At 40.3% G+C, this 144,179-nt stretch overlaps 3 protein-coding genes and 1 pseudogene across 10 annotated transcripts; 2 read left to right on the top strand and 2 right to left on the bottom strand.

Moving 5' to 3' along the window:
* Window positions 1-30,676: 30,676 nt before the first annotated feature.
* UBE2E1 (ubiquitin conjugating enzyme E2 E1) lies at window positions 30,677-106,122 on the top strand. 2 transcript variants are annotated; one of them, XM_025460987.3, is made up of 6 exons: window positions 30,679-30,842; window positions 31,966-32,150; window positions 36,038-36,088; window positions 102,923-103,055; window positions 104,224-104,371; window positions 105,331-106,122. In XM_025460987.3, exons 2-6 carry the CDS (start codon window positions 31,999-32,001, stop codon window positions 105,426-105,428), a joined length of 582 nt encoding a protein of 193 aa, XP_025316772.1. In that variant the 5' UTR covers window positions 30,679-30,842; window positions 31,966-31,998; the 3' UTR covers window positions 105,429-106,122. The 2 variants fall into 2 exon arrangements, with proteins under 2 accessions (XP_025316774.1, XP_025316772.1); XM_025460989.3 differs by lacking the exon at window positions 36,038-36,088 and having other exon boundaries at window positions 30,677-30,842.
* On the bottom strand, window positions 45,138-45,936 carry LOC118352081 (cell division cycle-associated protein 3-like; annotated as a pseudogene).
* Window positions 106,123-107,789: 1,667 nt separating the features above from the next.
* On the bottom strand, window positions 107,790-139,254 carry NKIRAS1 (NFKB inhibitor interacting Ras like 1). Of its 5 annotated transcripts, none has more exons than XM_035705039.2 (6): window positions 139,086-139,248; window positions 136,816-136,900; window positions 131,656-131,768; window positions 129,763-129,840; window positions 113,880-114,121; window positions 107,790-108,322 (listed from the first exon to the last, which is right to left on the bottom strand). In XM_035705039.2, exons 4-6 carry the CDS (start codon window positions 129,779-129,781, stop codon window positions 108,080-108,082), a joined length of 504 nt encoding a protein of 167 aa, XP_035560932.1. In that variant the 5' UTR covers window positions 129,782-129,840; window positions 131,656-131,768; window positions 136,816-136,900; window positions 139,086-139,248; the 3' UTR covers window positions 107,790-108,079. The 5 variants fall into 5 exon arrangements, with proteins under 5 accessions (XP_035560932.1, XP_048955574.1, XP_025316777.1 ...); XM_049099617.1 differs by lacking the exon at window positions 129,763-129,840 and adding an exon at window positions 138,260-138,399 and having other exon boundaries at window positions 139,086-139,242; XM_025460992.3 differs by lacking the exon at window positions 129,763-129,840 and having other exon boundaries at window positions 139,086-139,242.
* An 86-nt stretch (window positions 139,255-139,340) lies between these two features.
* Window positions 139,341-142,040, top strand: RPL15 (ribosomal protein L15). Of its 3 annotated transcripts, none has more exons than XM_025460985.3 (4): window positions 139,341-139,482; window positions 140,136-140,318; window positions 140,705-140,841; window positions 141,684-142,040. In XM_025460985.3, the coding sequence occupies exons 2-4, from the start codon at window positions 140,147-140,149 to the stop codon at window positions 141,987-141,989; spliced, it is 615 nt and encodes a 204-aa protein (XP_025316770.1). In that variant the 5' UTR covers window positions 139,341-139,482; window positions 140,136-140,146; the 3' UTR covers window positions 141,990-142,040. The 3 variants fall into 3 exon arrangements, with proteins under 3 accessions (XP_025316770.1, XP_025316771.1, XP_048955573.1); XM_025460986.3 differs by having other exon boundaries at window positions 139,465-139,606; XM_049099616.1 differs by lacking the exon at window positions 139,341-139,482 and having other exon boundaries at window positions 141,687-142,040.
* The last annotated feature ends 2,139 nt before the right edge of the window (window positions 142,041-144,179 follow it).

Below are 144,179 nucleotides of genomic sequence, written 5' to 3'. Positions count from 1 at the left end.
GAGCATCCGCCTTTGGCTCAGGTCATGATCCCGGGGTTCCAGGATCGAGTCCCTCATTGGGGTCTCCACAGGGAGCCTGCTTCTCCCTCTGCCTGTGTCTCTGCCTCTCTCTCTCTCTCATGAATAAACAAATAAAATCTTAAAAAAAAAAAAAAAAAAAAGCCCACCTCTGTCCTGCTCCTACCCTTCCCCTAGCCAAACCTCCATTCAGGTTCTCTGAGGCGCAACCAGTGATACAGTCTGTTGCTTGGAAGCAAGGAAGCTTTTCTACCATCCGATTTCCCAGTACGTAGATGAGGGGCTTCCCCCGCCCCCCGCCTGAATGCAGCACCTCCCTGTCCTAGACACGGAGAGGGCGGAGGGGCGCCTGGGCAGAAACCGCCCCCTCGCTGGTCACTACCCTGCAGTTTTGATTCACTGCATCTCAATTCAACAAGGTGACAGTGATACATTTAAAACTGGGGACAAACAAAAAACATGTTTGTGCTGAGGCCCAAAAGCCTCAAGGACTCCCAAGGAAATAAAAGAAATGATAGGACTGCAAACAGAATCCGAAGGCAAAAACTGCTAAGCCAAGCAGCCCCAATAAACATGGCCAATATTTCATGAGCACGGCTCAAGATGCTCATTATCCTAGGGATTTAACATTTTATTTCATCCATCTTTTCAGGATAAAAAGCTATGATTACACTCACATTTAAATATAAAACATGGGGATCCCTGGGTGGCGCAACGGTTTAGCGCCTGCCTTTGGCCCAGGGCGCGATCCTGGAGTCCCGGGATCGAATCCCACATCGGGCTCCCGGTGCATGGAGCCTGCTTCTTCCTCTGCCTGTGTCTCTGCCTCTCTCTCTCTCTCTCTGTGACTATCATAAATAAATAAAAATTTATTAAAAAATAAATAAATAAATAAATAAATAAATAAATAAATAAATAACATGGTTCTTAGAAGTTATAGCAAATGCTGCCACCACTCCACCCAGATGCCCTGAACATCTTCATGCACCCCAGAATGGCTCCCAAAGGCCAGCCCCCTTATCTTTGTATCTTTGTGAGCCTTTTGGCTGTGAACATCCACTTTGCCTGTGAACATGACACGCCAAAGATGCCTGAGAGTTGATTGCCCCCTTGGGACATTCTTCACAGGTGCCTGAAATATGGGGTGTCAGTACCCCAGCTCCCTTACCTCTTGGCCAGGATGCTTGTGAGCTGTGTGTTCTTTTTTTTTTTTTTTTTTAAAGATTTATTTATTTATTCATTCAGAGAGAGCGTGAGAGAGGCAGAGACACAGGCAGAGGGAGAAGCAGACTCCACGCAGGAAGCCCGATGTGGGACTCGATCCTGGGTCTCCAGGATCACACCCCGGGCTGCAGGCGGCGCTAAACCGCTGCGCCACCAGGGCTGCCCGTGAGCTGTGTGTTCTATATCACTTTCTGGAGTTACCCTGCAGGCTGGCACTTCAGTTGCCCACTGTGGCAGCCAACTTAATAATGTACCTTTGTTGGGGCACCAGAATTGCTTAATCAGTTAAGCGTCTACCTTTAGCTCAGGTCCTGATCTCAGGGTCCTGGGATTGAGCCCCAAGCTGGCTCCCTGCTCAGTGGTGAACCTGCTTCTCCCTCTCCCTCTACCCCTCCCTTTCCTGGTCCTGCTCCCTCTCTCTCTCTCTCTCTCTCTCTCTCAAATGAATAAATCTTTTTTTTTAAATATACCTTTATTGGCTGCTGCCATAGACTAAATGTTTGTGTTCCCCTCTCTGAAAATTTTTTTTAAGATTTTATTTATTTATTTATTCATGAGAGACACAGAGAGAGAGGCAGAGACACAGGCAGAATGAGAAGCAGGCTCCCTACAAGGAGCCCAATGTGAGACTCGATCCTGGATCCTGGGATCACACCCTGAGCCAACGGCAGGCACTCAACAGCTGAGCCACCCAGGTGTCCCTCCTCTCTGAAATTTATAGGTGGAAACCTCATCCCTAGTGTGATGATATTTGCAGGTGGGAGCTTTGGGAGGCATTAGATCATGAAGGTAAGGCCCTCATGAATGGGATGAGTGCCCTTATAAAAGAAGACCTAGATACACATGTCCAGTTATAAGTCCTAGGGATGTAGTGTACAGCACAGTTAACAACACAGTTAACAATACTGCATTGTATATTTGAGAGTTGTTAAGAGTAGACTTAAAAGTGCTCACCACAACAACAAAAACTCATTACTATGTGTGGTGATGGGCGTTAACTAAACTCACTATGGTAATCATTTCACAATATATACACATATCGATGTTGTATACCTAAAACGAATACAATACTATATGCCAGTTGTACCTCAATTTAAAAAAAAGATGCCCCAAAGAGTTTTTTCACCCCTTCTGCCGTGTGAAGACACAGCAAGAAGACAGCTGACCATCTATGAGTCAAGAGCAGGCTCTCACCAGACACTGAATCTTCTGGCACTTTGATCTTGGACTTCTCAGCCTCCAGATCTGTGAAAAACAAGTTTCTGTTGTGTATAAACCACCCAGTAAATGGTATTCTGTTATAGCAGCCTGAATGGACTAAGATAGCTGCCTCCCCTCCCCTTTCTAAGGCCTGTTCTTGTACCTCTCAAGTAACTAACTGCCCTGAGTCCTCCCTTAGGGTGGGCTTTTGTGGGGACAGAAAGAAAAGAAAGTTTGAGCAACTTGCCAAAGGCTACATGTTCCTTACATGTAGCGGGCTTCCCCAATTTGGGGTTGCCGGCGAGGATCCTCAACTTTAGGCTAGCGGGGATCGAAGAGGTACGTGGAGGAGGTAGCTTCCTCGGGCACTGTCACAAAGGCCCCACTTCTCAGCCCACAGAACTTGCCCACTGTCAAGGCTACCCCAGCAAAGAAGACATTCCTCATCAGCCCCGTGTCATGCTCATCAGGCCACATCTTGTTTTAACCTCACTCCACTGTACCTAAATGCCCGGAGTCAGGCAGCCAGAGGCCGTGGGGTGATCTGAGGCTCATACCTAGGCCGTGCGCCTGCTGCTTGAGACAGGAGCAATGGCTGGCTTTGTTCTCGAACGGCGTTCCTGTTGCCCTAGGCTGGCAGGAGCCGGGGCTTTGCCCTCCATGTGGCAGATGGGCAGAAAGTTTGGGCAGTCTGCATGCCTGGCACAAAGCCCCAGAGGACACACAAATGTCTTTGTGGTGGATGCCAGGGCTGAACCGTGCCACAGAGAGCCGTGTGATGTCCTTTAGAAAGGACAAGGCATCTTTCCTTTCAAAGGAAAACCCATGTTTCAGAACCGCTAGGGAGTAAGTAGCCAGACAACATGAAATCATTATCCTTTGTCCCTCTGGGACTGAGTGTGAGGTTGTGAATTTCCCAAGGAAAGCATGTGATTCCTTTCTGTAAAGCATGATTCATTCCAGAAAAGTCCACTTTGTTCTCCTAGTGACAGGGAATTAGAATCAGTATCTTGAACATATAAACCAAGCAACGTCCCCTATTATCACATAACAAAAAGCATCCAGTTCTGTAAGACTTGAGAATTAGGAGGAATAATGGTGTTCAGAATTTTCTGAACATTACCATCTCAGATTGTGAGAAGAACAGTTTAATGTAAAAATCTCTGTTTTACGTTAAAATCTGCTGTAGCCCTCATCCTGAGCCCACGGGTCATTTCCTGAAATCAATTATGGGAGCCATGAGCCTGATGGGAACAGGAGTTAGCTTCATCTGTTTTTCACAGCAGTTCATCCGGATTTGCAGAAAGGACTCAGGTCCACGTGCATGTGGCTGGAGCCCTCCACTCAGAGGCCTGCTTGCTGCCTGGGAGGTCCTGACACCGACCCTCTTCAGGATTACGATTTGAAAGGTACCCAGGCCTTCCTTCTGCAAAGAAGCCATCTCTCTTTTACTTTGTCTTCAGGTCCCAGCTGTTAGACACTTTTCTTTCTTCTTCCCCTTCTAGTACCATCCTCCCCAGCTCCCTGCCTCTCAAGCCTAGAGCTGTCTTCCCAGCTTCCCTTTCCTTAATGCTATGGTATTGTATTTTGTAAACTCTACCCCCAATCCAGGGCTCAAACTCACAACCCCAAGATCAAGAGTCACATGCTCTCTCAACTGAGCCAGCCAGGCACCCCTCCCTGTTGCTCTTATAGAAAAGCCCAGGTGCCATTTTCACAGAATGCTCCCACTACCTGTAGGGAGACTCACTAGGAGAAAGAATATCAGCAAATATGGGAATGAAGATTTTTTTGACAATTACAAAATTGCAGAATGGCTATTGTGTGGATTACATGAGGTCATATAGAGCAGCGCCTGAGTGGATCAGTTGGCTAAGTGTCTGACTCTTGGTTTAGGCTTGGATTGTGGTCTTGGGGTCCTAGGATTGAGCCCCACATTGGGCTCCATGCTCAGAGCCTTTGCTTAAGATTCTCTCTTTCGGGGATCCCTGGGTGGCTCAGTGGTTTAGCGCCTGCCTTTGGCCCAGGACGCGATCCTGGAGTCCCGGGATCAAGTCCCACGTCGGGCTCCCGGGATGGAGCCTGCTTCTCCCTCCTCCTGTGTCTCTGCCTCTCTCTCTCTCTATGTCTATCATAAATAATAAATAAATATTTAGAAAAAAAAAGATTATCTTTCCCTTTCCCTCTGCACCTCCCCTCCACTCTCTTCTTCTTTTCTTCTTCTTCTTCTTCTTCTTCTTCTTCTTCTTCTTCTTCTTCTTCTTCTTCTTCTTTCTTCTCCTTCTTCTCTCTCTTTCTCTCTCTCTCTAAGTAAACCTTAAAGAAATAAATGGGGTCATATAGAAAAACTATCCAAACCAAGGAAGAGAAAGAAATGGTTGAGTGAGGAATATGAGACATGCTGATATGGGACATGCTAAGCTGAGCTCTCAGTAATAATGGGTACCTCTTTTTTTTTTTAAGATTTTATTTATTTATTCATGAGAGACAAACACACACACACACAGAGGCAGAGACACAGGCAGAGGGAGAAGCAGGCTTCATGCAGAGAGCCCGACGTGGGACTCGATCCCAGGTCTCCAGGATCACACCCTGGGCTGAAGGCAGCGCTAAATCGCTGAGCCACCCGGGCTACCCCTAATGGGTACCTCTTAATGTTCTCACAATAAGGGTCTAACTCAGAGCTCTCCAGTAAAAATATAATGCAAACCACATATGTAATAATAAATATTTTAGCAGTTCTATTTTAAAAAGTAAAAAGGAACAGGTAATCTTCATTTTAATAACATGTTTAAACCACACTATCATTTCGATATGTAACCAACATAAAAAGCTAATGAGATAGTTTGCAATCTTTTTTTTTATATCAACTTTATGTGTTTTACACTTAGCATGTCTAAGTTCAGACCAGCCACATTTCACTCTATAGCCACATATGGTAATGGCTGTCATAATAGCATAGGTCTAACACATCTTATTTCATCCTCTAAGATGAGAACCATTACTATTCCCCTTTTACAAATGAGGAAACTGAGGATAGGAGCTATTCAGTAACTTGTCAAAGTGGTCAGCCATGAATAGAGGTTTCATTTTTAAAGAGAATCCTTGCATTGCCACTTCCAGCTTCCAGGACCTCTGACGGCTTGCTTCAAGTCACCCAGCCTCAATTTCCCCATAATTGAAATAGAAGAAACAAAATAATACCTATTGTTAGAGTGGCTGGAGAGATTCCAGATCATGTATGTGGAGGCCTATTGAGTGGCTCCCACAAAAAAAAAAAAAAAAAAAAAAAACACTTAATAGGTAACTGGCTATTCTGATACAAAGGACTGAGCAGAAAGTCTCTGTATAGGAGAAATGAATACTGCTTCCTTGGGTCTGTGAGCTGAAAACAGGCATCCCCTTGTCAGTCTTTCCCCTGCACCTAGCACCCTCATACTTCCAGTTGGCTGCCACAGACCCAGACTGCCCAGCCCACCAGTTCTTACCTCCTGGGCAGCCCCACATTCCTCCCTCTGGAGCCAGGGATCTCTCCCCTCCCTGCCTTTCCCCCTGTGAGATTTGCTTTCTCCTGGGTGACTGTTAAGCTAATAGAATCTCAATATGTCTGTGCTCGTTATCTATTACTGCATTAAAATGACCGTAAAATATAGTGGCTTAAAACAACATTTATTTTGCTGACAAATCTGCAAGTTGGTCATAAATTAAGCTGCCCAATTTGAGAGGTGTTTTGTGTATCTATTCGGTGCCAGGCACTACGCAGATTCTGTGGACATAGAAATGAATCTGATTGAGTCCCTGCCTCTCCAGGAGCCAAGAGTCTGGTAGGAGTTGTACAGAGGTGCCTGCCAACTGCTTCTATATTAGCCACTCTACTCAGGGAGGTCAGACCTCAGGAATTCCTTGTCAATTTGTGGGGTGCAAGTTTTAATATAGCATCAGTGCAGGTAGCACAGTGTCTTCACTTCCAGGGACTTTCAAACCTGAATCCATGTGGTGAGGCAGGAAAGACTATAATGCAGATGAAGGTTTAGGCGGGACATCTGTTTTGAAATATACCAAAAGGAATCCCCACTAAGTAATTTAATTTTTTAAAGTAATTTAATTTTAATTCTGAAACAGGATTTTTTTCTTTAACTTAAGAAAAACTTCACCATGGTTATTGTTCTCCATAACTGGACTTTTACAAGACCAGCGCTCTAACCTCTGGGCTATGGCACCAACGGCTATAATCGTACTTTTAAATGTTCTCTCTTCTACTTTAAGTAAAAAGAGTGAATTTGCAAAGTTCAACATCCTCTAGGGGCTTTTGGTGCAAGATGGCCAACTAAGCACATGTTTATATCTCTTCCGTACCTAAATCCCACTGAAGTGGCCGGAGAACTAGAGCAATCACATGATCCTGTGAAGTGCTGGGAGGTGGATGGGGTGCCACCAAGAGATGAGAGCAGTAAGGAATTTTGAAGTGAGATGAACAGAAAATCTCACAAAACTGGACTCAGCCTGATATAACCCAAAGAAAGTATCTTCCCCCAAAGTGAAATTTCCTGAAAGCGTCATGGAAAACCCCCAAGAAAAGAGGCAGCAAGAGCCCGGTAAAGGACTGAACAGTGGGTTGTCAACTTGTTAATTGATTAAAGGGCAGCAAAACTAGGCTTTGCTTGTCACAGGCTGATTCTGGAATATTCCCCTAGGGAAAACCTGTCAGAACGTGGTTGATGGAAGGTTCCCTGCATAAAACTCCCTGAGGGAGTACTAGACCCACTATTTCTTGGGTTATGCCCAGGTAAGCTCTGTGCCATGAGCAACAGGAGCTCCATATCTAGAAGTTATTGGAAAGGAAAGGCCACCTGGCTGCACTCACTACTCCCATCCCTTTCACAATCACTGGAGTGAGAACTCACCTTGTTAGAACATTCATTGGCTGGCAGGTATATAAGGATGATCAATCTAGACCATCATCTACAAATACAAACAAAAAAACTAAACGTTACCAGATACTTGAGGAAAATCATTAGCTTGGAGAAAATAATCTAAATTGATACAAGAAGAAGAAAGCCTTAATTATGTATTGTGAGTTTCCTGAGAATTAAAAGTTAGCAGACCAATAATAGACAAGGAGGAAATATTTGAAAGTTATGTAAAGAAAGGATTATTATCCTGGTAACCTGGGTGGTGCAGTAGGTTAAGCATCTGACTATTGGTTTTGGCTCAAGTCCTGATTTCAGGGTTGTGAGATCGAGCCTGTGTAGGGCTCCACGCCTAGTGCAGAGTCCACTTGAGATTCTCTCTCCCTCCTTCCCACTTGTGCTCATTCTCTCAAATAAATAAATCTTAAAAAAAGAGAAAACATTATTATCCATAACATACAAATAGATTCTATAAATCAAAAAAATGAAAAAACAAACTTTTTTAAAAAAAGATGTTATTTATTTATTCAGGAGAGATAGAGAGAGAGGCAGAGATATAGGCAGAGGAAGAAGCAGGCTCCATGAGAACCCATGTGGGACTTGATCTCAGGACCCCAGGATCACAACCTGAGCCAAAGGCAGACATTCAACCACTCAGGATCCCAAAACAAACTTCTTGATAGAAAAATTGGCAAAGAATAATAATAGGCCATTCATATAAAAATAGAAGTTATACATGGAAAAAACATGGAAATGCTTGTTGTACATGTACAAGTACAATGTACATGTACAATGCCCTTGTATGTATTTTTTAAAGATTTTGTTTATTTATTCATGAGAGGCACAGAGAGTGAGGGAGAGAGGCTGAGACACACACAGAGGGAGAAGTAGGCTCCCCGTAAGGAGCCGGATGCAGGACTCAAACCTGGACCCTGGGATAACGCCCTGAGCCAAAGGCAGACACTCAACTGCTAAACCACCCAGGCATCCCTGCCCTCATATTTTTTTAAGGTGGCTGGTCTATATATCATGACGAGGAAAGATTTCTAAATTGTACATATGTAGTACAAAACAAAAAAGTCACAAATACATCAAGTGTGACCTCATTTCTTTCATTCGTTCAGCAAACATGTTGACCAATGTCTACATGTTAGGCTGCAGTGAAGGTCACCTTCTAGTGGGCATGCTAGACAAATAAATAAACATATAACAAGACAATTACAGATTGTGATAAGCTCCGTGAAAGAATAAAGTGGAGGATGAAAGAGTGATTGGGGAAGGGAACATTTTTCAGAAGGGGTGACATTTTTTAAGAGATACTGGATGAGAATGATTCAGCTAAGTAGGGAGCTATAAGAGGAGGAGCAAAGAGGGGTGGAGGGAAAAGAAATGCAAAGACCTGGCAGTGGGAAAGGGTCTAGTATGTTCAAGCAAAAGACAAGCAATAGAGGGAAAGGAAGCATGGTATGAGAGAGGAGGCTGGAGAGAATGTGAGACACTGGTCCAAGAACAGAATTTAAAATCAGCCTTTGGAGCAGTGATGGTGCTGCCAAGTCAAAGCTGCAAGCAGAGAGGTGGGGGGTGTAGATAGTGGGGCAGGGCGATAAGTTACTAACAAGCCCAGAGGTACAAGAAGTACCCCTGGGCTTGATGTGCTTGCTGCCACTACCAAGAACAAGGACTGGAGTCAAATGGAGAGGAAGGCAGTAAGCTGAGAGATTAAATCCTCAGTGAATAAAATGCAACAAGTAGGCAGCTGGTTGATGACAGCATGGAGTGATTGCCAAGGAGTAGAGAGAGCTGTCAAGACCTTCCAAAGTCATTTAGGTCTTTGAGAGAGAAAGAAGGTGGAATGGTTTTGGCCACAGATCTGACGAGCAAAGTGGACCACTCATCCCCTTCTGGCCCTAATGGACATTTTTTTGAATGCATAGAAAATGGTCTGGAATGATATATATCAACCTAGAAATGTGGCTCCTTTGGGTATGGAAACTCCTCTTTTGACTCTTGCACTTCTGTTAGGTTTGTTTCTTTTTTTCCTTCTTTTTTTTTTTTTTTTTTCTGGTTTGACAGAGAACCCACAAGCAGGGGGAACAGTAGGGCGCGAAAGAGAAGCAGACTCAATACCCTGGGATCATGACCTGAGCCAAAGGCTGGCGCTTAACCAACTGAGCCACCCAGGCACCTCTATTTGCCTCTTTTTAACAATGGATGCCTATGTGTGCAAAAATGCATTTGTGAGTTTTTTAAACAATGAAAATAAAGGATAAGATTAATGGCAGAGAGGAGAAAGCCAGCATAAACACTATACCACCCCCATCACAACTATTAACAGAATAATTTTCACAGACAATAACAGGTCTCAGAGTACACAAGTTGGCATTATAGGGCTTCCCCAGATCCTGTAAAATCAACCACTAGACTTCTTTGATGGAGGAGTTACATTCACCTTCCTATCACTGTTCTAATTCCAGAAATGAGCAGTAAAAAAAATATATAATGGGTCCAGAGGGGCTATTATAATTGATTGGATAGTCCAAGATATTCTCAAATTTTAAAAGATGTCATTATGAATCTATCATCCTAAAACTTATCTTACTTATCTTGACAAGATTGAAAAGAATTATCTCTTGAAACTGATAATCAAAAAAAAAAAAAAAAAAGAAAGAAAGAAAAAGAAAAGAAAAAAGGAAAGTTTGTGAAATGTTTGATGTTTCGGAATCAGTCTTTATTAAAGTGCAGTATCTTTGGGAGATGCCTGGGTGGCTCAGTGGTTGAGTATCTGCTTTTGACTCAGGTCCTGATCCCGGGGTCCTGGGATGGAGTCCTGCATCGGGCTCCCCGCAGGGAGTCTGCTTCTCCCTCTGCCTATGACTCTGCCTCTCTCTGTGTGTCTCTCGTGAATAAATAAATAAAATCTTTTAAAAAAAATAATGCAATATCTTTGGGTGTTTGCTTCTTCTAGATCCCCCATCTGCCTTCCTTTCTGGCGAGATTCCTTTCTTGGTTCCCAGAACATTCCAGGAGAAAGAATTGTCTCAGTGCCAAAATCTTTGAGGAGCCCTCTCCCTGTGTCATGGCAGCATTCATTTGTCTTGAATGGGTGTGGTTCTTGCCTGCAGGTGGTCTATGATCTAGCAGTGTTTCTCAAGAGGAGAGGAATGACCTTAGGAGCCCACCCTATGCTCCTCTTCCTGATGTAATGAATCAGGATCTCTGTGGGTGGAGCCTGGGAACCTATCTACTTTTAACAAGATTTCCCAGGTGATTCTATTCTGCTCAGTGAAGCTTGACAAATATTGATATGGGGGTTTGCCGGCAGTAGTAGAGGGTCATTTCAGAGGTATAACCACCAGTGTGCATGCAGGTTATGCAATGCCTTCCCTCCTTCTTCTTGGGCATGTCACTTGACAGATGCCATTCATGAAATTAAATTATATACTTAATAAATATAAAGATGTAAGGAAAATTGCCAGGCCAAAGTTGTTGCACTGTCACTGAAGTTAGGCTTTTTTTTTTTTTTTTAAAGTAAGCTAAACTGAAAAATGGCATGCCTATTACATTGGGTTTTACATGAAATAATGGATTTTCAATTTTTCTTAAGGTTTTATTTATTTTTTCATAAGAGTCACACACAGAGAGGTAGAGACACAGGCAGAGGGAGAAGCAGGCTCCCCGTTAGCAGGGAGCCTGATGCGGGACCCTATCCCAGGACCCCAGGATCATGACCTGAGCCAAAGGCAGTGGTTCAATCACTGAGCCACCCAGGAACCACGTCAATTTTTTTTTTTAAGACAAGAAAGTCATCCCTCAAATCTCTGAATGTTCTGAACCCTGGCATTTAATCTTTATATCCTGTAACCTGTCTAAAAAGGCCAGTCTAAACCTGGAAAAACAAGGCCAGATACACACTTCTGATATTTGGCCCTCCTGAAAATAAACCAAGAAACTCAAGGCACATGAGGCAGAATTGGATCACTGCAATTACATAGTCTTGTTTGTGGAGCAAGTGAAAAAAATCATTACATGTTTTATTGCACTTCAGAATCTATTTACAACTGCCTCGTCATTCCGAGTTTGGATTTTTCTTTGAAATGAAAAGTCCTGTAATAAAAAATAATAGAGAGGGATACTATATTGGAAAAATGGTAATGGAACTGTAAAAAAGAATAATACATCATACCATTGTTGTTCTTTAAGATTCATTCAATATCCACCTTAAAAAAAAAATTAGGTTCCAGGCAATGTTCTAGGTGCTCAACAGCAGCAGTGAATGAAACTAAACAAGCATGTTTGTTCTCATGGAGCTTGTATTCTAGTTGGGAAAGGGATAAATAAATGAATATAGAGAGTATCTTGCTATGAAGACGTGTGCCGGGTATACATATATATGTGTGATTTCTTTATTTATTTTAGAGGGAGAGTGGGAATAGGGTTGGGGGTGGGGCAGAGGGAAAGATTCCTCAAACAGACTCCCTGCTGAGCAGGAAGCCTGACACCCGGATGTGAGACTCAATCCCAGGACCCTGAGATCAGGACATGAGCTGAAATCAAGAGTCAGATACTTAACCGCTTAACTGAGCCACTTTGGTGCCCCTGTGCTGAGTACAGAGCTGGAAAGCCATTAGAGGGTTTTAAGCAGAGGAGTGACCTAACCTGACTTATGATTTGTAGATTCAGAATGGTAAGAGGTCACAGGTAGAAGCAGAGAAGCTAATCAGGAGGCCACAGCAGGAATCCAAGTAAGGGGTGAGGACAGCTGACTGGGAGGGTAGCTGTGAAGGTGGTGAGTTCTTCCTCCCGGTTGTCAACTGAAGAGCTGACTGGGAAAAGATTTCGTTGTAAAGATATGACCTGGAGCAAGCCCATGTTTACTGAGTTCACCTTCTGGTCAGGTGTGCCCTCTGCCCTGCCCAATTTAGCTCTTCACTAGTCCTTCCAAGAGAAATCTCTGAGTTGTGGGAGTCACGCTCTTTCCCATTCCAGATTAGTCCATTCTTGCCAAGGGAAACAATGTCACCCCTCAAAGACCTTTCACTGGGAAGATCCCATTGACTGCTCTCTATTCCTTGGGCTTTTAAAGGCAAAAATTCCTTACCTCTTGGGGAAAATAGCCTTGATGAAGACATGATTTCTGAATATTTGAAAGGACAGAGAACTCAGCTCAGCAAGCTTGTGTAGCTAAAATATTATTGACTATGGCAAATGGTAGGAAAAACTCTTTCCTAAAACCCCAGCATCAGAGTTGGTTAAGCGTCTGCGTTTGGCTCAGGTCTTGATCTCAGGGTCTTAGATCAAGTCTCACAGGCTCACGCTAAGCAGGGAGCCTGCCTCTCCCTCTCCTTCTGCTCCTCCCCCCTGCTCATGCTCTCTCTCTCAAATAAATAAATAAAATCTTAAAAAAAAAAAAAAAAACAGCATCAGCATATTTGCAAAGGCTGTTAAATGAAACAGGTAGCCCTCCCAGGGATGCTTGTTCTAGAAGATACACCTTGTTCAGGAGTCTAGAAGACTCCTGAAGGGACATTGTCATGGTAGAACCTAAAGCATAGAGAGGACATGTTTGGGGCCAGGGTAGGAGTGAGAGAAGACGTCTGATCTCTATCAGTAGGCAGCTGCCCATCTGTTCCACTTCATTCATGTATTCGTTCATTCATTAACTCATTAACTGATCCATTCATTCATCCATCAGATTTATTGGATACCTACTCTGTGCCAGGCACAGTTCTGAGCTCTAGGGCACAGAGAGCACAGTTTTTTTAAACACAAAAGCAAAACCAAAACCCAAACATTCCAACTGTGAAGGAGCTTGCACAGTTGAAATACCACCTGTTCTTCTGTGGCCCAGCACAAATATGGGTCCTCTACAGGACTCCAAGGCCACCAGCCCCTGAGGGTCTCCTGCATCTGCCTTCGGCCCCCCATGAGGCTCTTCTCCAAACACATGGAGTCTACCACTGAAATACTTCAGCAAAGGGCAGTTCCGATCTTCACTTCTTAAATTGCAGTGGAAGGAATCAAGCTGGGAAGAACTTTCTGATCCAGAGTCTGAGCCCTGGGAAGCAGCTTGTGTATTCACTGGTTTCAAGTATTTCAAACATGCCTACCATGTAGATGCAAAGACAAAAAAAAATCAGGATGCAAATGCGTACATACAGAATGATCCCTATTTGGTAAAAAATAGTATATTTATACACATACATATGTGAAGAGAAAATACTGAAAGGAAACACAGCTAAATATTCTGGGGTTATCTCAGGATAGTGGATTGATGGGAGGATTTGTTGTGCTTCCTTAACCTCTCCTTCATTTTCCAAATTTCCATACTGAATGTGCATTAGCTCTATTATTATTCAAAAGTAACTTTTTGTCAGGGCACCTAAGTGGCTCAGTTGGTTAAGGGGTTAGGTGACTGCCTTTGGCTCAGGTCAGGATCCCTGGGTCCTGGGATCGAGCCTTGCATCGGGCTCCCTGCTCCTCGGGGAGCCTGCTTCTCCCTCTCCCTCTGCTGCTCCCCCTGCTTGTGCTCTCTCTCTCAAACAAGTAAAATCTTAAAAAAGAAAAAGAAAGAAAGAAAGAAAGAAAGAAAGAAAGAAAGAAAGAAAGAAAGAAAGAAAGAAAGAAAAAGAAAGAAAGAAATAAGAAACTTTTCATAAACTAGTTTTTAATTATTGCCACCATTTAGGTAGTGCCACTGACTCAACCTTCAAAAAGCCCTCCAGAGACTTTTGGAAAGCTGCTGCTAAAGTTCCTTGAATTCTCAATGGTGCCTATCTTCATTTTATCAATGAGCAACTGAGCCTCAGAAAGGTAAATGTCAGGTCCCAGGAGGGTCAGAATGAGAACTGCGAGCTCCAGCGGCAGTGTCCGTAGCAATACAGAGCAGCACTGGAACACATGCACCCCTCACTCTTGTTAGGACACACGTGTTGCCACCGGTGCTGCTGGTCCACACACCACACAGGAGGAGCAAGGGCAGAGAGTCTGAGGCCCGGGTGAAGATCTTGGCTCTATGACTCATTAGCTGGGAGACTTTAGGGCCCTTTCCCCTCCATGGCTCGGTTTCCTCAGGTGGTGCTCAGGGACTCTAGTGTCCACTCTGAGACTGTGATTGTGAAGGTAAAATGAAAAGATGCTATCTGTAGAGCATTTAGCACTGTGCCTGGTCCTCACGAGTGCTCAGTGAATGTTAGCCTATTTTCACAAACCCAGTGCTCCCTCCCCAGGGTTACACCATACTTACTCTTCAATATCCGCCAGCCTTACTGGAATCTATCAATGCCTCTCTTATTCCAACTGCCCCAAGCACCGTCTCAACTCACCCACACGTAGATGTAAATATTGTCTAAGGGGCCTCTGTTTGCAAGAAGGCCCAGGAAAATACTAGGTCTTTCTTTGCTACAGAAATTTACTTTGCACTTTAAAAAAAAAAAAAAAAAGGTAAGGGATCTTTGGTTGAAATGTTTGCTTGGGGGCTGAGAATGAAAATTTATGTTCCTGAACCCACCAAAACAATTTTCTGTGACAATTTGAGTTTTGAAAATTAGTGCAAAGAAACCTGAAGGAAGACGCTGGTGGTGGGAGGGGGTTGTTTGTCTCACAAACACTTCAAAGTGTTTCCTCTTAACACAGATGGAAGGAGAGGGTGGTGACAGGGAGCAAAGAGCAAAGGGGGAGGATACAGAAGGGGGAGTAAAGAAGACCCAAGAAAGAAGCCCTGTTTATTATTGACAAACGTGCTGCTTCACTCTGTTAATTCTGTGAGATGCGAATGTTGGAGAGACAGAACTTCCTGGGCAAATTCTAATTGTCTCACGTGCTCTAGTAAATCCCAACAAAGAGGAAGAAAGGAATCAGGATAGATCAAAGACAATTCACCTGAGTTTTGTTTCCCTCTCCTTTGCCCCATAAAGAATGGATGGGGAGGGGAAGGTGGGATGCTTACTCCTGGTGATTACTGGAATGTGCTCACCTGGGCAGGTGCTCCAGCCCAGCACTTTTCTAAGTGATGACTGTCTCAGTGTGATTGAATGGCTTAATTATACAATCTGGTGGTTGGCTGTCAGACCAGACAGTCTTGACTGAAGGGTGGTTATGGCTGCCACTGAGGTAAGGAAGAGCAAGGCGATTCCAAAGTTTTCTGAGGGGGCTTCCAGGGGCTTATTTTTTCCCCCCTTAAAATGTAGTCTAGCTGCTGGCCTTCCATAGGTCCACCCACAGAAGCCTGGCTTCATGAAAGTTCTTCTCTGGCTACAGTTTATTTTGTTCTAGTGGGTGGCATGAAGGACCCCTGAATTTTCTCCACAGCATCACCCTTCTTATATAGTGCATGTAAGGTCCACCCCACCAACTAGATCTATAAATCTATATCTATAATATCTATATATATATAAATCTATATAGCACAAAATCTATAAATAACAGGAGCCAATAAATGCACAATGATGATAGCATTAGAAAGCACTGTACAGAGCAGCCTGGGTGGCTCAGCGGTTTAGCGCCGCCTTCAGCTCAGGGCGTGACCCTGGAGACCTGGGATCGAGTCTCACATCAGCTCCCTGCATGGATCCTGCTTCCCCCTCTGCCTGTGTCTCTGCCTCTCTCTCTCTGTAGCTCATGAATAAATAAATGAAATCTTTAAAAAAAAAAAAAAAAAAGAAAGCACTGTACAGTTTTCAGGGCTCCACCCCCCATGACCTTGCTTGATCCTTGGGACAACCTGTGAGATATGGCTTAATAAGCATCACTTTATATTTGAGAAAACCAGCATCAAAGATTAAGCAACAGGACCCAATCACACAGAAAATGTCGTATTGAATAATACCAAGGCAACCAAGTATGAAATGTGAAGTAAATGATATATCTAATACAGAATAAATAAATGTTCCCCCACTTAATGATGAAGTTTAGTGAAATTTATATTCTAGGTCAGGCTGAGGCTATTTTAGGCAAATGGCTTACTATTTATGCACCTCTGTGTACTTTTCCATCTGTGACTGGTTTGACAGCTATTTGCTCATTCACTCATTCATTCATTTATTCATTCAACAAGTATTTATTGATTGGCTGCTGGGGATACCCCAGAGGATGGCAAAGAAGACACACTACCCACCAGAGCTTTGAAGGGGAGGCAGAAAAGGGAGGGATACCAGAGCAGCTGCAGATGCACCAGTGTGACTGTGAGAGTCTTGAAGACCGCCCACAGGCTGTTCAGGAGGGTAGGAACGAGAAGGGGCCTCTGGGAGTAGTGAGAATCCTCTTCTGCTGCTGGTGCAGGAAATGTGAGACTGAGTCCCAGTTTATAAAACTCTATTTTGCAATCCAGTTTCTTGTATTGCATTGTTCTAGGCTCATGCACAAGGCATTCTAAGTTATGAGTTTGCATGTTCTTAGGGTTTGAAATTCAAGTGAGGAAAATTGTATTCATTATTTATTGTCATCTCTGGGTAACTGGGAAGGCTGGGCTCGGGAGTCAGTCCTGAGTCTGAATTCTGGTTTTGCCACCTAACTAACATCTGTGGATTGTTCACAGCTACTTACTTCTCTGTAAGACTAAATTTTCTCATCTGTAAGTAGGTGATAATAAATGCAGCTACCTTATAGGGCAGTTGCAAATATTGAGTGGTATAATGCAGGTAAAGTGCCTAAGACGTAGTAAGCAATTGATACATTTCAGCTAGTAATTATTAATAACACTGCACAACCCCTCCCCAAAAAGGTCATCTTTAGAAGCTTTTATTTTTATTTTTTATTTTTTTGGAGCTTTGAGGTAGAAATAAGCTATGTGAAATTTTCAAGAAATATTTTTTCTTTTTATTACCATCCAGGTATGATCAAAGACAATTATAACTTCAATTTTGTGATATAGTTAGTTATCTTATCATTGCTTGCTATAATACATGGGGCTGATGTACATATTTTTAAATCTATTTCAAAGATCTTAGTGGCTTTTATGTAAATTGTAATAAATATTTCCAGGGTTAGAATTATTGAAGTTACCAAATTAAACATTTTGTGTTTCTGGGGTGCCTGGTTGGCTGAATTGGAAAAGCATGAGACTCTTGATCTCGGGGTCATGGATCTGAGCCCCATGTTGTGTATAGAGATTACTAAAAATAAAATTTTAAAAAGTAAACATTTTGTATTTCTAGTATTTTGGGAAGAATGGAAAGGCAGGGGGAAAAAATCTAATGACTTGAGTGACAAAGATGTTTTAGGAATGCACAGCTACCTTTACTGTGTGTGGACATAAAATGTGGTGGGTCTCACTGAGTTTTCTGGGGCTTAAAAGGCCGTTTACCAATTATGATTTCACACCTCGGAGAGGACAGATGCTCATCTGAAATGTTGAACTCAGAGAACTCAACTGACAGTTGTGGCTCTTTAGGTTGCCTTAATCATAGTCTTTAAAAAAGAAATCACATGATCATCATGTATGGATATCATTGACTAACTCTCTTGATTCAGAAACCCTGAAAAGGGGTTCCTGGGTGGCTCAGTCCAGAAAGCATGTGACTCTTGATCTCAGGGTTGTGAGTTCAAGCCCCACATTAGGCATAGAGATTACTTAAGTAATTAATTATTTAAAAAGAAAAAAACAAAACAAAAACTTCTTTACAGAAACAGCAGAACAGATCCTTACAGAAACCACATGGTCTGCTAATGTTGTTTTAGGACTAAGTAAGTGAAGCTATTTGGAAGTCAATATTTAAACATTTTTATGAAGTGAGCCATATGTCAAATAAAATGGAACAAAAGGAGTAAAATCGTAAAGAAGAAAATACAGAATATCTGTTTATGGTGTTACTTCATATGTCTATTTCCCTCTAGGCAAAGTTTTTTTTATTATTGTTGATGTGATTCCCTTTATTCTGTTGTCAGTACCACCAGAGCAGGTAAGTAATAAATGATTCTGATTGTTATTTTATATCCATATTGTATGTCTTCCTCTGTAAATGCCTATTCATTTCATAGATATTAAAGTAATAGAATAAGATCAGTGAAAGTCTGAAAAAAAGACAAAGGAAAGAACAAACAAACCAAAAAACACATCCTCTCAATCCCCTAACACAAGGACTGGTATTTCTGTGTTGATTCTTCACTTTTGTGTAGATGTGTACTCACGATGATTTCCTGCACAGGCTCTGCGGTCGGGGGTGGTGGAGTTTGCATCCCGCCTCCTCCTCCTAACAGTTGTCTGACCTATGCAAAATTGCTTCAGTCTCTGAGTCTGTTTCCCTACCTGCATAATAGAAGCGATAATAATAGTACCTATCTCTTGTGGTTAGTGTGAGTATTAACTGGAACAGTAAATGGAAAGAAAGCTCTTGCATAGGGTTTGACATAGTGACTGCTCAATAAATAGTAGTTATTCATGTTATTATTTTCTCCTGTGGTCCTTACCCTAAGTCTATGAAGTTACAGAGTCATTATTGCTTGTATCTGTCACAAGAGAACTGAGGATCTGAGAGGGTAAATGACATTCACAGTTCTGGTCCAGTGGGTTTTTTTTTTGTTTTTTTTTTTGAGATTTTATTTAGGGGTGCCTGGGTGATTCCGTGGGTTAAGCATCTGCCTTTGGCTCAGGTTGTGATCTCTGGGTCCTGGGATCAAGCCCCACATCAAGTTGTCTGCTTAGCGGGGAGTCTGCTTCTCCCTCTGCCTCCCCAACCCCCGACCATGCTCTCTCTCTCTCAAATAAATAAATAAAATCTTTTGCTTTTTTATTTGAGAGAGAGTGCAAGCCTAGAGGTGCTTTTTAAGACAAATGAGAAATGATACATGTTTCTGCTTCTCAAGAGATTCATTTTAAGGGACAAAAGGAATTGCCTTCTGATGTGTTGCAACAGGAAGTACAATGTCACTGTATGTATGACTTGACTGTCTTGCCAAAAAGGTTTAACTGGAATGAATCACACCTCAAATTTACAGGACAAATGAAGGATAGAGGGGTCATATTAAATGATACCATGAAGAAAAACAGTCAAGCAAATCCATAATGTGGAACATTCTACAATACAAACTGGCATGTCTTTTCAATGACTCAATGAAAATGCCACAAGGAAAAAAAAGGGGGGGAAAGTAGGGGATTGTTGAGGGATTGTTTTCGATTAAATGAGATAAAATGGGGGTGTCTGGGTGGCTCAGTAGGTTAAGTGACTGACTCTTGGTTTCAGCTCAGGTCATGATCTCAGAGTTGTGGCATGGAGCACGGTGTTGGGCTCCATGCTCAGCAAGGAGTCCGCTTGTCCCTCTCTTCCTCAGCTCCTCTCCCTTCTCTCTCTCTCTCAAAGATACAAACAAATAAAATCTTTTAAAAAAGAAAAAGAGGGGGATCCCTGGGTGGCGCAGCGGTTTGGTGCCTGCCTTTGGCCCAGGGCGCGATCCTGGAGACCCGGGATCGAATCCCACGTCGGGCTCCCGGTGCACGGAGCCTGCTTCTCCCTCTGCCTGTGTCTCTGAGCCTCTCTCTCTCTGTGACTATCATGAATAAATAAATAAAATCTTTAAAAAAAAAAAAAAAAAAAAAAAGAAAAAGAGGGATCCCTGGGTGGCGCAGCGGTTTGGCGCCTGCCTTTGGCCCAGGGCGCGATCCTGGAGACCCGGGATCGAATCCCACGTCGGGCTCCCGGTGCATGGAGCCTGCTTCTCCCTCTGCCTCTCTCTCTCTCTCTCTCTCTCTCTCTCTCTGTGTGACTATCATAAATAAATAAAGAAAAAAATATTTAAAAAAAAATAAATAAATAAAAAAGAAAAAGAGACAAAACAAGCAAAATGTGAATAGTCTTTAATAGACTACTGATTTGAACCTAAAAGGAAATTAGAAAATTGAATATGTATGGAATATTTAGACAATACCAGGGAGCCATTACTAGTTTTGTCAGGTGTGATAATGGTATGTGGCTATTTTTTGGACAAGCATATTGAAGAATTTAGGGATAAATTGTCTTTTTTTTTTTCTTTTAAGATTTATTGATTTATTTGAAAGAGATGGAAAGAGAGTGCATACAAGCCCAGTGCTCATGGTGGGAAGGGGAAGAGGGAGAGAGAGAGAATCTTAAACAGACTCCCCCCTGAGCACAGCTTCATCCCATGACTCTAAGATCACAACCCTACCAGAAACCAAGAGGTGATACTGATTGTACCACCCAGGCGCCCCCCCTTCCCACCCAGCCCAGCCCCAGGTAAATTGTCTTGACATCTGTCATTGTAAATGATTTAGCAAAAAAAAAAAAAAAAAAGGAAGAAGAAGAAGATAAAGTAAATATAACAAATATTATCAATTCTTTTTAAGATTTTTATTTCTTCATGGGAAACACAGAGAAAGAGGCAGAGACATAGGCAGAGAGAAAAGCAGGGAGCTCCATCCCAGGAACCCGGGATCACGACCTGAGCCAAAGGCAGATACTCAACCATTGAGCCACCCAGGTACCCAATATTACCAATTCTTAAATGTGAGTGGTAGGGTGGGTATATGAAGATCCACGTACTATTCTATTTTTATGAATGTTTAAAATTTTTCATAATAAAAAGTAAACAAATAAATAAAAAGGGACTTTTTAGAAAGCAGAAGCTGCCTATTAAATTTGTTCCGGGGGAGGGGGGTCTTGCTGGCTCAGTCAGTAGAGCATATGACTCCTGACCTTGTGGTTGTGAGTTTGAGCCCCATATCAGGGATGGAGTTTATTAAATAAGTAAGTAAATAAATAAAGTTGTTTCAGAGATAGCACAGTACCACGTCCAAATGTCCCCTCAGTGATGGTAACACACAGCACAGCTTTGCCTTCACATCTTACACAAGTAGGAATTTCATGTATATTTCATAAGGAGAGGACACCAAAACCCTATACTAAACCCTATGCTCCAAAGGAAAACCTTGCTAGCCATTCCTATAGGGGGCCAAACCTAAATTATCTAGTTTGGACACTAGATAGCATTTAGATATGCAATAAATAAACAACGGGATGATTCCAATAATAGTATGTATTTATAACAAACATATTGGAGCTTTATGCAATTTTTTTTTTTTTTTAAAGAAGAGGATGGTTGATTTTGGTAAAGATCAATCCATATACAGGGACAGAGCTAAGAAAAACGTGGAGAAGTGGAATTCTCTATTCCAGGCTCTGCTGTAAGTCACTCATGTACAAGTGAGCAAGTTTGAGGAGAGTAAATGTATTCACCTCCAAGTTCATAAAATCTTTATTTTATTTTCAAGCCAAGCTGAAGGAAAATCACAAGTTTTCATTTTATTCTCTAGCAGTTTCCAAAAATAACATCTTAAATATATACCTCTTAGACCAACCCACTACCCCAAGGATTTATTTTAAACTAAGACACAACTGGAACTAAATAAACTCCAGATATTGGAATGTAAAACTCCTAATCTCCCCACTTATATCGCTCAAGGACACAGTGGTGTCCACGGAGTGATCCGGGGCTGTGGATAAGTGGCTTTCTTAGTATTTGAGGGTTTCTGAATATAAGTCTTTATGTAATTACATGAAAAGATCTTTTTTCATAGAAAAGTTATGGCTCTTGATACCTGAATATATAATAAAAATTTAAAACTCTAAAAAAAGGACAGATACTCTCCAAAACTGTCCAGTTCTATTCTTTCCCCTAGAATAGACCTGAGAACCTGAGCAGATGTTGCAGAATATAACTTTTTCAAACAAAAAGTGATGATGATAGTTTTATTGTTTCTGGAAATCCAATGTACAAATCTTATAGGAGAAAACAATCATGTCAAGGAGCCTAAACATTTTCCACACTTACCCATATTGTGATTGACAGATTTCCCGGAGAGTTTCTTCATGTTTTAAACTTCTTTGGAAATCTCAACTTGTCCACAGCCAGTTTTCTTTTGGATCTCTTGATTTAACACTTTTAAGAGGTTGGGCTAACTGTCCATCTAAAGAGAAAGGGAATTCCAGGTAATAGATGCAAATCCTCTGAAACAGTCCTTCACCTGACAGTTCTCCAAACAGGTTAAGCAGAAGTGTCACATACTTGGGCCGTTCTGACTCACTTATTTAGAGAGGAACATTTCTGGGCAAAATCCAGAATTCTGACTTACTTGTTTATTCATGCTTTTTCAGAGGCTCTTGCCCTAGTACCAGTCAATCAACAGGTGGTTACTCAGCTCTATGACCTTGGCATCAGGCTGGAGCTGAAGCAGGGCAGGGGTCCTCTCTTCCCTTTGCCTATAATTTCTCAGCTGACAGGAAACACTACAAAATAGTAGGTAAGTAAGGTTTAGCTGCATGCACTCTTCTAATTTGTTAACTCTGGACAGCCAAAGAAAGTCTGAGATCACTGAATTGAACTTTGAAAAATAGGGCAGCCGGGGTGGCTCAGTGGTTTAGCACCGCCTTCCGCTGGGGTCGTGATCCTGGCGACCCGGGATCCAGTCCCACATGGGGCTCCCTGCTTGGAGCCTGCTTCTCCATCTGCCTGTGTCTCTGCCTCTCTCTCTGTGTCTCTCATGAATAAATAAATAAAATCTTAAAAAAAAAAAAAAAAAGAAAGAAAGAAAGAAAGAAACAGGTCTGTTCTCTTAACTGCCCTGAACTATGCTCCTGCCTTAGATGGAGAAGTGGGGAAGAATGAGGTGTGGGAGTATGGTGCAAGAATATTCCTCAACTTCAGCCCCTCACAACCTGTGGGAACCCAATGCCGATGGGTGTAACCTCAGCCACAAAGCCACAGTGGTCGCTTTTTTCCTGTTTTTCTTGGTCACTGATATCTGAGAAGACTTCTCAAGGTGAGTAAAGTCAGGGATGCAGAAGGGGACATAGGAATCTCTACTTCTATTCTTATAATCATATTGGGCAAATATCTGTCACCATTGCACTGTGAGATTTGGGATTGCTTCAATCCAGTGAGTAGAGGAAGCAAGAGAGGTGTGTGAGTGTGTGTGTGTGTGTGTGTGTGTGTGTGTTTGAGTAGTGAATCTGAGTCCAGCCTCATGTACACTGTGGAATGGATATCACAGACTCTGACAGCCTAGATCCACAGAAAGCAGTGCTGTGTAGATAAAACGTAGTATGTTTGCCTCCACAGAGGCGTTACCTCTGGCTTCTGTGGCCACTCTCTGCTGCTCCATGTTTGTAGATTCTCTAAGTCTCCATAGTCCACTTGGATTCCTCCAAGGGCTGCTGCTAACTAGTTGCCTGATCTCTGAAAACTCATTTTGCCTCTTTGGATGTCAGCTTCCTTGTCTGTCAACAGAACAGGGTTCACCTCATGATCTCTAGAGCTCTTCCAATTTGGAATTCTGTAACTCTGATGTCAACGCTGGATTCCTTTCCAGTCTAGGGGGCTGGGGTCACTTCATGCCTTGCCCTGGGGTCATCTGTGCCACAGACTCCACAATCCCTTGTCCACCGCTGGGCGGTGTAACCATACATTTGTGAATGATGGAACATCGCAGGAGATGGGAAGAAGGAAAACACTACTATCGAAGACAAGGATGGTTTTCATTCCCTACCTTAATTTTGTATTGCTTGCCTACTAAGTGCCAAGCAGTGTTCCAAATAGTCTTTTTTTTTTAAGGTTTTATTTTTTTATCCATGAGAGACACAGAGGCAGAGACATAGGCAGAGGGAGAAGCAGGCTCCCTGCAGGGGCCCGATTCGGGACTTGATCCCAGAACCCCAGGATCACGACCTGAGCCAAAGGCAGACACTCAGCCACAGAGCCACCCAGGTGCCCCTGTTCCAAATAGTTCTAAGCAGACATAGTCTCTGTTGTCACAGCAGTGAAATTCCCAGAGCTTTGGCATTAAACAGCGATTAATTAAAATAAGCGCAGAGAATTAGGAATTAGGAACTGCTTCCCTACTCGTGTAGTCTTCAATGGACTCCTCCTGGTTTCTTTGACTCCTTTCTCTCCTTTCTGCCTTTTCTATGAAACTAATCTTCTTAAAATACCTGCGAAGCTAAAATGCCTCTAATGTCTTTCCCTGGTACCTTTTATCCTATAATGAAATCCAGGCTTCTTAGGTCTCCTTGAAGTCCCTCTGCAAACTCAGGGTACCCACTTTTCACCCTTCTGTCCATCCACTCACTTTTCCATGTCCTACAACCAAATTAGCCTATTTGTGGGCTCCCTGGTCACTTGGGTTTTCTGCCTCCACATACCTTTTTGTTCTTTTAAAGATTTAGCCATTCGATTTAAAATGTACTAAAGAGGGGCACCTGGATGGCTCAATGGTTGTGTGACTGCCTTCGGCTCAGGGCCTCACGAGGTGATCAAGTTCCCCGCGGGGAGCCTGCTTCTCCGTCTGCCTATGTCTCTGCCTCTCTCTGTGTGACTTTCACGAATAAATAAATAAAATATTTTTTAAAAAATGTACTAAAGGAATGCACACTTATTTTAAGAATCGAAACAATACAGAGATATGAAATGTGTTTGTAATCTCTTCTTCATTCCCCTCCATTTCATTCCCTCTGATGGAAGCACATTTTTGTTTCTCCAAATTTAAAGCAAAGTCCTATGAATCATGCAGAGAACATCCATACCTTTTACCCAGATTCACTAATTTGTAACATTTTGACACATTGGTTTTGTTCCTTTCTTCCCTCTCTCTCTTTCTGCACCCACCCCCAACATACATTGTTAATTTTTTTCTTTGTTATTTAAATAGTTTACAGACATCATGCCTCTTCACTGGTTAAGGTTCCAGCGTGTATTTCCTAAAAACTAGAATATCCAAGTATAGTTAACAACTTCAGGAAATTTACCATCCATACAACACTTATATCTAAACTCCATACTCTAATTTTTTCAATTGACCCAATTCTTTTTTTCTTTTTTTTAAATCAATTCTGTCTTTTACAAAAAATGTTTCCGCATGCTGTATAGGCTCTGATCCAGGATCATATATTACATATAGCTATCATGCTTCTTTAATTTCCTTTAATCTGGAAGCTTGTTTTTCTTTGTCCTTCATGCCAGTGACATTTCTGAAGAATAAAGTCCAGTTTCATTATTTCAGTTTTTTTTTTTTTTAAATTTTTTATTTATTTATGATAGTCACAGAGATTGAGAGAGAGAGAGAGAGGCAGAGACACAGGCAGAGGGAGAAGCAGGCTCCATGCACCGGGAGCCCGATGTGGGATTCGATCCCGGGTCTCCAGGATCGCGCCCTAGGCCAAAGGCAGGCGCCAAACCGCTGCGCCACCTAGGGATCCCTATTTCAGTTTTTAATAAAGTATTTTCTACTTTAGATATTAATATCTGTATTTTTTGACTTTTTAAAAAATATTTTATTTATTCACGAGAGACAGAGAGAGAGAGAGAGAGAGGGGCAGAGACACAGGCAGAGGGAGAAGCAGGCTCCATGCTGGGAGCCCGATGTGGGACTCGATTCCAGGACTCCAGGATCACACCCTGGGCCGAAGGCAGGCGCCAAACTGCTGAGCCACCCAGGGATCCCTATATCTGTATTTTAATAATAAAATACTCTGAGTCTGTCTGATGATTTTTCCCTGTCTTTTTAAATGTCATTTCCATCTCTGGGAATGCCTGTCTTCCCCAGTCCTACTTGTCCTCCTAGGCTTAGCTATAATCCCTTTTCCCCTGGCCCTTGCTGGAGGCCAGAGAGAACCTCTTAGACTTCTTTATACCTGCTGAAACACCCAGTACTGTGCTTTGCACACACAGGGCAATTTATAAATGTTTGTTGATTAATTGATTTGTGGCTGAGACAGGAGTACTGTCTACTATAAAGACAGACGTCGTCATGTATGCTTAGCAAGTCAAGATTGGAATCTTTGCTGCTGATTGCTTCTGGGGTTTTGCAATTAATGAGGTAAATTTTGGATTCAAAACGGAATCCTTGACTATAGATTTGCCACACCATGGAACTGTGGGGTAAGTGATGTTTAAAAAAGTTTCACAATAGGTCATTAAGAACGTGAAATAAAAGTAATTTTCCTTACTATTTCATTCTCCCAAATCTTAGAAAACTGCAAAAGTGTTAAGAAAAGGTTTCAGAGATTAATGAAATAAAACTGCTTGAATTGCAATCCAGTATATTTCAATATAGTCCTTATGTTATCAACGTAAAGAAGGTTGAAGGTGGCTAGTTTGTTTAGGGAATGCGCTCTATAAAGGAGATGCTAAATTATAAATTGGGAAAACCGCTTCTCTACTAAGCACTATCCATTTGTCAACATCAAACAAACCTTTTTGCCCTAGCCTAAGAAAGCACTAGACTTTACCGGAGTCTTGGTAAATTTTGAAAATCACATGGTTGTTCAATGCCTCCATGTGGTAGAAAAAAATAATTTAGCTCTGTCCTAGCTTCCTGTGATAGCAACATTCAAGACCAGTAAGGTCTAACAATACTTAGGGTCCTTCAAAGGGACTAGTGTTTTTATTTTTTTATTTTTTATTTATTTTTGTTTAAAGGCCTACAGAAAAATGACCTGAATTGAAGATAAAAGCCCTAGATCTCATTAGGCTTCATGGAATTGACCCTTCATTTTGAACCTTCCTTATCTTTCTGTATAAGGAATGCATTTTTCAGGCAAAGGAGTATCATAAAATAAATCGAGTTGTACTGAAATCTGCAGCGAGTCTATATTTTCAGAAAGGCTTTATAAGAATTCTTTTTAAATTCCAAACATAAGATTTTTTTTCTTTTGACAGAAAAAGGAAATCTTTTCTATCTAGCCATAAGGCAAGTTTAAAAACCCATATTAACATGTGTTAATTTGCTTGACAGTTCTTTAGATGTGAAATTGGCCAAAGAATGGTCGCCTTTATGAAACACTTTAAGTTCAGTGTAAGCAATGAGCCAAAAATAGGAGGGCTCAGAAGTCAGACTGGGTCTCTTTCTTCTGAATCAACTATCATTTTACCTACTAGAGATCAGTCAGCACCTTGATCTTCAAGTGCTTCTACTTAAAAGTACTTGATACTCTAAAGTTGGCTCGAAGACTTGGATTAATCTGAGAATCAGGAATAGGTATTAGTAAAAACTGAAGCCCACTTTCTCAAAGCACAGAGATATCACAGTGTTGCATGACTTGGGCTTCTGTAACTGGATGCATCTTTTAAATGTAAATTGAGCATTCCTTTCAAAGCACCCAATGTATTTGTATGTATTTGCTTGCACAAGCATAGCTGACCACAGAGTGGGGGGAGTGGGGGAGGGGGTAGGAGGGGGGAAATTTTCGAGGCATACCTTTTGGTTTCTTTAAAATAATATAGCATGAAAATGTATTGCCTATTTAAAATATACCCAGAAATATGAAATAGGTAAATGATGACGATTATCCTCAGGATGGGGAGTAGGGAACTTCGGTAGTGGTCGTTTTAAGTAAATGCTCTAAGAGTAGTGATTCCTTTAACTTGCTTCCATTTTTCTACTTTCCCATCTGTCCTGATTGTTAATACATTCTTGAAAATATTATCCGATTTTTTTTAAAGGCTTTTATTTTTGAGTACTCTCTACACCCAATGTGGGGCTTGAACCTATAACCCAGAGATCAAGAGTCGCTTGCACCACCGACTGAGCCAGCCAGGCACCCCCAGAGCTCTTTTATATTTGATACATATTTTTAAATGTAATTGAGGCTCCCTCCTCCCCCACCCTCCATATCATCTGTAGGCAGCATGAGCCATAGCCACAACTGTGCCACCAACTCACTGCATGACCTTGAATAAGACATGCAAACCTTTGCCTTAATTTCTTCATCTGTAACACTAGGAATTTGAATTTAAATATATCTTAGGCCCCTTCTGGCAAATAAAATTCTATGATTCCTTGACGCTCTCTCATAGGAAGTTTTTTATATTTGTCGTCAATTCTAAGTCATAAAATCTCCATGTACTAACAAGATTCCTGAGAATTAATATCAGGGTGGGATTATTAATAATTTACTTTCCATAACAGTTAACAAACCATCTTTATTAGAGATCCACATTTGATTCTTCTGACTCTGCCAATCAGTACAGCACTTGCCCTTTATAGACAAGGAAACTGAGGCTCATAGAGGTCAGTTTAATTCCTTAGGCCTGGTAGTGTGTGTATAAGTAAAACTGGAAGGTTGTAAATAAACTTTTAGTTTCTTATGACTGAGACAACTGTATATTTAAAATAATCTGATGTAACGATGAGTCTTCTGAGAACAGTGAATTCTTTTCTAAATATTTTGAGGTTTTTATTCTCTCTCAGTGGGTCATTCTCAAACCATAAAGCACTAACCAGTGTTAGAGATAAGGACTAGTACACAAAACAGGGCTACTATCCTTTTAGACTGATGGTTGGGAAAACACTTCTCTTATAGAGGAGGAGCCCTCTGATTACATGATTTATTTCCCCAGGGATGGATCCAACCCAAGCATCAACAATGAAACACAAACTCCTATGTTCAGGGTTTTTTTTTTTTTTTTTCTTTAAATATTATCCTATTTAGTATCCAAATATCCAACATATGCAAACCAAAATTTAAAAATTCACCATCCTAGTCATATCAGCAAATCAAACTTTTTATTTTCCTGTGTTCTCTGCCAGCTCTTGTCTTAATACATATAAATTTTTTTTTTTTTTTTTACCGGTTGTGCTTATAGTGTGTACGTGTATTATAAGGTGTCAGAAACTCACATTTTTGTAAGAGGAAGTCTCAATTTTGATAACTTATTTTCTTCATCCCAACTCAGTTTAATTTCATAGTTGCTTATTGTTTTCTCTTGAATTTATCTCTTTTTCATGAGAAGCACAAAAAATACACAACCTGGTTTAAGAGAGATTTTTTTGGTTGTTGTATTCAAATAACATACAGCAGGGAATGTCATTTAAAAAATATACATATACTCTACCAGGAATCCTGCAACCAAACACTAATGTGTGGCAATCTTTCAAAATTTCTATGCATTTGAGTGACTAAGGGACAGCTCTGTCTGAAGGTGGGAGGTAGGAGGCTGAAATGATGACCTATACAGTTTTTCCCAGATTTTGGACTTCTTGATTCTGTGACAATTCCTGGTAGATACAGGTTTCCTGGTAAGGATTAAGGAACATGCACGATTACTTTCTGAGTCCTGATAAAGTTGGAGTTTGAATGTAGAGAGCTAGAAGGGGTTCAGGTGGGGGGTAAGAATGGTTGTTTTTCCTCGTTTAGTGGATTTGCCATAAGCTTTATACCTGTTGTGTGCCCTGTGGTAACAGAAGCCACTGTTGCCATGGAAAAGGATGGCAATTTGAATGAATTTAGAGCGGCCCATGGAAACCTGACTCGAGGTCTCCTTAATGTACCAGACCCTATATATGTGGCACTGCACGTATATCTTCAGTTTCCTTCAACTGAAATGATAAGTGAGAAACTAAATCATAATGTGATACATTAATCTTTTTTTTTTTGATGGCTTAATCTTAATCTTGGTAAAAATGCTAAACGAGGAACAATTCAGAAGAACTCCTGATTATTCTAAAAACATTAAGTTTATTTGAATAGCATTTATATTATCATTGAAACTGGCACCAGAGTCCCCAAACTTTTGATCCAATTTCCAAAAGTCAAACCGTCTACTTAAACGGACACCAAAAGTCCGAAACGCAATCTAATTCCGCAAAGGTTTTTGTTTTGTTTTGTTTTTTCCCCCCAAGTAATTTCTCACATTTGTGAGCCTGTTACACGTTGGTTTTACCTGTCACGGATCCTTTGTATCACTTTTATGGAACACCACCACTTTTTATAAAAAGTGACTGAAAGGATCTAAAATTGTAAAATTGCACGTGCCCGAGCAGAAAACTACTTTGAGCTCTTCCCTCACAGGCGTGCCCGAGCCGACCTCTGCTCCCGGCAGGTAAATGGCCCGAGGGAGAAGCCAGTGTCCGCTCCTAGGGGAACCCTGTCGTGGGGCTTCTTCCCCCGCCCTTACACTGATCACTTTTTAGGGAGAGTCTCCCCAGCCTTGTCTAGCCCAAAGTCCTTCCCATCAAATTACTACCTTCCCCACCAGTGTGTCGCCTCCCCTTCCCAAAAGCCCTTCTGGGGAAGAACTTCCTCTCGCGACCGCCCCATTGCACACAGTCCCCGCCGCGGCCAGCGCCCCCACCTCGGGAGGGCTTCCCCTCTCCAGCCCGGGATCCGGGGCCCCCAAAGCACTTGGGAGAGGCTCCCCACCCCCGCCCCGGCCCGGCCCGGCCCCGGCCCCGGCGTCCCGCGGCGCCGCGGAGGGGAGCGGGGGAGGGGCAGGGACTCCCGGGGCCCCCGCGTCCTCCCCGCGCCCCCCGGAGGTGTGCGGGGGGGAGGGGAGCGCGGGTGGGTGGGACCGGGCCGGGCGGGGAGGGGGAGGGGAGGGGAGGAGTGTGTGTGCGAGCGTGTGTGGCTGGGGGAAGCCATTGCCTGTTTAATAGTTGCTGTTGCTGCACTTCCGCTTCTCTCCCAGCGAGAGAGACACGAGTGGCCAGGCCCAGCCGCAGCCGCAGCAGCAGCCGCCGCGGCGGCACGGAGGAGCCAGACACAAAGAGAGGTACGGGGATCCCCCCCGCCGCCCGCCGCCCCCCGGCCGCGTCGCCGGGCCTCGGGGACACCGTCGCCGCCTCCCCCGGCCCGCGCCTCCCGGGCCGCCGGGCTCGGGCGGGGGGGGCGCGGCGAGCGGCCGAGGAGCCCCGGGGGTCCGGGGCCCGCCCGCGGGGGATGGGGAGGGACCCCGGGCCGCGCGGGGTGCGGGGCCCGCCGGGGCCGGGGCCGGGGCCGGGGCCGGGGCCGGGGGGGCGTCGTGGCTCGAACTGTCAGCGCTGCCCCGGGGGCCCCCCGCTGGCCGCCGAGGGGGCCGGGGCCGGGGGCGGGGGCCCGCGGGATGAACCCCTCCGGGGCGGAAGGGCTCATTGTTATTCCTGTGCCGTGGAGGCCGAGGCCCCCCCGCGCCCTCGCCCCACCCCCACGAGGGGTGGCCGCCGGGCGTGTGCCCGGGACCCCCGCCCCGGCCGCGCAGCCCCGAGCCGCCGGCCGAGCCGCAGGCCTGCGGGGAGACGCGTCGGGGCGCGGCGCCGGGGGGCCTCGGGCCTCGTCGCCCCGGCCCCCTCCGGCCGCTCCCTTCCCCCACCCGGGCACCCGCTCCTCGCCTCCGTCCCCCCCGTTTCGGCTTCCTCTCTTACTCCTCTCCGCCCCTTCGCTCCTCCCGACCTCGCTCAACTCCACTCCTGCCCCCGCTGCCTGGCCCCGGCCGCTCGCCCCCCGCGCCCCCCGCGCCCCCCGCGCCCCCCGCAAAGCCGACCGAAACCGCCCCGGGGCCGGCTCGCCGCCGGGACCGTCCCTCCTCGCCCCGCCGAGGCGCCCCCGCCCCCGCCCTGCCGCCCCCGCCCGCTGGCTGCTCCCTCCCTGCCCCGAGGGGAGCCCCCGGGGGGCACGGGAGGGGCCGCTCGCCCCGCTCGCCCGCGCTCTCCCACCGCGTCCCCCACTCGGGGCCAAAAATAAACAAGCCGCGTCCGATTTGCCGAAGCCTTAATGGGCCTGAAGACTTTGAGAGGCGGGTGGAGGGCGGGGGGCGGCCGGGGCACCCCTGGCCGAAGCCCTCCTGACAGCACCCGAGTTCCTGCTTCGCACTGACTGCACGGTCTGGGCGTTTCTGTTTTGTTTCCCTCCCCCTGCAGGGGCTGTTTGCGGGGTGGGGTGGGGGGTTCGCTATGTCGGATGACGATTCGAGGGCCAGCACCAGCTCCTCCTCATCTTCGTCCTCCAACCAGCAAACCGAGAAAGAAACAAACACCCCCAAGAAGAAGGAGAGTAAAGTCAGCATGAGCAAAAACTCCAAACTCCTCTCTACCAGCGCCAAGAGGTACCGTACTCCACCCCCAACCCCCCAGGCTTCCTATTTTCCGAACTGCCTCTTGCTGCATTTGGTCTGCCTCCCGTTGAGGAGTAGCTCGAACGCTCCTCATGGTTTGCGTGTTGTTAAAAAAGAAAAAAAAAAAAAAAAAAAGGGCCTTGGAAGCTTTAATTATTTTACTCTATTGCCTCTGGTTTTTTTCTTTTAGTCCACGTGCAGCTGTTGTGGCTTGCCTCTCATTTCTTGCTGAAGTTTGTAAGAATCTTCATTACTTTTATCAGTGACCCCCAAAATCTGATTTCAGATTACTTGTTCTATTAATCACTAGCGTGTGACCCTTCTCAAGGCTGTCATCCCACTTAATTACTAATACCTGCCCAGACAACTCTATCAAAACGAATTCTGTTACCATCTTGGTTTCTCCTCACCTGTTGCGCTATGATCTTTTTTTGAATAGAGCTTTCTCCACAAACTGCATAATGAATAACTCCTATTAGTGGGGTAAAAAATTTAATAGGTGGAAAATGGTCTCAGAACTTCCAAGAGAGTCTTCTGATTTGGAGAGTTGAGGCAAGCAAATCCATAGATGAGGTAAAATGGGTATTCTAGGTTATTTTGCGGGGGGATTCTTTTTTTTTTTTCTCTTTAAAAGCTTCAATTTTACCAAATTTCAGGGAAACTCATTTTTTTCATGATACATCCCTCTCATATTGCTGTAAAAAATTTTTGGTTCTTTTTCCAAGTTGAATTCAAGCAGTGGCTCATTTTCCTTACTCTTCCTCTTAGGTCTCTGGAAGAACGTACTTTTTTTTTTTTTCCTTTGAGGATCCTTTAGTAATATTCTCTGATCCCCATGACCCTTAATCTATAGCAGATTGCTGGGAACCCCCATGCCCTTTCATAAATCCTGCTGCTCTCAGGTGGACAGTCATTAAACTTTAAAGTGGCAAACCAGAAAGATAGCAAGGAAGATAAATGGTGGATTAAATAGGGGTATCTTTTAAAAAAAAAGAAACGTAGAAGAAAACGGAATGTGAGTCTTTAGTCTCCACTGAGTAGTGAGCCTAGAACTCAGAGTTTGAAAGTTTGTTCTGTCATTCTCCCAGAAATTTGAAAAGTTGGAAAAGTGCTCTGGTGACTTAACCATGGGGGGATGAGAGAGTGGCTTTAGCTTATTCCAAATAGTGTAGCCATCTAGAGTTATATGGCAAGATGTCTTAGCAAGATTGTTCTTTCAGAGGGGTGGTTTGATGGCATCTCCGCTTCCAAAGAATCCTAGCTGGCCCTCGTTGATTAGTTGTGTGTTGGTACTCCCAGAACCTGGCATCTACCCAGGCCACTTTGGATGGGGCTTTCCTTAATCTCCCCAACTCCCTACCCTTCCCCACCACGACCTGCAGTACCTGTGCTCCCTGACCCATGCTGGAACAGCTTTTGGCCTGACCTAAGGCAGGATATTTCCCTTAGGTCGTTAGTATTTTTTTTGTGCACCAGTATATCATTGGCGCACATGAATAGATTTGGGGGTAAAAGCACAGGTGTCAAATATAAAAGTCTCCTTTGTGTCAGCAAGTTACTGAGGGGGATTTTTCATTAGACAGAATTTGTCCATTTATGATAAGGAAGTTAAAAAACTTATTTGGAAATGCCTAGGAAAGGGATCGGCAGGTGTACAAAAAATGAAAGGTGGGAAGCTACCAAGGATAATTTTACCTATAAAGTTAACATCAGTTTTTAGCTCCCTGGATATCGTGTTGAAAGATACGATACACTTAACAGTGTTGAAGCAGAGCTAAGGTTAATAGTAAAGGCAAAAAATGGAAAGGGGGCAGTGTATCCAGGAAAGAATAAAGGCGAAATTAATGTTAGTGAGACCCTATAATTGCTTCTCAGCCTTTTGGCTAAGATCAAGTGGAGACCCTATAGAAGCTGCTCTGTGAAATACATTGGCTTGGAAGGGGCACATATACCAGGAAATAGAACAAAAAAAGGAGTCTGAATTGGTAGACAAAAAGTTACTTAACTACATACTGTAAAGTGGTTTCCTTTCTAGTCCACAGGAGAGGAAAAGCCCCTAGTGGGAGTGGCCTGGACAAGAATTATTCTGTGAAACTTACGTATGAGTGACTTACAAATCTTTTGTCAGTGTTGTGCAAATGGTAGTTGTACAGGTGAAGTGGTTAAAGCTGTCTGGTATTACAGGCTGAAGAAGTAACTACCTTCTCAGAAAGTGTAGTAGAGGCTGGTTTGGCAAGGAGAAGTGCAGTGTGTGTTTTTATGCAGTTGTGCTCAGGTAAAGGATATTTTTGGCTATGTACGTAGGTCTTAAGGTACAGTCATTTAACAGATGCAGATAAAGAATCAGGAAACCAAGATTCCAAACTTCTAGTCTAACATACAGTAATGAGTCAAACTGCCCCAGTGTTAGGGAATGTCTCAACTGAAATGCTTATTGGTAGCAAAAGAATTTAGCAGGACACAGATGTAAGTAGGTATCAGTAAAGACTGTGAGCAAACCTCTAACACTGACCAGATTTGTAGGGGACAGGAAGTGTCCTCCAATAGGAAGGTTTAAAGAACTTCCCCAGTCACCACCCTTAATTTCTCTGAACTTAAAAAACAAATGCCTTCTAACACCTACTCCGCATTGCATCTACCCAGCCTATCTTCCCACCCTCAGAAAACCTTTGGATAGAGAAAAGCATCCATCGTGATTGATTGCTTTAGAACGTGTTTGTGTTTAGTTTTTTACTGCCGTGCTACCTCCTTGTGATTCTTTTTTTTTTTTTTTCGGTTGTATCATAGCCCTTTAGGGTTTTATGTGATAGGAGCAAAAAAGGTTATAAAAATAGAGGGCACCATTTAGCAGATGGAAGAGGCTTAAAGGCCTCAAACTTTGTCGTATTAATTGATGCTCCAAGCGCCTAGGTAAGCAGAAGACAAAGGCCAGGGCTTGGTGTGAACTGCCTGGTGGCGTCGGCCTAGGGGTGGGGGATGGGGCTCTTTGTGAAGTCGTGGGTCGGTGCGGAGATGGGGGGGGGGGGGGGGGGCTGTCCCGGGCTCTGTGTCCACCGTGGGAAGGGGAAGGACGGGAGCAGACCCAAGGGAATTGAGGATCGCCAGGAAAAAGTAGGTCCGGAGAAGGGGTGCGGGAGTCCGACGGGGTGCGGGACGGAGGCTGGGTGCACCTGTGCGGGCCGCCTGCTGGCGCCCGGGGCTCCGCGCGCGGCCTGGGGGCTGGGGATCCGGGGATCCGGGGATCCGGGGATCCCGGGGCTCGGGGGAGGCGGGCGGGGCGGCGCGGGTGGGGCGGGGCGGCGCGGGCTCCCCCTTCCTCCTCCCCCCCCAGCGGCCCGCGGCTGCACCCGCCGGGCAGGCCGGCCGGGGCCCGAGGGGCCTCGCGGGGAGCGGCCATGTTGGCGTCGTCACCGAGGACGCGGGGCGGCCGGGGGGGGCGCGCGAGGTGCCGGGGTGGCCCGGGCGGGGGCGGCGGCGGGGGCGGGGGCGGCGGCGGGGCCCGGCCCTGGGCGCCCCGCGGAGGAGCGCGCGCGGCGGGCGAGTGTGCCCGGCACGTTCTAACGCGACCCGGACAACGAGTCCGCGAGCGACCAGCCTCGCAAGGATTTCCTAAACGGAAAACCCCGAGAAATACGGCTGCCTGGGTGGGTGTGCGAGGCTCGGCCGGAACCGAACCCTCCCCGGTGACAGCTAGAGACCCCGGCCGCCAGTCACCGCCGGGGAAAGTTGCTTCCCCTCCCCCCGGGCCGCGGCCCCGCTGGGGCTGTGCCGTGCTCCTCCCTCGGCGGATCCCGCGCTCCGCGGCTGCCCGAGCGCCCCGGGGCGGCTGCCCACGCCTTCACGTCTCTTGTGTTTCTCTCTCACCTCCCCGACTCCAGGATTCAGAAGGAGCTGGCAGACATCACTTTAGACCCTCCACCTAACTGCAGGTGAGCCTCCTTTCGCGTGTTTTTTTTTTTTTTCTTTTAAAAAATTCTTGTAAGCTTTATCTTGGGGGTGTTCTTTTTGTCATTGAAAACTTCTGCTTTTAATCTTTCGTTCATGCTTGTTTTGGGGTGGGGGGGGGTAACATCAAGTAACAGCTGCAATTGATTAACCTGCGAGTCACGGCGTGACGAGCCTCTGAGCCTCTGACCACGTCCGCGCCGGGCTGAGGAGCCGCGATGGATTTCTCCGGCGTGGACACTTGCCCGTGTGTAAAACCAAGCCGTGAAATGAATTTAAAGGTGTACACTTGCCTGATCCTGGATCTGGGATGTCATTAAGGGATGATGTAAAACGTTCTTAGAGACTCAGGTACATTTTGGTTTAGAAAATTGCGTTGCCATCTTAATCTGTTACTCATGCTCTCTGTTAAGCTAATAGAGCATAGAGTCAAGTCACCCAGCGGGTCCTCAAACTTCATTGTATGTATAAATTTGTGTTGGACTTTAGCAGATCAATTCAGGAAATAATCTGTGGCTTTGATGAAAAGGTTTTATTTTTGAAATTTTATAGGTTTAAGCTCTTCCATGGGGATGCTTTCTTTTTTTTTTTTTTTTTCAAAATTGCTTCAGACTCTATACATATGTGTGTGTCAGTTTTTTTTTTTTTTGTGTGTGTGTGTCAGTTTCAAAGCAATTTGATACCAGCTTTTTGGAGCATTTGCTGATCATTTGATTTTATTTAGAATAGCTATTTTGCTACTGTTGGCACGGTGGAAGACTTGGATTTTATTAAGTCAAGAGTGAAGTGAGGAAGGACTTAATATGTTGTAGTAGAGCCATTTATTTAAGGGAGATCAATTCAAATCTATTACTCTCATAATTTAAAAATTAGGTATAACATTTAACCTAATTTTCAGTTCTCAGGATTAGCATTGGAATGGGATGTGACATTTCAGAAGTGTTCTAAACTTAGAAGAAATTACCAAGAATTAAAATATTTAATGGCTGTGTGTAGAATTTAAAACAAGCCTGTTGGAAATATTCAAGTTGAAAAACTAAATGAAATATTTTGTTAACACTGAACTTTCTGAAGTATGGTTAATGGATTAAATGGAAACTTTAATATTGCCATTTTGGTTACATATGTTCTTAATGTTGGTCAGGTGTGGAATAGTCTTTCTAAAATTTTGTCCCATTTTGTAAGGAAAGTCGGGAGTTTCAAATGCTCTTAAACTATTGTTTGTAACTGAACCACTTAATTAGTCTTAAGGATTTTTCTCATGGCTTTTTAAGAATCTTTAAACTATTGAGAAAGTGGAGAAATAAGTAAGGAGTAGGGCTGTGACGTTTTACTTTTCTTAGTGGAATTGTCGTTTAGATGGAAGCCTGTAGCTTCCCTTGGTCGCTTGTGTTGGATCCTTGGGCATTCTCCATGGTAGATACATGCTGTGTAGTTACTGCTCCCGTTTGGTATTGTGTCTCTTCCAATGTGCCTCTTGGGAGTTCAGACAACTTTAGCTGATGAAATTACAAAGTTTTTAAAGCTTGTTTTAAAACTAGTAACATTCATCAAAACGTAATGGTTTTCTTGCAAATACGTGCAGTCAAGTTTAAAGTTTGTAAGCACTTTGAAGGTTTTCATGGGATTAATAACTTAAAAAATAGGAAAAGTATACTTTAGTTTCACACCATTTTAACTGAGTTCATGTGTGAGAGATTTGTGCTGCTGAACGTGTAGAACTTTAATCCTTGGAAAACCCTCCTAATTACCCCTTCAAAGTGAAACCTGTGAATGTTACGGGTGCTTAGGTGAAGCACGGAACTGAATGGCTATTGGGTAGTTGGTTGTGGGAGACAAACTGCTACATACTTAAACATTTGAAAAAAAAAATTGCATTTCAGAAAAAACACTAGGCATCTTTTTTTTTTTTTAACATTTTATTTATTTATTCATGAGAGAGAGAGAGAGAGAGAGAGAGGCAGAGACACTGGCAGAGGGAGAACAGGCTCCACGCAGGGAGCCTGATGTGGGACTCGATTCCGGGACTCTAGGATCATGCCCTGGGCCGAAGGCAGGTGCTAAACCGCTGGGCCACCGGGGCTGCCCAACACTAGGCATCTTTAATTCGCAAGAGAATGTACATTATGGTGACTTTTAAGAATAAAGATTGCATTATTTTCTGAAAACAGTTTTTTGGTACGGCTGTTTAGGTAATATGAACTTTGGTTTCTACTTTGTGTTGTGTTGGTTTACTAGTGTTACTGACTCAATGTCATATAGCAGTTCCAATATTCAGCTAACTTAAATTTGGTGTTATGTTTTTGTGTTGGTACCTTATGAGATTGAATTATTTAATATTTTAATGTAGATTATTTGAGATGGAAGAGGATAATTTGGGGATGTATAAATTAGGGTACCAACTCAGTTGGTTGAGTGTTTGACTCTTGATTTCAGCTCAGATCGTGATCTCAGGGTCCTGGGATCGAGCCCCACTTCAGGCTCCCTGCTCAGCTGGGAGTCTGCTTCTCCCTCTCCCTCTGCCTGCTACTCCCCCCCTGCTTGTGCTCTCTCTGCCTGTCAAATAAAGTCTTTGAAAAAGTGTATAAATTAAATGACATATTGAAGGCATACATGTTTATTTTTAATCTTTTTGATGTTACTCAGCATGAGGGCTCCATAGCTTGGTCCTTCAGAAAGTGTAATTTCATCAACTATAAATTATGTTTGAATGAGTCAAACAATTGACTTTCAATTAATGTATCTTAGTATTAATCCTCTGTAGGATGACCTTTTTTCAATCAGTTTTCAGCCTGTGGTTTTAAACTTAAACGTGTTACTTTATTAAAATACGGCAGTTGGCACAAAGTAACCTCTCAATACACAGTGGATTGCAGATCAGTAGTAGAATGCTTCTCTTGAAGGTGCACTGTTTGCATTCCAGCAATTTTAGCACTTTACTTGTCAAATTTCAAAGTTACTGAACTTGTGTAAAATGCAATTGCTAAGTATGTTATAATGTGTGAGCACATAAAGTTAAATTCTTAATGTTGTATATTGTGTTGAGTAGTTTTTTTTAAGAACAGAGTGCAGATTATGTTCAGTGATCAGAATTATGTTGTGAATATTTTAAAATTTCTCTGTATTGCCGTATAAATCAAATTCTTTGGTATTGCTGAACTATTTGGTTCTTTGTATATATGCAGATGAAATAATAGTTTCCCGGCTCATGTCCTATGCACCTGGTTAGGTTTTTTTCGCTGCATTTTGGCTGTTTGTTTAGGGGGGAAAAATACTGTCTTAACTATTATAATGATTTCCTAAAGCATACCCTATCCTGGATTGTAAAATTATGCTTTTTCTTTATTTAATTTTTAAAAAGTTTTTATTTAAATAAGATTATGCCTTTTTAGCTGATGAACTCGGGGCCACTAGAGTCAGTTTTGCACCTGTTATTTATAGCCTAGGGTTCAAGCTTTACTAAATTGACTAGTTTAGCTATATAATCTGTAGACGTAAATGTCTATAGATAGTAAGTCTGTATGTAATAAATGACGTTTTCCCAAGTCCTTCATGCTGCAGAATTTACTTAAACTATTCATATAGTGAGGCACCTGGGTGGCTCTGTGATTGTCTGCCATTGACTGAGGTCATGATCCCAGAGTCCTGGGATCGAGTTCCGCATCAGGCTCCCTGCAGGGAGCCTGCTTCTCCCTCTGCCTATGTCTCTGCCTCTCTCTCTGTGTCTCTCATGAATAAATAAGTAAAATCTTTAAAAATACAGCAACTATTCATATAGTGATTTGAAACCTAAAAATTCAGATTTTTTTTTGGAGCTACTATTTTAGGATCAAATGTGTTTGAGAAGTCATTAAACATTTCAAGCGTAATAAAAATAAAAACAAACACTTGTTTTTTAATTTTTATTTTTTTAATTTTTAATTTTTTAAGATTTTATTTATTCATTCATCAGAAAGAGAGAGAGGCAGAGACACACAGGCAGAGGGAGAAGCAGGCTCCATGCAGGGAGCCCGATGTGGGACTCAATCCCAGGTCTCCAGGATCACGCCCTGGGCTGAAGGCAGGCGCTAAACCACTGAGCCACCAGGGCTGCCCTGTTTTTTTTATTTTTAAAGATATATGATATGAGTGAATGTTTTTGAGAAGTTGAGATGTAGAAGCTGTGCAGTAAAAAGTGAAAAATCCACCTCGTGATCTTTTCTGGTCCTGCTGCTTTGTGGAGAGAGCTTCTAACTTGGAGCTAACTTGCGTTTTGTGTGTATCCTTCCAGATACTCTGTGAATGTACATTGTTGTATTTTTCTGGTTTTATAAAATCTGAAATTGGTGGTAGTAATAATGAGATGTCAATTTAGAAATCCCAGGCTGCTAATCTTGGAAGGAAAAGAGATCCTTTGCTTGCAGTAGTAAAGACCTGTATATCTTTTTGAAGTTTAGCTTGCTTTAAATGGTTGTTTGGATGTAAGAAATAAGTTCAACAGAAGTCCTTTATAAAATCCTGTATCTCACTTGAAAAAAATCTTTTTTCTTTGTTTTTCATCCATTTGATATCAAATGCATTAAAGATATCAATGTGACTTCAGTATCTGAATGATGTTGCATTTTATAATAATTTTCATTTGGAGAGTTACCAGTGCAGTGTGTTTGCTTTCATGTGCATAAAGGCAGTGTTGAAAAACAGCGAGAAACCAGGAGACTGGAGTGAAAGCATATTCAGAATAGCCACCAAACCAGGGGCAGGTTCCTGGAAATTAGATAATCACCAAGGGCCTGAGTAGGTAGGAAAGAAGGAAATCTATCCAGAAGTGAACTGCTTACTAAATGAGTAGGACTTCTTGTGGCTGTTGTGTTTACCAAAAGACCATGTGTCTGAATTGTAAAACTATACTGTTATTGTTCCTCAGAAAGATAAAAAGAATTATCATATGACCTAGCAGTTACACTCTTAAGTGTATACCTGAAAGGATTTTTTTTTTTTAACCTGAAAGGATTGAAAACAGAGACTCCAACAGATTCTTGTCAGTGTTCATAGCTGTTCATAATAGTCCTGAAGAGGAAACAACCCAAGTATTCATCAACAGATGAATGAATAAACAAAATGTGGTATTTAAAATGGAACATTACTTAGCCACGAAAGGAAATGAGGTTCTGATACATACTACAGTATGAATGAGCCTTGAAAAGTTTAATACTAAGTAAAATAAGCCAGACACACAGAAGGTCAAATATTGTGATTCCAGTTGCATTGAGTTGCCTAGAATAGGTAAATTCATAGAGATGTGGAGGATTAGAGGTTTCCAGGGCTGGGGGGTGGGAGGAAGGAGGAGTTATTACTTCATGGGCACAGGATTTCTGTTTGGGGTGATTAAAGTTTTGGAAATAGTGGTGATGGTTGTACAACATTGTGAATGTCATTGAATGTTATACTTTAAAATGGTTAAAATAGCAAATTTTACGTATTTTACCACACCAAAAAAAGAATTCGGAAAACCCCTATACCATTGTTTAAATGTTAACAGTATTTTGAGGAAAAAATTTTTATAGCTTAATAAGGCCACATTTCACAGTTTTTATGGATTCTTGTAAAGGATACTAATATTGAATTCTTGTCACAAACCTTGAATCCCTGTTACACATGAAAACTGCCTTCAAGGAGGTCATTGTCAAGTAGGGTGGTAAAAAATGCATGTACAGATCTTGAATAGTATTCGGAAACGAGAATATTATTTAGAAAGTAATAAACGCACATTACATCTTACAAAGGTTCAGAGCATTGAGAGATTGCTTTGACCCAGGTGTGAGTAGTGTCTGGAACACTTAGATATCTGGGAAAGCTTCCTGGAAGAAATGAGAAGTGGAATGGGAAGAGTAAGAGACATTTCTGTAGTAGAGGAAGGCTCAGAGAGCACTATTTAGGCAAGAGTGAATAACCCTATGGCTGAGAGTAAGGAGTAGAAGAGTAAGCAGTGAGAGATAAAGGTTGTGCTCCTCATTGTCAGGCTGAGGCTTTGGAGAATCACAAACCTTTTTTTTTTTTTTTTAAAGATTTTATTTATTCATGAAAGACAGAGAGAGAGAGAGAGACAGGAACAGAGGAGGAACAGACACAGGCAGAGGGAGAAGCAGGCTCCATGCAGGGAGCCTGACATGGGATTCGATCCCTGGTCTCCAGGATCACACCTTGGGCTGAAGGCAGTGCTAAACGCTGAGCCACCAGGGCTGCCCTCACAAACCTTTTTGAACTAGAAGTCTAATCCAATTAGAACTGAGTATCTGGATAGAAACAGAGCAGGGGTTGAGTGGAGTTTGGTGGGAAGCTGGAGACTGGGAGAGACCTCTAGTAATCCAGGTGGGAGGCTAGGTGGGCCTGGGACAGGTGGCAGCCATCAAAGTGGAGAGGAGAATGAGGTGGAAAGCAGTGGGATCTAGAGAACTTGGCCACTGATTTAGACATGTAGGACTTGAAAGGAGTCAGAAGTTCTTTAGGTACTGGGGAAGATGGTAGTGCCATTAATAGAAGTCAGTAAGGCAGGGAGAGGAACTAGTTTGAGGGAGCAGAGGGATTAGATAGATCCTCTTTCCAAGGTTTAATTACTTGTTTTGTTGACCATATACACTGCTTAATGTATTGCTGCCACTTAGTAGGCTCTCAGTAAATACTTGAGAGTTTTGTTTGTTTTGAGGAAGAGAGAGCACGAGTTGAGGGTAGCTGCAGAGGGAGGAGGAGAAGCAGGCTCTGATGTGGGGCTTGATCCCAGGACCCTGGGATCATGACCTGGGAAGTCAGATGCTTAACCAGCTGAGCCACCCAGGCACCACAATATTTACAGTTTGAGATTATATTTATATTTATATTTATATTTATATTTATATTTATATTTATATTTGAGGGAGGGAGATACCGTAATGTTTTTAGAACGATTTTAGAGAGGGTGATGGGATGTGAAACTGAGGTCATAAGTGGAGAGTATGTATTTAGAAAGGCTGCAAGCCTGGGGCTTTCTGACAGAGTGACAGTTTGTAAAGGATTGGAAGCATTTTTGTCCTTCAGTAACACTCCAGCTACTTGTATAGAACAAAAAGAAGCAGTGCTTGTCTGTCATCACTGTTACTTGGTTTGTTCTTTCTGGGTAGATTTTAAGTTCCTTGAGAGCAGGGATTACATCTTTGCCATCCCTACCTTGTCCAAGAAAGAGAAGATACACAATACATATTTGTTAAATTAAAACATAGACACAAAAACCTAATTTGAGTCTGATGGCTTAATGGAATGTCTTCATTACCCTCTTCAGAAAATAATGGAAAGAGCTGGGGAAATTGCTGTCACATTTTACAGCTGTCTGTTGCTGGCAGTCTTTCTGACTTGGCACTCAAGCCGTTTTGGCAATTTTCACCTTCTCGGAATCACAGAGGGGCTCTGGACTGCAGTGTGATACAAAAGACGGGATCAGTGCTGTGGGCTAGATTGAGAAGATGTATAAAGAAAATACCAGTACCTTTGGTTACCATGTTTTGACTTGATAAAATTACTGTTTGCCAACAAGTGAGCGTGGGTTTAGGGGTGCTAAGTAAATTGGACTTCCTAGTGATGTTCCCCCAAATTCTAAAGCTATTCCAGATAGTCAGTTATGTTAGAGATGCTGGCACCCGCCTGAGACATCTGACACATTCCCCATCATCAGTGGAGTGAAACAGGGTTTCATAATAAGCCCATTCTTATTCAGCCTTTCTTATGCAGCCATGCTGTAAAGTGAAACAAAAGACCTAGTAACTGGTGTCAGAATATGCCTCTAATCCTCTGGGAAACTTCCTACTATATAGGCTAAGAAGCTCATCAGTGCTCTTTGCTGGAAAATTGTAATCCAGGAATTGCTGTATGCTCATGGCTTTTTTCTTGAAACTTATATGCAAGTGATTATAGGTTGCTTTGTAGAGTCGGGTGCTGCACTGCATAGGTGATAAACCTGTGGAAGGCCAAGGTAATATCTCAGCCCAGTCAGAAAAGCCCTAGGAAGCCAACAGTTTTCATACGCAGAATATAATTAAAAGTTGTCACGGGGTTTTGTTACCTGGGGTAGCATATTCACTAAACATCAGTTAACAGAGTAGTCAAAAACTGAATTCTTTTTGCTTTCTAAAGAACCTGAATATGACAAAGGGCAAGGCCAGGCCAAAATAAAGGGACTGTATTATCAAGCTCTTAAATAGCATTCAACATCACATTTGCCACAGGTGTCAGATCTGACTTGATTCTAGTACTGACTTGTGTCAGTATTAAATTTTAAATATTAATAACTAATGGAGAGTCTTAATAGGGTCTACTAGCATTGAAATGATCATTATGTGTAATATCAGGACATTGGGCGTTTTTATTTAGTTAATAGATGGAAAATTGATGTGGGATGGATCCTAATAAATTCCGTAGAAAAAGGCATGGAAGCACATTTTAAAATATCAACGGAGCAGCTTGGAAGAATTGTACTTAGAGAAAATTTTACGTAGGGGCATCTGGTGGCTCAATCGGTTAAGCTCTGACTTCTGTTCAGGTCATGATCTGAGGGTCCTGGGATTGAGCCTAGCCATAATTTTAGTAGAGAGTCTACTTGTCCCTCTCCCTCTGCTTCTCTCATGCTCACTGCATGCGCACATGCTCTTTCTCTCACATCTTAAAGAAAAGTTTTAGACTACTAAAGTCAGTATTATACTCAGGAAGTAATGTACAAGAGTGGCAAAAGCATAAGTAAATCAGATTATATTGATTTAAAATATGAGAGTCCTCTGTGCTACTCAGATGACTAAAACAGATCTGGCTTCTGGCTTGTGGGAACTTTTATTTATTTATTTTTAAAACACTTTCTTTAATATACAGGAAACACGTGAGACACAAAGCTCAAGAAAGCACTCAGTCCCTGAGCTGGTAGTTAAGGGGGGAGTTGATGACAACAAGCCTTTCTAGTCTCCCAGGGAAAGAAGAGGTTGAGAGGACACAGTATCATAGGCCCCTGGTGATTCTACCACTGGGGCCACTCACAGCCTAGTTCTCTACCAAGTTTGGGAAGTACTGATTTTCCTTGTCCTAGTCCTGGCCCTCCTCCCACACTCAGCCTCCAGTTTTCATAAGTCATCCAGTTCCCAGAGTGGCCGCTTCCTTTAGCTCCCTAACATTTCACTCAGGGGAGAAGGCCACTTAGCCTGAGTGGTGTCAGAGTTCTGAGGGAGTTGTCAGGGTGGTAAGGGAAGATCTCCTTAATAACTTGCCATTTACTTACCATCTTCGTGTTTAGAATCTGAAGATTGGGGAGTCTCAGGGTCTTCTGAGGGCTTGTCCAAGCCCTGGCTGGTTATAGGGGCTTCTGAGGGCTGTCCTGCATGCTCCTTGGAGAACACCTGCTTGGAGGGGAGCTTGGTTTGGCCCCAGGGTGGCATCTGGTTGTCAAGCGAAAACTAGGTGTACCTGGAGGCATGTCCAATTCAGAAAATGAAGTTGCCTCTAGGGGCAGAACAGGCTCTGGGAGAAGATTCAATTTAGGGCCTTTGGTCTCAAATACTTCACTCAGCTGTTTAACCAGTGGGCTTGGAGGCTCTCCACTACTGGTCTTCATAGGTGTCCATGCAATGCCAAGGGTAGAAGAGTGGGGATCTGAGTCTTGAATTGGATTAGGACCTTCCAACTGCTCCTTTGGTGGTACATTTGGCTGTGGAGAGCTCTCCTATGGGATGGGAGTGTGCAGGATGCTGGCAGGAGGTAAATGGGGTTCCACCACTTGCGCCAGAAGCTTGTTGTGTAGCAGAGGCCATGCTGCAGTGACTGGTGTGCTCTTGGCTGAGCCCATCTCAACCAGGAGGAGTAAGGTAGGGCAGGGCCTGGCCTGGAGCGAGGATAGGATGCTGAGCCCCCATTCCTCTTCTGGCAGCACAGCAGCTTGAGCCTTAACTCCCCATGCTGAGTTTCAAACCTCCTAAAACTTGAATTCTAGTAGGCAATATAGACAGTACTCAGGTAGAACAATATGTAACTACAAGTTGTGTAGCTAGTAAGAGAGCAATTAAGAGTGCAATGATGGACAATAATTGGGGTAGGGAGGTTATTTGGAGAAGGCTTAAAGACATTTAGGCAAAGACTTGAAAGATGAGAAAGCCTTGTGAAAAGTATAAGAACATCCTAGACTGAGGGAAGCACGGACACTGAAGCCCTGAAATGTGGGGAATACCATGTGATGCAGAATCATGTAAACCAAAGTGGAGTATGGATTTCATTCTAAGAACAGAGGGAAGCCATTTAAGGCTTTGAAGCAAGGAAGTAACATTATTTCAGTAGTGACTTAAAACTCTTTTCCTACCTTCCATACTGTGTGGAAGGTAGCTGATTGGAAGGCACGAGTGGAAGAAGAGAGACCAGAAAGGAGGGTATTGCTCTATTCCAAGCAACTGGTGATGGCAAATAGGATTAAGATGGCAGTAGTGGAGATGGGGTTAGAATACCTGTTGATGGAATGCAATGGATGTGGGAAGTGAGAAAAAGGACCAAGAATGGCCCCAAGTTTCTGTGGTCTTACCAGTTAGGTAGGTGATGGCCATGTTTTACTGATAGGAGCAAGACTGGAATAGAACCTCTGTGTGTATGTATTTGGAAAGAGGGCAGCATAGAAAATGAGCTCTTTGTGTATATGTTAGGCTTTAGATAGATACCAATGAGGTATCCAAAAGAAGGTGTCAAATAGAAAATAGAAGTTAGATACTGGTGGAGCTCAGAGGAATATTTTGGACTCAAGTTATGCACATAAGCTTGAGATACATATACATTTGGGAGACATACATATATAGAGGCTCTTTTCTGGGGACTCCCTCAAGCTCATTGAGAGAAGAAAGGTATAGTGAAATGAGGGCCCAGGATGCAGGCTTGAACCTCTAGTTCAGAGGTTGTGTAGTTTGAAGGAGAAGCCTACAGAGGGGACTGAGAGATAGAGAGAAGGAAAATCAAGAGAGTAATGTCAGAAAGTAGCAAGTGTTTTGAGGTAGAGTGGACATCAACGCTGAAATAACACTGTGAGGTAGGGAAAGACCAGCAAGTAACCACTGGATTTTACAGATCTAATGTAGATTAGGCGATGCAAAAGAGGGGATAATTTTTAAGAAGGAAAAGATGTTTGTGCTATCCTTCTCAATTAGATTTTTTGAAAAAGATTTTGAGAGAGTGAGTACAAGCAGAGGGAGAAGCAGACTCCCTGCTGAGCAGGGAGTCCGACTACATGATGACAACTATGGACTACATAATGATGACTATGCAGGGCTTTGCTGGTTCCCAGGACCCTGGTATCATGGCCTAGGCCACCCAGGCGCCCCCCCCCCCCCCCCAATTAGAAAATTTCTTTGTGTTTATCCAGAAGGAGATGATTTAGTTATCAGATTTTTACACTTTAAGGCTGAACTTTTTTAACATTGTATAATTATTTTTCTTGAGGGAGTGTCTCTCATTTTTAGTGGATTCTCAAAGGATTTTGGGAGGTTTCCTCTCTCCCCTGCCCCCCCACTGGAAAAAAGCTAACTTCTGCTTTACGAAATTCAAGTCCTTTGTCATCTTTATGGTTAATGTTGTAGTATGGGTATCAAACATAAATAGTGCCGGGTTCACATATCACATCTTGATAAATCCCTTCAGCAGGACTTACTTTGAAAATACTAGGGAGTGGATAAATTGGAAAATCAGTAAATTGCTGCTGCCATCCTTAAATTTTTTTACATGCTTTGGTTTGCATTGATCTTTTGTACTTTTCACACTAAGAAGTGCATGACAATAAGTGGGTATATGTGTTTACTTTTAATACAGTGCAAGTTATTCATATTCCATTTTTTCATCCTTTTAAGATTTATTTTGTTGAAGCTTTACGTTGAACTTACCTGGAGCTCTTAAAGCATCATTATATAAGCATCATTTTTCTAATCATCTATCAGTCACATTTTTTTTTTCTTTTTAGATTTTATTTATTCATGAGAGAAAAACACAGAGATATAGGCAGAGGAAGAAGCAGGTTCCTTGCAGGGAGCCCGATGTGGGACTTGATCCCAGGACCCTGGGATCACGCCCCAAGCTGTAGGCAGATGCTCAGCTGCTGAGCCACTTGTCCCTACCAGTCACATTACATTGTTTCATATTAACCAAGTACTCTTGGTCCTGTGTAACATGATAATTAAGATTGTCCCTTTTTTCTGAGATCGGTCTTCTCAAAACACATACTTGTAAATTACACACAGTAAGCCAGGGGACAGTAGGATACCTAGAGTCATTGTTGAATGTGGGTAATGGTTTCATATAAGAAAATGTCGCATGATGCAAATGTTTATCTTAGTATTTCCCATCAGAGCAGTATGTGTACACAATAGCTTGTGTGTAAGAATTCAGATGCTGGATTCCCATTTAAATTTGGGTGTGGGGGACTTGGAGGATGTGATGCATGAACATCCTAAGTGATCAAAGACTGGTGTCTTTTTATCCACATCACCAGGAAAGCCCTCATGTAGTACTTTACATTTTTAGTCTCAAAAAATATGGTATATTTCATTGACATTAATTTTGTTTAGAAGTGGGCTCTGTGGGTTATGATTGATATTTTTCACATTTTCAAATCATTAGAGGTTATCATCTGGTATGCTTATTTAGAGCAGTAATTATTTATGGTACCTCTTATTCAAATAACTGACAAATTCTGCGTTAAAATTAATGACTTAGAGAAATCGTTTTTTGTTTGTATAACATGAAGCTTCAGGCTCAAATCCTGGTGCTGGAGGTCATGGGCAAGATGGAGGGAGCCAGATTGGGCTGCTTGGGCAGGGCAGTGACTCAGACTGTCTTACAAAGTTCTGGGAGCATCGAGTGTAGAATTAAGACATTTTCAGGATGGGGAGACATCCCTAAAGTTCAGAGGATTAGTTGGAATCACAGAAGTGTTAGGCATTGCCTGGGGGAAGCAAATGAGAACTTGTGGAGTCACAAGTGTTTGGGTGCACAGGAACTTTGCTCCCCAGATAACTTAAAATTCTTCTACTATACATCATCCTTCTTCTTCTATGGGACTACATCTCAATTTTTCAAGGTAATTTATTGGAATTGGCTTTATAAAATTTTATTTCTTAGTAGACTGCTAGAATACATTTATCCTAAAGAAAAGGAGATGTGGTATTGGTATACATCAAAGACTCTAAAAGAAAACATTTGTTTTATAACAAGCACCCAGGAGGATATTTTTATAAACATGAAGGATAACTTTCCTCTAATCTAAGTAAATATTTCAAAACAAATATATGTTAAGTGATTATAGTAATGTGTGAGCAGAGACTAGCAGTAAAGATAACAGTATCATGTATTACTTAATAGTATGTGATACTTCTTTGGCCTTGGTCCTTTTTCTGAGTAATTGCTTCTGTGAAAGTCCTCAGAATGCATAGCATCATTTTTCAGCTAGACTGGTAGCCTCCTCAGAAGATGATTCTCCTTGTAGCTTAGTATTCTGAGACGTTTTCACATCTGAAGTGTTTATTACATAGTAAACATTGTCAAGTGATACAGACCAGTCCTTTTTTTTTTTTTTTCAGACCAGTCCTAAAATAAATGATATGTTGAGGACACAATTCTTGTTAGAACTGAAATTTGAAATTGGTTTCTGTTTTGTCTGGCCATACTGCTAGAGTCTGTGTAGATGCAGGGGTTTCTACTGCTACATTTATTTATTTATTTATTTATTTATTTATTTATTTATTTAAAAGATTTATTTAAAAGATTTATTTATTTATGATAGAGAAAGAGAGAGAGAGAGGCAGAGACACAGGAGGAGGGAGAAGCAGGCTCCATCCCGGGAGCCCGACGTGGGACTCGATCCCGGGACTCCAGGATCGCGCCCTGGGCCAAAGGCAGGCGCTAAACCGCTGAGCCACCCAGGGATCCCCTCTATTGCTACTTTAAATATAGCTATTTTACATTTATATGTATTGGGAGGAAATTCTGTATTGCCATAACTGCACGTTAAAACACATGATTATGAGGGGTGTCTGGGTGGATCAGTTAGTTAAGTGTCTGACTCTCTTTTTCTTTTTCTTTTTTTAAGATTTTATTTATCTATTCATGAGAAACATAGAGGCAGAGACACAGGTAGAGGGAGAAGCAGACTCCATGCAGGGAGCCTGATGCAGGACTTGATCCTGGCACTTCAGGATCACACCCGAGCCAAAGGCAGACGTGCCCAACCACTGAGCCACCCAGGCGTCCCAGAGTGTCTGGCTCTTGATGTCAGCTCAAGTTCATGATCTCAGGGTTGTGGGATAGAGCTCCATGTTGGGCTTTGCCTGGGCGTGGAGCCTGTTTAAGATTCTCTGCCTCCCTACTCCCAAAATAAAATAAAACACATGATAGTGAAAAAAAAGCAAAAAGCTATTAAGATCTTGAAGTGCAGGGGTGTCTGGGTGGCTCAGTTGATTAAGCATGCAACTTTTTTAACCTGAACTAAGGTCTTGATCTTGAGATTGTGAGTTCAGGCCCCGAGTTGGGCTCCATGCTCAGCATGGAGCCTACTTAAAAAAAAAAAAAATTGTGGCACCCAAATTAATGTTTATGGTAGAAATTTTGTAGCTAAAAGGACTGACTGCTACTTTCCTTGTGTCTTTGTTCCTAATTATTACATGGTGTGTATTGATAAATGAATTTTGATCCATTCTCCATTCTGTTGCTGCATTAATCTTTTTCCAGAGCCATTCCTGAAACTTTCTACAGTTGTTTGTTCCAGTCCAACTCTCACTGCTTTCCAAAGATACTCCCTTCCCAGTCTTTTTAGTAAGCCCCTCCAAAGCAGTCATCTTCAGTTCTGAAGCTTCTCTGATCTCTGGCAAGCCTCTATCTACTGTAGTGCATGGTTTGAGGGCAGGAACATTTGCACGTTGTCATTTAACCTGGAGTGTGTAAAAAAATGCTATCTTGTTTAAGGGGCTAAGTCAAATCTCAGGATATCTAATGACGTTACTGCAGGCTCACTTTGCATTTTTCCTTTCTGGTTGAAATTTTTATCAGTTCAATCTTACATTTCGACTTTCTAACACCCTGGTGTATTCCTTCCCATTATTGTCCCTTCTACAAAAATGGGATGAGCCATTTGGGTGAAGTTTTCTCAGTTTCTTCTGGATATGCTCACTTAATTCAAAAAAATAAAAGATAGTTTGTAGACACTTGACTTTTTGAGGGAAGAGGTACAATTGTGTGCATCTAGATTATCTATATGAATTGTTATTGGCCTAACAGGTATTTACCAAGCTACTAGAGTAGCAATTAGGTTCCTCAAATGAGTTTTTAAAATATATAACCTACTGAACACACATCATTTGCATCATGAGAATTGTCTCTACTTAAAACAGATTTTTGTTCTAGTTAAATCTGAGTACTAGTTTTGCAAGTGTATTGAGGCCTAGCAGGGTTATTAGTGACTCAGCTGGGGTGAGTGAGGCAGTCTCCTACTTGTTTCATCTGTGTTCTCTGCCTGTTTTACTGTGAGCCAGGCTGAGCAGTGCACATCATTGAGCACACTGCCAGTATTTTGGTCTCTGCCTGACCTGGCCTATTCCATTGTATGGCCCTTTGACTTGTAGCTGTAACCAGCTCCTACTCAGCATATTCAGTTGCTCATTCTAACATTTATTGGTATTTCCTATAGAGCAGTAAAAAACAATGTCCCTGCCCTTATGGAGCTTACATTCATATGGAGGGAGGGACAACTTAAAAATGTACAAGAGTAATTTCGGGTAACAGTACTAAGGCATTAAAACAGGGTAATGGCATAGTGAGTGACCGGGCAGGTTGAGTCATTGTTAGAGGCCATTTTAGGAAGATGGCCTTGAATGATGACAAGGGCCTAGGCAGAGCAGGACATTTTAGGCAGAAGGACAGCAAATAGGTGCTGTATGGGGAGGCCAGTGTGGCTGGCCATTGTGAATGAGGATGAGAGTGGTAGAAGATGAGATAGGCAGGAGTCAGATTTTATTAATTTTGGTAGAAAGCTATTGGAGAGCTTTAAGTAGAGGAATGGTATACCACAATACTAACTTTATACTTGAAGAATAAAATTCTTCATAAAATTTCCAACTCATAAGAAAGGAGTTTTTGGAGATAGTCTTTGTAATGAGTATCTTTTTTTTTTTATATGAACAGATTTACTGATATTTTCTTATGTAGCATTTCTATTATGTCTGGATGTAATATACCTTTTATGTTGAGATATCTGTGTCTATTATATCTAGAAGTCTTTTAAAAATTAGAGACATGCTACCCAAAATTCGTGTCTAAACCTATGAAGGGAAGTATAACAGTACTCATCTTGTCTTGACATAATGATTAGGTAAAAGTATGAATGCTTTGTAATTCGTATATAGCATTCAAAGCCATCCTTGCCTGGCTTCCTCACTTGTTCACTTGAAGTGAAGATAGCCTGAGTCTGCCTGTGTGGAAGCATCAAGAGTTTGGGTTTGTACATCTTTAAGAGTAGGAACAGCAAATGAGAGCTTGAGAAAGCAATGAGGAAGGAACCCGAACCCTCAGTGGTCTGGGAGGCAGCTTGCCAGATTTACGCTACTCCCCACCTGGTTGGTACCTGTGATACTAAAAGGATTTATCTAAGGATTTATCTATGCAGTGGGAAGCCCCAGATTGGTGTGATTTGACTATACAGAGAGAATGCTTTCCAGCTTCTTTGATTTGGTAGATACTTTTATGGAGTAATAGTTTTGCCATAATTTTTAGTTATAGTAGCTGAAATATTTGAACTAAAGGGGACATATAGGCCAAAAAGAGGTGTTAAGGCTATAAAAGAGATTGGAGTACTAATATAAACATTCTTAGACATGTATCTGAAATTTTAGTTACTAAAAAAAAAAAATTAAGTTATTGAAACCTTTTTTGAGGGATGCCTAGGTGGCTCAACGGTCTGCCTTTGGCTCAGGCAGTGAACCTGGAGTCCTAGGATCTAGTCCCACACTGGGTTCCCTGCAGAGAACCTGTTTCTCTCTCTGCCTATGTTTCTGCCTCTCTCTATCTTTCATGAATGAATAAATAAAATCTTAAAAAAATAAAAAAGAAACCTTTTTGATTAGTTTTTAATCCTACAAAATGAAATGTAATTCCAGCATATCTTAATAAATAATTATAGGAGGTATGCATTGATAAAGAAGAAATTATTTCGTAATGAAGGGCAATTTTTCTTACTGAAAGACCAGTTTTTTATGATTTTATTCCCCTTGAACTAATAAAAAACAGCTAAGAGAATGGCCCCTAGGAAAATTTTTACCACTTATCCATTATAGAAAAATTATACATGTCATTCAAAATTCTTAAGGGAACAAAATTTCAGTGCAAACATAATATATTTGCTTAAAGGGAAATGACACCCATAATACAAAGTAATCAACATGCAGAAAAACTTCAAGTAGTTTGCTTTAGACTTTGAAATGAATTTTGGTAATTATATGATTATCAAATACAAAATGATATAATACAGTCATATGAATGTGTCCCAATATTCTGGGTATTCACTTTATACAAAATAATGAACAGTGGAAAACTTGGTTTGTGATATTTTGGCTTCTTTTTACTTCATATTCTGTGCTGTGGAAATTGAAAAAAAATTTTTTTAAAGATTTATTTATTTATTAGAGACACAGAAAGAGAGGCAGAGACACAGGCAGAGGGAGAAGCTGGCTCCATGCAGGGAGCCCGATGTGGGACTTGATCCCAGGTCCCTAGGATCATGCCCTGGGCCAAAGGTGGCTCTAAACTGCTAAGCCAAAAACAAAAACAAAAACAAAACTGCTAAGCCACTGGGGCTGCCTGAAAAAAAAAATTTTTTTAAAGATTTTATATATTTATTTGAAAGTGAGAGAGCAATTGAGAGAGCACAAGCAGGAGGAGAGGCAGAGGGAAAGGGAGAAGCAGGCTCCCGACCAAGCAGGGAGCCTGATCTGGGGCTTGATCCCAGGATCCTGGGATCATGGCCTGAGCTGAAGGTAGATGCTTAACTGACTGAGCCACTCAGGTGCCCCTGCTGTGGAGATTTTAAATATAGAATAAAATTTAAATAATGATAGCCTCTGACCTGATGGGAATATGATTGTTATTCTCATTTTACAGTAAAGATAAGACAAGCTTAAAATGGTTAAATAGCTTGCTGAAGGGCACTTGGCTCTTCTGTGGTAAAGTTGGTATTTAGGTCCTGGCCTTCAAAGCCTTTATGCCTAACCATTATACTCTACTGCCTCTTGTAGTAGCTCTGTGAATTGTAGGCTTCACTTCAAGTTATTGCTTATTAAATTTAACTCAGCAAAACTGTATTTAAATTTTTAAAAGATAGGCTTATTTTACAACAACCTAGCTACTGATATTATTTCATCAGGCTGGCAATTTATTTCTAGATGTTCTCCAACATAGGTTTGATCATCATGGCATTCCTCTTGTGAAAATTTAAGGCCTCCAGTTGCCCATGAATGAAGTACCCGAAATTCCTTTTATGATATATAAATTTCTTACAACCTCATTACAGTCTACTATATCCCCATCTTACTGTTTCTCCCCCCATTACTTAATATATTCAATCTTCTCCCTGGAATATTCCCTCTCCCAGTTTCTGTCCTTGATATTCTTCAAGACTCAGATAAAATGATTCACTCCACATAACTGTCATCTGTGTCCCATGGCACATGCTTCTTTACAATATTTATCACATTCATTTAGAGTCATTTGTGTCTGTCACTGCAACAGACTTAAGTTCTTTAAAATCTGATTGTTTTATTTTTATTTCTTGTGCCTAACACCAGGAGATAACTTAAACAATTTGAGTGATTACTGAAACAAATTACAGTATTTGATTAGTAGAACAGTAGTTGTGTAAATGTTATCAGGGCATTTCTTTAGATATTAACATCAGTCACTGAGAAGTTATTATAATCAAGTTGAGTGTGACTAAACCACAAAGCCTTTTTTAATATTTTGTTGATAAAAAACCAAAGCAGTGTCTGCTGTTTTATGTTAAATGTAATATTTATCCTTAAGATTTATTTTATTTTATTTTAAGAGTGCACGTGTGCACAAGCAGGGAGGGGCAGGGGTGAGGGAAAGGAGCAGGGAGCCCTACACGGGGCTCTCTCCATCCCACGACCCTGAGATCATGACCTGAATGGAAGGCAGCTGCTTAACCAGCTGAGTCACCCAGGTGCCCCATCCTTAAGATTTTATTTTATTTTTAAAAAATTTTATTTATTCATTGAGAGACACAGAGAGAGAGAGGCAGAGACACAGGCAGAGAGAGAAGCAGGGTCCCTTCAGGGAGCCTGATGTGGGACTGGATCCCGGGACCCCAGGATCACACTCTGAGCCAAAGGCAGACGCTCAGCCGCTGAGCCCCCCAGGTATCCTGTATCCTTAAGATTTTATTTTATTTTATTTTTTAAATATTTTATTTATTTATTCATAAGAGACATTGCGGGGGGGGGGTTGGTGGCAGGGACAAAGGCAAGAGGGAGATGCAGGGTCCCTGCAGGGATCCTGACATGGGACTTGATCCTGGGACTCCAGGATCACGCCCTGGGCCGAAGGCAGGTGCTAAACCTCTGAGCCGCCCAGGGATCCCTCCTTAAGATTTTAAATACAGGCTTAATTTTTAAGAAAATACAATATACCTAATGATTTAAAATTTAGATAAGTTTTATGATATAAGAAAATGAGATCATTATTTGGATATTTGCTTATGTTGGAGCATTTGCTGGATTATAAAATAATGAGATCATTATTTGGATATTTGCTTATGTTGGAGCATTTGCTGCATTATAGATTTTGCAGTAAAATGTTAGAGTAATAGCACCCATCAGAAAAAAAGACTTGGAAAATTTTGACTGAAATTGTAAGCTGAGCATTTATGTGTGTGCGCATAGCATTGAATTAGAATGTGTGGAGATACAAAAGTGTCATAGATGCTCTTCACATAAGATGACAAAGCAAGTAGTGAACAAGAACTGTATATTAGGGCTTATTAGTGATCTAAGATATAAATTTGTGGTTTTTATTATCCCCTTTCTTCTAAAATTTTTGTCATGTGATTGCAGCAGTTTCTAATCCTGTCCCTGTCCCAGCACATCTATAATTGAGGCTTACTTTCAGTAGTTGGAGGGAAAGAGAGATTAGCAGATTTGCCTGGGGGCTGGGGTGGTGGGGTGGTGGGAGAATGAAAACCCTCCAGCAATTCTGAAAAACCCTAGAAAGAGGTTGGGACTAGCTTTGAGGAGCAGGCACTTCCTCACACTTTTTTTCTTTGAGGTGAAATGTGGAAAAGAAGTAAAATGGGAGGGTTTTTACAGAGTGAGGGAACAGAAGGGAAAGACTAGAGACCTTTGGAAGATCTAAATTGAGCAAATGAGAGAAGGTGAAGGAAAAAGAACTGAAGAAAGGGAAGAGGTCTAGAACAGAGATTACATATTTCTTGAGGTTAGAAGTGGGGTCATGTGTATTTCTCCCTACAGGCTTAATTTGGTACTTTGTACAGATAAGAAACCTCAGAAGACAGGTCTCTCCGGAGAGTTTGTGACCATTGGCATGGATTGATGGGCTCTGCTGGTTCTGGGTCCCTAAGAAAGGGAGTCCTAGAGTTTGCCCTTATTTCAGAATTTTTGTAGAGAAGCCCTGACAGTTAGCATATGAACATGCTATATGTTTTCCTTCTTCCTCATCTTGTGGAATTTTGGTTCCAGAATAATTTAAAAGATATTTTTGTCAAGAAAATCTCTTTGGAAAAAGTCATATCCAAATGATTCTTTAAAAGTACTTCCTGGCCCTTTAGAACCCCTCTTTTTTTTTTTTTTTTTTTTTTAAACTGAGGTATAATTGGTTCATTATATTGGTTTCAGGTATACAACAGTATTCGTGCAGTTGACCCTTGAACAACACAGATTTGAAATGTGTGGGTCCGCTGAAACGTGGATTTTTTTTTTAAACAGTACTGTAAGTGTATTTTCTCTTATAATTTTCTTCCTTTTAAAAAATATTTTATTGATTTATTCATGAGAGACACAGAGACAGACAGAGGGGGCAGGAACACAGGCAGAGGGAGAAGCAGGCTCCATGCAGGGAGCCTTACATGGGACTGGATCCTGGGTCTCCAGGATCACTCCCTGGGCCCAAGGCGGCGCTAAACCCCTGGGCCACCCGGGCTGCCCTCTTAAAATTTTCTTAACATTTTATTTTATCTAGCTTTGTGAGAATATAGTGTATACATAGAAGTGTATAAAATATGTGAACCAACTGTTTGTTATTGGTAAGGCCCTGGTCAACAGTAAGTTATTGTAGTTAACTTTTGGGGAGAGTGAAAAGTTATATATGGATTTTCAATTGTGTGTGTGTAGGGGGTAGGCATCCCTTACCCTCATGTTTAAGGGTCAACTGTTATGAAATGAGCACCACAGTAGGTGGTAGTTACAGAATTTTTTTCTTATGATAACTGAAGATTTACTCTTAGCAGCTTAGATTTGCAGTATAGTATTATTAACTATAGCTGCCATGCTGTACATTACATTTCCACGATTTGTTTTATAACTGGAGATTTGTACCTCTTGACCCTGTTTACTCATTTCTCCTTCCACCTCCTCCACCCCTGCTCCTTTCAACTACCAATCAGTTCTCTGTCTCTATGAGCTTGTTTTAGAAAAAAGGCCAGGGGAGGGGCAGAAAGAGAGGGAGAGAATCTTAAGCCGACTCCCTGCTAAGCACAGAGCCTGATACGGGGTTTGATCTCATGACACCAAGTTCATGACCGGAGCTGAAACCAAGAGTCAGACACTCAACCGAATTACCTAGGCACCCCTACCTACCCATTTCTATTTTCAGTTATCCTCTAACTTCATTTCAATTGCTATTTCTTTCTTTCTTTCTTTTTTTTAAGATTTTATTTATTTATTCATGAGAGAGAGAGAGAGAGAGAGAGAGGCACAGACACAGGCAGAGGGAGAAGCAGGCTCCATGCAGGGAGCCTGATGCAGGGCTCGATCCCAGGACGTCAGGATCATGCCTTGGGCCGAAGGCAGGCGCCAAACCACTGAGCCACCCAGGGATCCCCTCAATTGCTATTTCATGAAAAGATACGTTAGGCTGCTTGAAAATTACCTGAGAACTTTCAAAAAGCATAAATTATAATGAAATATCTACTTGTAGGAGAATGAATTATTGAGTCTATATGCTGGAGATTTTAGTTGTGTTAGTGTACTTGACATATACTTTGAATAATACAATAACTATATATATTTTTAAGTTTTTATAATAACTATGTGTGTGTATAGTCTCTTGGTGTTCCTAGTTTTAACCTCTTTAATAAAGAACCCCTAGAGATGGAGACGTTTCCCAGTCGACTGTGCAGTAGATGTTGCCACATGACCGAGTTTGGACTAAAAAGATGTGAAGATAAGTGATGCATGTAACTTCCAGATCATCTCCTTAAAAAGGAGGCTCCCTACACTGGAATTTCCTTTTCCTTTTCCCACTAGCTGAGAAGTTATGGCAGTGTGGATAACCACCTTAAACCCAGAGGTAGAGGCAGTATGATGAGAATTGCAGAACCACCTTGGCAGAGCGTCTTTGGATGTCCTCCTTGTACTGAGTCACCTGCCTTCCTAGAGATAGACATAGATCCTTTTTAAGCCACTGAATTTTATTTTATATTACTTATTTTTTAAAAGATTTTATTTATTCATGAGGGACACACAAAGAGAGACAGAGACATAGGCAGAGGGAGGAGCAGGCTCCCCGTGGGGAGCCTGATGCAGGACTCCATCTCAGAACTGTGGGATCACAACCTGAGCTGAAGGCAGTTGCTCAGCCACTGAGCCACCCAGGTTCCCCAAGCCACTGAATTTTAGGTTTCTATTAGAACATTTTAGCCCATTCCCTCAGAATACAACATGATATCTATAATTTCTTGTAAAACAAAATCATTAAATTAGTACCTATAAGAAATGCCACACCTTTAATTATAAAAAACAGCAAGCATTATTACATCTATCCTAGGTCTGGCTCCAAGGTAGGTAGTGGAACTGCTGTACAAATGAGAAAAGTTGCTTTCTTGAAGCTTCAGACATTTTTTAAAAATGATATACAGTTGACATATAACATTAGTTTCATTATTTCATTCAAATAATGATTCAATATTTGTGTATATTATGGAATGATCAAATAAATCTAGTTAACATCCGTCACCCCATAGTTACCGAATTTTTGTGTGTGTGATTAGAACTTTTAAGATCTATTTTCTTAGCTACTTTTGGTTACATAATACAGTATTATTAACTGAGTCACCATGCTATATATTACATATTTTATAACTGAAGTTAATACCTTTTAACCCCCACCCCTACCCCCCAGCCTCTGGCAATCACTAGTGAGTTTTGCTTTTTTTTTTTTTTTTTTTTTTAAAGATTCCACATATAAGATCAAATGGTATTTATCTTTTCTGACATTTCATTTAGCATATGTCTTAAGATCCACCCACATTGTTGCCTGTGGCCAGATTTCATCCTTTTTTTATGGTTGAATATTTCAGTGTGTGTATACACACACACACACACACACACACACACACACACACACCCACCCTGCATTTTCTTTATCCTTTTGTCCTTTGATGGGCACTTAGGTTGTTTTTATATCTTGGCTCTAATAAATAGCACTGCAGTGAACACAGGGTACAGATAGCTTTTTGGGTTAGTGTTTTCATTTTCTTCAGATAAATATTCTAGGTGTCTTGGTCATTATGAATAAACTCTGCAGTGAATATAGGGGTGCATATATCTCTTCAAATTGGTGTTTTCAGTTTCTCTGGATAAAAACTCAGAAGTGGAATTGCTGGATCATATGGTAGTTTAATTCTTAATATTTTGAGGAACCTCCATACTATTTTCCATAGTGGTGCACCAATTTGCGTTTTCATCAATAGTGCACAAAGTAAAACCCTCTATTTCTTAAATGCGTGCGTGTGCTTGATCTCTGAGCCATGCTTGGTCAGTAAGCCTTTCAGGGTGGTGTTCAAATTTATTCTCAATCCTTTATTTGAAGTTATCTAATATCCCCTTAACAGGACCATGGGTATAGAGAGTCTTGGTCATTGCATATCAGACAGATTTAGGGTTCACAAATGTCAGCCTTCTTTGCCCAATCCCCATTATACCCAGAAATAAAAATAACAAATAATAAGAATTTTAATGTTTATAACAGTAATTTTGTTGGCAAGCTGAAATCTGTTGAAATAAAAACAGGTAAAAAAATCTTTAGGTTTCGAAAACCAACAGAATAGAGTGAGGAGCAGTGTGAGTAAATACTGGAGTAGGGGCAGGTTTGGGGTTTTGCATGTATGGAAGTTCTTCATGAGAGAGCAGTGTGATGGCTGAAGCAGTGGGTTAGCTGCTGCTTTTTCTTGTGCTTTTATATTATAACTCTTCTCCATTCACCTAGATGTGGAGCCTCATTCTGCCTGTGAGTGATACTGCCTGGCTGTTGCTCGCTCTCTCTCTGCCTGTGTCATTTGGTAGGGAATGTGTGGAGCCAGATGACTGCTCACAGTTGGAGCGCCTAAATCACAGCATTAGATCCCCCATGGAGCTGTTGGACACAGAACAACAAAAGCAGTAATAGCTCTTTTTAGGCTGTTACTGTGGATCAAGCTTTGTTCTGAGGACTTTAAATGTAGAAAGTAACTGATTTAAAATTTAAACCATTCCTATTGGTGAGTACTGTTCTCACCATTTTACAGATAGTGAAATTCAGCATAGGTTATATATGTATAGCTGGCAAGTGGAGGAACCAGGAGAGGAGCTGAGGCAGGCTGGCTCCAGGGCTTAGGCTCTCAACCACTTCATTTTGGGAAGAGTTATTAGGTAGTTCAGTCTGATACCACTTTTGTTACTAAGTAAGACTGTGTGTAAGTAACAAAAGTCTAATGCTGACTCATTTAAATAAAAAGATGAGATTATTATAAGGGTATCCAAATATGTGACTGATAAGTGAAATATTCTGGGTACTAGAAATAGCAGAAGCCAGGGATTTTTTCTCTCATCTCTGCTTTTCTCTGCAAGTGTGCTTTATTTTTTTCTCATAATGCCAACTGCTGCTGGCTGCCCCACAGCCTGCCTGGAGGAACATGGGCTCAGATACCCAGAGAGAAATGAAATGAACCTTTTTTTTTTTGGACAGTTCTAAAACTTCTGGGTGAGGGGCCAGTTAGTAAGTTAGTACAACTTGATTGACTTCTGGACCATCCAGCTAGCTTGGTAACTAAAGTAAAAGGGTCTAAATGACACATATGTTGGTTGACAGTTAATTTAACAAAATAGAAATTGGTTTAACTTAGCTTTTAATAACTGGCCATTTGATTTTCTTCAGTTCGCTAAGCTCTGAGAGTAGAGATCATGTCAGCCACCTAGCACAGTGCTTGGGAAATGGCAACTGCTCAAATGCTTACTGAATGAATGAAGGAATACATGAATAATTTTCCTGAAGAAGGAACACTTAGAAAAATAGAATTCAGTTTTCTGATCATTGTCCAGGGAATGGCATAGATACAAATACTCTGTTGGAACAAAACGTGCAGTTTTAGCAAGGGAGAAGGGACTGTATTTTTCCTGGATGTGGAGACCTATAAGGGAAAATATAGAATCCTAACTTTATATAATACCACATCGCCTTTTGTTTCTTTTTTTGCTTTTTTCTGCCCTTTTCCCCTCAATGTCTGTGTGTTTATCTCACAGAACTTCCTTTTAAAAAATTATTTTTTTTAAACATTTAAAAAAATATTTATTTATTTATGATAGTCACACAGAGAGAGAGAGGCAGAGACATAGGCAGAAGGAGAAGCAGGCTCCATGCAGGCTCCATGCACCAGGAGCCTGACATGGGATTCGATCCTGGGTCTCCAGGATTGCGCCCTGGGCCAAAGGCAGACGCTAAACCACTGCGCCACCCGGGGATCCCTAAAAAAAATTATTAATTCATGAGAGACACAGAGAGAGAGGCAGAGACACACAGGCAGAGGGAGAAACAGGCTTCACGCAGGGAGCCCGAATGTGGGACTCAATCCCAGGACTCCAGGATCATGCCCTGGGCCAAAGGCAGATAGATGCTCAACCGCTAAGCTACCCAGGCGTCCTGTAGAACTTCTTTTATTTATCTCCTTCAGCAGAGTATAAAATGGAGAGATTATTTTGAATATCTTAAATACAGGCTTTGTGCTACCTTTTCCTAACCTAAAAAAATGAGTGGTGTATGGTATGTGTCTTCGTTGGATGTGGGCCATTTGATAGTCATACAGAAAAAAGTAAGCGGGGTGCCTGGGTGACTCAGTGGGTTAAGGCCTGCCTTTGGCTCAGGTCATGGTCCCAGGGTTTTGGAATCCAGTCCCACATCAGGCTGTCTGCTCAGCAGGGAGTCTGCTTCTTCCTTTTCCTCTGCCCTTCTCCGCTGCTCATGTTTTCCTGTGCGTGTGGACTCTCTCTCAAATAAATAAATAAGATCTTAAAAGAAAAAAAAGTAAAAAGTTAATAGACTCTCCCATTGGGGAAGATTTGTTTCCTAGACACTTTTGAAATAGCTACCTTAATGAATTTAACTTTTTTTTTTTTTTTTTTAAAGATTTTTTTTATTTGAGAAAGAGTGGGAGCCAAAGACAGGTGCTTAACTGACTGAGCCACCCAGGTGCCCTGGGTTAACAGATTATTTTGGTTAATAGATTGCTTTCCCCCACTTTTAGAATATTAATACAGTTAGGTTGGAAGAAAGCCACATGAGTTCTGAAAGCCATCCTGAAGAAGTAATTAAGTAAATATTAATTTAATGCATTAGAGAAATATGTTGGTTAGCAGTGGCAATATTAGCAAAGCAGGAGAGAGGGTAATTTCTTGTATTTTCAGCAAGTTTCCTTGTCTGTATAAAGAAAATTATAGGCATGAATGTGAAGAAAGAAGCTGATTTAAGATGCCAAAAGTTCTATATCCAAAAACTTCAACTTTTCACAGATGATTTAATAGGTTAACTTTTGGTCCATGTACAGACATTTTTTGAAATGTCATAAGGACAAGGCCTTTACAACTTCATTTTTTTTTTTTAAGATTATTTATTTATTTGACAAAGAGCAAGAGAGAGCGCAAGTGGGAGTGGCAGGGAGAGGGAGAAGGAGACCCCCGCTGAGCAGAAGGTCAGATGCAGGGCTTGATCTCAGGACTCTTGTTGAGTTGAGGCAGATGTGTAAACCACCTGTGTCACCCAGGTGCCTCTACAGCTTCATTATTATGTTGTCATAAGTTGTCTTTGCTATATTAAAAGGTTTTTTTTTTTAATTTTTAGATTTTATTAACAGGAGTACACGCTCTCTGCTTGGGGAAACTTCCAAGCAGATTCTGGGCTGAGCCAGACATGGGGCTGGATCTAAACGATCCTGAGATCATGACCTGAGCTGAAATCAAGAGCGAGATGCCTTAACTGACCGAGCCATCCAGGCACCCTCTATAAATGATTTTTGAATTAAAATATTTATATAATGGGAGATTTCACTTTGGGGAAAATTTTTAAAAATATAATAAACTCTGTTTTAGGGGAGTAGCAAGTGCCAGATATAGTTATTAGTTGGTTTGGGGTTTCTTTTATAAAATCATCTTTGGGCAGAGTCCATCTCCTAAAGGCTTTAAAAAAGGGTTTCCCTTCCCTTAAGTTAATGGAATTTCTTTTTTATATATATATATTTCTTTTGAAAATAAGGAGTTTATATTGAATTTTTAAGACTTGTGATATTCTCTGTAATGTATACAAATCAGTATGAGGAATCATTGTACCAATTGATAATATTAGAAAATTTATAAAAAGAACAGAAAAGGGCTGGACTAGTTCTATGGTATGTTAACCTTTTTTAGATTTTGCATATTGAGTTACTTGAAATAATCACTTGACATAGTTTTGTATTAAGTGTTTTATGTTTAGTGCAGTGGTTTTCAACACTGCTTGCTGTATCAGTTATATGTAGTTTAGAAAAATACAGATGCCAGATTCCACCCCCACTGAGGCTCAGGCTTTTGCATTACAACAAAATAAAGATGCCAGAGATAAGAATCAAGGATGTAATGCATGCTTTGCATATATTGTATCTCTGGTCAGTTTCTGTTTTTATGACCTAATCATAAATTATTAAAACCGAGTCTTTCAATTTTAGAGACTTTAATTTTCCAGTTTTTTAGAAGGGAGATCTCAGGGTAAAAATAAGTATAGCTTTTTCAATTTACAAATTATTGTTTGAAGAACTCTGGTGAATTGAGACCGCATTAAATTTCAGTGTGTTCAGTGCATCAATTACAGAAATCCTCAAAATAAAATTCACTTCAACATGTAGCTTTATACTTCTAGGCATTAGGAAGAAGGTGGGGGGAGGGTTCAGTAATCTCTTTCCTGTGAGTTTTAAGCTATTTTCTAATCTTTTTTCAGCTGCTGCTTTTATGATCTAGTTATATAGGAAATACTAGATAGATAACTTAGAAAAAAAGAGCTTTTACTACAGATCTTAAGATTCTTTATTATGTTACACGGGCCTTCTTGAATAAGAGCAGTGTAGGATACAGGTGAAATATATGGAAACAGCAAGAACTAAAACATTTTAAAGTCCTGTGAATTCACAAGAAATATCCAAAATGAATATTCAGGTAATAAAATAAGCTATTCCTTTGTAGAATTTAGGTAACAACTGATTTAGAGTACTATGTTAAAAAACTAGGTTCTCATTTCACTTACTGCTTACAGGTGTTCACCTATAATGCATTCACTCTTTAAACATCAGATATCTTCCATGTGTCAGGAACTGTATTGGGAGATACCTGTAAGTAAGACGGACTAGGTCCAGGCCTTGTTGGAGCTCTTAATCTGGGAGGACAAGAGATTTTTTTTTTTTAAGGTTTTATTTATTCATGAGAGACATAGGGAGGAAGAGACATAGGCAGAGGGAGAAGCAGGTTCCCTTCAGGGGGCCCAATGAGTGACTCCATCCTAGGACCCCAGGATCATGCCCTGAGGCGAAGGCAGCTGCTCTACCACTGAGCCACCCAAGTGTCCCAGGGCATGAGATTGTAAACCAATAAAGGGACTCTTAAGTGTTAACTCTGAAAACTGCAGAGTGGCTTCTGTTCTGGTGAGAGGCAGTTCTTTTGTTTTTTCTCCAAAAGAGCAATACTGTTTTTTCTTGGAAATTTTAGAGCTGAAAGGGAACTTAGGTCTAGTTCATGTCTTCATTTTCTAAATGAGAACATCAGATTTAGTAGGGAGCTGATGTGACTTTCCTAAAATGGCACAGCTGAGGACAGTATGGTTGGGGATAGAACACCAGTCTTCTGATTACTATCCATGCATGAGTAAGTGACATGACAAGATCATGCACAGAATCCATTCATTCAGCCTACTTTCATTGATCTGCTTTATGCTCTCTTTGTACTAGATTGGTGGGATTACTCAAATTGAAGAAGATAAAGCTCTTATAACTAAGTAGTACACATTATAGAGCAAAAGACAGGCAATTTGGAGCAAAAAATATCTATAAAGAACATACCTGTTTAGCATATTGATAAAGATGACAGGTCCTGGAATCAGACTGAATTATGTAAATTTGGGGGAAACACAAATTTTCGTACCTCAGTTTTCTTATCTGTAGAAAGGGGATAATGATGTGTATTATCTCATAGGTATTGAGGCTTTAAAAATATATTGTATATAAATCACTTGGAACAGTGCCCTGATTGTAATAAGGCCTCAATTTGTAATAGCTGTTACTACTTTAAAAAGTATTCTTCAAAAAATAAAAAAATAAACTATTTGACAGATGAGGAAGTTGAAGCATAAAAAGTAACTTGTCCATGATCACACAGCCAGAAAGTTTGGGAGCCAGTTTTTTTTTTTTTTTAAGATTTTATTTATTTATGTAAGAGAGAAAGCACAAGTGGGGAGGGGTGGGGAGAGAGGGAGAAGCAGATTCCCTGCTGAGCAGAGATCCTGATGTGGGGCTCTATTCCAGGACCCCAAAATTATGACCCGAGCCAAAGGCAGACACTTAACCAACTGAACCACCCAGGCACCCCTGGGAGCCAGGATTTAAAAACAAGGAATTTAAGCAAGTGCTCTGTTAAGATTTAGGGGGCTTGAGTCAGAGAGTGTCTTTCAAACTTATCACCAATATTAGGAAAGCTCTCAAAATTCTAAGCATCCCATGGTGTTGGTGTCACACAGATAGTAATATGTTGTTAAAATATTTAGTGGTAATACCTGCTTTTTCTGAAGGGATGAGGGACTAAATTTTGGGGATATTGACCACCACATCCAAGTCCAACTCGCCATATATTTTTATTTTTAGCATTGACTGATCCCACCTTGAAATTCAGAGGGTTTATGATATGCTAAAAATCACAAGTGTCTTTTGTTGCATTTTATAAAGCATTGAACATAGTTTGTGTTTGGTTGGTTTTGGTCTTTGGCTTTTGTTTTTTAATTAGGGGAGTAGCTTACATATGTTTGAGCAAGAATGCTTTATTTGATTAAGCACTATTTTTAAAAAACATTTTATTTATTCATGAGAGACACAGAGAATGAGAGAGAGAGAGAGAGAAAGAGGGGCAGAGACACAGGCAGAGGGAGAAGCAGGCTCCATGCAGGGAGCCCGATGTGGGACTCGATCCCGGGACTCCAGGATCATGCCCTGGGCTGAAGCGAATCGCCAAACTGCTGAGCTACCCAGGGATCCCGACAGTCTCCCTTTAAATTGGAATGTTTTAGCCATTTACATTTAATGTTACTGTTGATGTGATTGGGTTTAAATCTTCTGTCTTAATGTTGGTTTTCTGTTTGTCCCATTTGTTTATTCCCAGTTTCCTTTTTTCAAACTTTATTTTGGGTTGAGGTAGGGTTTTTCGTTGTTGTCTTTTGGTTACGTATACTCTGTTGCGTTAGTGTAACTATAATGTTTTGTTTTTCAGTAGTTGGTATAGAGTTTACAGAATACATCTTTAGCAAATCACACTTTTCAGTGATACTATGCCCCTTCCTTACAGTATAGGATCCTCCAGCATTTCTTCCTCCCAGCCAATGTGCTTTTGTTGTCATAAATTTTATTTCTACATATTATAAACTCTATAATACTTTGCTACTGTTTTTGCTTTAAACAATTATCTTTTAAAGACATACAAAAATAATTAAAAGTTTATCTTTTCCACAAATTTATTAACATTTCTGGTGTTCTTTATCCCTTTATGTAGTTCCAGGTATACATCTCATTTCCTTCCACTTGAGAGACTGCCTTTAACATTTCTTACAATCAGGTCTGCTGCTGATGAATTCTTTTGTTTCTTTTATGTCTAGAAAAAAAAGTTTTGCCTTTGTTTTTGAAACATTTTTGCTGGGTATAGAATTCTAGGGTGACAATTTTAACATTTTTTTCTGACTCTCCCCCCCCTTTGTATATTAGGCTGCTTGAAGTTATTCCACAGATCACTGATGCTCAGTTCTAATATCTTTTTTATATTTTTGTCTGTTTTGAGTAATTTCTATTGCTGTGTTTTCATGTTTACTCTCACATTTATTCATCTTTACTTTTTATTCATACTGTTAATCCTATCCAGTGTATTTTTCATCTCACATTTGTAGTTTTCATCTAAAGGTTTAATTTGGGTATCTTTATGATTTCCATGACTGTACCTAACACATTCAGGCATTTGTCTATCATTTTGAACTTATCAAGTAATTATAACAAGTTTACTGTCTTTGTCATTTCTGGATTTTTTTTTAATGTTGATTGGTTTTTCTCCTCACATTTTTCCTTGTCATATCTGGGAATTTTTAATTGAATACTATATTTTTTGAATGGTGTAACCTTTTTGGGTGCCAAATATTTTTGGAATTTGAAATATATTCTTTAGGTTTGCAATAAAGTTCAGATGCATTTAAGTTACTTGGAAATAGTCTGATCCTTTCAAGACCTGCTTTTAAACTTTGTTAAGAGTGATCAGAACAGTAATGAAAGCTAACTTTTTGCCTTTATTGATACAATACCAGTCTGAGTATTTTACCTAATGCCCTGGGAATTACGAGGTTTGTCTTCCCTAACTAATGGGAATACAAACTATTCTTAACCATGAGGTAACCCTGGAAATTGTTTCCTCTGTTTCTGCTGGGTATTCTTTCCCTGGCATTGGGTACTGTTGTGTCTGGTCACGTATGTGCTCATTAGTACTTAGCCAGATACTTTTGGAGGATCTTTTACAGATCTCTGGAGTTGACTTTCTGTGCAGCTCTTTCTTTTCTAGTACTTGAGAGCTCCAGCCACTGGGATTGTCGTTCCCTACACTGCAGGGACAATTGTAGGTCTTACTGTGTTTGTTAAGGTAAATTTGGTCTCTGTTATTCCATCTTAGTAAGAAGCTGAGGTGACTAAAAGACCCATGACCATTTTTTTTTTTTTTGTAAATAAAAATCAGTCATAAGAAAATACTACTTCTTTGTTATTCCACCTTTTATACATTTATACTGATAATACTTGCTTTTAGAAATGTTGGTAACTGTTTGAAAAGATTGAAAGGATATAAGGAGTAGGATGCCTGGGTGGCTCAGCGGTTGAGCATCTGCCTTGGGCTCAGGGCATGATCCCGGGCTCAGGGCATGATCCCAGGCTCCTGGGATTGAGTTCCACAACAGGGTCCCCGCCAGGAGCCTATTTCTCCCCCTGCCTGTGTCTCTGCCTCTCTCTGTGTCTCTTATGAATAAATAAATAAAATCTTAAAAAAAAAAAAAAAAGGATATAAGGAGTTATTGGAAGAATTAAGCTCCTTTAATGGCTTGTGCTTTATATTTTATGTGCTATAACGAGTGACTGATTTTATTTAAAATTCCTGTTGACAGGGTGCCTGGTTGGCTCGGTTGGTTAGCATCTGCCTTTGGCTCAGGTTGTGATCCTGGGATTCTGATATTGAGCCCCGATTTGGTGGGGAGGAGGGTTCTTCTTCTCCCTCTGCCCCTTACCTCTGGTCATGTTCTCTCTCCCTTTCTTTCTGAAATAAATGGATAAAATCCTTAAAAATTCATTCATTCATTCATGTTGACATTTGGAGACTGATACTGTTTCTGACCCCTCTACGCATACTGGTTTAGGATTAGGTGTGTGTTGAGTGCATATTCTAATATAAATACAGGTCAAGCCACATTAGAATTTATTGTATGTGTTGATTATAGTAGGATTGAAACGGCTACACTGTTACAGCTTACATTTTGACTTTGAATTTCTGTTGGATATGTAAATATATTTTAAATATAATAAGGAGAAAATGTAAGTGTCATAAAATCATCTTTTATCCTTTTCATTTTTAAAAATTGACTTTTCTAAACCAGTGCCATTCAGTTCTGGGATTCTGGAGCCACATTTGTAGTCACCATTAACCAGAAAAACCACATGACTACTACTTTTGAACACAGTGTTATACTGTACTATTCTGACACAAATTTGAAATCCTATGGGTTGGTGAGTGAAAATATCATGTGCACCTGCAAGTCCCAGTTTTATATTATTGTCCTAGATCTAGTTGTTTTGTAGAAGTATGTTTGGGTGGTAGTAGTTTGAAGTTCTGGTAGGAGAGGAGTGATGGTGGGTGGTGAGGGGGTAACTGCTGTTGGGAGGGGCAAAAAAGAAAAGTCTCTTTAAAGACTTTGAGGCACACAACTTAGTACTTTGGTTATTCTAGTGAATGTTACACTGGTGATTATTTTAGTGCTTAATTTACCTTGAAATATTTATTGTAACTAGATGAAAGTAAATACGGTGTAACTTATAGTTTGAGCTACTTAAATGGATAGTAAATCTATTAGGATCAGGTGAGAAGGTAGATTTGAACTGTTCCATGTTTTTTGGTCTTAGGGTATTTTTTAGAATAGATCTTTTCATTTCAATATCTTATATCTGCTTTAAATGTCTTTAAATTCCTTCCTCTTAATCTGAAATAGGCAAGCAATGTTTAGGCCTCTTTTTGTTATATAAGCTGAATTCAGAGCTTGAGGAGGTAAAACTGAGTCTATTCTTACATATGGTTCTGTATCAAAACCTAATAGCAGTTTTTGTGATAGGAAATCTCACTACCATGAGTTACAAGTGTATTTTTAGATTTTAAAAATTTTGATCTTAAAAAAATAAAAAAAAATTTGATCTTTTAAGTTATACATACAATTTTATATTTTTCAAGAAAATGAAAATTCCTCATTTTAGAGCATTAAATGGAATAGACATTTATAACTTAGACTCTTCTGGGATAGACACTCAGAGGCTCAATTTTTCCTTACTTGAAAAATTTTTTTATTTAAAATAAGAGCCCTAGGGACACCTGGGTGGCTCAGCGGTTGAGCTGTCTGCCTTTGGCCCAGGGCATGATCCTGGAGTCCTGGAATTGAGTCCCACATCGGGCTCCCTGCATGGATCCTGCTTCTCCCTCTGCCTGTGTCTCTGCCTCTCTCTCTCTCTCTCTCTCTCTCTCTCATGAATAAATAAATAAAATCTTAAAGGGAGGGCCCTATAATATAGTTACGGCATAAGTATCATGAAGTTTACCATGTACTATTATTATATAGTTTATATGCTATTTATATAAAGATATACATGAATATATAAATATAATACTGTTTATAATACTATTTACTATAATATACCATGGTGTATATATACTACATATTCTATATAAATTCATATTTAAAATACATATATATATGTAGTATTTTACAAAGCTGTTTTTCTGGCATGAGCTTAGTTTGAAGACAGCTTCCTTCACATTTCTAAGATGAAAACTGACTTTCTTTCACAGACTAGGTTTTGTTGAGGATAAAGGAGGGGACAGGGGGGCTGTGAAGTTACCACAAAACCTTGATTTGGTTTGTGTAATTATGAGGTTGATATCAGTCTTGGTAACTGTAGGATAGGCAATTCTATTAAATATTAATTGATTAACATTCTGAACTGTGCATTGTGCTGTTAATGAAGATGAGAGGGCCACCACCGCACAACTGTAGAGCACCACTCATATAATAACACCCTATATTTTCTGTTATTTATCTTAAATCTTCTCATTTATTGCTATTGCATAGATTATGGTATTTTAAACACAGAAGTATTCAGTTTTTATTACATACAGTCTACTTTCAATCACTGAGATTATGATTTACTCCCTGCCTTCTCCACTCTCACCTTCAACAGTCATTTTTGCCTCTGTTTCCTATTTATTTTGTCTTAAATCAGCAGCGGCCCACTTTCTCTAGAATGTTCATGTCATTAGCACCATGTACATCTCCCATGCCACAGTCATCTTTAATAAATATGTGGCATTTACAACAATTGACAATCCTGATGACTCTCAGGTCTATCTATAGCCATCCTCACCTGCCCTCTGGAGTCAGTGTTTTCAACCAAACACTGAAAGTTAAAAACAAAACATGTCTAAAGCCTAGTTCCTTCACCCAAATGCTTTTCTTCTGTTCCTTTTCTCTTTAATGGGTGTGCTACTTTTTACTCAAATTACAGATGCTACCATCTTTATCCTGCATTCTGGTTGTACCAATTCAAGATGTCGTCCTGATACTTCTTTCACCATTTATAATTTTTTTTATGTTTAGGGTTCTTTTACTGTTATATGTAAAACTAGAGTGTACAAATAATCAGTAGTAGAGCTGTGTGTGTGTTGTTGTTGTTGTGTTATGTTGTAGAGGGAGTAGTCTTCCCCAAGTGCAGGCTACAATAGCTAGTTTGGTGTTTGTTAGTAGTCTCTCCACCAAAAAATAAAAATTAAGAATTTGTATAAACCAAATTCCTTTTTCTCGTTTTTCCTGCTTGCTTATTTTATTCCATTTTATCCTCATTTTCTACTCTAATTAACCCCCAAAGCACTCATTGTAATGTGTCTATACATTATTAATAGGTGTTCTTGCCAATGTGTATTTTTATTTTTAACGTACATAAATGATATTATCTCATTTTGTTTACCACTTTTTTATTGAGCAGTATGTTTTAATTAAGCTTTCCCTGTTGCTCTGCAGAGGCTTAATTCATTGCTGTGAACTGCTACATAAAATTCCACCAGATACATATCCATTCTTTCTGCAGAAGCCTTGGTTGCTTCAAGCTCTCTCTACCACCACTGGCAGAGCAACAGAGAGCATTTTAGCATATGCTTTTATGAACTCTGTAAGAATTTAAGAATTTAGCCACACTGCAGAGGAATCAGAGTTTGTGAAAGTTCAGTTTTATATAACTTGCGCCAGATCCTTCTCCAGAATGATTGTATTCTTCTCCGTATTTATTAGTTGCAGGGCATCAGAGTCCTTCTGTCCCTATATTTCCTTGGCATGGATGGTCTGATTTTCAACTTATTGTTATTCTATAAGGTAAAAAGTGGTATCTTATAATTTGATTTGCATTTTCTTGGATTATACCACTTTTTTACGATAGTCTCCTGTCTTATATTAGATTTTTGTGTATCCTATTCTGTATATTGCCTAATCATATCATTTGCCTACTATTTCTACCAAAGTTCTGTTTGGATAGGTTAGATATTAAACCTTTGTTCTATCTTTTTGCCTCTCTGATTCTATATGTTAATATATATGTATTAATCCTTCATTATAAATTTAATTCAATTCCAGTGTAAATTCTAGTTGGATTTTATTTTTTTGAGGCAGCTCTATAAATTTACTCTACAGGGATCCCTGGGTGGCGCAGCGGTTTGGCGCCTGCCTTTGGCCCAGGGCGCGATCCTGGAGACCCGGGATCGAATCCCACGTCGGGCTCCTGGTGCATGGAGCCTGCTTCTCCCTCTGCCTATGTCTCTGCTTCTCTCTCTCTCTCTGTGCGACTATCATAAATAAAATAAAAAAAAAATAAATTTACTCTACATATAGGTATGGAGAATGTAGTCAGGAACAGCTAGATCAGTCTTAGAAAAAGAATAAGTTGGGAGGGAGTGGTTGTTGCTTTACCGGATACAAAGATGTGCCCCAGTAGTAGTACATTATTCTTCTTGTCCTGGCCTCTTTTTTTTTTTTTTTTTTTTTAAAGGATTTTATTTATTCATGAGAGACAGAGAGAGAGAGAGAGGCAGAGACACAGGCAGAGAGAAAAGCAGGCTCTACGCAGGGAGCCCAATGTGGGACTCAATCCCGGGACCGCAGGGTCATGCCCTGGGCTGAAGGTAGGTTCTCAACCGCTGAGCCACCCAGGCGTTCTACCTGGACTCTAATGTAGTAAGATAGATAAATGAAGTAGATTTAGAGTGCTCAAGATAGACACAGTATATTTGGATTTTAATATTGTTCACCATGGTTCCAGAAAAGCAGTAGGGGAAAGGATGGGTCTTTTAATAGATGAATGTAGAGAAAACTGACTCACCATATGAAGGCAAATAAAACTGAATTCCTACCCTAATACCATATATGAAGAAGGTGCTAGATAGATAAGGACCTACACATGAAAGGTAGTGTTTTTTGATGGGGGAGATTTGGTGGTAAAAAAGAAAATGTGACCCATAGGCTAGGAAGGACTTTGTAAGCCTATCTTCAAAAGCACAAATCTTAAGGTAAAATAAAATTAATTCATCAGTGAAATTAAAATGTTCTGCTTAATGGATGTCTCCTTTTTGCCTCGATCTAAATGTCTGGCAGTGTGCATTGCATGCCTTTAGGGGAGGGGAGGCGGAGTTAGCTGTGCATGTATGTACTGTGTTGGCAGAAGGAAGGAAGCCTCTGTTGTCTGAAGTTGCTCGCTTCTTTCTCAGCTATGAAATTAGAAGTCTCCACTTGAAGGGATCCCTGGGTGGCTTAGTGGTTTGGCACCTGCCTTCAGCCTGGGGCATGGTCCTGGAGTCCCGGGATCGAGTCCTGCATCGGGCTCCCTGCGGGGAGCCTGCTTCTCCCTCTGCCTGTGTCTCTGCCTCTCTCTCTCTGTGTCTCTCATGAATAATAAATAATTTATTTAAAAAAGAAAAAAGTCTCCACTTGACAATTTCCCCTCTAGATCAGTTTTTTCAAAATTCATTATGATAGAATTGCACCAAGTGGTGGTTACAAATGGAAATTTCTCTTTTTTCCATCTCTTCCTCCCCTATTGTTTAAGTATATGGATCCACCCTTTTCTGAAAACCTCTAGAGCAAACTTCTCAGTATATAGGTCCAAATGGTAAATATGTTAGGCTTTGCAGGCCATGTGGTCTCCATTTAAACTATTCAGTTCTACTCATAGTACCAAAGAAGCCATAGACCATACATAAATGAAGGAACATGGTGTTGTTCCAATAAAACCTTATAGACACTAAAAAGGTTTTAGTGTCACAAAATATTATTTTCTGTAAATTGTTTTCAATTGCTTAAAATAACTTTCTTATGGACTCATGTAATGTTCAGTTTTTTAATTGCTTCTTAAATATTTCAAGAATGGATAATGAAACGAAACTGGAGTGTTTAAGTTATATTTAGTATATCTTTTTTATTTACTATATCCTGAAGTATACCATTGAAGATGGAATTGTTAGAGATGAAAAATAGAAGCAGTCTTTTTGTTGTTGTTGCTATTCAAAGTGACAGTATGGTGTCTTTTTTTCTTCTTCTTCTTTGATTTTTTATATTTTTTTAAGATTTTATTTATTCATGAGAGAGAGAGAGAGAGGCAGAGACACAGGTAGAGGGAGAAGTAGGCTCCACGCAGAGAGCCCTACATGGGACTCGATCCCGGGTCTCCAGGATCAGGTGGCGCTAAACTGCAGAACCACCCGGGCTGCCCCTTCTTCTTCTTTTAAATTGATTTATCAGGATGAACAAATAACTACCACCTTGAAATACTCGAAGGACAGGGACCAGGTATGCTGTGTGAAGTCAAAATGTTAGTCATGTAGGGCCCCCCCAGGTGGCTCGGTCAGTTAAAGACCAGACTCTTGATTTGGGGTCGGGTCCTAATCTCAAGGTCATGAGATTGAGCCCTGCATTGGGCTTTTCACTGAGTGTGGAGCCTACTTAAGTTCTCTCTCTCTCTCTCTTCCTGCCCCTCGCCTGCATCACAGGTGTGCTCTTTCTCTCTTAAAAAAAAAAAAAGAAAAAAAAATCATGTTAAACACTTCTTGTTACTTCCAAAAGAGGAATTTACTATAAAAAGTTGTAATTTCTTAAGTTGGTGGAATGGTTCTCCTGAATGATGTATAAGAAGAATAAACTTCTTTTCCCTTTGGTTCATTAGTAGGGTGATCATATAATTATCATTAGTAATTATGCCAGTGCAATAGGCATAAAGGATGGGTCAATCTTTTAAGACATCCAGTAAATTAATATCATGTTTCAGTAGAACATGTTAAAATAAGCAATTTAAAAGAAAATAAGAGTGGTGATAAATATTAGTAATATAACCACAACTGAAATGAAGTATATTTTTACCTCAAAGGGTAGAAGTACCTACCCTAGGGCATTAATATTTTAAAAAATATGTTTTAAAAAATAAATATTTCTTAAGTCTGTATATGTGTGGGTATGTGTAGATTGTAATTTAAAAAAATTATTATGGGGGTAATGCACATGATAAGACAGTTCAAACAGTAGAAAAGGGTATAGAGAAACAGTAAGTTTCCCCATTTCCATCCTGAAAGGCAGTTGGGGTTGCCAGTTTCCTGTGCAAGTTTTTTCTTTAGGTATATTTAATCTATAGAAGCACACATGGGACGCCTGGGTGGCTCCGTTGTTTGGGCATCTGATTCTCTTGATTTCAGTTCAGGTTATGATCTCAGGGTCTTGGGATTGAGCCCCAAGTTGTTGGGCTCAGCATGGAGTCTGTCTCTCTTCCTCTACTCCCCTGACCCTTAAAGTAAATAAATAAAATCTTAAAACAAAACACAAACATAAATCTCTCCTTCCCACCTCCATTTTTTTGTAAACACAGATGGTAATATGTTAGAGACATTGTTCCACACCTTGCTTTTTTAACATAGGATATCTTGGACTTTTTCCATTCTTTTTATAACAGGCCTTGGTAGTAGTTTCCTGATTTATACTTGAAGAAACTCAGGCTCTGAGTTTAAAACTTATTTTAAGGTAATACATATTAAGTATTCAGCTAAGCAGGTACTTAGTAAATGTTAGGTCCCATCATGTTCTCTTGCCCAAGTATATCCTTACCTTAAGGAGCTCAGAGGAAGATAAGCATAACAACCTCAAGAAAAAAAAACCAGGACTATTAATTATAAATACCTGAGTATGTGATACAATCACTAACTGCCCTGGCAGGTCAGACATGGGAGAAAATAAAAGTGCAGTTGAGGAAAATTTTATAGACATATAGGGAGATTGGGGAAGGATTTAAATGGAAGGCCACAGGGGGACTGTATTAACATTTTGAGGAATTGCAAAACTTTCCATAGTGGGAACAATATTTTACACTTCCATCTAACCACTATTTATTATCATCTGTGTTTTATGATAGCCAGCCAGTATCTTATTGTAGCTTTTATTTGCATTTTTTTAATGGCTAATGATGTTAAACCTTTTTTTATGTGCTTATTAGTCATTATGTATCTTCTTAGGAGAGAAGTCTATGTCCTTTGCCCATTTGAAAATTTGCTTTTGTCTTTTATGACTGAGATTTAAGAGTTCTTTATATTCCACATAAAAGTCCCTTATCAAGTACATGATTTGCAAATATTTTCTCCCATTCTGTGGGTTTTTTCATTTTCTTGATGGTATTGTTTGCAGCCCAAAGTTAGTGATTTTTGATGAAGCCCAATTTATCTATTTTTTCTTTTGCATGTGCTTTTGGAGTTGTAGCTAAGAAACCATTATCTAACCCAGTCACAAATATTTGCTCTTTTCTTCTGAGTTTGTTTTAGTTCTTACATTTAAGTCAGGTTAATTTTTGTGTATGGTATGAGGAAGGGATCCAACGTCATTCTTTAGCAGTGGGACAGTGACTGTCCCATTGTCCCAGCACCATTTGGTAAAAAGACTATTTTTCCCCATTGGGTTGTCTTGGCAGGCTTGTTGAAAATGAATTTACCTGGGACGCCTGGGTGGCTCAGTGGTCGAGTGTCTGCCTTTGAGTCAGGGAGTGATCTTGGGGTCCGGGATTGAGTCCCATATCGGGCTCCTGTGGAGAGCTTGCTTCTCCCTCTGCCTGTGTCTCTGCCTCTTTCTCTCTCTGTCTCACATGAAAAAATAAATAAAATCTTTAAAAAAAAATGAATTTACCCTAAATGTGAGTGTTTGTTTCTGGACTCCCAGTTCTGTCCCTCTGATCTCTATGTCTAGCCTTAGGCCAGTACCACACTGCATTAATGTCTGTAGCTTTGTAGTAAGTTTTGAAATTGAGATGTGAGTCTTCAACCGTATTATTATTTTTTTGAGATTATTTTGGCAGTTCTGGGTCCCCTGCATTTTCGTAAGAATTATAGCATCTCATCAATTTCTGTTTTAAAAAAAATGCAGCTGGAAATTTTATAGGAATTGCATTGAATCTGTAGAACAATTTCAGCAATATTTCTCTCTTAGAGTTCCATCTGTCAACATAAGATGTCACTTTAATTTATTTAGGTCTTGTTTAATTTCTTTCAGTGATACTACATAGCTTCCAGTATACACATTTTATACTTCTTTTATTAGGTTTATTTTTTTGATGGTATTATAAATGGAATTAAAATTTTTTATTTTGTCATTCATTGATACAGTAATAGAAATACAGTCAACTTTTGTGTATTGATTTTGTACCCTACAACCTTGCTCATCTATTATTAATCTAATAGTTTTTTAGTGGATTCCTTAAGATTTTCTCTATATAAGACCATGTTATTTGTAAATAGAGATGGTTTTACTTCTTTTCCAATCTAGCTGCTTTTTATATCTTTTTCTTGCCTAATTGCACTGGCCAGAACCTCTGGTACAGTATTGAATAGAAATAGTGACAGTAGATGTGTTTGTCTTGTTCTTGATCTTGGGGGAAAAGCACTCAGTCTCTCACCATTTAAGTATGATGTTAGGTGTGGGTTTTTCACTAGTGTCTTTTTTAAGAGCCAGACTTAAAAACATTTTTTAAAAAGATTTTATTTATTCATGAGAGACACACAAAGAGAGACAGAGACACAGGCAGAGGGAGAAGCAGGCCCCCTGTGGGAAGCCTGATGCGGGACTTGATCCCAGGACCCCAGGATCACAGCCTGAACCAAAGACAGATGTTTATCCAGTGGGCCACCCAGGTGCCCAACTTTTAAAGTTTTATGAAGTCCAGTGTGTTGGTTTTTTCTTATATAGTTCATGCTTTTTGTGTCCTAGGAATTCTTTGCCTACCCCAGGATTATATTTTCTTCTGTGTTTTCTTCTTGAAGTTTTACAGTTTTAACTATTTCAGCTTGTCAGACGTTTGTTTTCAAAATTCAGCTTTTGAGATCAAATGCATATAGGAGAGTTGGCTGGGAAAAGGAGGCATTTGTCATTAAATTGATGAGAATAACTACATGTAAACCAGTAGCCCTGCTTTGTACAATTTTTGCATTTGATAGTCTGCCACTGCTCCCCCAAACACCCTGGTGGTATTTTTGAGGAACATTACCCATGACTAACATAGATGTTATTTGTTCACCTAACATCCCTTTAGGATACCAATACTCCTCGTTTTATAAACCCTTTCATTCATCCAGAATCTCCTCTAACCCCCCAGGAGTAGCACATGACTTTAGCCCAGTGCATCAGAGCTCTGCATTCTAACAGCAGTGATCATTTCAGAGCCGGGTATTTGACCTAATTGGAACTGATTGGATCTATGACAAAAGTATTGGGGAGGACTCTTTCAAAAGGTTATTTCTTTTCCTGAGGTAGCTGTGAGTTGGATGTGAGTCTTAAACTTCTGATATCCATGTTTTCCAAGCCATCATGTGTGGACAGCCTTTCTCAAAATCAGGTCAACCCAAGTTGAGGTGATGAGCTCTTAATGACTATCCCTTTGGGCCCTCCTGTGGTGTTTCAAATTATGTGAGCCAATAAATCCTTTTTTTGGCTCAGTCTTATTTAAGTTAGACATCTTCGCTTTTATAACTGAATAGATCCTAACTAAGAAGCTATTAATCTTTTCAAATTAAAGTCTATATGTAGGAGTTTCAAATAAATTAGGATCTACTTCATTAATAGACAGTAAAGGAATGATAACTTTTATGTGTGTACTGTGGGAGGAAGTAGCACCTTGTGGCCTTTACAAAAGCAAGGTGATTCTGTTAAATACCTAGGATCATGATACTGCTTTTGTGGAATACTGAATTTAAATCCTATGGCTAAATGAGAATTACTGAGAAATATATCTTTAAATATCTTTTAATGCATATATGGATTAATTACTCATTTGACCAACTTTTTGGTGGTATTTTATGGGAGAGTTAAATGCACTACAGAGGTTTCACATTTATGAAAGCAGATTGTTCTCTGAACAGGTTAGGATTTTCAAGTATAATTTTTATTACTTTAGAGTATTTTGTGAGACCGTAGTTTTGAAATTAAAATGAGGAATATTCTTCCAACTTACAGATTCACACAGCAGTTATTTCAGGTGTGTATCTAATATAGAAATACAGAGTTCAGTATGTAGTGATGAAATTAAAGCATGCTTAAAGCAACCTTTAGTTTCAAAAGGTACATCTCTAAAGTGTCTCTTCTTATTAAGGGGTACAAATTTCCAATCTTTCGGGAAGCACTTTCAACCTTCTTACAAGTCTGTTTTTACATTTTACGATTTATTATATTAAATAAGTACATACTTTAATAATTGATGCGATGTTAATGTTTGTATTGTTTGATTTCAGTCTCATACTTTTGTTAGCTTAATGTAGAATTTTACCATATTTATCTTGACTTCTAAAATGAGAAGATTTACGTATTAGAAAGCAAAAATGTTGGGATGCATGGGCGGCTTAGCAGTTGGCCGTCTGCCTTTGGCTTGGGGTGTGATCCCGGGATCTGGGATCGAGTCCCGCATCTGGCTCCCCAAAGGAGCCTGCTTTTCCCTCTGCCTGTGTCTCTGTGTCTCTCTTGAATGAATCAAATCTTTAAAAAAATATATAGAAAGCAAAAATGTAGCTTTAGATTTTTTGATAACTCTTATTTAATACTCAAGTAGTCCTTCTATGGAAATTTTAACACTTACTGCTTTATTTTCTTTTTAATTTATTTATTCATAGAGACACAGAGAGAGAGGCAGAGACACAGGCAGAGGGAGAAGCAGGCTCCGTGCAGGGAGCCTTACATGGGACTCGATCCGGGGTCTCCAGGATCACGCCCCGGGCTGCAGGCGGCGCTAAACCGCTGCGCCACTGGGGCTGCCTCACTTACTGCTTTAAAAATAATTGTTTGGATTTAAATAGTGCTGTAGGTTCAAAGCCATTTTATATAGTACTTCCTTTACTTTTTTTAAAATTAATTTATTTGGGATCCCTGGGTGGCGCAGCGGTTTGGCGCCTGCCTTTGGCCCAGGGCGCGATCCTGGAGACCCTGGATCAAGTCCCACGTCGGGCTCCCGGTGCATGGAGCCTGCTTCTCCCTCTGCCTGTGTCTCTACCCCTCTCTCTCTCTCTCTCTCTCTCTCTCTCTCTCTCTCTGTGACTATCATAAATAAAAATTTTAAAAAAATAAATAAAATTAATTTATTTGAGAAAGAGAGAGAGAATAAGCAGGACAGAGAATGAGGGAGAAGCAGATTCCCTGAAGAGCAAGGAGCCTGACCTGAGGGGTGAGGGGCAGGGATGGGGCTCCATCCCAGGATCCTGGGATCATGACCTGAGCCAAAGGAAGACACTTAAAATTGAGTCACCCATGTGCCCCTTTCCTTTCTCATAGTTCAGTGAGGTGGTGTGTAGGCTATCATTGGACACACTTGGCAGATAAGGAAACTGAAGTTTGATTTGGAATTTGTTCTTATTTTTTCAAATTTATATGTTTAGTTGGTATCATACTATAAATTTGCTTTTAAAGGTTTTGAAAGCACCTGTAACCTTTTCTTAAAACAGATTTCAGGGAAATGAAGCATTTTAAGACATCACAACCTCTTTCCTCCATCTGGAATGTGGTTTGAAAGTCACTGCTTTTTAGTAGACCTTGTTTTTCTAGTGTGTTGTCAAGGCCTGATAACTGTTACGACAGCGGGAAGATTTCCTGCTAAATTTGTATCAGATTCTGACTTTGCGTTCCCTTTTTCTCCTTCCATTAATGTACATTAAGGCTATCTCTGGACCTCAGATATATCCAAACCCTCCCCAGAAATGTATCACTCTTTTTTGTACCGTTGCAAGAGGAGCTCCTTGGGCTTTATCCCTGTGCTTTGAAAGATTTACAGGGAAAAGCTTTAGAAAGGGGAGAGAAGAGTTTAGAGGTAAGAGGAGAATTAAGCTGAGAATCAGGAAATTTTAATGTCATGATTGGCAGGGTTTCAAGAAGGCAGGGTTGATCAGTTCTTGACCAAAAAGCTGATGAAGAACGTCAGAAATACCATTTGATTTTGAGATTGGAAGATCATTGGTACCTTTAAGAGAATAATTGACTGGAATATTAGGTAAAGCAGGATTGAATCTCAGATGGAAGGAAGTGTGTGTGTAGGTAGAAGCAGGAAGTTGCCACGGGCAGAGAAAGCTAGATCATAGCTTGAAAAGGAGAGGTGTGGGGGTAGAGATATTTAGGAGAGTATACTTAGGAGTAGGCTTTATTTAGTTGTGTTTCTCTTTTTGCATGGGAAAGTTCGAACTTTTTGTAACTAAATGTTAGATCAGTGATAAAGTAAGAGGAATTTGATAGACCACATGTTTATCTTGGCAAGAGGCACATATACTTCTGAAATGAAGGGGAAAAGAAGAATCAGGTAATTGAAGGTAGAAATTTTTTTTCTAAGATTTTATTTATTCATGAGAGACACAGAGAGAGAGGGGGGCAGAGACACAGGCAGAGGGAGAAGCAGGTTCCATGCAGGGAGCCTGACATGGGACTCGATCCCAGACCTCCAGGGTCACGCCCAGGGCCGAAGGCAGGCGCTAAACTGCTGAGCCACCCAGAGATCCCGGAAGAAATTTTCTTGTGGGAGAATTGAAGTTTGAGGGATTAGGGATACCAAGATAAGTGAGAAATCCTTGTAAAATAACACATTTAGTGCTTTAGGATGTTCTTTCCAAAACCTGTACCTTTTTGGTTGCCTATCAAACTGGACATGTGTACCAGCCAAAACAAAATAACACTAAATTTATTTAGGAAATAGTTTGGTACAAGGAGGTTTTGCCTCATTTGCCACCCAAGGGACTCTCATCAGTGGTGTCAGTCAGCCTGTTTGACAGAGACAGGACTTGGCTTGTGATTTGGAAGCTATTTGTGAACCTTCCATGCACATGGTGGCTGCTGCCATTGTGTGTGCGCCTCTCAGGGAGGAGTCTGAGTAATAAGAGGTGCCCCTGGGCTGTAGAGGTAGCAGCAGCCTTACCTAGGTTCTCCTACAGAGCTGGAATCCTGAGGACACTTGAGAGGTGCTGGGTTTGGGAACATTCCTTTTCTCAGTTTAAATTGTTCTGGCAGATACCAACTACCCAGGGCTACAGACAAGAGCTGTTACTACAGTAGTAAATACGGAATTTCAATTCACAGGGGGCTGATACAAGGCTGCTGATTTAATTTTGACAGGCAAGGACAATGAAAAAAAAATCATCTATCAACATTTCACAAAAGGATAATTTTTTTAAATTTTTTATTTATTTATGATAGTCACACACACAGAGAGAGAGGGGCAGAGACACAGGCAGAGGGAGAAGCAGGCTCCATGCACCGGGAGCCCGATGTGGGATTCGATCCCGGGTCTCCAGGATCACGCCCTGGGCCAAAGGCAGGCGCTAAACCGCTGCGCCACCCAGGGATCCCCACAAAAGGATAATTTTTATGACATAATAGAAAGAACTTGATATCAGCATCAGAATGAACAGAACTTTATATTAAATTAACATTTATGGAAAAACAAATACTTTATCCCTTTTCCTTTATTCTTTACTTTTTGGTGAAAACTTCTGTCTTAGAAATGTAAGAATCACTGACCTACATCACTAAGGCCGTTCATTTTGGGAAATTTGTTCTAAATACTTGTCCTCTTTTTTCCCCACTCACCTCACAAGTAGAAAGAAAGGGAGCTCTTCTTGTGGTTGAAAGCCAGCATGGTACATGCCTGTATGTTTATATCAGCCCATTTCTAAGCCACTCACACTTTTTGAGTTCCCATTTGCTTCACTTCCGTCTTATCCATCTTCTAACAATCTACTTTGTATTTTAATCATTTGTTGATGACCCCCTTCTTAGCTGGGTTTTATGAGAATAGATAGCCGCTTGTACCATTTTTGTGAATCTTGTAAGAATTCTATGTATCATAATACTGAACAAATACTTAAGATCTAAATGGATACTTTTTAACTGGTTTATTGTATTATCATAAAACACATTAAGATTTATTTTATACTCCCAGTTCCATATCTAGCAGCCCAACTGCCAGAGCCACTGAAATTTTCCTTTACTTCCCTTTGAGGATGCAGTTCTTCTCCAGAACCATGTCCTGTGTGTACATTTTGCACAAAGTAGATGTGTAAGGGTCTCTTGAAGTGAAGGATGGCTCTGATTAACATTATTATTGCTAAAGGACAAAGGCATTTTGCTCTCCCAGACTGGAACTCCGAGGCTCGTTCCTTTGTCAGCCTGCCTGCTCTAGCAGCTGTCTACTCCTTGGCTTCTGAGTGCTTTTACCTTGGCTGAGTACAGATGAACGTTCTGTCCTCTGATCAGGTTTCTGTGGGGTTGGGACTGGTGCTGCAGCTGCTCCTCCTCCAGTGCTGTTGACTGTACCTCACTAACTTCGTTGTTTTGTGAAATGAATCTTGACTGCTTTGATTTTGTTTTATCATTTTAGCGGTGTCTTAGTTGTTAGGCTTCCCCTGGCTTTGTGTGGTGCTTATTGTTACTGTAAGTGCACATTAACAAAACACTAAAACGGCTAAATATTGACAATGCTTTTGGTTAACTAAATTCTGGTAGAGGTGTAATTAGTGGTTAAAATCCACTGGATTTTAGTGGCTAGCCTGAGTTTATGTTGGAATTCATTTTACCTCATGCTTATGTGGTGTTGAATGTGCCTGTTTATGAGTCATGAGCCCTGGTTCTTAAAAGAAGCACAACTCAGCCAAGTTGCCAGATAAAGCAATTAGGAGATTGTTTCCTTCCAAAATACTTCCATCTTTATTTGCTGTAAGGCATAAATCCCATTTAAACAAAGCTATAAAGCCATTTAAATGGTGTTTTCAAAAGATTGTTAAATCTGATGTTTTTCAACTTCTTGAAAGAAACCAAGACGGTACCTAAAATAACTCATACACTGTATTTTTTTAACTACTGCATATAACAACAAACAAATGTCAGTTAAGCATATAACTAATGATAAATATTTTCTGAACTAAAATCAGGGTACATGGTTTGATAATTTTCTGAAATATTAATACTGTATTGACATTCAAGATTGTATACATAAACTCATGTTTTGTTTGTTTAGCAAATGATGACTTAACTAAGTGCTACATGGTAGTGTTTGGGGGATATCTGGTTAACACCACTGCTGGGAGTCTGGGCAGGCCAGGCAAAGACCTTCGGGTTTCTTTCTACTCAGTGAGAATTGGATGTAGGCATCTTATTTGTGTATGTGTTGATGTATTCAGAGGATTTTTGGTTTATTGATAACTCTTAAGGATTGTCACAGTGAAATACTTATGATTTCCCCCTAGAAAATGTTCTCACTGTCATTGCTCTAATCCAGGTTATTAGATAATCCCTGATTAGGCTCTCTGCTTCATTCATTGAAGATTAATTTTGTAAGCTTTGTATTTCTGAATAGGTTGATGTTTTCAGTATTTAGTTTTCTGCTGCTTAAAGCAGTGACTATTTTTTCACTTCACTCCTGTAGGTGCAAAGCTGTTAAAATCTAAATTGTTTGATAGGCATTTAAGGTCCTCTGATTTATTTTCATTTAGCCTTTCTGGTTCCATTTTCAACTACATTCCTGCAGAAGACAGGAATGCACCAAAGAAGCTGTATATTTTCTCTATTTTTTAAATCTCTTTTCTATGTTTTTAGGGAGATTACTTTACCCCCTTCATTATATTTTGAAAATTTTTTTGTTCATTGTGTGAATGTGTTTAATTGAAGTATTACAGACACAATGTTATGTCAATTGCAGATGTGGAACATAGTGATTCCACAATTCTATATATTATGCAGTGCACATCACAGGAAGTGTAGTTACTATCATCATACAAAGATAATAAAAATTTATTGAATATATTCCTTTTGCTGTACTTTTTTACCCGTGACTGACTTGTGTTTTTTTTCCAGTATGTATGTATTTATTTTATATTTTATTTTATTTTATTTTATTTTATTTTATTTTAATTATTTTATTTTATTTTATTTTATTTTATTTTATTTATTTTATTTTTTTATTTTATTTTTTTATTTTATTTTATTTTATTTTATTTTATTTTTTATTTTATATTTTATTTTATTTTATTTTATTTTTTTATTTATTTTATTTTATTTTATTTTTATTTTATTTTTATTTTATTTTTATTTTTTTTATTTTATTTATGATAGGCACACAGTGAGAGAGAGAGAGAGGCAGAGACACAGGCAGAGGGAGAAGCAGGCTCCATGCACCGGGAGCCCGACATGGGATTCGATCCCGGGCCTCCAGGATCGCGCCCTGGGCCAAAGGCAGGCGCGAAACCGCTGCGCCACCCAGGGATCCCCTTATTTATTTATTTTAAAGATTATTTATTTATTTATTCAGAGAGAGAGAGAGAGAGAAGCAGAGACACAGACGGAGAAGCAGGCTCCATGCAAGGAGCCCGACGTGGGACTCGATCCCGGGTCTCCAGGATCATATCCCAGGCTGCAGGGGGGCACTAAACCGCTGCGCCACTGGTGCTGCCCTGACTTGTTTTATAACTGGAAGTTTGTACTGTTTAATTCCCTCACTTATTTTTTTTTTAAGATTTTGTTTATTCATGAGAGAATATCCCTCTGCCTGTGTCTCTGCCTCTCTCTCTCTCTCTCTCTCTCTCTCTCTCATGATTTTATGTATTTTTTTTTATTCATGAGACACACACACACACAGAGGGGCAGAGACACAGAGGGAGAAGTAGTCTCCATGCAGGGAGCCTGACTGGATCCTGAGTCTCCAGGATCATGCCCTGGGCTGAAGGTGGCGCTAAACTGCTGAGCCACCGGGCTGCCCCTTCATTTAGGTTTTTAATCCATTTTGAGTTTATTTTTGTGTATGGGATAAGAAAGTGGTCCAGTCTCATTCTTTTTGCATGTAGCTGTCCAGTTTTCCCAACACCATTTGTTGCAGAGATGATCTTTTCTTCATTGTGTATTCTTCTGTTGCTGTAGATTAATTCATCATATAATCGTGGGTTTATTTCTGGTTCTCTCTTCTGTTCTATTGATCCATATGTCTGTTTTTGTCCCTGTACCATACTGGTTTTATTACTACAGTTTTGAAGTATAGTTTGAAATATGGGACTGTGATGCCTCCAGCTTTGCTGTTCTTTCTCAGAATTGTTGTGGCTATTGACAGTCTTTTGTGGTTCCATATGAATTTTAGTATTGTTATAGGTCTGTGAAAAATACCCTTGGTATTTTGGTAGGGATTGCATTGAATCTGTAGATTGTTTTGGGTAGTATGGGCATTTTAACAATATTGTTCCAATCCAGGATCATGGTTTGTCTTTCTATGTCACCCTAAATTTCTTTCATTAGTGTCTTTCACAGTATAGGTCTTTCACCTACTCAGTTAAATTTATTCCTAGATATTTTATTATTTTTGGTGCAGTTGTAAATGGGAATGTTTTCTTAAGGTCTTCTGCCAACTTCATTATCACTGTATAGAAATGCAACAGATTTCTGTATGTTAATTTTGTATCCTGCAACTTTACTAAATAATTAGTTCTGATAGCTTTTGGTGGAGTCCTTAGGGTTTTCTATATATAAGATCATGTCATCTGCAAGTAGTCAGCAGTTTAACTTCTTTTTTACCAATTGGATGCCTTATATTTTTTTCTTTCTGATTTCTGTGGCTAGGACTTTTAGTACTATGATGAATAAAAATGGTGAGAGTGGACATCCTTGTCTTCTGATCTTAGAGGAAAAGCTTTCAGTTTTTTACCATTGAGTATGATGTTACCTGTGGGTTTGTCACACATGGCCTTTATTATGTTGAAGTAAGTTTGTTTGCTTTCATTTTTAGTTTCTAAAAGCTTTTCTTTTCTCCCTGCCCTCATTTTATTGAGATATAACGCTGTATTAATTTAGGTTGTAGAACATACTGATTTAATATATGTATATATTACATAATGATTTGGCCACAGTAAATTTAGTTAGCATCTATCACCTCACATTGTTTCAATTTTTCTCTTGTGCTAACTTTTAAGGTCTACTCTGGGAGCAACTTTCAACTATATGATACAGTATTGTTAACTCTAGTTACTATGCTGTGTATTATATCCCTAGAACTTATCTTGTTTGTAAGTGGAAGTTTGTACCTTTTGACCACCTTCAGCCATTATCCCCATCCCACCCCTACCTCCTTTTTCGTTTCTGAATACTGTTTTGTTTTAGCCATATCTTGTTTCATCAGTGCAGTATCTTCTCTCTCTCTGGATATTAGTAATTTCATTTATTTTGAAATTTTCTTTGTAATTTCTGTTTTCTCTAATTGACTACTAGTTTGTTTTGATCTTTGTTTACCATTTTAGAGAAGAATTCTGTTCCTTGGTTATCTGTTAACTTAGTTGGGGAGCCTTTAATTTTATTGAGGTCTTTCCTCTAGGCTGTTAACATTCCCCAAAAGAGACTGCCTGGAGAGTGAAGGCCAACCTTTGTTCTGGGAGCTGAGAAAGAAAACTGGGGATCTTACTTTTGGGCATGCATAAGCACATTGTTAGTACAGCACCTCTGCCCTCATCCATATTAATGTCCCCTGGTTCAGAGACCCTCAGTTTTAAACCTCTCCAGAAAATAAACCCTAGTCTGGCAGAATTTCTATTGCTGTGTAACAAACTACCACAACTTTAGCAGTTGAAAACAATACACACATTTCAGTATGTACAGTTCACCATGGGTCAGGAGTTGGGGCACAGCTTAGACCTCTATTGAGGATCTTTTAGGCTGTAGTCAAGGAACCCACCAGCCTGTGTGCTCATCTGTCCCTCAGGGTTCGCTTCCAAGCTCCTGTAGTTGTGACATAGAGTTTACTTGCAGGTATAGGACTGAAATCAGTTGCTCCTAGAGAACAGCAGTTCTCTAGCCCTCTCCACTGGCAGTTTACATCATAGCAGCTTGATCCTTCAAGGCTAGCAGGACCGTATTTCTGTCTTGTCAGCTAAGGTGGAGTCTTATATAACATAACAATTTACAGAAAACATAACCCGATCCATGGAGTGGTAGGTATCCTATCAACTTTGCCTTATTCTGTTGGGGAGAAGCAAGTCACAGCTTCTGTCCATGCTCATGTGGAGGAGATGAGAGTGTATTAGAGGGGAGAACATCATTCTGCCCATCTTAAAATTCCACCTGTCACACACGGTCTTTGAGTTGGACCACTTATACACACTTTTAACCAGTCCTTATTTTAGAACCTTCCCCTGCCTCGTTCTCAACCTCCTTAGGTACGACAGATTCCTGAGTCTTTAGAGGGCGGTTATAAGGTCTACCTGGGCTTGATTTTTTTTTTTTTGGGGGGGGGGGGGGGGGGGATTTCTTCACAGCCAGTTTAGGATTCAGCTTCTTGGATATATCAAGTCCTTTACCACTTGCCCATTTGCCTCCTAGCTTCCAAACTTTTATTAATACTGTCTCCTTTCCTTTTCTTCCCTTCTTTTTAGATTTATGCATTAAATATACATATATGTGTGTATGTGTGTGTGTTTAGTGTCATGTCAGAGTTTGGCGAAGCAGTAAAAGTTGGTACATGTATTCAATCTAGCATCTTTTTATATGTGTCTGAGATAGTTGTTTCCCCCCCTCTCGTCCAGTACTTAAATTATGGTTGTTTTTTTTTCCTTCTAAACGGGAAAAAATTAAGAGATTATTCTTTATTAGAATAATAAAGAATTCTTATTTCATTTTTCATATCCTTCTCTTCTTTAACCTTAGTTTTCAGTCATGTACGTGGGCTGTTAGCCACATTTTCTGCCTCTCAGCCAAACTCCTCACCTTTGACTTGGAACAGCTGCCTCCTCCTCTCTTAGAACTTTTCTTGTTTTTTGGCTTTTTCCATAAAATTTAACCTGAACAGGCCTATTACCTACCTTAGCAGTTAGGTCTCTGTGAGTGTTTTTCATAAAAAGTTGGAAATTACTAGCTGACATTTTTGTAAGGACTCTTTTCTGTTCGGGTACTATGCTTTGCACTCCTTTGTTACTAAATATTAAATGATGATGAGAATAATTTTAGGAAGCATCTGATACTAACATGAGGTAGCATATGCACTGCCTGTGTTAATTTATAAGCCAGAGTGGTAGCTGGTCAGTGGCCACTGGTGAAGGTTATGTGTGTCTGCTTACCAGTGCTAAGAGTAAACTGTTAGACTTGGGTGGCTGTGAAATGTCACATGTGGGTGCTGCAACTTGGGCCTCTTTAGCAGCTGTGACAGCACCTAGCTTTGTTAAAGCTATTGTCTCTGTTTCTCAGCTAGAAGAATGTGTATAGACAGCAGGACAGAGATTTGGTGATGAGATTTAGCAGTGAGCAAGAAGCCAGAGCAGACTCTTCCCCTTCAAGTGCAGCCCTGTATTTGACATACAGGGCATAGCCTCCCTCATTCACAACTCTCAGCCCTTTGCAAATATAAACAGCCTTCTCTTTTCTCTCCTGGCCAGCTGGGGCCAAGAAAGAAGCCAATGACTGTCCAACTGCAGTAAATAGCTCTCCTCACCTCCTGACCCTGTGATTTCCTGGTGGTTCTGAGCTGTAGATCCTGCAATGGAGAGGGAGGGAACAAAGAGGTTACAGAGGCCTCAGCTTCACAGAGCATTGAGCAGTGGGTGATATTGTATCCTCAGGCAGGGGTTGACCTCCATTTCAGTGTAGGTCATTCCAATGATTGCTGGACCTCCCAGTGCCACTGTGGACTAGAATGGAATGGAGTGGAGTGGACCAAACGGACTTCTGAACTGGGGAAGTAGATGTTGTGTTCTATACCTACCTTCTTTTTAGCCTTTCTTTCCTCCCTTATGCTCTTAAATTGCAAAAAGAATAAGCAACACTTAAAAAAAAAATTTAGAACATAACATTTGGACTTGTACTCAGTTGAACTGATACTGTACCAAAACCATCTTTGGTTTTCATTAAGTTGGGGTTCTCAATTTTTGGAGTTGTCACATTATTTTTAAAATCTCTCCAGGGCACCTGAGTGGCTTAGTGGTTGAATGTCTACCTTTCGCCCAGGTCATGATCCCGGAGTCCTGGGATCGAGTCCTGCATCAGGTTCCCCACAGGGAGCCTACTTCTTCCTCTGCCTATGTCTCTGCCTCTCTATGTCCGTCTCTCATGAATAAATAAAATCTTAAAATTTTTTTAAAATGATCTCTCCTCCACACTAGTACTCCGTGTGGTATGTATTAATTTCCAGTTAATTCATTTCTACAAAAAAATTGAATCAATTTTTAAGAAGTTTTAATAACACCTCTTAGCAGGTCACAAGATTTTCTTGTTCCTAATTCTAGCTTCCATCCAAATATAAAAGAGAAATGAATTAATACATTAGGAATGGCATAGTAGTAAGTGTGATTAAACAATATTTGTGGGTAGTCCAAAGGCAGATAATTTTATTGGAAACTCCATGGATGTATTGGGGAAAAAAAAAAAAAACCTCTGTAAGAAAGCCTGGATTGTATTGGCCAGAAGTGTGACTTTCTAGCTTTAGGATTTTGTATAAATGCATCCCTTAACGTTCACTTAATCTCCTGAATGTTTCCCAATCTTTTTTTTTTTAAGATTTTATTTATTCATGAGAGACGCAGAGATGTAGGTAGAGGGAGAAGCAGGCTCCTTGCCCGATGTGGGACTTGATCCTGGGACTCTGGGATCACGTCCTGGGCTGAAGGCAGGTGCTAAGCCTAGGTCCTGTATATGCCCAGGTCTCTCTGCCTAGGTCTCTGCCTCTCTCTCTCTCTCTGTTGCTCATGAATAAATGAATAAGATTTAAAAAAAAAAGGGGGGGGGGAAACGTTACCTTTCCTGATACAAAGGATTTTGGGTAAAGATTATTAAAAAGTTAGTTTATAAAAGAATGGTTAAAAATGATAAATTTCTCTGCATATGTTAGGTTATTTTTCTGTATTATCTAGTTTTAAAGGCACAATTTACATACAATTAAATCTACCCCAAATCTTTCATATTTTAATAATGATTAGATAAATTTACTACTAGATATCTAGGCTATTTAGATACATTGAACAGGTGTCACTTACCACAGTAGAGTTGGTATTTTGTTGATGTGTCTGCTGAGTAGGCTGTTGGATCCTTTCTTCTGCTTTGTTTTGAAAAATATTTATATGCTGTTGTTGCATAAACTTGAGTCACCTCTGATTTTCAACCCTGTCGGAGGGTTCGCAGTCTCTCCCTGGGTTCACAGAAGCTTTTATAGTATAAGGTCAAACTATCCTTCAGTGTGACTACAGGACACCTTAACATCATATAGCTACTGATGGCTTTCACAGGGCTGTAAGTTGGGGATGGGGGCAGTATTATTGATTTCCTGTGAAGGACTGTTTTAGATCCTCACCTGAAGATTCAGTAAATTGCTGGGTCACTATTGAAAACGTATTTGGGCCCTGACAATCAGGAGTGAACTTGTTAAAAGTCACCCCTCTGAGACTCTTACCAACTCTGTTCTAAACCATAGTCTGCAAAAACTGGATTTAAATTGCCTAGATTGAGTATCATGCATCGCTGCAAAGTCTTTAAAGGCCTGGATTTCCAGTCAGAAACCAGTTACTTTTTCTATTTAGTTGACTTTACTAGGTGAATTTGATTTCATTTCTTCTCTTTTGTTACATTCTTTAAAATGGAGATACATTGTTACTATAAAATCTCATCTCATGCTGCAGGTATAACCACTGAGATTGTTTTGCATACATAAAAGGAACCTGCCTTTTCACTTCACATTATATTGTGGATTTTTAAAAGCCCTGTTGAGTATGCATACCTCATGTCAGTTTAAGAGCTGGATAGTATACTGCTGTATGTATGGTTGTACCAGTTTAACCTATATCCTGTTGATAGTATAGCTCATTCCAAAGTTGTTTCATCATACATGTCTTATAAATATCCCGATAACTATAGCCATGTGCATGTGTCCACTTATTTCCTGAGGGTAAGCTCTGAGAAGAACTTCTGTGTCAAAGGATATACCAGATTTATATTTGAATGTATTATAATCACAACCTAGGATTACTGATTTACTCTCCCACCAGCAATGGAAAAGAGTACCTATTTCATCATACAGTTAACACAGAAGATTTTCAGTCTTTTAAATGTTTGCCAGTCTGATAGGTAAATGTGCCTCCATGTTTAATTTGCATTTCTTTGAGTCTAAGTAAGATTGAGATTTATTGGCCATATGAGTTTCTTTGAGAAATGCCTGACCTTTATCCATTGCACTTAGTATGTTTAAAGTTTTTTTTTTCATAGTCAAGATATTAGCCCTTAATTATGTACTGCAGTTATCTTCCCTCCACCCTTTTATAATGTGTTTCAGATTTTCAGTTTTTATGTAATTATATCTGTTCATCTTTTCCTTTGTGTGCTCTTCAGTGGTGTCTCAGCTTTGCTTTCCCCAGGAGACCCTTAAGACGAGAATTCTAATACAAGTAGTTTTTTAGTGGTGCAAGGAACAAAGGTAGAGGTAGGAAGTAAGACGGGGTAGGAAAGACTGTCAGTAAAGGACACCTTTTATTTTTTTTAAAGGTATTATTTATTTATTTATGATAGTCACAGAGAGAGAGAGAGGCAGAGACACAGGCAGAGGGAGAAGCAGGCTCCATGCACCGGGAGCCCGACGTGGGATTCGATCCCGGGTCTCCAGGATCGTGCCCTGGGCCAAAGGCAGGCGCCAAACCGCTGCGCCACCCAGGGATCCCAAGGACACCTTTTAATTAAGCCATCCCTCGCAGTGAAAGTTGCCTAAGGTTAACTCTGGGGAATTGGATAAAGCACTTGCCAATTGTCCCACTTTACTATCAGCTATTGGTTGAGGGCTGTTCCTAGGGAGTGTTCACAGAACACCTTAAACTACATGGTGTAAAACAGCAGCTACTATTTATCATAACTTCTGGTATATCTGAGGGCTGACTGGGGCTGGGCTCTCAAGCCATTACAGAGGCTAGAATTACCTGAAGGCTTCTAGATTACTCACATATCTGGTGTGGGCCCAAGAAGACTCAAATGGTGAAGGGCTTGAACACCTGGGGCTCCTCATTCATCCCTCATATTTGGTCTTTTTCCACATGCCTCCCCCCCCCGGGTAGGCTTCAGGATAGTACGACTTATTATATGGGCTTTGGGGTTTCCAAGGTGGGGGTGGGGGAGGGAGAGATGAACAACTTCTAGTTGCTGTTTAAACTTTTAGTTTTTAGGAATCCCTGGGTGGCTCAGCAGTTTAACGCCTGCCTTTGGCCCAGGGCCTGATCCTGGAGACCTGGGATCCAGTCCCACGTCGGGCTCCCTGCATGGAGCCTGCTTCTCCCTCTGCCTGTGTCTCTGCCCCTCTCTCTGCCTCTCTCTCTCTCTGTCTATCATGAATAAATAAAATCTTAAAAAATTTTTTTTTTAGTTTTTAAAATTGTTGCCAAGTTATGCTGGTGCTATTTTAAAATAATCTACCTGGCCGTTCACAAACCTTACTTTTAGGACCCCATTACGCAGTCTTAAAAATTATGAGCCCCAAAGAGCTTTTGTTTATTTATTACAGATTTTTAGTATATTCAGCTTTAGCTGAAACATTAAAAATATTTCATTCATTTTAAAACAACAAAAGCATGTTAACATTTTTTAATGAAAGTAACTTAATTTCCAAGGCTAAATCATTAGAAGAGTGGCTGTTTTTTATATGTGCAATTTGCATATATATTTAAGACTGCTGGATTTTCTTAGCTGCTTCTGCATTCAGTCTGTTGTCATATCACACCTTGTGTAGTCTCAGCAAAACTTCACAGTACAAATGTTGAGAGAATGAGAGTTAAAAAGGCAAATACTGTTTAGAATTGTGAAAATAGATTTGATCTGTGGGCTTGCTGAAAGGGACTTGGAGAATTGCTGATCTAGCCTTTCCTGCATGTGAATACCAGCTTTAGCTCAAAACGTCTTTATCCTCCAAATCCACATGAGTTCTGAGCTGAGGGACTTTGTAGTTAGCTGGACCTAGGATGAGAGTCGCCTGTTTGGGGTGTTTACCCAAATCCCTGGAAGGAGGATGCAGGTTGAGGACAAAGAATCAGTAAAATTGCTACAATTAAGAGACTGGAAGGACAGTTCTAGGCTGATTGGGCAGTGTAGGCAGGTAGGTATTCTGAGATGCCCTCATAAATAGGTTAACCATGTCCTATCCTAATTGGAACACTTTTAAGATCAAAAGGGGCAGTAAAAAAATTAAAATCAGTTTTATTAAAAGCTTACCAAACAATAAAATAGTTCATACCACATGAAAAATGACAAAAAAAAAAGAAAAAGAAAAAATCACTGCAGCAAGATAATGCAATTTTCTCTGCTCTATGGCAAGATGTTGCACCTGTTTCTTGTGCATTTACACTTGTCACTTCCCACATTTCCCTCTAACCATGCCACCTCCTGCCTACCTCACCTGCAGTTTGAGATTGGCAGCAGTTGCATTGTGGAGGCTGTGCAGTTGAGTGTGAGTGAATGGGAAATCTTTAACTGTGTGGTTTTTTCCAAAAGGTATGCTGTAGAATCTTCTTAGAGTTGAGTTAAACCTGGTAGGTTCCTCTTTGAGAATTTTGGAATCCCTTAAATAGCTTTTCTTGCAACACTGTTGCTTTTGAGGATCTACACTAAGTCTGTGGAGGGAACAAATGTTAACAGCTGTACCTTATTTCCTCCAAAAAAATCTAAACAAGAGATTGAGCTGTACTGCATTGCTCACCCCAGTAGAAGAGTTGGCTGTGGCTCTACGAACTGATTAAGAACCAGAGACTAATAATGGACTGCTATTTACTCATTTAGATAGTAGTGTTACATATGCTAATATAAGCAATGCAACTAAAAAAATCAGGACTCAAACACCTTATTCTAGACAGATCTCCTGCTTTGGATTATTTTGGTGGCAGTAGTTACATAGCCTTAGAACTTGAATCTGTTCTGACCCTGTTTTTCTAACTTCTCTGGGGAAAGAGCAAATTAGAATTGTTCTTAAGTCAGGCTTGTTTGATCTTCCCTTATATTGAATACCTACCTGTTTAACCTTGTATAGAAAAAATGGCTTTTGAGACACAAGAGATGACGATCTCTTATTTAATTCTAATTGTTCCTATGTGCCATTCTCCACCCTCAATTCCTTTTAGGCCCTTGAATTTGACTAGTTTGCATTTCACTTGCTTGGTACTTTACCCTCACTTGCGTATCAGTAGCCCAGAGGTTAAAGCGTGATTTTTAGTTCAGTTTACTAAACATTGTCTCATTACACAGCCAGCATCTCTCCCTGGTGATGAGTAAGGACCCACTGATGTTCACAGTGTTTTAGATCTGTTCTTGTTTTACTATCCTTACTGTTGTCTTTTTCACATTATCTTGAAACTAGTTTTTTGGTGTTTTTTTTTTTTTTTTAATTGTGTCCTTATTCTGTGTACATCTAATTTTTTTTCAAGATTGGAATATAGAATTCCAGAAGGGCTGGACTGTCTTCTAAAGCAACAACTTGTAGGTAAAACTACAATTGAATGGCTAGCTGGAGAGATTGAGCTTTTCTAGTTGTTACTTCACCTAATTTGGAAACATTGTCATGTAATTCTGAACAGTGGTTCATATTTTGGCCAGCTAATTATTGTTAATTACTATTATGCAATGCCATTTAGTATGTGTAGAAAATTACTATTCTCTAAAGGCCTAAAATCTGATCTAAGGGAGATCGTATATTGACAGGGCTGTAGCATTTTGTGTAAATACTTACCAGTCCACTTTCTTGTTTGGAACAGATTTTGAAAACAAACTCTACAGCTTCCATAATCCTAAACTCAGCCTTGTGCTTCATGAAAAGTTGCATCAAATTGCTTTGAAGGTTTATACCCTTTCTGCTGGAGTTAGAGAGTAGGCACCATTTCCTCAGTGTTGATATGACACAATTTTTGGGGGGGGGGTGGTGGTTCGTGGGGGACATGGATCATGTTGTTGATCTTAAGTGTCTGAGACAGTTTTCCTCCCCATGTGTAGGAAAATGTAACCCCCTATTTGGGCCCACTTCTGTTCCAGTGCAACTGCTTAGCTACACTGGATGGATACCACTAATGTAAATTCTTACATAGGAGTCTTTTAGATTGGCCTTTGAACTACAAGTTCTTCCCAGGGAATGGTAACCTGGATGGTACATCCCTAGCAATACCTCTTTGTAGGAGAAGAGGTCTCTCTTAGTTACTAGAAAGTGACCAGCCCACTTTTTAAAGCAGTGTCATCTCACCAGCCACGTCACTAGCATGTTACCTTATTCAGATTTTCTGATTTTTCAAGTTTCTTCTGCCACTCACTTCTAGGTTACAAATAACAACTACTTTATGAAGGGATGGTGAGAACAAGAAGCTTTTTGTTTTCATTTTTTATAAAATTCCTTTGCATGTGTTGTGTAGTTGTCATGGAGAGGGCAGCTTTCATTCTCTCTGGAGAGTATGTCTATTGGGAGATGATTGTAGGAGATGAGGATTCCCTCTGGTAGATTGCTGCATTCATACTATTTTGTCATATTCTCTTTGAATTTCTTAGCAAAAGAAAGTCAATTAAGAATGGATTTTGAATAGTTGGTTGTGGGAATATAGATTTGATTGTGGATCTCTTCTATCAGCATTTTCTAAGTTCTCTATGTGGTATTTAGTAAACATTACCCGGGTTGATACTTGCTTCTTACTACAGGGAATGATAGGCAGTGAAGGAGAGAGCTAGAGAATATAAATGGTAATTTAAATCTAGAAGATTAGAGGGTATAGTTGGTATTCAGTTACCACTTAATGTCCTCTATAGCTAGCTTCTCAAACTTTTAATGTGTGAATTCTGATGCATTATGTGTAGGGTGGAGCCTAAGTCTGCATTTCTAACAAACTCCCAGAGGATGCTGATGTTTCTTTGTCCAGAGACCACATTTTGAGTAACAGGGGTCTGTAGAACATTCAGGGCATATGCAAATCTAACTTTTAATAACAACCACACAGGATCTAAAAAAAATTTTTTTTCCTGTGCCACGCACAGAGTAGTAAAACAAAGATAAGAGGATGAGCAGTAGAGTCTTGACAACAGGGATTCAAACTGTGAAGCTTACCTTTACTAGCTCAACTCAAGATTTCCAGCTTTGGGCACTATTGACATTTTGGGTTGAGAGAATTCTTTGTAACAGGGGCTGTCTGGTGCATTGGAGGATGTTTAGCAGCACCCCTAGCCTCAACCGATTAGGCCACTCCCTCCTAGTAGTGACATCCAAAAATATCTCCAGACGTTGCCAAATGTCTCCTGGGGGGCAAAACTACCCTTTATTGAGAACTGCTCTAAGGCAATTAGAATATAGGAGTTTGGAGGATTTTATGACATAACACACTGTATAAGCTGCTGGTTTGCTTTATTATGAAGCTTCTACAAAGAGTAGACCGGGACTAGCCAATCAACAGTGTTTGCCAGTTCTTTATTTTTATGAAGCATCAGTCATTGTACTATGGGAAAAGTATCAGAGATTACTTGGGATTTTTAGGTGGGTAAAATGAGTCTAACTCTGTTGATCATGAGCCTCTACCCTTTTTTGAAATACGCTGGTACATTTGCTAACTTGCCCCATTTTCCACTTATTTTGTGCTGTTGATATACAGGTGCTTGTCTGTAGCATGTATATCTTTTCCATCTTCCCAAACTTTACCCTCAACTTTTTTCCTAGGATATAAGACCAGATAACTAAGCTTTTTAAAATTATGCCTAAAATAATACCTGAATTAGGGTTTCTGTCTTTATATGCAAGGGTCCCATCTCTCCCAATAAAAGTGTTAAAAATTGATCTAGAAATATAATGTTTACAAACACTGATTATAATTTCACCTTGCTTCCAGGACATTCTTTAAAAATTAAGATGTATCTTTGGTTGCTGTTGAAATGGAAGAACAGTAGTCTATAGTAAGTTAGTATTGAGGATGGGAATGGGGGAGTACTTAAAAACATGACTTTTATACAAAATGAAGCTTAAAACATTAGCTTATGTCATTATCTTAGAGATTTTTAAATCAATCTAGAGAGCATATCAAATTCTACAGTAAGACTGCTCTAATGACAGTTTTTCTAATTGGTTTTATTTCCTTAGATTATACCTTAAATGACTTGTATTGATTACATTTTATATGATGTGTAGCTGCCTTTTCCTGTGGTTATGGAGGAAACATGGGTTTTGAGGATTAAGGGAAAGGGTGGTAGAGGTGAGAGTCCTTGTCATTAAGTTAATTATTCAGGGGGTATGGTGCCAATCAGTCAAAAGGCTAACTTTTCTTCAGAAGAATATTGTGGTTCATGACAATCCCTGCTGCTAATGTTAATGTATCTCTATGAAGTCAGAAACCATTATAGAAGTAAACTATTATTTCTCTTTTTTAAAAATTAAGTTCTGTGCCCAGCGTGGAACTCAAAACTCCAAGATCAAGATATGCACTACCAACTGCCAGCCAGGCACCCTTGACTGTTATTTTTCTTAAAATGTTTTGCCACAGCTCTATTTAAACTAGAAGGGAAAAAGACTGAATCAAGGGCAGAATTTTTCTTTTTGCCTTGTATAAGAGTTCTGTATCTTTTTTGTTCCCATCTTCCCTTAAACTCCCATCTCCCACACTTTCTAATAATTTAAATTAATAATTTAAATCACATGCCATTTTAAAGTACACTTCAGTGAGTGTTTGAAAGTGAAGTTAGATTTCTTATTGTGGAACTAAAAAGTATCTTAAAGGGTGGGGACAGAAGGCTGGTAAAAGAATATGTTGACCTGAGGGTAAACCTAGTTAGTCATTTTATAGAGAAGAGGGTGGGGTGCTGGAACAGACCTTTCCCAGTAGTGTTGCACGTAAAGCTTGTTCCTTGTTCTCCTTCACGGTGGCTTTCTGAGAGCTGTAAACTTGTGCCCTCACCACTACCCCCCATAGGTCTCTACCCACCTTCTAGACCAGTAGATCCTAACTTTTACAGTGAGAACCTGGGGGGGGAAAAAGACAAAATATTTGCAGGCCCATAGAATTTTTGTTTCATTCTATGATTAATAAAATGTATATGACAAAGTTTATATGAATTCCTCCAGTGACAGCTTTTAAAGTGAGTAAAGTTTTTATTCAAGTAGCCAATGCTTGGTTGTTCCAGTGGGTTCTTAGATCCTTCCCTATAACTCCCAGGTTCCCTGGCTGAGGATCTACAAGTCCATGCCATTTAGTTTTCTCCAGGGCTCCTGTTTCATGCTTTAGGATTTCAACCACATTTGATAATTATTTCACTTGTATTCTTTTCTTAATATAACCCACCTTTATTCTCCGTTTTTAAAGTTTAACAGAAGTGTGGCATTTTTTATTATAGTTTTTTTCTGAACTTTTAGAAAAGCTTACGCCCAAACTGAAAGCTGATTACAAACAAGTAGCCACCTTGATTTGAATTTCCAGTTATATCATAGGTGACACAAGCTCTAATGTTAAAACTTATGTTCTAAACTGGTTGTCCTACTTCCTGTAACTGGTACCAGTGGTTCCCCAGAGCAACCAATACCTGTTTAAAGATCCCCATAGATTCTTAAGTCCCTTCTGAATATTCTAAACTCAGCCTGGGATGAAGGGTCAGGAATCTTGAAAGTTCCATATTTACTTTACCTACTTACCTACCTTACTTACTTACTTAGAGACAGAGACATAGGCAGAGGGAGAAGTAGGCTCAACGTGGGACTTGCTCCCGGAACTCCAGGATTATGCCCCGACCTGAAGGCAGACTCAAAGCTGAACCACCCAGGCGTCCCAAAAGTTCCATAGGTTATGTTGAGGAACAATGAAATTTGGAAATCACCTATTTTCTTTACAATCCATAAAAGCTGCTTATGGTGGTATACTGTTAAACATGTCATGTCAACATGTTGCTTCTAGGGTTAGAGGGACCTTACTGTTAAAGTTTTTTCTGGGTCTGTCTTAGCATTAGCAACCAAGCTGTGAGGATAACTGTATGGAATGCTGCCATTACTGGGTTTCGGATGGCTTTGCTTCTGCTTTGGGACTTGGTTCCTCATCTGTAAAAAGAGAGGTTTACAGCAGATGATTGTCCTTTGCCTTTTAGCCTTAGATACCATGAACTAGAAAATAGGTATCTGTTATCTGCAACCTCTGTATCAGTGGTGTCTTCTTCACCTTGTTAGTCCACTTTGTAGTTAACTCTAGTTGGGTAAATAGGTGTCCTGGCTGTATTGGCCAGTGTACACTTTTTGCCCAAGTACATATGCTGGATGCAAACATGTAGGAAGACCAGATGACCAAGGGCCAGTTTTAACCTCAGGATATGAAGCTGTAATCAAGATAGTAAGTATCCTTTCACTAGAAGTTACTGCATATTCCTTGAAGTAGAGGGTTGTTTAAAAACTCTCCCTACTTCCCACCTTGTGAAAATATGGCCAGTTGACATGTAAAAGTATCAAGTGATCCTTAATATCATTTAATGAGAGACTACTGTGGGTCTGTTCTACAGAGGTTATCTCCCCCCCCCCCCATTTTAATTATCAAAACATTCTTGAGAATTTGTGGTTTAGGTTTAGTGACCTTAAAGTCGCACAGCTAATAAGTACTCAAGTCCGTGTCTAAGCTCTGTGCCTCTTGGCCAATTTGGGTCTACTCTTCCCATTAGCCCATCTTTTTTTTTTTTTTTTTTTTTTTTAAGATTTTATTTATTCATGAGAGACACACAGAGGCACAGACATAGACAGAGGAAAAAAACAGGCTCCCTGTGGGGAACCTGAATGCAGGACTTGATCCCAGGACCCCAGGATCACAACTTGAGCCAAAGGCAGACTCACAACCACTGAGCCACCCAGGTACCCCCATTAGCCCTGTATTCTTTTGTCGGTATTTTCTCCCTCCTTTCTTGCCAGCCACATCATGTTTTCTTCCCTAACTTTTGTTTCTTTTTTGTTTTCTTTTATAAACTCATCTGAAAGGAAAAAAAAAATCTGTGATGGATTTGTGGAAAGTATAGCAGGCAGGTATTTTGCCCCCTCCTCCCATTTCCCTTTTTACTCTTTCTCTTAAATGGAGGAATTGAACCTCATCTCTAACCAATTAGCAGAGGGCATCTTGAGGACAAGGATTTTTTGTCTTATTCATTATTAAAATCCCTACCATGTAACTTGGCCTAGAAGTACATTCAATAAGTATTTGAGTTCATACCATCCATTCATTTTAAAATGCTGTTTGCCTCTCTGTAGAAATTAGTCTGTGTGATTGGGATGTAGAAGTCTCTCCAAGTAAAGACCTTTTTGTTGTTTGGCTGACATACATCATGATCCTTGAAGCAACAGTTGATAACTAGGTTTGAGAAATGTGAGCCACTTTAATACTGTCATGTCCATGCTGTGGGAAGTCTTTTTAAAATTAATATCTGAAACCATTTCCCAAACTTGTCTTTTCCTCTGTCCTCAATACCTTAAGTCCTGGTATTGTTTACTTGTTTGGGCAGGTATATTAGGCTCTTCATTGGTCTTGGAATTGGAGGGTAAATATTTTTATTAATAATTGTACTTGGATACAGAGCACTCTGCAAGCCAATACAATGCTTTGGAAGGGTATTATGGTATAATTAAATATAAATAACAGCGATGTAACAGGGAAAGGGATAAATTAACATCCCAACTCTAATATTTAATTTTATACATTGAAATGCAAAATAAATAACTTGTCATTTCTCACCCAACATGGTTTATAATGGAGACCATACTGTAATCCATTGGATTTCCTCTTAGGGTAAGATTATGGAAATAGAAGAGCGAGGAACAAGAACCACAGTCAGTGGGGTTAGAAATGAAACTTTGTGTTTAAAATGGTTATCAGAAATGACTACTGTGACCAAAAACCACTGAAATTTGTCACTAAAATATTGTTTACATTTTCTTATGAGGTATCGAGAAGGTTGAGAATTGAGGAATATCTTGCTTATTCACAGCTTAAGTAGGCTTAGAATGGTTTAAACATTCTTTATTATTCAGTTTACTTGACCTAAGGCTGATTGGTTTTTTGCAGTCCAGAGTCACATTGTGTCTGAAAGACACTTCTGTTTGTGGAGCGAAACCACACATTAAACTAAAAGGAAAAGAAGAGGTCTTCTTTTCTTCTTTTTTAAATACCCTATAAGAAGTTAGATGGGGCCACCATCTGCTTACCTTCTGATGTATTACTTCACAGTGCTGGTCCCAAAGGCGATAACATCTATGAATGGAGATCAACCATTCTGGGGCCTCCAGGATCCGTGTATGAGGGTGGTGTATTTTTCCTTGATATCACTTTTACACCAGAATACCCCTTCAAGCCTCCAAAGGTAAGAACTTCCCTAATTTATAGTCAAATTTACATACTGCCATGAGAGACTGTTGAATTTTAATCACAAAAGGTAGATTTCTGTTCTATCTTAATGAATCTTTAAGTACATTTGGATGGACATAAAAAACTGCATGGGGTAGGCAGGGCTTTGCCTCTTGGCAGAGACCATTTCTAGAAATATGTGCTTTGTTTTGATGGTGTTTAAAACCCTGCTGTTTTTAGTGACATAGCAACCCAGAATCAATCCTCTACTTTCCATTCAACAGGGGAAAAAGTTACTGAACAGTTAAAAGTATCTGTGCACAGAAATGACTACTGTGACCAAAAACCACTGAAATTTGTCACTAAAATAATTAGGAAATCAGAATCTCCTACCAAAGCTTTGGATTCTGCTCCTTGTCATGTTTTGGCCTTGTTCAAATTCTTCATCTCCTGGCTTCAGTTTTCTCATCTAGGATTGTATCTCCTCTGATACTCAACAATTTATGATTCTTATTTTTACTTTGGAATGATTCTGTGTATCTCACAAAATTAGGAACCAACCCCACCCCACCCCCCACACCACCCCCCACCCCCAGCAATCCAGACTCACATGACTTGTGTTAATTTGTCTACTGCTATGATCCTTACCCATTTCTGCTCCTCACCTTTGGAGACTCCATTATAGTGATCCTGTAACCTAGGTAGACAGGATACCTGCAGGATCTAATGTAAAAGTCAGAAGAAGCAGAAACAAATCTCATCTTCAAATTATTATTTTTTACAGTGTTTACAGCTAAGCATCTTGCTTCTGTTAGTATCTCAGTTTGAATTTATTATAAGCTTATTTTAAGGCTATGTAGTACTACCAGCTAACACAAGAGGTCAGCAATTAGTTATTTCAAACTTGAAAAATTAGGAAAACATTTAAAACATTAGTGAAACTGCTTAACCAAAGTTACCTTTTTTTTTGTTGGATAACTTTTGAAATGACAGAGTGTATCAATGAACACTTCTACTCTTAGATTTATTAAAGTCTCTTAACCTATCTGTATCAGCTTTAAAACTCTATTCATCTTTTAAAGAAACACTTAGTTTTAAATTAACAGCCACTCAATTGGAAAAGCAATTTAGTAAGAATTTCATTGTTTGCTGTTTAAATTTTAATACTTTTTTTTTTTTTTAAGGTTACATTTCGGACAAGAATCTATCACTGTAATATTAACAGTCAAGGAGTTATTTGCTTGGACATATTAAAAGATAATTGGAGTCCAGCACTAACCATTTCTAAAGTTCTCCTTTCTATCTGCTCCCTTCTTACAGACTGTAATCCTGGTAAGGTTAATAATTCTTTTTTTCTTTTTTTCTTCCTTACCTGAAAAATACTTGTTTTGATAAAGTACAAAGCTTTTGAAGAACAAAAAGCAGGGATGCCTTGATGGTGTAGTTGGTTGGGTCTGACTCTTGGTTTGGGTTCAGGTCGTGATCTCAGGGTTGTGGGATCAGGCCCTGTGTTGGGCTTAGTGTGGGGTCTGCTTGGGATTTTTTTCTCTCCCTTTGCCCCCCCTGCTCATGCGCACGCTTGCTCTCTCTCAAATCTTTTTTTTTTTTTAAAGGACAAAAACTAACCTTTTTTGAAAGAAAGTTTTAAGAAAAGTTCAATCTACTAGTTGAAAAAGGCAAAAATATCTATGCTCTAGGAACAAAGATTTACAAAATTGCCTTAGATTTTTACATTTGTCATACAGTTCCCCTAAACCACATACTTCTAACTAAATGTTGAGCTTCTTTGCTTAATAGTTAGTGGTTATTGGACTGATTAGGGTGAGAGGAGGCTTAATTTCCTTTTATTATTAAAGATTTACCATAAAAGATTCTATTTAGGTTTCAACTTAATTGTTGGTTTTGACCTAGCAGCCTGGCTTTTTCTAGGTAACTAATGTAGAGGTAAATAGTGTTATATTGCAACAGCCCAGAGGACTTGAAGGAACAGTCAGTGTGAACACAGCTGGATGTTCATCATAGCCTTGAACCTTCCAGTTTTTATTGAACTTACTTAACACTCCAGTTGGGTGGTGGTTGTTGGGAGAAAAATAGAATGAATTAAGGAGATGAAGCCACACTAGTACTAAAGCCTGAGCATTCTACTAAGTTTTCCCCTTGCATACTGTTTTAGAAAGAAAAAGTGCCCAGGAAAATGGCATTTCAAAACTGGTTTTGATCACAAATACTTTGGCTAAAATTTGAAACGGTCTTTTCCTTTCCTCAAAGTAATCTACATTTTTTTCTTCCAGCTGACCCTTTGGTGGGAAGTATTGCCACTCAGTATATGACCAACAGAGCAGAACATGACAGAATGGCCAGACAGTGGACCAAGAGATACGCTACATAAATTGGGTTTTCACAATTCTTACATTATTTGTCTGTCACAGAGAGAGCTGCTTATGATTTTGAAGGGGTGGGGGAGGGTGGGAGTTGGTAAAGAGTAGGGTATTTCTATAACAGATATTATTCAGTCTTATTTCCTAAGATTTTGTTGTAACTTAAGGTATCTTGCTACAGTAGACAGAAGAATTGGTAAAAGCAACTTTAAAAACTGTCATTAGTTCTGCAATATTAGCTGAAATGTAGTACAGAGAATAGACATTTGGGTTCAGTTGCTTGTAGTCTGTAAATTTAAAATAGCTTAATTTTGTACAGGTTACACACATGGCCATTTATGTAAAGTCCTTCCAAGACTACAATTTTTTTTTTGTTCAAAAAAATTGGAATTTCTTTTCCCTTCTTGGGAGGGAACATTGATATTTAACAGTTTTTAGAGACTGTCATCTCATATATATAAAATGGATATGTGGCTATAAGACACCATATAGGAAATGAGTAGTTATGTATTTTATTTTATATGCCAATCTACTTTATTGTGACAAGATAAGAGGTTTGAATCACGACTTGTGAAAACCTGTAGTAAAATACCTTAAGCTGTTAACTGTAAGGTGTGGAATAGGAGTTGCTCAGTGGATTGGTTATATGTTGTGGACTACTTAAGTCTGCATTTGTTACTGTGCTAATAAACAATATTAAAACAAGCACCTAACACTGCTGTATTCAATTACTTTCCTCTGCCTGTGTTTGTAGTTTGCAGATTCTTCTAAACTTAATAGGGCTTTGCTACTGAACAACCTACAAGTAATACAGATGATAATTATCAAGGACCTAGGTTAGGGTTGGTATTCTTCTACTCTGCTTATGAGGTATCTCAGAAAAGACATCTCCCTTAGAGGGCAATTTGGCAATACCTAAGTGTACATATATCCACCAGTTCTGTTTCTCTGCATATCTCCAGAGAAACTTTAAGTCATTGTAAAAGAATTCATCTGTGTAAACATAGGAAAAACTGGGATCAACCCTAGGGAATGACTTATCTGAATAATTTTCTGGCAAAAAAAAAAAAATGTATTTGTGATGAGGAATTTCAGCCAATTAAACAGGAGAAACACTAGCTGATTTACAAGTTTTATATTATGCAGTTCTTCACCTCCCAGAAATGAACCAATTGACTTTTTAAAATTCACTGAACCTAGCTTTAAAAGTATTCCACTTAAGAAGTTACAGTTTATAGGGCAGCAGCTGGCTCTAGTGATAGAGACCCTTAATCCTGGAGACATGAGTTGGGGGTAGAATTTACTTTTTTAAAAAGAAGTAGTTGAGGGGCGCCTGGGTGGCTCAGTTAGTTAAACATCTGACTCTTGATTTTGGCCCAGGTCAGGGTTGCCAATTAAAACATTAAGTAGCTTTGCTTCCTACTTTTAAAATTAGTTACAGTATTGTTAACCTGCAAAACACAATTAGTCCCGCTGCTTGAATATTGCCAAAATCTTCAAAGAATACTATAGCACAGACTACAATATCTAACCTGTAGTCCAGTATTTTTTTTTTTTAAAGATTTATTTATTTATTTATGATAGACATAGAGAGAGAGAGAGAGGCAGAGACATAGGCAGAGGGAGAAGCAGGCTCCATGCACCGGGAGCCCGATGTGGGATTCGATCCTGGGACTCCAGGATCGCGCCCTGGGCCAAAGGCAGGCGCCAAACCGCTGAGCCACCCAGGGATCCCTGTAGTCCAGTATTTTTATGATACACTTTATTCCATATGACTGTGTCTCCAGAAAACTATTGGAGAAGGTAAAGTAATACTTGTTGAAAATGGAAGCTTAAGTGTCCTTAAGTGCTTAATAGTTTTCTAAAGAAAGAACAAAAGCTTTGAACATACTTACACCACCTGCTACCCTGGGTCATGCTAAACATATAATTTGAACAAAGCTAAATCATAGGTTTTGTTCTATTTAGCTAGGTCTCCAAGAGCTGTAATTTAGTTTAACACCTAAACTGTTTACTGTTAGTGATCTAAAAATATCATTTTATAATTCTAGACATTAGATAATTAATGAACTTCTTAAAAAGAAAGTTATAGGGACACCTAAGTGGCTCAGTGGTTGAGTGTCAGCCTTTGGCTCAGGGCATGATCCCAGGGTCTGGGATCGAGTTCCACATCAGCCTCCCTACATGAGTAGCCTGCTTCTCCCTGTGCCTATGTCTCTGCCTCTCTGTCTCTCTGTGTGTGTCTCATGAATAAATAAATCTTTTTAAAAACCCCACAAAGTTATATTTGAGCTAAGAAGTTGCATAAAGTTACAGAGAACAGTGGCTTCTGAAATAAGTTGGGGGTAATGGAGCTCTACTACTCATAGGTATATCAGCATACCACCCAGACTTTATTTTACCATTCGGACAAGTACAACAAATTTAAACAACAAAGGTACTAAGTTCAGGGATAAGTTTCAAACAATGACAAGGCAAATATATTATTTCATATCAGACAATAAATTTAGCCCAAATAATTTAATTCTAACCTAAAGTGCATTAAATTACTCCTTAAAGGTTTCCTAAGGACCAAAGGTAGGTGATGCAAATGGCCTGTTTTAAATATGCTCACAGACACTTAAAGGCAATCATTATTCAACAGTTGTAGCATTAGTGATTTTTAGTTCTCCGAGCTAGAATTCCCTTTGTTTTTCCTCCCAGGCAAAGGAAAGCTTGATTTGCTCTGGGGCTGGGAAAGTTTGCTGGCTAAGAGAGTGAATGGCTCAATCAGAGTTCTCCGATCTGTAACCGTTACCTCCCACAGGCGTACTTTCTCACTTCTCGCCCACTGCTGTGCCACCTCAGCATCCACTTGTCTCTGCTCAGAAAGGTCGATTTTGTTTCCTAATACGACAATTGCTACCTAAAAGGAAAATAAAAAAGATTATGCTTTGCCAACATCCGTTCCTAGGCAAAAGAGAAAAAAAAATCAAGAAAATTGTCCTATTGAATAAAACTACTTCAAAACTGATTTTCAGATGTGACCTGAGTCCAAACTAGTAAGACATTAACCTCACTCTTCCTGAATGCGTTTTCATTAAAAACGCAGATGCTCTACAGCTTGTTAACTAGGAAACATTTTAAATGAACAGTAGGTGAAGTTACTTAAGTATGAATAGAAGCGAGACTTGGGGAAATTACTATCTAAGAAACATAACAGTTTGAAATGTGTCTGCATTTCAGTGTAGCTATTATACCTGCTGTTTGGGAAATCTGTAATACATACTTCAAAAAAACAAGATTCCTGGAGCCGTGAGAGTTTACCTCTAGAATCTAAGTTCTATGAGAACAGGAATTATTCTGATCAGACATGTGCATAATGCAAGCACTAATATCTGTTGAATGTATGGAACGATAACATTTTACACTAAAGGTAAGACAATCATTCACTTAAGCTTGAATGTTTATTGCACATCGTGCAGTGTCAGGCCACCAGAACTCAGCGGTCACAAGGCAGTCAAAGCCCAGGAGGAAGGGAGGTCTGGAGGAGAGAATATCCAATTTTCAGGCCTTTGACTATATAAGTAAGTAGACAATAAAAATTACAGAAAGTAGAAGGGCAGTAAGAACTGCTAGAGGAGGAACCTCTTGAGGAGCAGCTTTGAACTAGGACACTTAAGCCATTGCTGTGTTCTTGCCTTAAAACTGAGCTGAGTTCCAGTTAGACCATGCCTCCCAGGTAGGATGGAACAGGCCCCTAAGCTCTTTTTGGCAAGTCTTCTGTTCCTTCATTCCTCAGCAGGATCTATCCCCACAGGCCCTCCTGCTACTCTTCATCACCCACATTTTCATCTTCACATGTATTCTTTGATCTCTGATCTCCCATCTCCCTCTCCCATCCAGTTGCAGAAACTGCTCCCTGTTGTCCCTTGACTTTAACAAAATCTCCTTTTTACATCCCCATCTCTGCTTTGAATGTTCCCTTCACTTTTCCTAGCTGAAACTGGCTCAGCTCTGTAGTATTCTCACTACCACAGTGGGCACAAGGGATGTAGGGGGTGTCCTTGTCCCTCAATGCTGTCTCCAACAATGTCCTCTAAGAAGGCTAAAATTGAAGGCTGGTGCTATTAACCTGTACTACCTGTTTCCCACCCCCCACTCTGTTTCTACTCATTACAGACCTGGCTCATGGTCACCACCACACTACTTTTATCATAAGTCCTAATGACTTCACTAGCCACACGGATGACCTTTCCCAAACAGCCTTGATCATCCTTCTGACTTGTTCGGCCATTCACTCCCATGAACACATCCTAGCTCTTGCCATTATAATTGCTCCCCTCCATGGTCTCAATTCCAGAATCCCACTCCCACTTCTACCTTCCTAGTTCATGCCTAACACTCTGATTGCAACAATCTTCCAACACCAGAAGAACTTACAGTCCTGCTGGCTCTCATACCTTTATCACTGTCCTTCAGCCCCTCTCCTGTCCTCAGTTTCTGGGCCAGTTCAGATTCTTTTAATTTATACCTTGCCGCCATCATCCCATTATATTCACCTGGTCAACATTCCATCTTAAATTTAACTATTAACTGAACTGCGTCTATACCCTTATTTAATATAGATGGAGGAAAAAAACGCAGCTCTGCTGGCTGGTCCCAATCCATAACCACGGACTTTTTTTTTTTTACAAGATTTTGTTTATTCATGAGACATACACAGAGGCAGAGACACAGGCAGAGGGAGAAGCAGGCTCCATGCAGGGAGCCTGATGTAGGACTAGATCCTGGGTCTCCAGGATCACGTCCTGGGCAGGAGGCGCTAAACCACTGAGCCACCCGGCTCCCATAACCACGGACTTTAAAAGTGAGTTGGTGTTCTCCAACAAGTATTAACAGCTCCTACCTTGGCCCTCTCAACCTCCAACATCTCTTCCTCCCCACCTCTCAGCTGATGTCCATACTATTTCAGTAAGAAAACAACACTTTCACCTGCATCCGCCACATCTAACTACCATCTTCTAGAACCCATCCTCTATCCCAGACAAGACTGTCACTCCAGCAATCATTTTTCTCCCCATCAATTTTCTCCTATTGAATCATTCCATTAGCAGGCAAACACTTGCTCTCTTCTAAAAACCCTCTTTTACACTTCCTTCTCCAGCTTGTTTCCTTTTATTAGACAATATACTTACTCTTTTGACTCAAAATTCCTTCAAAGAGTCATCTTTGCTGTGTACAAACCTTCTATCCAGGCCAACCAAACTTCATCTCACTGTTTTACTGTAATAGTTCTGAAGACGTCCCAAGTTTCTAAAGGCTGGCCATGTCTTTTTCCTCAGCTTTTCTGACCTATCTGATCTGCACCATGGCACAGTTTGATCACTCCCTACTTTTTAAAGTGGTTTCTCCTCAAAGGATAACTGTTTTAAGTGTTCCAGAGCCATAGCATTTCACAAAACTCCTTGCTTCTCACCTTGTCCCCCAACTATGTTGTCTGTTATCAACACAGCAAAGTGAACATTTTAATACAAGTCAAAAGATGTTTAGCTTTATTCATATTAAAGGAAAATGAAACTACTGAAGTACCATTTTCACCCAGAAGATTCACAAAATCCATAAGCACACAATGTAGTCAAGACTAAAGAAACAGGCACTTTCATACCATGGCTATGGAAGGTAATTTGGCAATATATCCTTTGATTCAAGAACCCCATTTTGGCTGATTTTACAACTCTACTGTAAAATGTACAAAATAATAAATGTGTAAGATTATTCATTGGAGTATAGTTCATAATAGAAATCATTACTATAAGCCCAAGTGTCCATCAATTTGGAACTGGTTAAAGTAAGATACATCTACACAATGAATATGCACCAGTTTTAAAAAAGGGGATCTGAGTACTGCTATGGAAAGGACTCTAAACATTATATGAAAAATGTTATGGTGCAGAACACTATGCTACTTTCGATGTAAGAAAGCAAGTGTGTGTGGGGAACCTATCTGCTTGTATTTATATAGAAAAACTTTTGGAAGGATGCCCCTACACAAGTAGTATAATATTTAAAAAGCATGCTTGAGGGGCACCTGGCTGGCTCAATCATGACTCTTGATCTGAGGGTCAGGAGTTTAAACCCCATGTTGGGCACAGAATTTACAATCAATCAATGAATAGATAAATGAATAGTACGCTTGAGATAAAAGAACTTGGTGGTTGAGGACAGGGGTGGAAACTAGAACTCACAATAGTCCTTTTTTATGTCATTTTTATTTCTGAACCATGTGCAAACATTACCTCTTCAATTTTTTAAATCAAACATGAAAATAAATAAATAAATGCAACCTAAGCTAGATCATGTCTTTCCTGTTCTCAAAATCAATCTGATCCAAAGTGTTGTACTCATCTCCTATCCCATACTCTTCGTAGCCCATTTTGGCCTCCCTGTTGTTCCTGAACATGGTAAAGCAAACTTCCCCCGATCCTTGCACCAGCTAGTCCCTCTACCTAGAGCATTCCTCCTCCACATGGGCTTGGCTCCCTCCATCACTTCCTTTAAATCTCTGCTAAAAGTCACCTTATCAGGGAGGCCTTCCGAGATTGCCCTACAGAGAATAGTACCCTCACACCCTGGCTCTACTTTTCTACATAGCATCTGACTCTTCATGATATTCATTTGTCTATTGTCAGTGCCTTACCTAAAACAATTCCAGGCAGGTAGTAGTTGTTCAATAAGCATTTACTGAATGAATGTGCTTCCTAAATCTCCCTAACAATCATACGAAAAAGGTACTATTATTATCCCTATTTTATGGTTAAGGAAACAGGCAGAAAGTTGAGAAGCAGAACCAAGATTCAAGTATCAACTATGAGTGTTCATTGAATCACTCTTTCAACTTTGGGGGGAGATGGGCAGGAAGGAGAATAAGATGGATACCCTAGAAAATAACAACAGCATTTATCTGTTTAGGTGGGAAAAATGGAAAATGGGTGGGAGAAGCGCATCTACTACTTGCCTCTGTATAAGACTGAACCTTATGATTGTAATCTATTCACATAGGAAATAAGTATTCAAAATAATAAAATATCAATAACTCAGATATCCTTCAACAAGAATGGTTAAATAAATTTTGATACATAAATACCATGGAATATCACTCAGCAATAAAAAGGAATGAACTACTGATACATGCAATAACTTTGGTGACCCCCCAGAGAATTATGCTGAGTGAAAAATGCTAATACCAAAAGGTTACACATTGTACGAGTTCATTTATGTTAACAGTCATGAAATGACAAGGTTTAGAAATGGAAAACAGATTAGTCGGGATTAAGAGGGTGAGGATAGAAGGAAAGTGGGTGTGGCAAAAAAGAATAATGGGAGGGATCCCTGCAACGATGGAACTGTTCTATGTCTTGACTATAAAAATAAATATCTTGGTGGTTTTATATTATACTAGCTTTGTACAACACTGGGGAAACTGGGTAAGGAATCTCTATTATTAAAATTGTATGTGAACCTACAATTATCTCAAAGTAAGTTTAACATAATAAATAAAATATAAAAATCTAGGTTAAGAATATCTAGCCAGTGCTGCTAACCAATATATTATATGGTTTCCTAGATGACATGGTGTCAACCATGTGAAGATCTGTAGAAAGAGCTGCAGAGTTCCAGGGAGAGAACCAGCAATTAACAAAGACTTAACAGGAACAAATCATGTTGTAAAAAAAACAAAAAGTAGACCACTGTCCGTGGAGTACAGTGACAGAGGAACAAAATGATAAAAATAAGACAAAAAGGACAGGTATGGGCTAGATGATTTAAGACTACAGATCATGGTAAGGATCTTATTTCTAAGTGATAAATGAGTAGAATCCAATCTATTTATTTATATGTATTTATATTCATTAATTTATTTTCCACTAAGGCCGAAAACAAGAATCCTATTTAGCCAATGAGACAAAGAGAACTCTAGGAAACCGTGATCCCAAAGAATATGAAGTGAAGTATGTAGTACTTAAGATATAGTGTCATTAAAATTCAACTTGCAAATGGTAACAAGCAAAAGCAGAAAGTCAAACACTGGTCCTGACTGAATTCATTAAATCCTGTATTTCCTGGGCTAAGAAAAAAATATTATGACAGTTACAGAAACTGAATACAATTGAATGCTTTTTTTTAACATTTTTAAAAATTTTTATTTATTTATGATAGTCACAGAGAGAAAGAAAGAGAGAGAGGCAGAGACATAGGCAGAGGGAGAAGCAGGCTCCATGCACCGAGAGCCCAATGTGGGATTCGATCCTGGGTCTCCAGGATTGCGCCCTGGGCCAAAGGCAGGCGCTAACCCGCTGCGCCACCCAGGGATCCCCCCCCTTTTTTTTTTTAATGCTTTTTAAATATTGTAACTGCCCCAAAGTCCATGCTACGATTTAAGCAATATTATAATTCATAGCATTTTTAACAAACCCACTTACCTCCTTTTTGTCTTTAAACTTATCAATTTCTTTCTTCAGAAGCTCTACTCTTTGAAAGGATTCAAGGTTATTCACACTATACACAAGAACAAAGCCATCAGCAAAGGAAAAATAATGCTTTGGTAGCTCTACGCCTTCCTGTAAGCCTCTGGTGTCATAAAGATGTAACTGTTCCTTTACTCCTCGATCCGTTTCCACTGAAGCCATATAAACATCTTCCATTGTTTCACAATCTTCCATTCCTGGGATTAAAAAGAAATTACTCTTATATTGAACCATTACATCATATACTTGAAATTAATAGAATGTTAATTCAATTGTACCTCAATAAATACTATCCTTTTTAGATAACTCAGTACCAATTGGTATTTTCTTGTCCTTTAGAAGTTGGCTTTCTAGAAGTTTCCTTATTTACTACATATAAGAGTCATATTTCCATTTACTAAATTTCTTTAAAGTAAAAGGTAGCTGTTATAGTAAATGAACAAAGTGGTATTAAAATATATTTCCTCTAAATAGAAATAAAGTTTGGCAATGAAGGGCACCTGAGTGGATTGGTTGGTTAAGAATCTGCCCTGAACTCAGATCATGATCCTGGGTTGGAGCCCTGCATCAGGAGTCTGCTTTTCCCTCTCCCTCTGCTGCCCCCCTTCCCTGCTTATCTTCTCTCTCTCTCAAATAAATAAAATCTTTAAAAAAAAAAATTGGCAATGACACTATTTGGCATTTTTAAAAAGTAACTGTTACCAGAGTCCAAGAACTTAGTACTGAAATTGGAGAGTTAAAGGCTGATTTTAAAAGTAGCTTCAAGGAGGCATTTGACAGGATGAGCACTGGGTGTTCTACTATATGTTGGCAAATTGAACTCCAATAAAAAGAATACAAAAAAAAAAAAAAAAAGCTTCATTTTCTTCTCCATCAGAGCTGAAGACAGAACCTGGGGTCACTTTGCTGCCTTTATTCTGTACAACTTCCAGTATTTCCAGAGTCTGTTTAAGGGACTCAAAAATTGTTATGTTCTGTCTGGGCCTAAGCACCAGACTTTTGCTTCAAGTACTTACTGGGTATTTATATGTGAATGTCATGTAACTACTTCAAACTAACAAAATTTATCTTTCCTCCCCACACTTGTTTGTCCTCCTTGCTCATTGATCGTCATTTCCCTGGGCAATCTTCAGAGTTCTTGCTGACCAAGAAAAGTTATCAAAAATCAGCCACTCTGCTGCAGAAACACCTGCTTAATCCATTGCCTCCCTCATTCCTGTTGGCTTGTTATCTTCACCTGAACTACGCAATTAGCTCGGTAAACACCTGGTAAAAGACTAATCTCAAATTTCACGGAAATGTCAACTCTATGGATCCTCTCCTGATTATCCCCTTCCCAATTTTCTGCTTCTACTGTGCCTTGTACCAGTAACATCATCTTATACGTCAATGTTTCCTTATCTGTCCCCTCAAAAGCTGGACTGTAAACTCTGGGGGCCAAGACTGTGGCTAATGTCTTTATAGCTTTGAGGACTAACAAAATGACTTATATACATTGGAAGTCCTTAAGAAGTGTTTGCTGAATGAGTAAACGAATGAGATCATCTCATAACTGATGTCCAAGTTTGTTTTCTTCTGGCCTGAGTGATCCTTTTAAAATGCATTTTCCTTTGTTTCATTTTTTAAAAAGATTTATTAATGAGAGATAAGAGAGAGAGAGAGAGGCAGAGACACATGCAGAGGGAGAAGCAGGCTCCATTCAGGGAGCCCGACACGGGACTCGATCCCGGGTTTCCACAATCAGGCCCCAGGCTGAAGGTGGCACTAAACCGCTGAGCCACCCCCTTTGTTGCATTTATGTGAGTTTTGTCTCTTCAACTGGTCCTGCATCCTTGAGAGAAACCAGTGTGTACACAGCAAGTATTCAATAATCATTTGTTGATAAGGGAATTAAGGGGAGATTAACACTTTGAATTTTAATCAACAGTGAAGAGGCTTATAAGGTAAGTCCCAGGAACCATCTTCATATTTAAATGTGAGCTATATCCAAAAATAAAATCATGTGGATAACATCCTATATCAATAAAACATACAGACATATCCCAGAAATATTGCTGGTTCTGTTCCAGACCTTTGCAATAAAGTATTACAATAAAGTCAGTCTCAAAGTTTTGGCTTCCCAGTGCATGTAAAAGTTATGTTTACACTGTTGCATAAATGAGATAAATACGGTCTTGGATAAATCTGCCGTGACCACTTTGATCTGAAGCCTTCTAGAGCGCAGTCTTCCCTGCTTTGCTTTTCTTTTCCTTCCTTCCTTCCTGCCTGCCTGCCTTTCCATTCATTCATATTTTATTTATTTATTCATGAGAGATAGAAAGAGGGGCAGAGACACAGGCAGGAGAAGCAGGCTCCATGCAGGGAGCCTGATGCGGAACTCGATGGACTGGATCCCGGGTCTCCAGGATCAGGCCCTGGGCTGCAGGCGGCGCTAAACCTCTGAGCCTCGCGCCCCCCCCCCCCTTTCTTTTTGTTCAGTCACACCATTAAGCATACCCCCTGGGGCATAATGTCTTTGATCTGCTCTGGAAATAGGACTCTGATTCTCAAACATACCTTCCTAGGTGGTCTCCCAGCCTGTACTCCTAGCCTCTAGGGTTGTAAAAGCAGGTCTTCTAGGAGGTGGGGTTGCAGAGATCTACTTGTCCTGCAGCTGCCCAAGAGAGACTTTTGTCCAGAAGCCCCTTTAATGAATCACTTTTCTGTCAAGCTGGATTTGGCCTTTTTCTTTAATGGCTCCTTTGGCCTTTGAAGATTATTTTGCATACACCTCCCTTTCACAGAACAATTGGTGAGCCAACCAGGCGGAGCCCACATACTGAAGAATGGGCAAGGGAATAAAGCTTCAGTTGGGGGAACCCTGGATTGGCAGACTACATCAATGTAGGAAGGCAGAATCTGGTTGCTTGATGCCTGTGGATTGCTGCATGAGGACGGGGACACCCGGGAAATGCCAAATGGATTACAGCACTACTACAAAGTCGCATGACCCATTGGGATAAGGAAGGCTGCCAAGCAGTGGCTATGGTGGGCTGGCTGCTCCTGTGGGCCCTTCAAGTGGACACCAACGCCTGGCTAGTGGCAGAAATGAAGAAAGGCAGTTGAAGAAAGAATTACAAATGGAGAAGGACAGGAGACTAGCCACATCCCTTTTGGCTTCTAACTTGGTAGGTACTATCTAAACTAAGGATGCACAAATTGAGACCTCAGTGGGTCTGTCACTTTGTGCACACAGGGGGAACATAAAATGTGGCAACCTCGGATTACAGCCATCACTTGAACCCAGCGTGGGATGCTAAACCATGGAACTCATGGGAAACAGCTCTGTACGCCAGGAAAGTAGGAGGTGTTTTCCATAGAAGGTATGAAAAATGGAGATGCTTTTTTACTGAGAAATAAAAAGTAATGTCCTAAAGAGCATCTGGTGGTCTGAAGAGGAGGAAAAAAAAAAAGACAAAATCAGAAGTTGTATAAGGTTTGTGGAAAAGGAATATTTGGAGAGGAATTTTATGTGTGGTCCAGCTGGCTAAGATTAAAATGAATTTATATTAAAATGGGTTTAATATTAATCATAAGCTGGTGAAAAATTAGAATTGGTTTTCTGTTAAAAGGACATATAAATCTTAAATGTATTCCCCAAATATAAGTGGAAAAAGCTTAAGTCACCTAGACAGTTTACCTTATTCCACACACCAAAAAAACAAATTTAGATCCAACATTTATGTGTGAGTTTTGTACCTATTTCATGGCAGTAATATTAAAACAGAAGCTATAAAGTCTCTGTATCTGAATGTTTATGTGTGTCTGTAAGAATGTGTTATAGTTATATAATATTTTCTACTTCTGGATGGTACTGCTAAAATTTGTTTTAAAAAAAGGCTCTAGTTAATTGGCATAAAAAAAGTGCTTATACAATTTAAATTCTCATATGTAATAAAAATTAACCCAAATGTTTTTTAAGTTCATGTGATCTAAGATAATCTTTCTTAAAGTTCTGAGTTTGTTGGTTTAATTAAAACAAGCATGTCTTCAGAGTTATCAACATCAAATACAATTCCAAGCATCAAATTTACCCGTTAAGTTCATGTCTATCTATTCCAATTTGTCAGCAAAAATAACTTAGAATGCTGGTTGACTTTGTCTGAGGTTTCATGAAATTTTCAGAGGTCATCTAAACATAATTGTTAGGAACACACAGACTGAATAAATAAAAAGTTTTAGGTAAACTTTTTAACTAGCTTCCCAAATCTTCTTGGTGCTTTGGAACTTTAAAGTTTTGCTAAGTGAAGAATGCTGGTGTAACCGTTCCCCACTGCTTAGTTTTTACTAGAAATTAATGTTTCTGAGGTTTAAGAATTTTAAATCATATATGTAATTAAAACTATTACAAGTAGGAAGGTTAATCTAAAACAAAGGCGACATTAGGGTAACCCAAAAGCAAATATAGCATGACCTGCTGGCAGTGCGCATAAACAGAGAAAAGACAGCCCCGCCAACTAAATGCTATTCTAGTGGCTTTATAGAAGTTTACTTCTGCTCAGCAATTTAGGCCACTGTCCTCCATGCCTCCCCTGGAAGAAAAAAACCTCAGCCACAAGTGACTTCTTACCAGGGCCAGGTACTCCCTCGCCTGAAAGACCAGGGTTGGGACCAACGTTGCTTCCATGTGAGAGCCATAGGGGGCACCTAGAGGACCCACATATAGTTCACAATTTACTGGACACCATAAAAATAAGCAAAAAACCATGGCCTTAGTGGATACCAGAGCAGAATGCACCCTAATTCATGGCAATCCAGAATGGCATTCAGGCACCGGGGCAGCCACCAATAGTTACCGAGGAAAAAGCTTAAGGGTGAAATGCACAACAGCATGCTTGAGAATAAAAGCACCTTGTAAGGTTTTCATTTCTCCAAAACTGGAGAATATATTAATCATAGATATTCTTCTGGGGGAAAAAATACTACAAAGTTCTGTAGGAGAATTTACTTTTGATTTAAAGTAATTAGAACTCTCTTTAAGGGGAAATGGAAATTGGGATCCTATGTTACCCCTTCCTCAGGTTATAATTGTAAAGCAATACTGGTTGTTAGGAGGATTCAAGGAAATATCTGCCACTATATGGGAATTACCAAGAGTACAAATAATCAGACCAACATAAAATCCTGCTAATAGTGCTGTATGGCATGTGAAGAAACCGGATGGCACCTGGAGAATGACCATGGGTTGTAGAGAACTAAATAAGGCTGTCCCTAATATTACCCAAATTACTGAACAGACGGTACATGGTGTTGGCTCTTACCATGTGGTTTTGGATTTAGCCGATACTTTTTTTTTTTTTTTTTTTTAAGATTTTATTTATTTGAGAGAAAGAGAGAGCAAGCAAGTACACATGAGTCGGGGGAGCAGCAAAGGGAGGAGGAGAGAGAATCTCAGGCAGACTCCCCACTGAGCATGGAGCCCGATGTAGGACTCGATCCCCACAACCCTGAGATCATGATCTGAGCTGTAACCAAGAGTCAGTGCTGAACTGACTGAGCCACCCAGGCACCCTCCACAATGCTTTCTTTACTATTCCTTCTGGTTTGAGGCTGCAGATAATAAAAGCAGCCAACAGGCTGAATTGAGATTTGCCTAGATGGTATGTATGTATGAACCCTGACTTCTTACACTCTACATGGATAGTTAGGCTGTCCATAAGGGCCCAATGGGCTTGGGATGATTGGGAAGTTTTACAGAAACCACTATGGGGAAAATTATGGAAGAATATATGAAATATAGGACCCTGTTGCCTCCCATACTGTTTTCCATGTCTCAGGCATAGGCGTGTCTCACCCACTGGGAATACTGAGGCAGGCACCTTAGCAAAAATCAGGGCCCTTACCTCCATGCAAAGTTCAGAATTGGCTGCATGCTTTTATAAGCACAGTGGGCATCGCAATGCTAAGGTTGGTTGAAATATAACGAAGGGAACCGGCATGCCCCTGTGCTATACTGACATCTTAGCAGCATCAGCAATAGCCTGATCTGCTCCCATTTGAGACCTAGGAAAATGGTCTTGTAGTTCCACACACAAGACACATACATCATGCAATCCATCTGGTTTTAGACTGCCAAATTGATTATACTGGCCCTCTACCCATTAGTCAAGGTAAAAAGAACACTATAACTTGTATGGATACAGCCAGGGCTCAACTAAGCCCTTCTCTGTGAGAGCCAATCAAAATGCCACCATCCACGCCCTAGAAAAACTTAGTGTCATCTTCAGATATCCTCAAAGGATAGATTGTGATAGGGAAACACATTTCATTGGATGTGGTGCGAGGACATACATGGGTAGTTTCATTTACCCTTTAATCCAGGCCACCAGCCTAACTGGAAAGAAGAATGGCATTCTTAAAGCTCAACTCAGAGCTCTCTTACAGGCATCATAGTTGCACAGATAGATAACTCTTGCCAGAAGCCATACACTTGTTAAGTTCCACTGAGACCATCTGTGGCACCACCCCAAATGTGTGGTTAGGTACCAAAACCAGTATGCCAGGCAGACTGGGTGGCTCAGCAGTTAAGCACCACCTTCAGCCCAGGGCATGATCCTGGAGACCCAGGATCGAGTCCCACGTCGGGCTCTCTGCAGGAAGCCTGCTTTTCCCTCTGCGTCTCTCATGAGTAGATAAAATCTTTAAAAACAAAACAAAACAAAACAAAACAAAACAAAAAAACCAGCATGCTTAGGACTATTGCCATCCAGAAAACGAGGCTGAGACCCTGGTTACTGAGTTAATAGCAGGCCAGGACAACTGTGGTTCCAGGCTCCTCAGCCCATCCTCTTGGGAGAAGGGATTAAACAGGATTAGAATAGTAACTTCCCCCAGAATAATAGGCTATTTCTTGCCAGAGTGAGGGCTAAGGTGGTCCCCATTGTTCTTGCTGGAGTTGGGGCCAACACATACACATTCCAGACAAGCATCCATGTTGAAAGGCATTATAGCTGCTTACCTAATGTGGTTGTTTGCACCACCTTTAATTTACATGTACAGACAGACATTTGGCCCCAGGGTAACATGTCTGGTATGTTGCAACTGCTCATGTACCTCAGGCCAGCTCTGTTCTCCTGACAAAGGTCAAAGGCACTACCGTCATCAATAGAGGGAGAGGATCTCCCCCAGAGAAGTACCTACTAAGCAATTTATTCTTTTATCCTTTAAGCCTGCTGCTTCTCTTGTTATGGTAAAGGAAACCCTTTCCTACAATGGACATGGATACATGTGGATGGTTTACAACAGGATTCATGCTGGATATGCGGTTTGCTCCCCTTTTGACAGGTCTCTGCTGCTATCTGTACTGCTGCTGTGGTTTATGCCTTCAACTTGAACACGGTATGGCAAAGGACCCTATTGCCAAGACCCGCTCTCTGATGGCTCAGGGACTACTGCAGAAGAGGTGGGGGCATGGGAGATTGTAAGAGCCAGATTTGAGGGGTGGAGTGTGTGAACCAAACTAACACCATCTTGGACAAATCCACCATGATGACTGCTCTGTGACCAGAAGCCTTCTTAAGCAGAGTTTCCCACCCCTGCCCCCACATTCCTTCTGTTTAACTTATTTTTTTTAAAGATTTTATGTATTTATTCACGAGAGACACAGAAAGAGAGGCAGAGACACACACAGGCAGAGGGAGAAGCAGGCTCCACACAGGGAACCCGATGCAGGCCTCAATTCTGGGACCACGGGATCATGCCCCGAGCCAAAGGCAGACGCTCAACCGCTGAGCCACCCAGGCATCCCTCCTTCTGTTTAATCATACCTTTAAGTAGACCCTTGGGTCATAACGTCCTTGATCTACTCTGGAGATACAGCTATGATTCTCAAACATTCCTTCCCAGGTGGTCTCCCAGCCTGTACTCCTCAGCCTCTATGGCTGTAGAAGCAGGTTTTTTTTGTTTTGTTTTGTTTTAAGATTTTATTTATTTATGAGAGACACAGAGAGATACAGAGACCTAGGCAGAGGGAGAAGTAGGCTCCCCATGGGGAGCCCCATGCAGGACTTCATCTGAGGACCCCAGGATCATGACCTGAGCCAAAGGCAGATACTCAACCACTGAGCCACCCAGGCATCCCTGTAAAAGCAGGTCTTATGGGAGGTGGGGTTGCAGACATCTACTTGTAGCTACCCAAGACACACTTCTGTCTGCAAGTCCCTTTTTAATAAACCATTTTTTGTCAAGCTTGACTTCTTGGCTTTTTGTTCCCCCAGTCTTTTGGCTCCTTCAGCATTTGGACATCACTTTGCATGTACCTCCCTTTCATACTGGTCTATTAAGTGTGCAATAGCATCAGGTCTAAAAAACATACATACCTGAATTAAAAAATATTTTACTGATAAAAAGTGCTAACCATCACTTGAGTTTTCAGGGAGTTGTAATCTTGCTGGTGGAGGGGACTGCTTCGCTGTTGATGCCTGCTGCCTGGTCGGGGTGGTGGCTACTGAAGGCTGGGGTAGCTAGGGCAGTTTCTTAAGACAGAACAATGTATACCACATCAAACGACTCTTCCTTTCACAAATAATTTCTCTGTAGCACATGATACTGTACAACAGCATTTTACCCACAGCAGAACTTCTTTCAAAAATTGGAGTCAATCTGGGGCACCTGGCTGGCTCAGTTGGTAAGGCATGCAATTCTTGATCTTAGGTTCATGAGTTCAAGCCCTTACACTGGGTATAGAGCTCACTTAAAAAAAAAAAAAGAGAGAGAGAGAGAGAGAGAGAGAAAGAGAGAAGTTGGAGTTAATCCCCTCAAACCTTGCTGCCTTTTAAAAGTCTATTTTTTTTTTTTTTAGTAATCTACACCCAACATGGGGCACAAACCCACAACCATGAGATCAAGAGTCACACTCTTCTAACTGAGCCAGCCACGCACCTCCTTGCTGCTTTTATTAGTTCACTTTATGTGATACTCTAAATCCTTTGTTGTTATTTCAAGTCTTCACAACATTATTACAGAAGTAGATTCTATCTCAAGAAACTACTTTCTTGGGGTGCCTGGGTGGCTTGTGGTTGGGTGTGTCTGCCTTTGGCTCAGGTCGTAATCCTGGAGATCATGGTCCCACATCGGGCTCTCCACTGGGAGCCTGCTTCTCCCTCTGCCTGTGTCTCTGCCCCCCTCCCAGTCTCTCATGAATAAATAAATAAAATCTTTAAAACAAACAAACTACTTTCTTGAGGCGCCTGCGTGGTTCAAGGACTGAATGTCTGTCTTTGGCTCTGGTCCTGATCCCAGGCTCCTGGGATCAAGTCCTGCATCAGGCTTCTGGCAGGGAGCCTGCTTCTCCCTCTGCCTGTGTCTCTGCCTCTCATTCTGTGTCTCTCATGAATAAATAAAATCTTAAAAAAAAGAAAAAGAAGCTACTTTCTTTGCTCATTCACAAGAAGCAAATTCTCATCTGTTAAAGTTGCATCATGAGAGGCACCTGGGTGGCTTAGTTGGTTAAGCATCTGTCTTCAGATCACGTCATAATCTCAGGTCCTGGGATCTGGCCCCAAGTGAGCTTCCTGCTCAACGGGGAATCTGCTTCTTCTTCTGCCGCTCCCTTGTCGTGTTCTCTCTCTCTCTCTCTCTCTCAAATGAATGAATAAGTCTTAAAAAAAAAATTTATCATGAGATTGTAGCAATTCAGCCACATCTTCAGGCTCACTCCACTTCTAGTTCTTTTGCTATTTCTACCACATCCGCTATTACTTTCCCCACTGATCTTGAACTGCTCAAAGGCATCCATGAGGGTTGGAATCAACTTCTTCCAAAATCTTGTTAATACTGACATTTTGACCTATTCCCATGAATTGTGAATGTTCTTAATGCCATCAAGAATGGTGCATTCTTTCCATAAGGTTTCAACTTACTCTGCCCAGATACATCAGAAGAATCATTATCTATGGCAGCTTTGGCCTTACAAAATGTATTTCTTAAATAGTAGGACTTGGAAGTCAAAATGACTCCTTGATCCGTGGGCTGCAGAATGGATTTTGTATTAGCAGGCATAAAAACATTAATCTTGGGATGCCTGGGTGGCTCAGCGGTTGGGTGTCTTTGGCTCAGGGCGTGATTCTGGTTCTGGGATCAAGTCCCTCTGTCTGTGTGTCTGCCTCTCTCTGTGTGTCTCTCATGAATAAATAAAATCTTTAAAACAAAAACAAAAACATTAATTTTGTACATTTTCATCAGAGCTCTTGGGTAACCAGCTGTACTGTCAATGAATAATAATATTTTGAAAGGAATCTTTCTTTTCTGAGTAGTAGATTTCAACAGTGGACTTAAAATACTCAGTAAACCATGCTATCATCCAGGCTTTGTTTTCCCATTTACAGAGTACAGGCAGAGTAAATATAACATAATTCTTAAGGGCCCAAGGATTTTCAGAATGGTCAGTGAGCACTGGCTTCAACTTAAAAGCCCCAGCTGCATTAGCTCCTAACAAGAGAGTCAATTTGTCCTTTGAAACTTTGAAGCCAGGCACTGACTTCTTTTCTCTAGCTATAAAAAGTTCACGATGGCATCTTCCTCCAACATAAGACTGCTTCAATTACATTGAAAAGCTGTTTAATGTCGCCACCTTCATTAGGTATCTTAGCTAGATCCTCTGGATATTTGCTGCAGCTTCTGCAACCACACTTGATACTTCCCTTTCCACTTTAATGTTATGGAAATAGATTCTTAAACTTCCTGAACCCACATCTGCTGGCTTCAAACTTTTCTTCAACTTCCTCACCTTTCCCAGCCTTCACAGAATTGAAAAGAGTTAGGGCCTTCCTCTGGATTAGGCTTTGGCTTAAGGGGATGTTGTGTGGCTGCTTTGATCACCTGTTCAGGCCACTAAAACCTTCTCCATATCAGCAATAAGGCTGTTTTGCTTTCTTTTCATTTGTGTGTTCACTGAAGCAGCACTTTTAATTTCCCTCAAGAACTTTTCTTTGCATTCACAATTTGGTTAACTGCTGCAAGAGATCTAGCTTTCAGCCTATCTTGCCTTCCAACATGGCTTCCTCACTAAGCTTAATCATTTCTAGCTTTTGATTTAAAAATGAGAGATGTGCAACTCTTCCATTCACTTGAACACTTAAAGGCTACCAGAGGGTTATTAAGTGGCCTAATTTCAATATTGCTGTGTCTCAGAGAATAGAGAAGTCTGAGGGGAGAATGAGAGATGGGGGAACAGTCTGTTGGTAAAGCAGTCAGAACTGACACAACATTTATCAGTTAAGCTCACTGTCTTATATGGGCATGGTTCACGATGTCCCAAAACAATTACAATAGTAATATCAAAGGCGACTGATCATTCATCAACATAACAAAAATAATAATGAAAAAGTGTGAACTACTGCAAAAATTACCAAAATGTGACACACAGACACAAAATGAGCAAACACTATTGGAAAAAATGGCACCAATAGACTTGCTCAACATAGGGTCACCACAAACCTTAAATCTGTAAAAAACACGGTATCAATAAAGCACAAAATGAGGTATGTGTGTATAAGTTTTTGAGAACTCTTATTATAGTTTTCCTAAACAACCTAAAATCTGTAAAACGATTTGTTAAAGGTACCCTACCTGAAATATCTGTAAGTATTAAATAAAATCTCCATAAAGCATTAGGTTGAAAGGAAATCAAGTAACAATAAACACACTGGAACATGAAAAACTAAAAAATTTCCTTTACCACCATAATTCTTTATTAAGGAATATATTCAATGTTTACTAAGGGAAAATTATTCATAAGTTTGAGTATATGTATCATCCTGTGGTAAATTAAGCTACCTTAAGGAAATTAAAGGTTATTCTATTAAGACAAACTTATTGGGCTTTGATTACAAAAAAAAGACTGTTGTCATGGTGGATATTTTATCCACCAAAAGCCAGTCTGATTTTCCTTCACTACATCCCCTGCCCTTAAATGTTGATCTTTTGATATTTTATAACTTTATAGATCAACTAAAGCCATGATTCTTCCCACTACCCTCTAGATCTCTCCCACTCTATGCTGTTGAGCATCTACACCTCCCTCACACCAACAGAAGACTAAAGGTGCAATCTCTGGAAAGGGTGAAACAGAGTATGCTTGGGTTTGAGTTCCATAGTGAAAACAGGGGGCAGTTAAGTGACACACTCCTTCTACTCTCAAAATATTGGCAGCCGGGTCTTTAACCTTTAGGCAGAAGAATCTGGCAGTGAAAAAGGAAAATTCCTAAATATACTAATATCTAGGGTTCCTCCAACAAATGCCCCACCAGATCACTTTATAGTGAAGCTCCAAGTCATAAACCCTATTCTCACGCTTAGAGCTTTCAATTAGCTTTTTCGTTCTCCATTCTTAAGAAAAGATAACCAAGGAATACTAGATACTTGAGGAAATGAGAGACCAAAAATCAGAAAAGAGCACTTTAGAGGGAAAAGACTATGCAAATAAAACAAAAACACTACCCAATATTTACTAAAAGGGGGATAAAGGGATCCCTGGGTGGCGCAGCGGTTTGGCGCCTGCCTTTGGCCCAGGGCGCGATCCTGGAGACCCGGGATCGAATCCCACATCAGGCTCCCGGTGCATGGAGCCTGCTTCTCCCTCTGCCTGTGTCTCTGCGCGCCTCTCTCTCTGTGACTATCATAAATAAATAAAAATTTAAAAAAAAAGGGGGGGGGGATAAAATAGGGTATCCATGAAATAACAAGTTACTAAGAAATGAAAACTCAATAGAAAGGCTGGAATATAAAGATGAAGAAAACTCAGTGAAACAAAATATAAGAGATAAAATAAGAAGAGAAATTTAAAAATTAGAGGACTCATCCAGAAGGTCTAGCATCCAGAAGAGATCCAGAAAGAGAGAATAAGAACATAGAGAAGGGAAAGCCTCAAGAAAATAATTCAGAACTGAAGAGCACACATTTCCATATTGAAAGAGCCCACTGAGTACCCACTACCACAGATGAAAACTAATTTGATACACCACTGTGAAATTTCAGAACACTGGGGACAAAGAAAAGAGCCTGCAAAAGCTTCCATATCCAAAGCATCAAGAATCATAATGGCTCCTAGCTTCTCAAAAGCAACACTGGAAGCAAGAGAATCTGGTAAAATGGAAAAAACACATCCTCTATGAACCAGCAATTTCATTCCTACATATATAACCCAGAAACTGTCCACATATGGCTCAGTCCATTAAGCAGCTGACACTTGATTTTGGCTCAGGTCATGATATCAGTGTAGTGAGATCAAGCCCCATAGGTCGGCTCCACATACACTCAGCACAGAGTCTGCTTGTCCCTTTCCCCTCCCTCTCTGCCCCCTCCCCAACCCGCCTTGCATCCCTGTACCTGCACTCTCTCTCCATCTCTTTCTCAAATAAATAAAATGTTAAAAATAAATAAATTGTCCACATAATAGCTGGGCTAAATTAGTAAAAGACAGTTCATAATAGCATTATTTCTAATAGCCCAAACTGGAATTAATCAAAATGTTTATCAAAAAAGAGATAAATTGAGGTATACAATAGAATATATCCTAAGCCTTTATGAAAAATTAAACCGGGGATCCCTGGGTGGCACAGCAGTTTAGCGCCTGCCTTTGGCCCAGGGCGTGATCCTGGAGACCCGGGATCGAGTCCCACATCGGGCTCCCGGTGCATGGAGCCTGCTTCTCCCTCTGCCTATGTCTCTGCCTCTCTCTCTCTCTCTGTGTGTGACTATCATAAATAAATAAAAATTAAAAAAAAATTAAACCACAGCTATCTACAATACAAATGTATCTTACAAATATGTTAAGCAAAAGAAGCCAGAAACTGAAGAATTTATACAGTATGATTCCACTGACATAAGATCAATAACAGGCAAAAAATAAACTATATCATTCAGTGATACATACACAGATGGAAAAACTATATAAAGAAAAGAAGGGGGCAGCCTGGGTGGCTCCGTGGTCTAATGCCGCCTTCATCCCAGGGCCTGATCCTGGAGACCTGGGATCGAGTCCCACATCGGGCTCCCTGCATGGAGCCTGCTTCTCAGGTAAGTGGTGAGTTGTGATTGAGAGAAAAATATGAGCAACTACTGGAGTGCCTTCAATATTCTACTTTTTGACCTGTGTGGAGATTACACAAAGAAACGTTTTATTATTTTTTTAATAATGGAATGGTGGAAGATATGTTCTACCAAGAGGGCGTAAACCCAAAGATGACGAGACCTAAGAAATGGGACGCCTCAGGGGTGCCTGGGTGGTTTAGTTGGTTAGCATCTGGCTCTTGGTTTGGGAGCATGTCATGATCTCAGGATTGCTGCAGAGTCTAGCCCTATGTCAGATTTCTTGCTCATTGCAGAATCTGCTTGGGATTCTCTCTCTCCCTCTGCCCCTCCCCATCTCAAATAAATAAGTTAATTTAAAAACAAACAAACAAACAAACAGGAATTCAAACGCAAGAAGAAAGGTAAAGAAAAGTTCCATGGTAATAGCTGTGTAACAGCCTAGATAAGAGGATCACTAATTCCTAGAAGGGTATCTCCAAGGGGAGGAAAAAAAAAAAAGATTATCTGATATAGCTGACTTTGTAAAAAACTGATAACCAAGTGTATATGGGGAAGAATTAGCAAAAGGTATAAATAAAACTAAAGAAATGACAAAGCAAATATTAAACTCCAGAAAAAAACAAAAGAAACAATCATATGTACAGTACATTGCTCAGCTGAGAATATTTACATGCACCAACAGTTCTTAAAGTGAGGTCTAAAGATCCCTCGATTTCTCCTTTCAAAGAATCCATGTTGGCAAAAGTATTTTCATAATAATCAAAAATATCTGTCTTTTCCACTTGGGCTGACATTTGCACTGATGATACAAAAGCAATGGTGGGTAAAACTGCTAGTGCTTTAGTACAAATCAAGGCAGAGCATCAACTGTATTTATTAGTAGTTGTATTCTTCACCATCTCATACTGCAAGTTTGGGGGAAAAATGTCATTTTGAGTTAAGAATGTCCTTGATGAAACAATAAAAATTACTGATTTCATTAAATCTCAATCTTTGAGTATACATACTTACATTTTAAAAAATATTCTACATGATTAATGGGAAGTATGCAAATATTCTACATAATGAATTGTGATAGTTGGAGGAAAAGCTCTTGTGTTTGAGTTGCAAACTAGTTTTTTTTTTTTTTTTTTACAGGAATGACAGGAAACTGTTATTGGGATATTTGATAGATGTTTTCTCAAAACGAATAAAGGGAGCCTATCGTTTTCAAGGAATATAATCAGTAGTATTTGTTGTCAATGATAAAATTTGAGCTTTCAAGTGAAAATGAGAATTGTTTTTGTTTTTTTTTTAAAGATTTTATTTATTTATTCATAGAGACAGAGAGAGAGAGGCAGAGACACAGGCAGAGGGAGAAGCAGGCATCATACAGAGAGCCCGACGTGGGACTCGATCCAGGTTCTCCAGGATCACGCCCCGGGCTGCAGGTGGCGCTAAACTGCTGCGCCACGGGGGGCTGCCCTGAAAATGAGAATTGTATCCATTACCATGAACTTGACATTTTCCCAATACGGATGACTGGTGATGATATTAGTAAATGTGATTTGGAAGATCTGCTTATTACCAGAGCCAGTATTTTTCAAATGACCAATTTATGATGTTTAAAAACAACTGTTGGATAAAAATTCCACTTATAGTTCAAGATAGACCAATGAGATTTTACTGTAATGAAGTAGGAAAAGTTCACTGACGTGGTTTCCAATAAGCTTTAAGTAACCATCACTTGTTGGGTTTTAGTGAAATAGCAAAGAATATTCACAATTACCTGGAAAGGCTATTAACATACTCCTATTTCTTCCAACAATTTATCTGACTGAGACCAGGTTTTCTTCATAGATTTCAACTAAAAAAATATACCATAATTGATTAAATACAAAAGCAAGTAGATATGATAATCCAGCTACCTTCTAAGTAAGCTGCATATTAGATTTTTCAAAAAAATGTCAATCAATGCTCATTCTCACTAAATCTTTTGAAAATATTAAAAATTTTATCTGACCATGTGATAAGTTTATTATTTTAATAAATGAATATTTTTAAAAATTTCTTACTTTTAATTTCTAACAAAGTACAAATATTGAATGAGGGATCCCTGGGTGGCGCAGCGGTTTGGCGCCTGCCTTTGGCCCAGGGCGCGATCCTGGAGACCCGGGATCGAATCCCACGTCGGGCTCCCGGTGCATGGAGCCTGCTTCTCCCTCTGCCTGTGTCTCTGCCTCTCTCTCTCTCTCTCTCTCTGTGTGACTATCATAAATAAATAAAAATTAAAAAATATATATATTAAAAAAAAATATTGAATGATAAAGCCTACATAAACAAAACCTGTTTGAGGTTATAAGAGGATAAAGGATTTTTTCCCCTAGACATAATTTATTTTTGCATAGGCATAAATTAGAATTGAGAAGTAAAAAAATTAGGAATCAATAATGCAGGGGCACCTGGGTGGCTCAGTCAGTTAAGCATTCAATTCTTGATTTTGGCTCAAGTCATGATCCCAGGGTTGTGAGATGGAGCCCCGTCTGGAACCTGCTTAAGATTCTCTCTCCCCATCTCCTTTTGCCCCTTCCCTCCATCTCTAAAAGAAAAAAAAAAAAAATCAATATTGCAGAATTTGTAACAAGAGGGATTCTGAAACCAAAAATTTGAGAACTGCAGGCATCAGTATCATAATAAGAACTAAATAAATATGGATTTAACCAAAATTGCTAAATATTATTTTGGGAAGGTGGAAGAAAAGTAGAGCTCATCAAGGTGGCTAATAAAAGTAAGACAGAAACATCCCCTGAGCTACTTGCCAACGATAAATACTTTGAAGATCATGGTTCTACTTATCTAACACCTCATTTCATTCTAACCTATAATGTCTGTCCTACTAAACGATGATCTCCTTAAAGCTGGAGATGTGTTCTTCTTCACTTCTGTACCCTTGCAGGCCTCATTACAGTCTGTACCATACAGCAAGTATTTACTAATTAAACTCAATGAATGAAAAAATGAATGAAATAATCCAATTCACAAAATTAGGTCATATTAGAGCAAATAACGGTTTCTTCCATTTATAAAACTTTTTAAAAAGATTTTATTTATTTGAGAGAGAGAAGAGAGCGTGTGCTCACCATGGGTGTGAGAGAGCATAAGCTGGAGGAGGGGCAGAGGGAGAGGGAGAAGCAGACACCCCGCTGAGCAGGGAGCCAGATGTGGGGCTCCATCCCAGGACCCCAGGATCATGACCTGAGCCAAAGGCAGACACTTAACTAAGCCACTCAGGCACCCTCATTTTTAAAACTTAAATAGCAATATTGGAAAGTCATGTTCCAAACTTGAATGAGATCGTCTTTCAGGGCATATTTAAATTAGTGATTCTGTGACTCTGAGACCACTATTATGTAAATACACAAGAACACACACACACACACACGTTTTCCTGCTTGTTGTAACTTACAGCAAATACTGTTGAATTTCAAGAACAAAGATTTTTTTTTTCTCTCCCCTATTCCTCACTGCCCCCTCTCATTTCAATCTTTGTTGACTTCTTCGACCCTTTAGTCCTTTTGGATTACACGTCAGTTTTGTGTACCATCATCACCCATCTTTAGGTTAGCATGACCAATGAGCAGTTCCCAGAACCTATAGAGAAACTAGAGAAAAATAATCTTACCAATAGTATGATTCCCATAAAGGAGCTGCTCCAAAATTGCTGTCTTCCCCACAGATAACAAGCCACAGACCACAACTTTGCAGCCCTTTCCCATCTTCTGTCAGGATAGATCACTGTAAAGAGAACAAAAGATCTGTGAAACTGTATACTGTTCGAATCAACTTCTTTCTTTCTATAAACCATACACACACAGGAGAAAATTTCAAAAATAAAAAAGGATATATACAATAAGACATATCCTTCCAAATCCCATTCCTAGTCTCCTATTTGCTCCTTAAAGCAATAGTATTAACAGTTTCTTATGCATTTTTGCAGAGGTAATCTAGGTAAATGTAAGAACACATGTAGATATAAATACATGTTTTTCTTTCAAAACAAAAGAAGCATTTTATACAAAGAATATTTCAACCCTAATTAAGTCTACAAGAATCTGAATCAAATACTAGGTGAAACCAATCCTTGAAAGACACTGCCTGCTATTTACCTGGAAAAAAATCAAACACTTAAGCAAAAAATTTAAAGAGGCACAAAGATAAAAATTCAGAGAATGTACATGATTTTTTAGAGGAACATTAATGCTATTATTGCCATGAGGCTTTTCTCAGGAGAGTGAAAAACTGGATTTCAGTCTCCACATGGGCTCTCTGTCATACTTCTTTTTGAGTCATTCTTCTTCTTCTTCTTAAGATTTTATTTGATAGAGAGCACAAGCAAGGGGGGGTGGGCAGGAGAGGGAGAGGGAGAGGGAGAAGCAGACTCCCTGCTGAGGGGCTGGATTCCTGAGGCTGGGATCAGGAAGTGAGCGGAGTCATACTCCTTAATGCTAGAAAAATTGCTTATCCTAACACATCCAAGGAAGAGCACAATAGGGTAACATTCTCTCTAATTTTCCCTGAAGCTTTTATTTTCCAGAAGTCAAGGTACCAAAAGCCAGAGCAGAAAGGGAAAAAAGCTCACTGAATACAAAAGAATAACCTGATAAGAGACTTTAAATTTCTATACTGTCTTTTGCCATCTCCATCACCTTATTTCCCTCAATTTTCTTCTTAGAAGTGTAGAATATGCAATAACTCTGACTAAAAGGGATGTTACAACTCCTTGAAGTCAGAAAATACTACACCAAGAAAGTTCAGAGGCACTTGGGTGGCTTAGTTAAGTGTCTGCCAGGTGATGATACTTCCCTCCTGGGAAGGAGCCCTACATTGGGGACCCCACTCAGTGGGGAGTCTGCTTCTTCCTCTTCCTCTCCCTCTGCCCCTAACCCTGCTCATGCTCTCTCTCAAATAAATAAATAAATAAATAAATAAATAAATAAATAAATAAATAAAATATTTTTAAAAATTCAGATAAGCATTCAAAGGGCTGCCACATACCTTTCTGTGTATGCATGTGTTTTTACATCTGTACTGGATGTTTTAACCAACACTAAAAATATTAAGCAACAAACTTTCCATAACTCTATTTCCTCAAAGTCTATAATATTTATTTATTTTACAGAGAGAGACAGAGACAGAGCACGCAAGTACACAAGCCAAGGTGGGAGGGGCAGAGAATCTATTTTTAAGTTTGCTTTTTCTTTTTCTTTTTTTTTTTAAGATTTATTTATTTTAGAGAAAGAGCATTGGGAGGGAGAGGGAGAGAGAATCTCAAGCAGACTCTGTGCTGAGTGCAGCCCAACACAGGGCCCCATGCAGGGCTTGATCAGCATGACCCTGAGATCAGACCCAAGGTGAAACCAAGAGACACTTAACTAAGCCACTCACGCACCTCAAGTCTATAATATTTTATGACCCCAAATCAGCCCAAACACTAATCTGCTAACAGAAAAAATTTTACTGCTACCATTATTGTAGCAAAGTAATAACACAGTGCTGATTTCCAGAGCAATACGCTATGTTTTACCAGTAAAGAAATAATCATCATTTATGTAACGCAGCCATTATTTCGTGGTGGTATACCTAAGATCCTTCCAAATCTTCCCTACAGTATTTATCACTTATTTCTAGGAGAACTACTTCTCTTAAGGGACACACACACACATATATTTAAGTAATCTCTATGCCTAATGTGGGACTCAAACTCATGACCTGAGATTAGGGGTCACATGCTCTACCACCTGATCCAGCCAGGAGCGTCTCCTTTTTAAAATATATTTTCAACACAACTGCAATAGAAAAATTCTCAGCCTGTATTTGTAAGGGGAGAGCTTTGTGTCACACTGATCGTCTATGGTGTGATATCTCCTATGTCAGCAACTTTGGACTATTTTGTTTTTTTTAAGATTTTACTTATTTATGAGAAACACAGAGAGAGAAGCAGAGACATAGGCAGAGGGAGAAGCAGGCTCCTTGTGGGGAGCCCAATGCAGGACTCAATCCCAGAACCCCAGGATCCCACCCTGAGCTGAACGCAGACACTCAACCATTGAGCCACGCAGGCATCCCACTATGGACTATTTTAAAAGGTTTTCTACATCTGAATTTATGATTAATCTAGTGTCATCTCATTTATCATAGGATTCTACTCTTTTTGCATATTGTGGTCTCCTGTAACTTTATGATATCATTGAATCTTTCTTTCAAAGGGTTTTTTTAATGATAGTTAAAATTTAAAGGAAGTAGCCACTTAACCACATGCCACCAACGAAGAGGATGAAAAAGAAATCTGTCAGAGGATAAGAAAAATGTTGGCAGCACAGAACAATTCTATTGTCAGAAAAGGTTGCTACTGGAATCTAAATTCTAATTTTTCTATTGATTTTTCCCTTCCTCTAAAAATGTATTAGTCCCAGTGGAATTTCTTTTTTTTTTTTTTAATTCATGATAGACATAGAGAGAGAGAGGCAGAGACACAGGCAGAGGGAGAAGCAGGCTCCATGCCGGGAGCCCGACGCGGGACTCGATCCCGGGACTCCAGGATCACGCCCCGGGGCCAAAGGCAGGCGCCAAACCACTGAGCCACCCACGGATCCCTTGGAATTTCTCAATACCAATACTTACCTTCTCTCCTCTTCCTGTTCAATCAAAAAATGTCCCTTTACCATACATTACACATTATATCAATCTTCAAATAAACACAAGTGCTTTAAAAGGGCAGGTACAAGTTGTAGTTAAAAGAAAAAACACCCCAATTATTAATAACAATAGACACTCCCCCCCAATAAAAGGGAGGCAAATATGATTTCTGGGGACTGCAGCAAACTGGGAAAATGCTGAAACCAATAGAATCCTGAGAAATCCAGAAATCAAATATTCCAGTCTTGGAAGTGGTCTCAATATATTTGCTTTAAAAGTGGCATTCTACAATTGCACTTTGATCACTCACTAATATTAGGATTAGCAGATGAAGTGTCTTAAAAGTATACATTACTTTGGGATACCTGGGTGGCTCCTGTATTTGAGTGTCTGCCTTTGGCTCAGATCGTGATTCTGGAGTCCTGGGATCAAGTCTGGCATCAGGCTCCCCCGAGGGAGCCTGCTTCTCCCTCTGCCTATGTCTCTGCCTCTGTATCTCTCTCATAAATAAATAAGCAAAACCTTTAAAAAATATATACATTACTTTGAATGTATGTGTGTATATAAATAAACTGGGAGAGTTGTTTCAGTATCCAGAGAATCTCCATCAAGGCAAATAGTAAAAATAACTGAATAGAAGTTACTCAAACACTAGGTAAGGATTTGAAGGTATTTTACAAGAAGCAAGATGAAACAGAATAATCCGTGTTAAATATTTTATACCATCAAAAACAAAAGGAAGATAAAAGGATAAATGTAGTTAATCCAAGCATAATCCAAGCATAACTGAAACATTCTAGGTTTTTAGCTGTCTTCAATAATACTACCTAAAGCTGAAGATTAGCAACCTGCTAATTAAAGTATGAATTTAAAAAAAAATTCATATCTAATGTTTTTTTGTAGGCTCTACACCCAGCATGCAGCCCAATCTGGGGCTTGAACTCATAACCTGGAGATCAAGATCTGGGCTGAAGGGTTAGATACTTAAGTGACTGAGCCACCCAGGGACCCCAGATACTATCGAATGTAAAGTACTAGTTACAACTACTTGGTACAGTCCCCACCCTAAGTAACTGCTGGACAATAAAATTCAATCTGTGACCTATTAATCCTCATCTGATATAAATGACTTGAGAATATACTTAACAGGCAAAAATCCAATGCAGTCTTAACTGCATATTGCTTTGCTTTCCAGGCTAATCAATAATGTTTCTAGAGAATAAAAAGGTGACTTGATCCATTTCTGTGGAAAACACTGAGCTTGGTAAATAAATAATCCCTTTAAAGAGTTATCAGAAACAGCTGCCCAAAGCTGTCAGTACTTCTGTTTTTCTAAGGAAATTATTCTACTTTTATAAGTAAAACACAACTTTAATGCTACCAAAACAATATTAATACCGAAACACTTAACGCCATAGAGAGATGTCATAGATCATATTATGAAGCCTCACATGAAGAAAATTTCTACACTGTGTATTTATTATTTATGCAAACATCAGGTACTGGGTATAACACTTTTACTTATCCATTTATAAAAAATTTATATAAACATTTTAAAAGTTTTGCAAACAGTATTGCACATAATATAATGAGCAGATTCCAGCTTACCATTATTTTCTAATTTTTAATTTTTTTACTTTTTAATAAATCTTATCTTATTTTTACCATTCTTTTATTCATTAAGTATTTACTAACGTCTTACCATAATGCCAGGCATAAGGGACAAACTAGGGAGCAAAACCAGAAATGATACCTGCCCTCAGAAATCTCAGAATCAATTGGAAATACCAATCCAAATCTTGCAAAACTCCTGAGAAACTGCAAATTGCAAATGAAGACACAAAACTGCAAAAACTAATTAGGAAATTAGCAGCGATTATTCACAGTGCCAGAACTCCTTTCCAAGTGATTCATCCAACTTTTTAATTTTTTTTTTTAAAGTAATCTCTATGTCCAACATGGGGCTCAAACTCATGACCCTGAGATCAGGAGTTGCATGCTTTACGACTGAGCCCACCAGGCACCCCTTTTTAATTTCTTTTAATTAATACTTTTTTTTATAGCCAATCATCTTTGACTCCTTTTTCTCACACCCCCACATCTGATCCATCAGTAAATCCTCCACCTTTGAAACATATCCACTTACCATCTCCACCACTAATGAAGTAGTCACAGGCACTATCTTCTCTCACCTGGTCTCTCAAAGATGTCTTCATGATAATCCTCAAAACCTGGGAGTATTTTATTTCACACAGTAAAGGAATTTAGCAGCTGTGATTAAATTAGGACCCTTGAGATGGGGAGACTATCCTGGATTATCTGGGTAAACCCAACGTAATTACACGTGTTTTTATAAGAGGAAAAGAAGTGTGTCAGAAAGAGAAACAGATGTGGAGATGCTATACTGCTGGCTCTGAAAATGAAGGAGGGGTAAGGGGCCAAAGAAGTGGCCTCTAAAAGCTGGAAAAAGCAGGGGCGACTTGGTGGCTCAGTTGGTTGAGCAACTGACTTGGTTTTGGCTCAGGTCATGGTCTCAGAGTGGTGGGACTGGCCCCTCAGCATGGAGTCCACCTGTCCCTCTCCTTTGCTCCTCCCCCTGCTCTTGTGCCTCTCTCCCGCCCTCCCTCAAATAAATAATTATATCTTTAAGCAAGGGGAATGGCAGGCAGGAGAGGAAGAAGCAGGCTCCCCACGGTGGAGTAGGGAGCCCAATGCCAGACTTGATCCAAGGACCCTGTGACCTGAGCTGAAGGTAAATGCTTAACCAACCAGGCCACTCAAGCACCCCAAATAAATAAAATCTTAAAAAAAAAAAAAAGTTGGAAAAAGCAAGCAAATGGATTCTCTTCTAGTTTCACTAAAAGGAACACAACAGCCTGATTTTAGCCTACAGATTTCTGACCTGTGTAAGACAACAAATTTGGTTATTTTCTGCCGTGATTAGCAAAAAACTAATACAACCTCCTACTCTCTCTGCTTCAACTTTTCCCCTTCTTTTGGCATCAAAACTGCAATCCAAATAATCCTTTAGAAACTAAGTCACCCTTCTGCTTAAAACCTTTCAAAAGTTTTTGATCTCAGGCAGTGTGAAACCCCAAAGTCCTCCCTAAAAACCTGATGTCATCTGTTAGTTTCCCTTAAGAGTTGATTCCTATCACACTGCCTCCTTGTAAGTTCTGTACGAATCCAGGCATACTCCAGCTTGACTGAAATCAGTCCCCAAATCTCCAAGGCTCACATCCTTGGGGTTTTTCTCTCAAATATTCTTTCTCAAGAAGACTAACCCTGGAATATTCCATCCAAAATTTTGATCCTTCCCCCACCTTAACCCTCGCTGTCTCTTCCTTTCCCTAATGTTCGTCTTTGGTACTTTTTACCTAATATATACCTTACTTATGTTTATTGCCCATTTCCAAGAAAGCTAGAATTTCTGCATTCACTATTGCTGCATCCCCAGGGGTTGGGACACTACCTGGCAGGGAGGAGGCATTTCATAAATATTTGCTGAATGAATCAACGATCCATGTGAGGACTCCTGGAATGGTAAAGCTACGATTTATGAAGAAGGGGGTGGGGGTGGGGGAGAACACCTGGGTGGCTCAGTGGTTGAGCGGCTGCCTTTGGCTCAGGGCGTGATCCCGCAGTTCCTGGATCTAGTCCTGCACAGGGCTCCCCACCGGGGTTTGTGTCTCTGCTTCTCTCTTGTCTCTCAGGAATAACTAAATAAAATCTTTAAATAAATGAATAAGTAAATAAATAAGACATCAAGGGAAAAATAACCCAAACCGGTAATAAGTTAGAAGCTAGAACTACATGACTGCATCAAAAATGAAAATATCCTGGAGACGCAAAAAAAAAAAAAAAAAAAAAAACAAAAACAACAAAAAAAAAACAAAAAACAAAAAACCGGTAAACTATTTTTCAATAAAGAGCGCCACACACAACGCCAGCATTTTCTTGGCTTTTCTTCTCGAAATACTCGTACCTGCCAACCAAGTCTTGGCACAAAAATATTTTGCCTTTCTAAAAAAAAAAAAAAATTGGTTCTGACGTAGCAAATCTAGAAGTCGGTACGCAGCAAAGGCACGGAAACGAAAAGGCGCCGAGCCGCCCGCGCTCGCGGCCCTGGCGCCCCGGTTCCCCACCCTCCGACCCTCCTCTGGGGCAAAATCCCCCGGAACCGGGGCCTGCGGGGGTGAAGTCCGGGGCGGGCGCTCGCCCCACCGCGAAGCCCTGGCAGCGCGAACGTCCTGTCTGGCGGCCGGGGCAGCGCCACGAGGGTCTGTCAGAGCGCGTCGGGGTCCCGGCTACCGGGCGAAGGGGGACGGGGAGCGCCGCCCCGGGGAAGCCGCTGCGGCTCCTCAGGTAAGGAGCCTGCGGTGCACGAAGCGGCGCCCGGTCCCTCAAGACACACACCTGTACACCCGCTCCGCAGGCTCCAAAGACAGCGGCGCTGTGGCAGAGCGATTCCACCCCGGCTTCGGCCCCCTGAGCCCCGCCCCCGACCGGCCTCCTCCCGGCTGCAGGACGGCCTTGGACGCTCGCCCGCCGCCGCCTCCCGAGGACTGCCGCCCTCTCGGCCGCCCCAGCCTCTCAAACTCAAATCCTGAGGATCGGGGGGCGGGATAAGAGGGGAGGCTGCGCCCAATCCCGGCCGAGCTCCGCCCACCGCGGGCTGCACCGAACTACATGTCCCATGAGGCTGTGGGAGCCGCAGCCTTCCACCGGAAAGAGGCTCGCCGCTGTGGGGGAGGAGCCCAAAAAGGATTGTGGGAGAAGGGCTCTTTCCTTTCCGTCTGGCGGCAGCCATCAGGTAGGCTGTGTGTTGGTAGAATTCGCTGCTCCATCCGCCGCTCATCGGTCTTTGCCTCAGCCATCCAGACTCGGGGACCCTGTGTCCTCGGAGCTCCTCCTGCCACCTGTGCGGCGCGAGTTCGGTCAGGATGCGGGGCTGCGCGGGCGTGCGGAGGCGGCCCCCGGGCGGGCTGGGGCGGTGATGTGATGGCGGCGCGAATTCGAGCGGGGCCGGGAGCGTGAAGGAAAGGAAGCCTGAGGCTGAGGGACGGAAGGCCGGGCCAAGAGGGTCCTAAAGCGAGCGAGGCCTGTGGGTTGAGTGGAGTAAGGGCTTTTTCCTCGAGAGTCCTCCTTCAGGGGCAGCGGCTACAGTACCTTCCCTAGGGCATCAGCGAGGTCTCTTTGCAGGCCAGGGCCTTGGGGACGCCGCCCGCTGCATTCAGCAGCCTCCCCGCCCCCATGCCCATCTAGCGCCATCCGTTCGTCCGACAGAAATGTACCGAGTCCCTGCGCTGGGGTCGCAGAGGTGACAGCCGTGCTCCTAGGGCGCAGCTATCCCCTGCAGTTCGCGAAGAGCCATTTTCAGTCTCCGGTTTCCTTATGGCGGGTGGGGAACTAAGATGGACGGACGCGGTCGTCTCATTTTAAATGCATGGTGTTTTTTGTCTCCAGGGTAGGCCGAGATGGGTGCGTACAAGTACATCCAGGAGCTATGGAGGAAGAAGCAGTCCGACGTCATGCGCTTTCTTCTCCGGGTGCGCTGCTGGCAGTATCGCCAGCTCTCTGCGCTCCACAGGGCCCCCCGCCCAACCCGGCCCGATAAAGCGCGCAGACTGGGCTACAAGGCCAAGCAAGGTGAGTGGTCTCTGCATGGATCAGATGATGTTCCTCGGGGAATGTTAGGAAGCTGGTAATTAGGTGTACTGTGGCCCCAATGTCTTCTTTCACTTAAGGTGTTGGTAGAAACTGTCTTCAGCTAGCAACGCACAGAAATTCTTGACCGATAAACACTGAACACAATTGTCTATAAAGTACCAAAGACGTTCTGCGTTACAAGTCTGTAGGAATCGGACTAAAGCAAAATAAATTGTAGAGTGGGAATGAGAAATTATTCTCCGTGTGTACTTCGAGAAACACTGGAATGGGTTTATTTTTAGAGTAAGTCTTAAATGGATATTTGTTTTACCTTCAGATATTTATTATTTGGCTTATATAAGACCACTGTCGATTTGTTTGTATAGGTTATGTCATATATCGGATTCGTGTGCGTCGTGGTGGCCGCAAACGCCCAGTTCCTAAGGGTGCTACCTATGGCAAGCCTGTCCATCATGGTGTTAACCAGCTAAAGTTTGCCCGAAGCCTTCAGTCTGTTGCAGAGGTAAGTGATTTTTCAGTAGCAGTTGTATCAGTCACCTGGAGGTAGTGGAGAAGGATTTGAGCAACTTTTCTTTTTTTTTGAGCACCTTTTCTAATTATTAACTTGTACGTAGGTGAACCCTGTTGTGTTTGTGATTTTTACTGAGCTGTCTTAGTAAAGCATTGCTGTCGGTCTTAGTCTTTGTTACTAATCTGTCTCTGTATAATGGAAAGTTTTATGATTAATGTGGACCTTGGAACCTAAGCTTTTGAAGGGCAGTAAACTTGGTCTTGAGAGCACATCTCCCCTGGATGCACAGAAGCTGTGCATATGGCTGATTTTCTATATTTGGTTGTAAGTTGTTTTTCTGCATTAAATGAAGCTGTGCTCTGTCTGCCCCAGAGGTTGACAAGCAAGGGTTTGTTACCTTCTGTAAGCTAAAAATGTTTTGTTTTTAAAAGAAAAGGCAAAGATGACTTAAACTAGAGACTTGTGGCTTGCAAAGCCTAAAATAATGTGCTAAATATTAGGGTTCTGTATGAAAGGTTTGTTGATCCCTCAACTGTGTTAGGGAAAGACTAAGTTCCTCAATTTTAATAGAAATTAGCATTCGTGCCTTAGTCGGGGGGGGGGGGGGTGATAGTAGCAATGGTTTAAAGTTATAGAATGTTTTGTGTGTTACTTCAGTAAGTCTTAACTGTATTTGGGGTCCTAACCCCTGGGTAAATCTTTAGTAAATATTCAAGCAGTTAGTGAACAGCCTTGTCTCTTGCCTAGTGTGGTAAATTAAAGGGAATTCCTACTTCCTAACTTCCTACTGTGGGAAATGGGAGGCTGACCTTGGGCCTTTTTTCCTGTTCTAGGAGCGAGCTGGACGCCACTGCGGAGCTCTGAGAGTCTTGAATTCTTATTGGGTTGGCGAAGATTCCACATACAAATTCTTTGAGGTTATCCTCATTGATCCATTCCATAAAGCTATCAGAAGAAATCCTGACACCCAGTGGATCACCAAACCAGTCCACAAACACAGGGAGATGCGAGGGCTGACCTCTGCAGGCCGCAAGAGTCGTGGCCTTGGGAAGGGTCACAAGTTCCACCACACTATTGGTGGTTCTCGCCGTGCGGCATGGAGAAGGCGCAATACTCTCCAGCTCCACCGTTACCGCTAATATAAGTAATGTTTGTAAAATTCTTACCTAATAAACAATTTAGGACAGTCATGTCTGCTTAAAAGTGTTCTTTAATTTGTCTGTTAAAATTAGTTGTCTGCAGATTGTCCCATGAATGCATTGTCAAATTATGAAAAGTGCAATAATGTTTGAAGACTATAAGTGATGGTGTATCTTGTTTCTAATAAGATAAACGCTTTTGTCTTTGCTTTATCTTATTAGGGAGTTTATATGTCAGTGTTTAAAATGCTGTTTGGTATAATAGGTGTAAAATAAATTCTGTAAAAGTGGAATGCAGAAGCTAGCCATGTAGATTTGTTGGTGCATGTAATGAAACCTACAGCTTCATGGGGTGCTGAGATGCTCTGGTTTACTCTCAAATGGCCGTTTTTAGGGGTTTGGTAAGAACAACCTTTTTAAACTGGATTTTGCTTAGAAATGTGAAAAAATATCCTAATCTTTAATCGTGATCGTATGCAGAACAGTGTTAAATAGGAAACACATTTTTAGATTGAATCCAGTGTTCCAATTATGTAACTGCTGCTTTGGAAAGAATGCCACCATTTTTAAAAAATTGAACAAACCTGTTGTAAGAAGGTTTTCTTAAAAATGAAAATAATTCTGCACAATGGAAGCAAAATTGCATGGGTTTCCTCCACAGTACCATTGAAATCCACATAAAAAGTGGAGGCTCCTGGTTTTATCCCACAACTTAATGTAGAATACCGAATTTCATACTAAGCAGTCAGTTAATGGTATTTACTCTGGTCTATATGAAAACTGATGGAAATTGAACATTAGGCAAATAAGACTTTACCTTAAGGTTTGTAAGCTAGTAACTAATGCTAGAATTGGGAAAATGGTGACCATCAGCCTTTCAAGTGTGAAGATAAAGTTAACTTTGATCAGAATTTTAAATACTTTATCCCTGGTCTTTATCCACTAGACACCTTAGAGGAAAAAATAGGGTTGGCTTTAAAAGTACATCATTACTCATTCCAAGTACTAATTCTCTGGGTCAACCCACTTGTCCAATTCCCTTAGGCTATTGAGAAAGTCTCCTAGTTGGTGTCAATATGTCAGTAGTTTCCATTCTGATCCTTACATGTGTTCTCCACAGTTAACTTTTCTCATCCTTATTCAGACCCCTCAAAATACTTGCCATTGCATAAACTTGCCAGCCCAGTTGTGCCCACCTTGATGTAAGGTATACCACCACATTGTTTCCATTCTGTCTTCCAGTAGATGAGGTTTCTGTTTCCCAGAGTGAATTTGAGGAAACAAAGGAGAGGAATTGCCCCAGTTCTAAGTTTGCTGGCTTAATCCATCTAATTGCTGGTTTCCTTGAAGCAGTTTTTATATTTTTTTTCAGGAGTCTTAGGCGTAGTTAAATGATTTCCAGAAAACAGGCTCAAAACCTTGAGACCTAAATTCCTTTCCACTCAAAAAGAGATCCTAAACCATATATTTTGTGTGTAGAGTTTGTTCAACTAAAGGAATAAATGTTTATTAAACTAAAATGGACCTGTTATTTCTTGTCATCTAGTACTAATAAGCAAACCAAATACCCTAACGAAAAAATTGTAATGGCAGAAACAGCTACTTTGAGAGGAAATAAATTACGGTACTTAGTCTTGAGAATTTTTTTCTTTTGGTTCTTTGGTTCTTGCATGAACTAGAAAAACCCCTTAAAAATTTTTTTTTCAAACAACGCTAATTTGGGAAGAAGAGGGGGAGGGATCAGGATAAACATACTGTTCCTTCTCCAGAAAGGACTTGCTTCTATTCTTGCTACCCTATAGTTTTCTCTCCCTACTGGAGCTATTTAAGTGTGGTCATTCCAGTGCTGGAAGCTGAAGTCTTAGCTTGTATGATCCTTAGACTTCCCACAACTGAACTCTATGTCCTGCTGCTGTCCTCATTTAATACTGCAGCTTCCTTGCTAATTTTCAGACAAGCCAAGCACTCCTAATGCCTTTGTGAGAAGACTCCAGGTATTAGATGTCCCTTAAGAGGCTTTCCCTGACAATCCAACAAGCCATTCCTGTTTGCTTTAGTATTTCTAGGTCAATGTGATTAAAACGTACCAAATCAATTACAATTTTCTTTAGAAATAGAGCAGTTGGTTTCTCACACCCCACAAGTGTAAGTTTTAACTTTTTCTCTGATAAGCACACAGACCTAAAGATG

The sequence above is a fragment of the Canis lupus genome, chromosome 23 (assembly GCF_003254725.2).
Source record: "Canis lupus dingo isolate Sandy chromosome 23, ASM325472v2, whole genome shotgun sequence".
NCBI classification, from domain to species: Eukaryota; Metazoa; Chordata; class Mammalia; order Carnivora; family Canidae; genus Canis; species Canis lupus.
Note: the sequence above shows the minus strand (reverse complement) of the source record. Positions and strands in the feature narration are given on the sequence as shown.

What these genes read in the sequence shown, in the direction of transcription:
- UBE2E1 (XM_025460987.3), top strand. Translation starts at nt 31,999, where the DNA reads ATGTCGGATGACGATTCGAGGGCCAGCACCAGCTCCTCCTCATCTTCG. An exon ending in GACCCTCCACCTAACTGCAG is followed by an intron (nt 36,089 to 102,922) that starts GTGAGCCTCCTT and finishes ATTACTTCACAG; the next exon opens with TGCTGGTCCCAAAGGCGATA. An exon ending in TCTTACAGACTGTAATCCTG is followed by an intron (nt 104,372 to 105,330) that starts GTAAGGTTAATA and finishes TTTTTCTTCCAG; the next exon opens with CTGACCCTTTGGTGGGAAGT.
- RPL15 (XM_025460985.3), top strand. Translation starts at nt 140,147, where the DNA reads ATGGGTGCGTACAAGTACATCCAGGAGCTATGGAGGAAGAAGCAGTCC. An exon ending in GGGCTACAAGGCCAAGCAAG is followed by an intron (nt 140,319 to 140,704) that starts GTGAGTGGTCTC and finishes TTGTTTGTATAG; the next exon opens with GTTATGTCATATATCGGATT. An exon ending in GCCTTCAGTCTGTTGCAGAG is followed by an intron (nt 140,842 to 141,683) that starts GTAAGTGATTTT and finishes TTCCTGTTCTAG; the next exon opens with GAGCGAGCTGGACGCCACTG.
- NKIRAS1 (XM_025460991.3), bottom strand. Translation starts at nt 131,749, where the DNA reads ATGGGAAAGGGCTGCAAAGTTGTGGTCTGTGGCTTGTTATCTGTGGGG. An exon ending in TTATGGGAATCATACTATTG is followed by an intron (nt 114,122 to 131,655) that starts GTAAGATTATTT and finishes TTTTAATCCCAG; the next exon opens with GAATGGAAGATTGTGAAACA. An exon ending in AGTTTAAAGACAAAAAGGAG is followed by an intron (nt 108,323 to 113,879) that starts GTAAGTGGGTTT and finishes TTTTCCTTTTAG; the next exon opens with GTAGCAATTGTCGTATTAGG.